At 39.4% G+C, this 122,025-nt stretch overlaps 5 protein-coding genes and 2 long non-coding RNA genes across 7 annotated transcripts; 1 reads left to right on the top strand and 6 right to left on the bottom strand.

Annotated features, from left to right (window-relative positions):
• Positions 1-511: 511 nt before the first annotated feature.
• LOC100334579 (fucolectin) lies at positions 512-35,520 on the bottom strand. Its single transcript, XM_087260519.1, has 7 exons — positions 35,436-35,520; positions 30,783-30,821; positions 24,129-24,408; positions 19,351-19,490; positions 10,943-11,022; positions 3,125-3,221; positions 512-709 (listed from the first exon to the last, which is right to left on the bottom strand). Exons 1-7 carry the CDS (start codon positions 35,479-35,481, stop codon positions 690-692), a joined length of 702 nt encoding a protein of 233 aa, XP_087116645.1. The 5' UTR covers positions 35,482-35,520; the 3' UTR covers positions 512-689.
• Positions 35,521-45,504: 9,984 nt separating this feature from the next.
• Positions 45,505-47,992, bottom strand: LOC147835861 (uncharacterized). The gene is made up of 4 exons (XM_087262501.1): positions 47,390-47,992; positions 46,913-47,001; positions 45,801-45,921; positions 45,505-45,721 (listed from the first exon to the last, which is right to left on the bottom strand). Exons 1-4 carry the CDS (start codon positions 47,613-47,615, stop codon positions 45,711-45,713), a joined length of 447 nt encoding a protein of 148 aa, XP_087118627.1. The 5' UTR covers positions 47,616-47,992; the 3' UTR covers positions 45,505-45,710.
• A 2,667-nt stretch (positions 47,993-50,659) lies between these two features.
• LOC147842913 (fucolectin-1-like) lies at positions 50,660-54,776 on the bottom strand. Its single transcript, XM_087260108.1, has 5 exons — positions 54,760-54,776; positions 54,655-54,706; positions 54,430-54,557; positions 50,781-50,909; positions 50,660-50,687 (listed from the first exon to the last, which is right to left on the bottom strand). The coding sequence occupies exons 1-5, from the start codon at positions 54,774-54,776 to the stop codon at positions 50,660-50,662; spliced, it is 354 nt and encodes a 117-aa protein (XP_087116234.1).
• Positions 54,777-68,225: 13,449 nt separating this feature from the next.
• On the bottom strand, positions 68,226-71,029 carry LOC147842912 (uncharacterized). The gene is made up of 6 exons (XR_015495261.1): positions 70,970-71,029; positions 70,543-70,649; positions 69,454-69,580; positions 69,192-69,277; positions 68,831-68,873; positions 68,226-68,733 (listed from the first exon to the last, which is right to left on the bottom strand). It is a non-coding gene; the product is annotated as an uncharacterized LOC147842912 (long non-coding RNA).
• A 23,619-nt stretch (positions 71,030-94,648) lies between these two features.
• On the top strand, positions 94,649-102,077 carry LOC141375249 (C-type lectin LmsL-like). The gene is made up of 4 exons (XM_087260526.1): positions 94,649-95,399; positions 97,681-98,052; positions 100,493-100,578; positions 100,657-102,077. Exons 1-4 carry the CDS (start codon positions 95,366-95,368, stop codon positions 100,786-100,788), a joined length of 624 nt encoding a protein of 207 aa, XP_087116652.1. The 5' UTR covers positions 94,649-95,365; the 3' UTR covers positions 100,789-102,077.
• Positions 96,183-102,567, bottom strand: LOC141375257 (uncharacterized). Its single transcript, XR_015495360.1, has 3 exons — positions 101,793-102,567; positions 100,626-101,711; positions 96,183-98,089 (listed from the first exon to the last, which is right to left on the bottom strand). It is a non-coding gene; the product is annotated as an uncharacterized LOC141375257 (long non-coding RNA).
• A 3,638-nt stretch (positions 102,568-106,205) lies between these two features.
• On the bottom strand, positions 106,206-111,328 carry LOC110439979 (lectin-like). Its single transcript, XM_087260525.1, has 4 exons — positions 110,617-111,328; positions 107,252-107,617; positions 106,598-106,683; positions 106,206-106,506 (listed from the first exon to the last, which is right to left on the bottom strand). Exons 1-4 carry the CDS (start codon positions 110,648-110,650, stop codon positions 106,363-106,365), a joined length of 630 nt encoding a protein of 209 aa, XP_087116651.1. The 5' UTR covers positions 110,651-111,328; the 3' UTR covers positions 106,206-106,362.
• Positions 111,329-122,025: the final 10,697 nt, after the last annotated feature.

Here is a 122,025-nt window from a genome sequence, read left to right as displayed (position 1 = left end):
TCTGATATTGATGACAAAGTGCTTGAAAAGGCTTATAAATATATAAAATATAAATAAAAAATTGCAAATGAAGTTAATATTACATAAACATATAATAATAATAATAATAATATAATCAATACCATAATGCAAAAATGTAATTGTATAACAGAATTAATATTGATGTAATTTAATACATTGAAATGTTTATAAATCGTTTAAATATCAAAATATTCTGCATTAATTTATTTTTGAACTAGCATAATATTCTAAAGACATATTATAAACAAAATACAAGCAATTAGGCAACATTATAAAATAAAAATATTTCTGTAATAATTGCTCTGAAACGTCAGGATTAAGAGCTGTCAATGTGATATTAAATGATTAAATATAAACATTATTCAGCATAACTCAGTTTAAAAAATAATAAGTATAAGCTATATAAAACTAATACAAAAATACAACATTAAATTAATGAATAATATAATTAAAAATAAATATAACAATATAATAAATTAAATATTCTGAAAATACTTAAATACTTGGTGTATTTACTTACAATATTAATTACAATATTTAACACAACCGTTAAAGCATTAAAATTCAGTAAATATTAAAATCACACTAAATATTTGATCTACATTCAAACAAATAAATCCACTAAATGATAAAGAAAATCCAAGATGATCCTCAGGGAGTTTCAGTTTTCAGTGTTTCTTTCTTTTAGCTGTAAATAATAAAATATACGTTAATTAATTAAAAATAAAAACATCAATAATTATAGTAATTAACAATTTTAATAAATGTAATAATATAAACTGAAATAATACAATGAATAATACATATCCACTAAATGAAGTAATAATATTTAAAAATAAAATAGTTCAAATAATTAAATAAGTGCAAAATATCAATAAAACACTGATTGCATCAGATATTTCATCATTTGGCATTTCTTTATGCATTTATAAACTACGTTACAAGGGAAAACAAGAACTCTTGTTTTCTGTTTAGTCTGTAATACACATGTTCATGGAAATGTTTCTCTATTGCTGCGTCCCAATTTCCTTACTATCCGTCCTCAATAGCATTCAAAAATAGAATTAGCATGTCCCAAATCATAATCTGCGTCTGAAATCATCTACTAATCAAATATGTGCAATTTGAATTTACTATGACCATCAGTAAAGTGTGCTCTATATCAGTGTCTCCCAAAAGTGGGTCGCGGGAACATTTTCAGTGGGTCGAGGAGTGTGTGTGGTCAAAAAAAAAACAAAAGTAAATTTTTTTACTTATTTTGCTTATGCCGGACTTTTATTATGAAATGCGTGCGCGACAACCCTACCATTTTACAAGTGAAATTTAATTTAATTTTTGCAACAAATAGGGTATATGCCGAGCGAGTGCTGTTCCCATGCTGATACACTTCAGGTGACCTGTTATTGTGAACTTTTTCCCATTTTATACGGTTCCTTATACAGCATCGATGTTGTAATGTCATTAAAATACATTCAGTTAAATAAACTTTAGCATTTATTTAGTTGCTCAAGTGTAAAACGAGACAAAAAGCCGTTTACTCACACGCGCCCGTCAGAATCAGCAGGCTAGCGCAGAAGCTCCATTGAATTTAGTGGAGTAAAATAAATGCTCATATTATAAAGATATGGCGGGTGTAAATGTAATTTAATGCAGTGCTTCTTGTACAATCTGAGACCCACTTTAAATCGGATATCACTCAGCCAGTGGAGATCGCTGATTTTTAAAGAAAACAGACCTTAAACGCACCGGATTTTGCATTGGCATTCAATTTGCCGGAAGCGCTAAACCCAGGTTACTGTCAAATTAAAAGTCCTATTAGCATGCTTCGGCATATACCCCATATGTCGAAGCGTAAGTACAACCCCTAATATGTAAAGTATGAATATATATATTGACGACAAAAAAGACTTAAAGCCTCTGTGTCATATGTAGTGAGGTGCACTCATAAGAGAAGACGAAACCTTCCAAATTAAAGCAACACTTAGAAACCAGTAAACATGTTTTATTAACAGTTTTTTATTAACAGTATTTATCGTTTTTACTTTGTAATATTTATATAATTTGATCCAATTTGTTAAATGACAGCAATAAAATATTGTTTATTTTTATTATATATGGCCTTGGTGAATTTCTTATGATGTATTTGTCACTACTTTATGTTAATAAATGAATGCAAATTAATTATAATTAATAAAATTGTATTATAGCTCCTAAAAATTTGGGTCGCGGCTTAATGATCATGTAAAAATGTGGGTCCCATGGCCAAACCAGTTGAGAACCCCTGATCTATATAGTATAAATGGGAGTATAATGTAATTTGGACATTCTACACTCTCAGAAATAAAGGTACAGGTGCTGACACTGGAACAGAACCTTTTTTAAAGATACATATTTGTACCCAAATAGTCCAAAGTGGTACCTAAAAGGTGCATATTAGTATCTAAATGTACCTAAAAAGTTTCTTTGAGGTACCATTATGAACTTTTGCAAAGGTACTGCCCCAGTGACAGCTCCCGTACCTTTATTTCTGAGAGTGCATATTCAGTATTTGTAATAATCACATGAGCTACCGAGAGGGGTCTGGATACAGACCTGGTGCAGTGCAATCTGAACTGCATCCAATGCTTTTTAATGCGCTCACCTAACCCCTCCCCTAACCTTACCTATCACAGTGACATCACCCACTCCATTGAGTGCATTGTGTCTGACATTGCATTGCTGAGTGATGCAATCTCAGCTTGCATAATAAAGGCTGCATCCAGATACTATTGGACCTACCTGCTAATATTACCCACATTACATGATGGTTGATTCTCAATATGCGTTCTTAAGTGATCTTGCATCCCTGTGTTCTCGTATATCTTCATCATCAACCAGTAAAGTTCAGTGATAAAACTCAAGACCACAATAACAGTGAACCCATGACTGAACCCTGAGGTATTCCTGATACAGTGAATGCATTGAAAGCAAATTTGAATAAAAAAATATTAGATGTTAGTATCAGTATTGTTAGTTGCAAGGATATCTGTAACCTAGTGAGATAAACAGAGATAAAATTGGCAAACTGAGACGCAGCAAATGTTTAAAACATGAACACACTGACCTGGCGCAACTTGCTTTGGCATCACTTCCTGTTTGGGCAGTTGCGTCCAGTGCAGCGTCACGTCAGAAAGTCCTCTTCGGGCCAGAGCAGATTCCAGCTGAAACAAATCTCATTTTTAAAAAGTGAATTATATATATATATATATATATATATACACATACACAGTTGAGGTCAAAACTATTAGAGATTTAAATTTAATTATTAGAAATTGTTAAATTATAAACAATAAAATTATGAAATTTATTAGTAATAAGTGATTTATTTTTTTCTTATTCAAATATTTTCCAAATTATGTTTAACAGAGCAAGGACATTTTAACAGTGTTATATATTATTATTATTATTATTATTATTAAATATACACACTACTTTACAAAAGTCTTGTCATTGATATCAGTTGTAAGAGCAACAAATAACAACTGGACTTCTAGTTGATCATCTGTAAAAGTGTCAGAAGGGAGATTTCTCTGCTGAATCTGTTGATCTGGATCCCAATCATCACAAATACTGCAGAAGACCTACTGGAACCAGCATGGAGCCAAGATTCTCACAGAAAATAGTCAAGTTTGGTGAAAGAGAAATCATGGTTTAGGGTTACATTCAGTATGGGGATCTGCAACATCAACAGCCTGAGGTATCAAGACATTTGTGCTGCCCATTACATTACAAACCACAGGAGAGGGACAATTCTCCAGCAGGATAGCGCTCCTCATACTTCAGCCTCCACATCAAAGCTCCTGAAAGCAAAGAGTGCTCCAGGATTGACCAGCCCAGTCACCAGTTATGAATATTGAGCATGTCTGGGTTAAGATGGAGGAGGGGTTGAAGATGAACAAAAAAAGTCTTGATGAACTCTGGGATCCTGCTGAAGGCTTTCTTCTTCATTCCAGATAACTTTATTAATCAGTGATTTGTTACGACCCCCTCGTTTGAGTCGCAACATAAAAGAGTTCGGACAACAAAAGAATGTATATGCAACTTATTTATTACACATAAAACTGAATAGAACAACAAACAAACGTCTAGGGGAAAATAAAGAAAATGACTACTTTAACTACACAAATAAATAATGCTAAACAAAACCATAAGGTTGCAGAAATGAAGAGATGATCTTAACACGAAGACCGCCCGTAGCCACACCGTCCTCCAGAAGCTAGCACACAAAACACTTTTATATGGTTTGAGCCAATTAGTGATCAACCAGGCACCCAATCAGGATCTGCCACATCCATACTGAAGTCCTGGGGTCGTCACACCTCCCACTCCAAAAGGAGGTTCCCTAAAGAACCGACAAAAACAACTAGTGGAACAAACAGAACATAAACCAACTAAATTGAAATTTACAATAACAGGAGTACTCATCTCCATAAATCTCACTCCAGTTTTCTCCCCAACTCCTGGGCCCTAGGAAATCAGAGTTAAGACTAGAGATAGAAAATGAGAGAGAGACAGAATCGAGAGAGAGAGAGAGAGAGAGAGAGAGAGAGAGAGAGAGAAAGACAAACAAAAGATATGCCCAACCTAATGGGAGATTTTACACTCTTGAGAAAGCATCAGCAATCAGGTTGTCTTTGCCACGAATGTTTAATCAGCAGAGAGAATGGTTGCAATATAAGGCTCCATCTCATAATCCGCTGGTTCTTTCCACGCATTCGATCCAAGAAAGTTAAAGGATTATGGTCTGTATAGATGACAATAGGACCACAAACTGAACTCAAATAGACCTCAAAGTGTTGAACAGCCAACACAAGAGCTAAAGCCTCTTTTTCCACTGTGGAGTAGACCTGCTGATGACAATTGATTTTTTTTTGAAAAATAACTGACTGGATGCTCAACTCCTTTGTCATCTTCCTGAAGAAGAACTGCACCAGCACCAAAAGCACTAGAGTCCACCGCTAGAAGAAAAGGTTTCTCAAAGTTTGGTGCAGTCAACACCGGAGCATTAGCTAAAAGAGATTTAGCATTATCAAAAGCACATTGACACTGCACGGACCGATGGAAAGGTCTTTTTGGGCTCAATAGATCTGTCAGAGGGGCAACAACATCTGCAAAATTCTTACAAAAACCTCTATAGTAACCCACCATTCGGAGAAAACGCCTTAACTCACGACGAGTAGTGGGAGTGGGAAAACTAGAGATAGCTTCAACTTTAACACTAATAGGACGAACGCACCCTCGGCCAACCACCTTACCCAAATAAGTCACTGTAGCCTTACCAAACTCACACTTGGCAAGGTTAACAGTCAAGTTTGCTTTAGCTAAACGTTCAAACAGTTCTCTAATTTGTGCTAGATGTTCTGACCAAGTAGAACTGTACAGCACAACATCATCAAGGTAGGCTTCACATCCCTGCATCCCTGACAACACTCGATTTACCAGACGTTGAAAAGTTGCTGGAGCATTTCGAACTCCAAAAGGCATCACGGTGTACTGTAGGAAACTGTCTGGTGTAATAAAAGCAGACAATTCCTTAGCACGAGATGTTAACGGCACTTGCCAATATCCTTTTAAAAGATCAAACTTACTCACAAACTGTGCAGATCCTACCCGATCTACACAATCATCGATTCTGGGTAAAGGAAAACAATCAGGTTTTGTAAGTGAATTGAGCTTCCTATAATCAGTACAAAACCTATAAGATTGATCTGATTTAGTCACTAGAATGCAGGGGGAGCTCCACGAACTAAAACTGGGTTCTGCTAAACGGTGAGCAAGCAAATATTCCACTTCTTTCTCAAGTAGTTTCCTTTTAACAGGATTCACCCGATATGGATGTTGTTTTACAGGTGAAGCCATCCCAACATCAATGTCATGTTGAATGACATGAGTTTGAGTAGGAACATCAGAAAAGATAGAAGGGAATGAATTTACCAACTCAATGATACTGGTCTTTTCTGGTTCGCACAAATGAGACAGATGTTGAGAGAGATTAGCAAGAAATTCTGAATTATTCAGGCGTCCTTCCACAACTCCTCGTGAAGGACCACTCTTTTCATCCAGATCAGTAGTCATGTCCACAGAGGCTCCTAAAACACTGGAGTCAAGATCGGAGGTCACGACATGTACTGAAAGAGATGAAACAGGGCTTAAGTATGGCTTCAGCAAATTGACATGGCAAACCTGTACTTTCTTCCGACGATCAGGTGTACTTAAAAGATAGTTGTTATTCGTGTAACACTTTACTATGGTGTATGGTCCACTAAACCTAGCTTGAAACGTACTACTCAAAACAGGAAGCAATGCTAAAACTTTATCGCCAACCTGAAAACTTCGGAGTTTAACTATGCGATCAAACAACCTCTGCATCTTTTCCTGAGACTTACCTAGTTTTCGCAAAGCGATAGCTCGAGCTTCATAAAGTCGATAACGAAAACCACTGACATAATCTAGAACATTCTCAGGTGGATCAGTGATGTTCCATTCATCGGCTAAAACAGCAATCGGGCCTCGAACTGTGTGTCCGAACACCAACTCATTGGGGCTAAAACCCGTGCTCTCTTGAACAACTTCACAAATAGCCAACAACATCCAAGGAAGTCCATCCTCCCAGTCACAATCAAGTTCAACACAATAGGATCTCAAAAGTGACTTAAGAGTCTGGTGGAACCTTTCTAAACCTCCCTGACTCTGAGGATGATAAGCACTTGAGATATTGTGTTTAACTTTTAGTTGTTGTAGAACTTTTGAAAATTGTCGGGACATAAAATTTTAACCTTGATCAGACTGAATGGTTTTTGGAATACCAAAGATAGACATGAAATTTGTCAAAGCCTTTAAAATCGATTTTGTTGTGATCGATCTTAATGGATAAGCTGTAGGATAACGTGTAGACTGGCACATTACAGTAAGCAAATAAGCATGTCCGGCCTTAGATCGGGATAAAGGACCCACATAATCTATGATTAGATGTTCAAAAGGGATAGTACAAACAGCAATGGGTTGTAAAGGAGCCAATGGAATACGTTGATTTTGCTTCCCGGTCATTTGACAGTTGTGACAAGACCGTATGTATTTAGTCACATCTTTCTTATGTCTAGGCCAATAAAATTCCCTCAAAATCCTATCACATGTCTTTCTTACCCCCATATGACCAGCAGGGCCTTGGTGTGACAGCCTTAAGACATCATGACGAAAAATTGAAGGAACCACAATTTGGATCCTAGGATCAAGAGAAGAGTCAGAAGACATAGGCTGTTGTCTGCAAAGCAACCCATCCCGAAGAATATAAGACGTGGAGACTTTGTTTTCTCCACCAGCACCGACTAAGGAGAACATCTCCTGAACAGCTTCATCTGCATGCTGGGGTTTTATCAGCTCAGTTCGAGTCACACTATGAAGTGGAGATAACAAACAGATGTTAGCATTAGCATCACAACGTGGACTTTCAGAAAGTGAAACAGGCTTTTCAACATGTGCATCAACAGATGTAATATCGTGCACAGACGTCTCTTCATCTACTGTAGTGGTGTTCACAGTACCAGGCTTTAGTGCAGAGTCTGTAGATGAAATGAAAGTATCACTAAGAACACTTCCTGTCTCATCCAACACTCCTCTCTTAGTCATCGCTCGAGTTACTGCGCATGCTGGAAACAAATCAGAACAGTCAGGAGGCTTATTCAATCCTTCAACAGAAGGAAACACTACAGGTGGAATTTCACCATCAGGTTTCTCCCACACATTACCACCAGCCAAGTCATTTCCAAGTATAAAGGTGACACCAGGAATAGGAAGGTTAGCACGAACTCCTACAACTACATCACCTGTTACAAGTTTGGAGTTAAGGTGAATGTGGTGCAATGGAACTTCCATGTAGCCCATTTCAAACCCTCTGACCAGCACATAAGACCTAGTAGCAGTACGTTCAGACAAAGGCAAAAGTCCTTGCATCAAAAATGACTGTCCTGCACCTGTATCACGAAGAATACGAACAGGAACAAATTCATCAGAGTCAGGCAAAGAAACACAACCATCAGTAATGAATGGCCCAAAATCCACACTGGTCTTATCCTCCATTTCACTGATATTTACTTTCTCAATCTGCTTAGTGCTAACATTGTGATTCACTTTTGAAATCAAACCAACAGGTTTAACAGATTTATCTTTCTTTTTTAAAATAGCACAGTCAGAAATTTTATGTCCTTGTTTTTTACAATAAAAACAAATAATTTCACCTTTTTGACGTGTGAGTGAAACATTTTCAGCAGGAACTGACAGAACATGCTGACGTGAAAGCATCTTTTTACTTTTACTCATAGAATTCGGCTTTAATCTACTCATATCATTTACATGAGCAGTATTCTGGTGAGTGAGAGTAAATTCATCTGCCATAAGAGCAGCCTCAGACAGTTTAGTCACTTTATGCTCATTAAGATACATGGCCACAGCATTTGGGACACAGCACTTAAACTCTTCAAGAAGAATGAGCTCTCTAAGCTCCTCCTTAGATTTAATTTTTACAGATGAGCACCAGCGGTCAAACAGATTTTCTTTCTCACTAGCAAACTCAAGAAAAGTGCTTTTCTCAGATTTAAAATGAGTTCTGAATTTTTGTCGATAAGCCTCAGGTGCTAATTTATAAGCTTGTAAAATAGCGGACTTCATAATCTCATAATCGCTACTTTGCTCTGTAGTCAATGCTGAATACACATCCTGTGCTCTCCCTATCAACACGCACTGCAATAATAATGTCCAAAAAGTCTTTGGCCACTTTAATGACTCTGCAACACGTTCAAAATGCTGAAAGTATTTCTCTACTTCCCTCTCCAAAAACGGCGGCACTAGCTTAATGTTTTTGTTGTACATCAAACACATTTGACTCAGCTGCTGACATTACAGGAGCTTGATGTGATTTTAATTTCAATTCCAGCTCAAGTTTTCACAATTGAAACTCTCTTTCCTCTCGCTCTTTCTGCAACTCCAACTCCATTTTTCCGCATTTCTAACTGTTGTTGCATTTTCTTTACTTCAAAATCATTCTCCAACTCTTTCTCTTTCAAAGCACAAACATCACGCTCGGCTCTAAATTTTTCCGCATCAACACACAGCTGTTTTTCTTGCAACGACATTTCACTAAACTTTGCATTTAGATCGACACCACAAACAGGAGACGATACAGACTCATCAGAGGAGCTCTTACCTCTAAAACGCCGCGTTCACAAAGTGCGCTCTTCACAGCTTTCATCAGTGTTTCCTTGAGTTTCTTGTTATTACTCGTTACCTCAATATCAAAACGCTCCGCAATCTGCAACAGTTCCTCCTTCGTACATCTCTCCAGTAGTATCTCCGAAGGAAATGCAAAGAAATCTTCAATAATTGATGAAGACGACATGACTGCCAACAGCAAACGCTCTAACAATAACAAAGCGCGCACACACTGAAGCGCACGTGAAACTAGCGCCTAACAACTACAAATCCCATCAGCCACTTCGCCAGGAACAATAACAGCAGACGCGCTCAGTTTGTAAAAACTCACCGTTATAAGAGATTACTATAAACTATAGTTACTCTATTAATCGGAGGGCATCGTAATTAACAAATACGAAAAAACAAAGTGTCACCTTATGAAAAAAATGAAAATGAGAGACTTCAGTTCCTACCTACGCGAAATATAACTAACTTAACCTACCTAATCTTCAAAGGTGTACCGGACTCGGGGCGGCTTTTAAACGATAAGCTCGAGGACAATTGGCATAGCCAAAAGCCCGATGCGTACCCCCGACAGAGACTTAATAATCTCCATCCAGAATAACCTTCAAAAATAAAAAAGGCAAAATAACAAACTAAAATAACAAATCGTGTCTCGATGGAAGGATTACAAACCCAGCTGAGAACACTCTAACTACCTGAAGTCTACTCATTTACATTGGTGAACACAAACAAAATGCATTACCTTGTGTAGTTAAATTATCCGGACGAGCGCCCAATTTTATGTTACGACCCCCTCGTTTGAGTCGCAACATAAAAGAGTTCGGACAACAAAAGAATGTATATGCAACTTATTTATTATACATAAAACTAAATAGAACAACAAATCAACAAACAAACAAACGTCTAGGGGAAAATAAAGAAAATGACTACTTTAACTACACAAATAAATAATGCTAAACAAAACCATAAGGTTGCAGAAATGAAGAGATGATCTTAACACGAAGACGGCCCGTAGCCACACCGTCCTCCAGAAGCTAGCACACAAAACACTTTTATATGGTTTGAGCCAATTAGTGATCAACCAGGCACCCAATCAGGATCTGCCACATCCATACTGAAGTACTGGGGTCGTCACAGATGTGAGTCATGTCAGAGATGTATGGATGCAGTCCTCCAAGTTCATGATGGAGTCAGACACAATATTCATTCTGTTTCCACTGCAGCAGGACTTTATATTCTATACTGGACATTATTTCTGTTCAGTGATGAGACTTTAGTCTGAGCAGAGTCAGACCGCACTGTCCTCATCAAATCAGTCAACATCAAGACATGATCAGACTTTATTGAGCTCAAACAAGCAAAATCTAGAGGCCTTTGCCTTTCATAGAGACACTTCTGATGCCAAATCATCAACTAGAAGTCCAGTTATTATCTGCTGTTGCTAAAACTCGAATTGGCAGTGTATGTATACATTTTTTTTTCCACATACACAAATTCTCAAATCATCTGTGGTGTATAAATCCAAAGATGCATGAAGATCAAAGTTTTTGCTTAAACTAACTTCAGCATTCTGATGTATGTTCACTTTTCAATTTTCTACACAAAGTTTTATAAATGAGAGCCCTGATTGTAATGTTGTCATGTCAGACTGGAGAACGTTTGCGTGTCTCACCTGGGTCAGGAGCTGCACTTCAGAAAGACTAAAGCTAGAGTTGAGCTTCAGTTTTACCAACGACTGCTTCCAACACGGACCTGCAAACTCACACACACACACACACACACACACAATGCAACACAAACTATCAGTTAAGAAATCTTACAATTCTGCATTTTCTGTCATTGGCATTGAATGTTTTGATTCGGACATCAAATGTTTGTTGACAATATCTGAGTGTAATAATGTTCGTTGTTGAGGGAAGAAGAAGACAGGGTCGGCGATTCAGGTAAGCAAATATTTTATTTGTTGTTTAATGACACCACACAGGTAACGGTGTGTGTGTGTGTGTGTGTGTGCTCTCTCCTCTCCCGACTGCTCCTCCCGTTCTCCTTAAGAAGGGAGTCTCTCCGGCTCAATCACTAGAAAGACAGGTGTTATTTATCATTTCTGATTGACCCGCTGATTAGCCGCCGGGCTCCTAGCATGCTCTCCCCCCTGATTGGGTGTTCGATCACGCTTACCTCTCCACATACCCCCACCGCTCGCCTCAGGCCGGGGAGCCGTCCGGCCTGCAGCCCCCCACCCCCCCCCCCCCCCCCCCCCCCGCCCTCGAGAGGAAGTCGGCTACAGCCATTTGTACGCCCGGCCTGTGGATCACCTTGAACTTAAAAGGCTGTAAAGCTAGATACCAACGGGTGATCCGCGCATTGGTATCCTTCATGCGGTGAAGCCACTGGAGAGGAGCGTGATCTGAACAGAGAGCGAATTCCCTACCCAGGAGCTAATAGCGGAGAGTGAGAACGGCCCACCTGATCGCCAGGCACTCCTTCTCTATGGTGCTGTACTTAGCCTCACTCTTGCTGAGTTTGCGGCTAATGTACAGCACCGGTCGTTCCACTCCCGCCACCTCCTGCGAGAGAACCGCCCCCAGTCCCCGATCGGATGCGTCCGTCTGTAAAACAAAGGGGAGAGCAAAGTCAGGAGCGTGCAATAGCGGCCCCCCGCAAAGTATAGATTTTACCTTTGAGAAGGCCTGTTGGCACTGCTCCGACCATTGGACGGTATCCGGTCCCTCCTTTTTAGTGAGATCAGTCAATGAGCTGACAAGGGCCGAATAATTAGGGACAAAACGTCTATAATAACCTGCCAGCCCCAAAAACTGTCTCACCTCCTTTTTGGTCTTAGGTCTCGGACAGGTTGCAATGGCTGCAGTCTTATCAATTTGGGGCTGCACCTGCCCGTGACCTAAGTGGAAGCCCAGATACCTTACCTCCACTCGCCCAATTGCGCACTTCCGTGGGTTGGCCGTGAGCCCGGCCCGTCTCAGCGCCGACAATACCGCCCTCAAATGTTGCATATGCCGCTGCCAGTCATTACTGTAAATGATGATATCATCTAGATAAGCAGCGGCATATGCTGTGTGAGGGCCGAGTATTTTGTCCATCAGGCGCTGAAACGTCGCCGGTGCCCCGAACAGCCCGAACGGAAGCGTCACAAATTGGTGCAATCCAAACGGCGTAGTGAAGGCTGTTTTTTCGCGGGATATTGGAGATAAGGGGATCTGCCAATATCCCTTCGTTAAATCCAATGTCGAGTAATATCGAGCAGCACCTAACCAGTCGAGCAACTCGTCAATACGCGGCATTGGATAAGCGTCAAATTTTGACACAGCATTCACCTTGCGATAATCCACACAGAACCGGACCGAGCCGTCCGTCTTAGGCACCAAGACAATCGGGCTGGCCCAGTCGCTGTGGGATTCTTCCACTACTCCCATTTTCAACATATTATTCAATTCTTCCTGAATCACTTTTTTCTTGTGTTCAGGTAGGCGATACGGCCGGGTCCTAACGACCACGCCCGGTTCGGTCTCGATATGGTGCTGAATCAGGTTAGTACGACCGGGCAGGGGTGAAAACACGTCAGAGTATTCACGTTGGAGGTGCCGGATGTCGAGGAGCTGGCTCGCTGAGAGATGATCGCCCCCGGTGACCAGAGCGCTCGGCCGTTCACGGCCGGAGCTCTCCGGCCCCAGGTCATCCTCGTTAGTAACAAGCGTAGCCAGCGCCACGTCCTCCGGCTCCCTCCACTGCTTAAGCAGATTAATGTGATAAATCTGACGCGAGTCAGCCCTGTCCGAACGAACCACCTCGTAATCGAGATCACTGACTCGTTGTGTGACCACAAAAGGCCCTTGCCACTTGGCGAGTAATTTAGAGCTGGAAGTGGGTAGCAGTACAAGTACTTTATCTCCCTGTGAAAATTTACGGAGTTTAGTGCCCTCATCATATTGCCGGCGTTGGTCATCCTGAGCCTTAAGCAAATTCTCTGTAGAGAGCCGCCCCAGTGTGTGGAGTTTTGCTCTAAGGTCCAGGATATATTGAATTTCATTTTTACTTTTAGAAGGCTCGTCCTCCCAAGCCTCTCTAACAACATCCAAAACCCCTCTGGGCTGTCTGCCGTAGAGAAGCTCGAAGGGGGAAAACCCCGTAGAGGCTTGGGGAACCTCCCGCACAGCAAATAATAAGGGCTCCAACCACTTATCCCAATTTTTCGCGTCCTCGTGAACGAATTTACGGATCATTGATTTAAGCGTGCGATTAAATCTTTCCACCAGCCCGTCTGTTTGTGGGTGATAGACGCTCGTGCGAATAGATTTAATGCCCAATAATCCGTAAAGCTCGCGCATCGTGCGTGACATGAACGCGGTGCCTTGATCAGTGAGAATCTCCTTGGGGATTCCCACACGGGAGATGAGGCGAAACAGCGCCTCCGCAACGCTCTTTGCTGAGATGTTACGGAGCGCGACTGCTTCTGGGTAGCGGGTTGCATAATCCACCAGAACTAATGCAAACCGATGCCCGCGTGCAGATCGCTCTAATGGCCCGATGAGATCCATACCAATTCTCTCGAAGGGGATCTCCATAATTGGTAAAGGGCGCAACGGCGCTTTTGGGGTGGCTGGTGGATTTACCAGCTGACATTCACTGCACGCCGCGCACCATCTGCTGACGTCACCGTGAATGCCCGGCCAAAAGAATCGGGTCATGAGGCGATTTAGTGTGGCCGCCTGACCTAAATGTCCGGCCATAGGATTAGAATGAGCCGCCTGAAAAAGCATTTCCCGGCGGCTCTTTGGTACTAATAGCTGGGTTGTATCTTCTTTTGTCTGAGCGTCTTGGGTCACTCGATACACCCTATCATTAATCACCGCAAAATACGGATAGGAGAGGGGTCTATCAGGCTGGAGGATTTTCCCATCTATAACCTGCACTCTTTCGAGTGCATGTTTTAGTGTATCATCACGCGACTGCTCCAGGGGAAAGTCTTTACACCGGGAAATTCCCAGCCCTTCCCCTGAGTCAGTGCGTGACGTCACTGCTTGGGATTCCCCCAGCTGAGCGACTCGCCCCCTATCCAGCGATTTCTTCTTCCAAGAAACACCCGCACATAAAACTCCCAATAATCTATTAAATCCAGGCCAATTAGTTCCCAGAATTAGCGGGTGTTTGAGGTGCGGGTTAACCGCTACCTCTACACTATGTTTTTTCCCCCGGAATTGAATATCTATTGCCGTTAGCGGGTAGTGAATAACATCCCCGTGCACACACCTTACCCTTACAGTGCGGCTCGTATCCAATGCCGGGTCTTGAAGCAGGCTTTGATGGATGGAGGTTTGGTTACACCCCGAATCCACCAAAGCTTGATATGTACCCCCTTTTATACTCACAGGTATCCGGTATAACCCGTCGCGACCGGGGGCGACGATTGGCGTGGAGGGAACGCGAATCAGCGCACTCACCTCCTTCATGGAGCAAACTTTTGGTGCGCTATCCTCGTGCCCGCGGTGCCAATACCTCGGCCCAGACATTCTCACTATACCCCCGGGGCCAGCAGTATCAACTGATTGAACCGGAGAGAGACCTGTCATTGTCTGGGGAACCGCCAGGGGTCGTGGCTCCACCCCTCCATCCAGATAGGGCCTCGCCCCCCTTGGGACGTTCAGCGGATCCGCTTCTGTGCACCGCCGCCTGGGTGCTGGTGTGGGCGGTCCCCGCCGTCTGGGCCTGGGAACAGGAGGAGAGAGAGAGAGAGGGGGAAGAGAGAGAGAGAGAGAAGAGGTTCTTTCGCCGACCCTGGACCTCGCCACCAGGTGATCCTCCGCCAGTCGGATAGCCGTCTCCAGATCGTCAGGCCGGTGGCACTGGACCCACTCCGATGTTCGGGAGGGGAGGCGGGTGATGAATTGCTCCAGCACCACGGCATCCACCAGTTGGGCGGTGGTTCGGCCATCCTGTACCAGCCATCTGCGGCAGGCGTCACGGAGCTGCTGGGCGAACGCAAAGGGCCGCTGGAGAATAGCTCACTTCAGATGAGCGTATTCCAGGAGATTCTGGGCCGGTAGCTGCTGTGCGGCAATCTGGGCTTCGCCCGAGAGCAGCGGGATGACTCGTACCGGCCACTCAGCCCGTGGCCAGCCACACGCCTCAGCCATCTTTTCAAAAAGATCCAGGAACACTTCCGGGTCATCCTCCAGCGCCATTTTCTGTAGCGTAATGGGAGGGTGGGCGGTAGATGTTGAAGCGGGCTGGATCTCCTGCGTCAGCAGACTCCGGATTACCTCGCGGTCCTCCCGCTGGGCCTCCATGAGGACTTGGAAACGATGTTCTAGATCTTTCTTCAACTCCACCTGCGCATGATGTTGTTCCTGATGGAGAACCGCGAGCGCCTGGATGACTTCCGCACATGGATTAGTCGACGGAGTAGACATTCTGGCAGCGAAGTTTCTTCTTCTTCCCGGGCTTCGGCACCACTGTAATAATGTTCGTTGTTGAGTGAAGAAGAAGACAGGGTCGGCGATTCAGGTAAGCAAATATTTTATTTGTTGTTTAATGACACCACACAGGTAACGGTGTGTGTGTGTGTGTGCTCTCTCCTCTCCCGACTGCTCCTCCCGTTCTCCTTAAGAAGGGAGTCTCTCCGGCCCAATCACTAGAAAGACAGGTGTTATTTATCATTTCTGATTGACCCGCTGATTAGCCGCCGGGCTCCTAGCATGCTCTCCCCCCTGATTGGGTGTTCGATCACGCTTACCTCTCCACACTGAGACAATATCTTTAAACTTCCATTCAAAACTACACTCATCTCAGAATTGTGGGTGCATTTTGGAAATTATCCATTCATAAAACTGGCTTAAAAGCTCCCATGACATTAAAACACAATAGTATTAGATGTTGGTATCAGTATTTTTAGTTTTAAGGATATCTACAATTTAGTGTGCTCAAAAACAGGGACAACATTTGATTAGAAAAAAAAAAACATCCAAAGCTTGCAGTTTGTCCAACACAGGCTCATTCTGAAAGCGTAGTCCCGCAGAAGTTTCTGGATACTGCGAATTATGTAGCCGGAGGTACGCATGGCTGCATTTAATTTTTTAAGCGAACGCTATGGGGCGGTATGACGTCGTTTCTTTTGGTGCTGACCGGCTGACCACTTACCCCTGTGTGGAGGGCTTTCCCACTGCAACCAGCTTGTCCAGTTAGCTTATCGTGTAAAACGACGGACTTGAGATGCAGAGAGGAGTTGATGATGATGACCGGGTTTGAGTCCGGTGAAAAGTGGTTCCAGAAATCAGGTAAGACAAAAACTGAATCCAAAAAATAGGGAAGTTTAGGGAAGTAAGCGGGCGGGTCAATCGGTAAAATTGGTTGGGTTTAATCAATCATTCTGTCATTTAGTAAGTCCACAGCGGCCTCTTGTGGGTTTATGCGAGAACAGCGTGGGCGAGAGACATTTGAGATGCGAAAAAGCACACACAGCGGCCTCTCGCAGATTCGCGAAAACAAAAATTGCAAAAATGCGTACTTTACAGGACGTATTTCGCGGCCTCCAGAAACGTCCATGGGACTACGTTTTCAGAATGAGCCTGGGTTGAGTTTGTCACTTCCTCCTAAAGCCTCATTCACACTACAAGCGACTCGCAGCAGTGAAGCGACAAGCGACCGTTCATTTCAACGGAGAGCAAGCAACGTCCGGCGACTTCCATCTATGTGAGTGACAATGATTGTTGGCGACCAGGTGGGCGTGTTGAGCAACGTGACAAAGTTGAGAATCCTTTAACTTTATGCAAATGAAGAGCAACTTTCTTGAGCGACAGCCAATAGGAGCACTAGTAGAGCTCATGTGATCCTCTCTCAGCTCGCTCACAGGCCGGTTGTGTTCATATATCTACACAGACCTGCATTTGCAGCAGGTCACCACCCAGAGAGACAGGCAGCTACAAAGCTGCTGCTTGCAAGAATGAGGTATAAATGGCTGTTCTAAATTCCAAGAACGCAGAGAACGGACTTGCGTCCTTCTGGAGACCGGTCTTGCCAGGAGTCCTCAGAAGAACGAACTCGGGAGAGTGCTGTGGGAAATCAGACGCTGCGTTCTTCCTGATGGTTAGATGACCTTCACGTGTTTTGAATGGAATTTTTCTTAAACATTCGACATTCATGCAGCGATTTATTGTTTTCCCCCTTTTCAAAATGTATACTCTGCATTAAAACATTATCAATATACTCTGCACAATACAAATAAAACAGATTTTAATATGAATTTCAGCAAACACCCTTAATGTGTTTATTCCTTTATTAAGATGTCCATGCTAATGTTTATATTCACCATCTCATTTAGGAAAACTCCTTATGTAAATAAGTTACATCTCTGAACTTTAACAATAAATCTCAGCCCAGGCTCATCTTGGAAACGTAGCCCCGCGGACGTTTCTGGAGACCACGAAATTTGTCCCAGGAGGTACGTATTTGTGCAGTTTTTGTTTTTGCGAATCCGCGAGAGGCCACTGTGCACGCTTTTTTTGCGTCTCGAAAGCCTCTCGCAAGCACGTGCGTGCCATTTGAGCCGTCAGCCCAGCCGGCGAGTGCGAAGAGGAGCAGCGTCACACTGCCCGGTAGCGTTCGCTTGAAAAAAACAAATGCAGCCATACGTACCTCCGGCCATGTAAATCGCTGTCTCCAGAAACGTCCGCGGAACTACGTTTTCAGTATGAGCTTGGGTTGATAAATCCAAATTAAATGCCGCACTTCCCACCTCCAGTTGCAATGACTTCTGGGACTTCTCGAGCAAGATCAGTGCTCAAGTCTGCATAGGTGCATCCTCCATATCAAGAACACATCCAGGAAGTTTCATGCATCTTCTGTTCTCGCGGTCTTGAGTATTGTAACTGAACTTTGGCAGCTGATGATGTTAAACGAGAACATGAGGACGCAGGACCGCTAAAGAATGCATATTGAGAAACAGACATGGTCTTCTCATACTTTAGTTTCTCATCAAATCTTCTGACCAATCCAATGCTCTCGAGTATCTGACATACCCAGGGCCGGAGCTAGCTGAACTGCCGCTCTAGGCAAAGGACGATTACGCCGCCCTCAAACCGAAAGTGAAAACGAAAATGACCGGTTATCAAAGTGAAGAACCCTATTCTGCCGCCCTAGGCGCGGGTATAACTGCGGACGCGGGTGGTGTGGGAGATGTTTGGATGTCGCCCTCTCTATTCTGCCACCCTAGGCGCAGATATAACTGTGGACGCAGATGGTGCGCGAAGTGTTCGGATGCCGCCCTCTCTGCCGCCCTAGGCGCGGGTATAACTGCGGTCGCGAGTGGTGCGGGAGGTGTTCGGATGCTGCCCTCTCTATTCTGCCGCCCTAGGCATACCCCACCCCCTAGACATACCCCACCCCCTTCTTCCCATAGGCTGTTCATTTGATGCGCTTGAGCTCAAACACTCTTACTGGCAGAGTTGTGAGAAAAAACTAAATGCTATTGGCTGCTTTTTAAAGGGGAGGGGCTACTGTATGCCCGCCCTCTCTTCATATTTCAGTTGAGATTATGTCAAACATTGAATTAAAAATGCACATTTGTTACAATCACAGATGAGCATTGATCCTGAGAGCCACCCTGATCACCCGACTCACACCTGCAGCTTCTCCACGATGGACGTCCAGCCTGCGGCGCCTAGACTGCAGCTCTGCACAAGACGTTTGGCCAAAGGAGAAATGGTCAAGCCCAACTGAACCTGGTTTCTCTCGAGATTTTTTACTTTACTTTCATCAATTAGTGAATTTTGTTCCTCCAGTGTCGCCACTGGCTTGCATGGTTCGGGATCTGTAGAGCTGCGCATTGATGGATTTGCTCTTCAGTGTTTGGACTTCAGCAGTGAATATTAAACCACACTGAACTGAACTAAACTGAACTTCAACTCTGACAGTGTTTCAATTCACTATGATCTTCTATGTTAAGCTGCTTTGACACAATCTTCATTGAAAAAGCGCTAGAGAAATAAAAATGAATTGAATTGACATTTCAAAGCACCTCACGTGATCTTAAACATTAAAACCCCATTTACAGCTGGATTTTCGCACCTTCTACATAGACCTCCACTTCACACAGAGTGAGCATCTTTGAGTCTCCGGGAATGAACAGACTCACATATCGACCCTCCATAAAACAACAGAGGAAGGTTGCAGAAACTCCAGCTGGAATACTGGAAATCACAGCACACCTGAAGAGAAAACAGCTTTAGTCTTTAATAACTGAGTAATAAGGGGGTTATTAAAGAGTTAGGTAATGCAAAAATGAATATTCTTGTGTTACTAATTATTTACCCTCATATTATTATAAACTAGTTAGACCAGTGTTGGGGTTAATGAATTACAAGTAATGGGAGTTACATAATAATAAAACTTTCCTAACAAGTAAAGTAATGCGTTACTCTAACAAATTAATTAATAATATTTGAGTTTCATTCATTCATTCATTCATTTTTAACTGCTTTTCCGGGGCCGGGTCAGCAGTCTTAGGAGAGAACTCCAGACTTCCCTCTCCCCAGACACTTCCTCAAGGTCCTCCTGGGGGGACCTGAGGTGTTCCCAGGTCAGCTGAGTCCCTCCAGCATGTCCTGGGTCTTCCTCGAGGCCTCCTCCAAGTAAGACGTGCCTGGAACACCTTCCTAGGGAGGCGTCCAGGAGGCTTCAGAAACAGATGCCCGAGCCACCTCAGCTGACTTCTCTCAATGTGGAGGAGCAGCAGCTCTACTCCGAGCTCCTCCCGGGAGACAGAGCTTCTCATCCTATCCATAAGAGTGCGCCCTGGCACCCTGCGAAAGGAAACTCATTCCAGTCGTTTGTATCTGAGGTCTTGTCTTTTTGGTCATGACCCAAACCTCATGACCATGGGTGAGAGTAGGAACGTAGATTGACCAGTAAATCAAGAGCTTTGCCTTTCAGCCCTGCTCCTTCTGTACCACAACAGACTGGTACATCGACCGCATTACTGCTGCTGCTGCTGCTGCATCACACTCACGCTCCATACTTCCCTCACTCATGAACAAAACCCCAAGATACTTGAACTCCTCCACCTGGGGTAAGGACTTTTCTCCAGCCCATAGATGGCAAATCATCTTTTTCCGGTGGAGCACCATGGCCTCAGACTTTAAGGTGCTGATTCTCATCCCAGCCACGTCACACTCAGCAGTGCATGCTGACGATCCATGTTCGATGAACAAAACAGAACAACATCGTCTGCGAATTAAAAAGTATGATGGCAAGCAAGATGGCTTTGGCTTACATTTCTAGTATTCTCATTATCATGAAGAAATGGAAAAGGGGATTAGTCTAAATACACGCTCCATGATTTTACTGCACTACTAAAACTAAAAGAACAAACACAGCAGACACACTGCTTCAAACTTTCATTACTCTGTATATATGGCATGTAGAACTCTGTAAGTTCTCAGAAGGTGACATTATCTTACATTATCCAGTATGTTGTTAATCACAGACCTCATCTAAAAGAAGAAGAAGCCCTTCTGTTCTGAAACAGATCAAGCCTCAGTCAGGTCAGAAAAAGTAATGCAAAAGTAATGTAATGCATTGCTTACTGTAACGGAGGCCAGCTAGTAAGTGCTGTGCTGGTAAACCTCACTCCTCTGACCTCTAAAGGTGCTCTAGCGGCCGACGCAAGAAGCCATGGTCTTTAGCTTCCTTGTTAGAGCAACCGACTCCCATGCGGAAGGTCGCTGGTTCGATACCAGCTCGGAGCGGGTTGGGTGGCGTAAGACCGGCGGGGTTACATTGGTGCTGTGACCCGGATGGGAGTGAGGTTTAGGGGGGTGAGTGTAACGGAGCCCAGCTAGTGTGTGCTGTGCAGGTAAACCTCACTCCTCTAACCAGTAAAGGTGCTCTAGCGACAGGCGCAAGAGGCCATGGTCTTTAGCCTCTTTGTTAGAGCAACCGACTCCCATGCGGAAGGTCGGCGGTTCGATTCCAGCTCGGAGCGGGTTGGGTGGTGTAGGACCGGCGGGGTTACATTACCATAAAAAATAACTAAGTGATGCGGTTAGTTACTTTTTGGGGGAAGTAACTCAGCATTGTAATGCACTACTTGCAAAAGTAACTTTCCCCAACACTGCTTAAGATATTCATTCATCTTTAGAAACAGCTTATAATAAAAAAAACATAATAAAAAATAACCACCATAAAATAAATGAAGCCCAAAAATATAAAGATGACCTAAAATATCAATTCAAATGTCACAAAATATATTTAAAAAAAACTCAGGTTAGTGTATGCTCCATTCAACTGTTTTCATCTCTGTCAGCTTTAAAGAATTAATTACTAGCTATCACAGCTCAGAACAAAGTTTTGTAGCAAGTAGTCGTGTGATAAGTGGGACAAAGTACACACAGAAGGTTGTTTTAGCAGAATAAACCCTTCAGTCTTATACAACAGTCGGGCTGCAAATAAACTTGTTGAGTGTTTAATACAATAACAACCTCCTGGATGTGCTTTATCCCTAACATAATGTATTATTGAATACTGACTCATGTCTACTCTTAACATGTAATGACAGAACTATCACTTTAATAATAGGAGACTATTGTTGGAGATGAGGATAGTTCCCCAACATCGGCAAAGCTCTTTAAAAAGCACTTAGTTACTTTACTTTAAAAAGTGAGTAAACCCATCGCCTTAAAAGCAGCACAGTTTATTACTTAATCATTATAAGTCAATGAGTTTACTCTCTTTTTTAAAGCAAAGTCAACAAGTCGCTTTTTACAGTGCACACCTACAGTATAGTACAATATCAAAAACAGACAACAAATTAAATAAATGCTACACTAAATAAAGCTGGGTTGTATTAAAACTATTGGATAATTCATTCATTCATTCATTTATTCATTTTCCTTTTGCTTAGTCCTTTTATTCATCAGGGGCACAACAGCGCAATTTATCCAGCATATATTTTATACAGCGGATGCACTTCCAGCTGCAACCCAGTACCGGGAAACACCCATACACACTCATTCTCTCTCACACACACACACACACACACACACACACTCATACACTACGGCCAATTTAGTTCATCAATTACCCTATATCGCGTGTGTTTTTACTGTAGGGGCACCAACACGGGGAGAACATGCAACTCCACATAGAAACGCCAATTGACCCAGCTGGGACCAGTGACCTTCTTACTGTGAGGTAACAGGGCTAACCACTGAGCCACCGTGTCATTGTATTGTTTATTTTTTTTTTACAGTAAATTTTATTGACAATTTGATAGACCCAACTGTTGGGTTGGTTTATATTTGAAGCAATGATGGGTTACCACAACCCAGCATTTTTTAGTGTACCAAACATCATTAAAATCGCTGTTGTATTGACCCAGTGTTGGGTCAAATATGGGCAACCAAACCATTTTGTTAATTTTTTACATTCAATTTCATAAAATTTGTAACCCAACTGTTGAGTTTGTCTATATTTGATCCAATGATGTAATGTAATGTAATGTGTATTTATATAGCGCATTTATTGTGTATGGCCATGCACCCAAAGCCTTTACAATCATGAGGGGGGGTCTCTCCACACCACCACCAGTGTGCAGCATCCACTTGGATGATGCGACGGCTGCAACAAGACAACGGCGCCAGTGCGCTCACCACACACAAGCTATTGGTGGAGTGGAAAGACAGTGATAGAGCCAATTCGGTGGATGGGGATGATTGGGAGGCCATGATCGTAGGGGCTGATAGAGAGACTTTGGCCAGGACACCGGGTTTACACCCCTGCTCTTTCACAAGAAGTGCCATGGGATTATTAATGACCACAGAGAGTCAGGACCTTGATTTAACGTCTCATCCGAAAGACGGCGCCCACTGACAGTGTAGTGTCCCCTTGACTTTTACTGGGGTATTAGGACAGACCACAGGTTGAGCGCCCCCTGCTGGCCTCACTAACACCACTTCCAACAGCAACCTAGTGTTCCCTTGTGATCTCCCATCCAGGTACTAACCAGGCTCAGCTCTGCTTGGCTTCAGTGAGTAACCCGTCTCGGGCTGCAGGGTGACATGGCAATGATGGGTTAAATCATGCAAAACATACATTAAATTATTGTAAATATTGCACTCTTGAATGATGGGCTGTCTTAACCCAGTCAAATATGGACAGCTGGGTAATTTTTTTACAATTAATTTAATAAACATTCTGAAACCAAACTGTTTGGTTTGTTCATGTTTGTTCCAACACTTGTTCCAACACTAGTTCAAATAATCATTGTAAATCATGCACTATAAAGTAAGTTGCATTAACTCAACAACAGGATAAAAACATTTTCAATTGAAATTAGATTGAAAAAAGTGGGCAACGCAGTGGCACAGTGGGTAGCACGTTCACCTCACAGCAAGAAGGTCGCTGGTTCGATCCTCGGCTCAGTTGGCGTTTCTGTGTGGAGTTTGCGTGTTCTCCCTGCGTTCGCGTGGGTTTCCTCCCGGTATTCCGGTTTCCCCCATAGTCCAAAGACTTGCGGTACAGGTGAATTGGTAGGCTAAAGTGTGTGTGTGTGTGTGTGTGTGTGTGTGTGTGTGTGTGTGTGTGAGTATATGTGGATGTTTTCCAGAGATGGGTTGCAGCTGGAAGGGCATCTGCTGTGTAAAACTTGCTGGATAAGTTGGCGGTTCGTTCCACTGTGGCGACTCCAGATTAATAAAGGGACTTAGCTGACAAGAAAATGAATGAATGAAAAAAAGTGAACCCAATTATTCCCAAAACTGACAATAAGTTAAATAAAGGTAACACTTTATTTCGATGGTCCATTAGAGCATTAGTAGACTGTAGTTTTAATGAAAGGAGCGTCTCACATGGGGTTGTTGGTGCCGTTGTTCTCCAGAGAGTTTCCGATGTGAATCTGGGCTCCGTTTATTCGGTCTGCGACGCTGTTGTTAATGTTAGTGATGATTACTCTGCTAACGCGGTAAACGTCCCCCAGATCCACCCTCCACCACGGCTTACTTTGGTTAGCGGTGGATGAACACACTGACCATAACTTTGGCCCAGTTCGAGAACCATCGACAGCTCTTTCTGCAGACCAAAACCCAAAACTGGACGACTGAGAGGTGTTTCTCTTTAGCGCCAGATTATCTGCAAAAAAAAAGAACTAAATTATGATTCCAGCAAACAACGAATGTTCCAGTAATACAATTTGCTCTTTAAAGCGTAATAGTTCACCCAAACATTATCTGTCATCAGAACTCTCACTTATTTGTTCCTGTAGTATTTATTTTTCCAACTAAATCAGTGGCGTAGCGGACGGGCCCGCAGGGCATGCACCGCGGGGGGCTCCACGTCGTTGCGATTTTCAATAATTGAAAATCCAGGAACCGCAATAATCAAACTCTGAAGAACAACTGTAGTCGGAACCAAAGTTCACAGGTCTGTGTTCTCTGAACTCCTCTCAAGCGATGGACTACTTCATTCTGATTGCTTGCCGCCGAACCGCGTCATAGCCAATGAAGACATGTCGCTGTTTCTCGCCGCCGGTTCTCGTTAAAAAATTAATGACTTCTGGCTACTTTGACGCTCTCGCCGCTTTCGGTTTGTGATCGCTCCTCAGTTTGTGAAGGATTCCCCGCGTTGTCGCTCCACTCCGCCTCCTTTCCCCGCTCCTCAATTTGTGACATAGATATATACACTAGATATAGCATAGGGACCCTGAGCATGCGTCAATAGCGCCGCCACATTGGTACAGTGCTCCCAGGACAAATGTCATTCAACCGCACTAGTCAAGACTGTTATTAAAGTGAAGTGAAGTATTATTATGTAAAGATGCTGGACTTTAGCGCTGTCTACGGGTGTAGTAACGAGCAAACAAAGAAAACAAAGCTCAAAGGCAGAACATTTCATAGGTAATATTAAGTTTTTTACGTTTTTGTATGTTCTGAAATTTGTGCTAAACAGGTAACTTAGCGTTATTGATGATAATACAGTCACTTATGCATTCATCATACGGCAAAGCAGCTCCAACTCGCACTAAACACTCGGCTTATGCTAGTTTTGTTGAATAAAATCAGCAAACAATGCAAAAGAAATATGACAACGAGATGCTGCGCTGCCAGAAACTTGTATTATTGTCGGCAAGTGAAGGAGTCGTTCATAACTGAGATTCATTCACAAACGAATCGCTCCCTCCGTCAGTATGAGCAGTGAAAGCAGGAGAGGAGCTGTGTTTCAGGACATGATTAGATCAAATTTAACATGGAGGGTGAATAGTACATTTCTGTACACACAAACACAAATTCCCTTAGCGATCACTGATCCATCAATGTAGAAACGTGATGTAAAATTATAATTTTCATAATTAAAAAAAAAAATTGCATACTAACATCCAGGAACCCAACCCCCCCACCACCACCACCACCTGCCTTCAACTGGGGGCCCCGTCTGTGATCCCTGCAGGGGGGGCCTCCGCATTTTGCGCTACGCCACTGAACTAAATCAGTAACTTGGTGACAAAAACTCCAGCAGCGAGGGGTGCAGTAGCTGAAGGAGGATTCACCCTGCTTTGATTGAACTCTTGGAATTTCTCATGATCCTAATGATCTGAAAGGGGGGTGATGTGATGGCGCAGTAGGTAGTGCTGTCACCTCACATCAAGAAGGTCGCTGGTTTAAGCCTTGGCTGGGTCATATCACATTTCTGTGTGGAGTTTGCATGTTTTCCCTGCGTTTGCGTGGTTTTACTCCGGGTGCTCCGGTTTCCTCCATAGTCCAAAGAGGGGAATTGGGTAGGTTAAATTGTCCATAGTGTATGGTTGAGAATGAGTGTGTATGGATGTTTCCCAGAGATTGGTTGCAGCTGAAAGGGCATCCGCTGCGTAAAACATGGGCTTGACAAGTTGGCGGTTCATTCCGCTGTGGTGACCCCGGATTAATAAAGGGACAAAGTTGGAAAAGAACATGATTGAACCAATGTTGGGTTCATTCTTTCAATTAAATTGACATTCGTAATCCAACGGTTGGGTATGTCCATATTTGACCCAATGTTCGTTTACGATTTCTTTACAGCATGTCTATTCATTTACGTTTACATCCCTGCGTTTTCTTCCTGGAAACGACTGAGCTGTTATTTGAATTAAATGATTTTAGATAAGCCCTTAATGCCATGTCAAAAGCAAATGAAGCCGGGCTGCTTTACATGTGTCATCCTCATTGTCTGAGTCACTGAATAGTCAAATATTTAGTCAAAGCACATCTATAGCAGAACATCAAAACAGACAATCTTAACACATGCTATACTCTAAATAATGATGGGTTGTTTTTACACAGTGTTGGGTCAAATATGGACAACCCAACCATTGGGTTAATTATTTTAACCTTGCATAATTAATATTTTACAACATCAACATTTACCTCAATTAACATTTTGTATCCCAACTGTTGAATTTGTTCATGTTTGACCCAAAGACGTGTTGAATTATACAAAACATACTTTAAATCATTGTAAACATTGCACTGGGTTGTATTAACCCATACAATTATTGACAAACTCAACAGCTGGGTGAACAATTTTTAATTGAAATTGTTCTTAAATGAACCCAGTTATCACTAAAACAGACAACAACTGATGCTAGTAAAAAGTAAATAAATGTTACACTCTACGGAAAAAAAATATAATAACCCACTGTTGGGTCAAATATAAACAAACCCATTTCTATTTTTTTACCATTTTTTTATATTAAATTGAATAAACGTTTTTAACTAAACTGTTTTGTTTGTTTATATTTGACCCAATACTGGTACAAATACACTTTAAATCATTATAGATCATGAACTATGAAATAATGGGTTTTATTGACCCAGTCAAACTCAAACTCAACAGCTGGGTTAAACTTTTAATTAAAATAACTTGACCCAATTATCCCCAAAACAGACAACAAGTTAAATAAATGCTACATGCTAAATTATTTTGTTGCATTAACGTAGTGTTGGGTCAAATATGGACAACACAACCATTTGGTTAATTCTTTTACAATTCAATTTATTACAAATTTTGAAACACAAATTTTGGGTTTATCAGAATTTGACCCAGTGATGGGTAACCAAATTCCAGCATTTGTTAGTGTCTACAAAACGTAATTTAAGTAATTGTTATTTAAACTATAATATAATGAGTTGTATTAACCCAGTCAAATATGGACAAACTCAACAGCTGGGTTAAAACTTTTAATTGAATTTTAATTGGACAAAAAATTAACTCAGTTATGCCCAAAACAGACAATACGGTAAACAAATGCTACACTAAAATATTCTGTTCTATTGATCTAGTGTTGGGTCAAATATGGGAAACACAGCCATTTGGTTTTTTTTTTTTTACATTCAATTTAATGAACATTTTGTAACCGAACTGTTGCACTTGTTCATGTTTGACCCAGAGATCAAAACATACAAAACCAAATTATTGTAAATATTGCACAATAAAATTATGGCTTATTTTAACCCAGTCAAACTCAACAGCTGGGTTAAACTTTTAGTTAAAATAATTTGACCCAATTATCCCCAAAACAGACAACAAGTTAAATAAATGCTACCCATTAAAATATTATGTTGTATTAACATAGTGTTGTCATTGTAATTTAAACTATAATATAATGGGTTGTATTAACCCAGTCAAATGTGGACAAACTCAACATCTGGGTTAAAACTTTTAATTGGAAAAAAAATTTACTCAATTATCCTAAAAACAGACATTAAGTTAAATAAATGCAACGCTCTAAAATATTATGTTTTATTAACCTATTGTTAGGTAGGACGGCCATTTGGTTAATTTTTTGACATTAAACTTAATGAACATTTTGTAACCCAACTGTTGCACTTGTTCATATTTCAACCAATGATGGATTAAAACATACAAAACCATACTTTAAATGATTGTAAATATTGCACTGTACAATTTTGGGTTATTTTAACCCAGTCAAACTCAACAGCTGGGTTAAAACTTTTGATTAAGTTTTATAAATTTAAGTTATTTGATTTAAGTTATTTATAAATAAAGTAAACCCGATTACGCCAAATACAATCTAAATAAAACATGTTACAGTATATTAACCCAGTGTTGGGTCAAACATGGGCAACCCAACCATTGGTTTTTTTTATTAAATTTAATAGACATTTTGCAAACCAAATGTTGGGTTTATCCATATCTGACCCAAAATGGGTCTCCCTAACCCAGCATGTTTAGTGTACAAAACACATTTTAAATCATTGTAAATCTTGCACTATAAATGTTGGGTTGTATTAACCCAGTCAAATATGGACGAATTGGGTAAAAAAAAAAAAGTTTTAAATTTAATTAGTTAATGAACCACTTAAATAAAGGCTCTAAAACATTGTGTTGCAATAACCCAGTGCTGGGTCAAATATGGACAACCCAACAATTTGGTTGATTTTTTCACATTCAATTTAATAAACATTTTGTAACCCAACTGTTGGGTTTGCTTATATTTGACTAATTGCAGGCACAAATATACTTGATCATGCACTATATTAAAATGATGAGTTCTATTGACCCAGTCAAATATAAACAAACTCAACAGCTGGATTAAAATGTTTCATTTAAATGTAACTGAAAAAAGCATTAACCCAATTTTCATAACAACAAACAACAAGTGAAATAAATATACAACACTCTAAAAATATGTTTAATAACCCAATGTTGGGTCAAAAATAAACAAACCCAATCATTAGGGTTTTTTACATTACATTTAATAAACATTTAATAAACAACTGCTGGGTTTGTCAATATTTGAGCCAAAGATGGGTAAATCATACACAACATGCTTTAAATCCAACCCGGGCTCATTGTGGAAATGTAGCCCCGCGGACGTTTCTGCGGAAAAGGCGCCGGATCGGCCAACTCGGCCGCCCTTCTCTTCCTCCTCTTCCTCTTCCTCCTTCTCTAAACCCGAGCGACAGTTCGCAAAAAAAAAAAAAAAAAAGCAAAAGCCCTCGGGTTCGATTTCGACCGCGTTTTCGGATCCCGCCGCGTTCTCGCCCTTATTTTTCGGATTCCGTTTTTCATCTTACCGGATTTCCGGAACCTGCTGTTCCCCGGACTCAATCCTGGTCGTCGTCCACGGCGGCCGGCTCCGGCTCCTCCTCCGGGGCCTCCGCTCCGCCGACGCAACGCTGTGAGCTAAGCGGACAAACTGATTGCATCGGGAAAGCCCTCCACTCGGAGGCGAGCCGTCGGTCGGCGAGTGTGAGGAGGGGGGGCGGAGCGGCGCCACACCGCCCCGCAGCGTTCGCTCGAAAAAAACTAAACGCGGCCTTTACGTACCTCCGGCCACGTAAATCGCGGTCTCCAGAAACGTCTGCGGGGCTACGTTTCCAGAATGAGCTTGGGTTGTTTAAATCATTGTAAATATTGCACTACAATAACCCAGTCAAATATGGAGAAATTCAAAAACTGGGTAAAAAAAAGAAATGTATCTGAAAATTAATTGGGGGAAAATGTTAACCCAATGATCAGAAAAACTACACCCTAAAAATGCTGGGTTGTTTTTAACCCATTGCTGGGTCAAATATGAACAGACCAAAATGAATTTATTAATTTATTAATTTTTCTTGTTGGCTTAGTCCATTTATTAATCTGGGATCGCCACAGCGGAATGAACCGCCAACTTATCCAGCACATTTTTTACACAGCCGATGCTCTTCCAGCCGCAGCCCATCACTGGGAAACATCCACACACACACACACACTCAAACACTATGGACAATTTAGCCTACCCAACTCACCTGTACCGCATGTCTTTGGACTGTGGGGGAAACCGGAGCCCCCGGAGGAAACCCACGCCAACACGGGGAGAACATGCAAACACCACACAGAAATGCCAACTGATCCAGCCGGGGATCGGACCAGCGACCTTCCTGATGTGATGTGAACGTTCTACCCACTGGGATTTTGGGTAACACTTTATTTTGATGGTCCATTTGAGTATTATCTGAGTAGATGTGTTGATACTGCTCCATCAACAGACATTTAGCTGACTATAAGGAACATGTACATGTCTAACCCCAACCTAACAGTGTGTCTAATGAGACTTAGTTGGCATGTAGAGGCAGTGTAACTTAAATTCAACAAATGGACCATCAAAAAATAAAGTTTGACCTGATTTTGTAACCCAACTGTTGGGTTCATTCATATTTGACCCAATACTGGTACAAATACAAGTAAAATCATTGGAAACCCTGCACTTTAAGTATTGAGTATTACATTAACCCAGTGAAATATAGACAAACTCAACAGCTGCGTTAAAAGTTTGATTGATAATTGAACCCAAAAAATGCATCCGATTATCCCAAAGGTTGAGTTTGTCCATATCTGACCCAATGTTGGGTTAAAACCCTCCATCAGAGTGTGGATAAGCATGATCAGGTGTGTTATTCAAGGGGAATTAGGCAGACTGTGTTTAAATGAATGTGACTTAGACATGCAGTAAAGTCCTGAAATCTCACCTTCCGCTCTGTTCGTCTTCATCTGAACCCAGAAAAGCCCTGAGAAAAGAACCGAGAAATGCAGAATGAGGCTCGGAAAATGAAGCATGAATACTGTTAGAATCAAGCTTTTCATCACATGAAGAAAAGGTACAACAATGGTAAAAAAATAAACATTTGCAGATATTTATGTTTATAGTTATGTATATTTATACACTAAGGGCTCTATTTTGACGGTCCATGCGCAGAGCGCAAAGCGCAGGGCGCAAACGCTTTCAGGGCGTGTCAGGACGCGTTTTTGCTAATGTAAGGACGGGAAAATCTGCTTTGCGCCGTGGCGCATGGTCTAAAAGGATTGAGTTTATTTTCTTAATGAGTTATAGGTGTGTTTTGAGAATAAACCAATTACAGTCTCATCTCCCATTCCCTTTAAAGGTTCAGGACACCCTGGAGAACTTTTTATTTTATATTAACAGATGTGTGTGTGTTGAGCATCAGTTAAGACAATGTTAGCAGCTGTCAGCTTTAATTGTGGGGAAAACTGGATAATGTTGAGCTTTTGTCAGCTGATTTCAGCTTCTGGGTTTAAAATGATTTTTGGGGCGGATCAAAATCAGCGACGTAGCGCAGAACTTCAAGTGCAATGATGACGCGTCGGTTTCTCATTATTATTCATAGCGGAGTTTTCTCATCCTATGAGAAGAGCCGGCTGCTTAATTATTCATGAGACCTGCCAGACCTGTCAGTGTCAAGCCCGAGCTGAGAGACACGGACGGACCCACGGCACACAGTATTTAGCCGTTCATGAAGGCTCATATGCGTTTGTTTCCATGATCCACGGGGTTTGTTGCATGTTTTCCCCCGCGATCTTGTCAGGGCCGATCATACAGCAAAGCTGTGTGTGTGCTGCTAGCATTTTTGTCTGGAGAGCAGCACGAGAATTGGAGAATGGGGGACGCTGTATTTTATCAGGAGTTCGTTCACATTCAGACACATCACTGTGCTGCTGTGTTTGCCTAAATCCTCCAGATTACCAGCAGGGCTAATGGTTAAAATAGACAGGTCAGGAGACCTGCTGCACTGAGTCTGCTGGATACAGGGATTGAGGGAGAATCCTCATTTATAGTGTTTACATGAACACACTTATCTTTATAATGATATAAATTGTTGTTATGTGTATATGAAATTACGAATAACAAATGTAGCAGGGCATGAAATCACTGTTCATTTCTTTGCATTTTAACTTTGTAAACTATAAACTCATGCGTCTCCTCTTTGTGTCTCATTTTGTGAGCTAACTGACAACAGCAGTTATTCGCTCCCCTTCTCCCCTGCTGGCCACGCCCACTCCTGCCCGATGCTCGCGGAGCTCCGCCCATTAATCATGCATCTTTTGAAAAAATTCTGAAGTAGACTTTAACCGAAAGAGGGGGGTGTCATGGCCCTTTAAGAGCCAGCTGCGTCGCGCCAAGAGCGCATTCGCTATTTACAGGATGCAAAGTAAGTCTAAGTGGAAAAAAATGAGCATTTCACAAGCAAACAGATAACAGTTGACAGTTTTTTAACAGAAAACAGTTAAACAGAGCATCTACTGCGTGAGAATGTGAGATAATGGATCTACTTTCCCTTTCGCTCTTGGATAGGGAAACCTTTACGCACAGACATCAATTAGTCTATAAATAATTAATTGCGTTTGTTAAGCGCAAATATTCGTTTCAAAACTATTTCTAAATTCAGTTCTAATTTCCAGTAAACGAATAAATGAACAATAATAACAAAATGAGCTCAAAAACCTGAGTTATATCCTAAAACACATGCTGTGCCCCATATGGTCTAAAACCTGACAGGTGGACAAATCTAAGCTTGTTTTTAATAAAACAAATATAAATATGGATATAATAAATAATACTGCTAATAATAATAACATTATACAAAAGCAAATTGTTATGAATGAACTGAAAAAGCCTCCCGAGATGAAGAAGACATAAAAGCAGTGATTTTTCATATTTATGTAGGCTAGAAAATAATATGTTTTGTAATATTTTAATCCCTTATATTTATATCCTATATCTATTCTTATTATATCCTATATATATCCTTAATATTTAAATGTTTTCATATGTAAAGATATTTGCCTATTGCTCTCTTGTGTGTATTAAGCAGTGTGTAAGCGAGGAGCAACTCTGCGCTGGAGTTTAGACCGGGTTAGTTTTGGTTTAATGAAAAATCTATTATAGTTTCTCAAAATAGCAACGCGCCAGCGGTCCACCTCAGAACACCTTCCTTTTTAGACCAGAACGCCTATGGGCGCACATATGAGCGCTAATGCATTTGCTATTAAACAGCGTAGCGCAACGCCTCAAAACCACTCTTACGCCAAGCTGAAACTAGCAAAAGACTACTGCGCCGCGCCTTGCGCCACACTGCACCGGGTGAATGATAGGGCCCTAAGTCTTTTATGTGATATAATTTGATTTTAGATCTATTATTATTGTTATTATTATATTATTATTATTATTATTATTATTACATCTCTTGGTGCTGCACATTTTATATGTCTGTAAAGTAATAATAATGACAATAATAATAATAATACCTTTTATTTATGGGCGCCTTTCAGAGATCTTAAGGACACCTTACAGTATGTCACAGGCACATTATAAAAACAAGACAGAAGAGTAGGCTAATAAAACACAGTATTAATCCAGAAAGTCATTAAAAGCAATCCTAAATAGAAAGGTTTTAATCTGGGATTTAAAATAGGGGATAGAGTCCACCTGACGAATATCTAAAGGCAGGGAAATCCATAACTGTGGTGTTATACAGCTAAAAGCCCTGCACCGAATGACTTCATCTTAAAATTTGGAACTGACAACAGTTCAGCCGCAGAAGATCTCAGTGAGCGCCGCGGAGTGCACCAGTGAGGAAGATCAGAGAGATAATCAGGTGCCAGGTTGTGAAGAGCTTTGTAAGTTAATAAAACAATTTTATATTGTACTTGATAAAATACAGGAAGCCAATGAAAGAGCAAGTGAAAGAGAATTGAAGTTATCTGGTCAGAAGCACGCGAGCGAGTGACTACCCCAGCTGCTGAGTTCTGAAATAACTGTAATCTGTATTGCAACGGAATTGCAATAATCAATCCTTGATGCAACCAGAGCATGTACAAGCATGTTGTTGAGATAGTGAAGGGTGAAGTCTTGCAATGTTCCGTAAGTGAAAAAATGCAGATGGTGAAATATTACTAAAATGTGAATTAAACGAAAGCATGCCATCTAGTAAAATCCCGAGACTTAGCATGAGTTGTCAAATTTACCGGAGAATTATTGATAGATATAGTAAAGGATTGAGCTTTGGAAAGAACAGATTTAAAGCCAACCAGAAGGGCTTCAGTTTTACTGGCATTTAACTTTAAAAAGTTACTGGTCATCCACATATTAATATCTTGCAGACATTAATCTGTGAGACAAAATGTCTTGGAATGCTACTATTAAAGGTGTCATATAAAATAAGTTATTAGTAGTAGTAGTAGTAGTATTGCTATTATTATTATTAGAATTAATTCTACCTCCTGTGAAATTCCCCCATTTTACAAGATTTTCTAAGTAATTTCTATTATATATATATATATATATAAACTAGAAATTACTTAGAAAATGTGTGTGTGTGTGTGTGTGTGTGTGTGTGTGTGTGTGTGTGTGTGTGTGTGTGTGTGTGTATATATATATATATATATATATATATATATATATATATATATATATATATATATATATATATATATATATATATATATATACACTCAGAGGGGCTAATAATATTGACCTTAAAATGGTGTTTAAAAAAATTAAGAACTGCTTTTATTCTAGCCAAAATAAAACAAATAAGGCTTTTTCCAGAAGAAAAAAAAAAAAATATATATATATATATATATATATATATATATATATATATATATATATATATATATATATATATATATATATATATATATAAATATAAAAAACAACATTTGGGAAATATTTTAAAAAGAAAAAAAATCAAAGTGGAATAAATCTGACTTCAACTATATATTCAACTATATATATGAGTTATATATATATATATATATACATAATTTTTTTTTTTTTTTTTTTTTTTTGGGGGGGGGGGGGTCGCATCTTTTTTTTTTTACTGAAATAAAATGTAAATAATAATAATAATAATAATAATAATAGTAATAATAAAATATTTCAATTAAAATATGTAAAGAACATTTTTAAAACTGCTGGGGTCAATATTATTACCCCCTTAATATTTAAGACCCCTTTTTAAATTGTCAACAGAACAACCCACTGTTGTACGATTAGCCTAATTAAGATAAGCCTTTAAATGTCACTTTAAGCTGAATACCAGTATCATGAAAAGTATTTAGTCAAATATTAAACACAAAATAAATGAGTATAGAAATTAGTTATTAAAATTATCATGTTTAAAAAATCTGTTAAACAGCACAGGAGATAAAAATAAAATAACTTTATTTATTTTTTTTGTTAAATAATTTTGTTTTAATCTCTATTTATTGGAAAACAACAGAAAAACTGAACATTATGCAGCTGAGTCTGAAAAGTGTTTCAGGATCTAACAGAATCGCCTGCAATCATGAAGGTGTTAGACAGAAGCTGATCTACTCACACAGTAAAAGCGGCAGGAGAGTGCTGTAGAAACGCCCGCTGTTCATCTCAGCTGTGTCTTAATTCTGTCAGAGGAGGATGTGAATGAAGAGACAGAGAAACAAGACACTCATTTAGCTTTACATACTGCGTCTGTCAATCACATGATCAGCGGCGGGTGGCCAATAGTAGATATATGCTCACATTTTATTATGGATGCATAGAAAATAAAAGATGTGATGAGTTTCGAGGTTTAGTGGGCTATTTGACAATAAAAGTATAAAGTGATACATGAGTGTTTTAACATCTGCTGACCAATTCAACAACGTCCTACTGTTCAACTGCATGAGGAGTCTCCCGCCAGTTAGAAAACACTTGCTGTACAGGAAAAACTGTACATACAGACATAATTGCACAAATGTAAACAGCGCCCTCTAGTGGATTCATCGTCTGAAACACACAATAATATATTTCAGATTTGCAAAAAATGTAGACAGCGCCCTCTAGTGGCTTTGTCTTCTAAAACTAACAACTAAATGACCCAAAAATGTCTATTTCATTTTTAAAAAAAGCATACTGTAAGTAACATATTAAGGATTTGCAAAACATGGAGACTCTCTAGTGGATTTGTCATCTGAAACTAACAAAATAGAAGCATAAAATACATGAATGTTTTAAAATTGCTAAAATGTAGACAGCGCCTTCTAGTGGATTTGTCATCTGAAACGTGCAACAAAACGTAGCCTAAGTAACGCATTTCAATTATGCGAAAATGTAGACAGCGCCCTCTAGTGGATTTGTCATCTGAAATGTACAACAAAATGTAATCTAAGTAACATATTTCAAATTTGCAAAAATGTCAACAGTGTCCCCTAACGCATTTATCATCGGAAACTTACAACCAAACGTAGCCTAAGTAACACATTTCAATTATGCTTAAATGTAGACAGCGCCTTTTAGTGGATTTGCTTTCTGAAATGTACAACAAAACATAGCCTAAGTGACACATTTCAATTATGCGAAAATGTAGACAGCGCCCTCTAGTGGATTTGTCATCTGAAATGTACAACAAAATGTAATCTAAGTAACATATTTCAAATTTGCAAAAATGTTAACAGTGTCCTCTAACGCATTTATCATCAGAAACACAACAAAACGTAGCCTAAGTGACACATTTCAATTATGCTAGAAAGCAGAGAGCGCCCTCTAGTGGATTTGTCATCTGAAACATGCAACAAAACATAGCCTAAGTAACCATTTCAATTATGATAAAATGTAGACAGCGCCCTCTAGTGGATTTAACGCATTTCAATTTTGCTAAAATGTAGACCGTTCCTTCCAGTGGATTTTTAATCTGAAACATGCAACAAAACGTAGCCTAAGTATCGCATTTCAATTATGCTTAAATGTAGACAGCGCCCTCTAGTGGATTTGCTTTCTGAAACATGCAACAAATTGTACCATAAGTAGCGCATTTCTTTACTTTACTTTACTTTACTATCTTTATTGTCCACAAGTGGAAATTTGTCTTTGGCTTCACGACACAAACACATCAGCGTTCACATTACACACATCACAGAAAAAAACAGGCAACACAAACACATTGTGTTATCACATTTATCACATTGAAAAAAAAAACATAATTTAAAACCCTGTACATGAAACCCGGTATTTAAAATTCTAATGGCAGTCAGGACAAAGGACATTTGAAACACTTTTTTTTTAACTTGAGGTCACCTAAAACGTCTTTTTGATGGCAGGAGCTCACATAATATATTTAAGAGATGGGAACAATCTTCAATAATGACCTGTGCTTTCTGTTTAACTCTTATTGAATAAATTTAATTTGGTTGTCTTCCTGCTTTACCTACAATTGCACTGCCTATTTTTACTAATCAACAGAGTTTTTGCTTTTCCTTAAATGGCAATAGTCCATACCATGCAACAGGCCCGCATGGGCTAATCGGGAGGAATGGGAGGATTCCCGGTGGATCAGTCTGTTTTTGGGCCGTGAGGGCCGGTGTGCCTAGCAGCTTGCACTCTCAGCAGTCACACTTTCTATTTAAGTATTTATTTGACCACAGCCTCACTCTTTATATTCATTATTCTACCGCAGCTCCGCTCTTTTTATTTATTTTCTCGCAGCTCCGTGAGCAGAATGCAGCCTGCAGGGTAATGATGATGTCTTTAGTGAAAATAAGAATTCGAATAATTAATGTTAATGAATATTACACCTGCTCGATGAAAAGCAGATGACCACATTAATAAATCTGACATAACTCGATCAGAAATCGAAAAGAGGGAGAAACAGAATATGCCATTATGGTCCAGTGGTCAGCACGTTGCGTTACACCGCTGCCGACTCTTGTTCGAATCTCTCTTTTTTTCATTTTTAGTGTTAGGAGATAATACTGTTTGTGTTAATTATGCAGTAAATATTTTGTTTTTATTTTTTGTGTGACCACCGTTACAAAGGACTGGATATCTATAAAGAATTTTGCACAGAACATATATTCAGATATTGCAGGAAAGGACATTGTGGTGTTTAAAGAATAGTGTTGGAGATTTAGCTCCCCTCCAGTCTTCTCATATTTATAAAAAACATTTGAAGTTCTAAAGCAGCTGTGTCCTTGAAGAAGACGTGATCGTGTCATTAGAAACTGAATTGGAAATGACCTTATTTTAATAACCTCCTCGTTAACTGAGTTGGGCCGGTCTAAGGCTTGAAACTCCAGGGTGGAAAATCAGTCCCACTCCGGCCCTGCCATGCAATCATGTCAAAACTCACAACACTTTCAACCAAGTCCTTGTATACCATCTGCAGAACATCTTAACTCACACCAGATTGTTGTACTCTCCTAATGAGAGACTCTGCATCTGCAGCAAATGTTAATCCACTATAAACAAACGTTCCTTAATATTTAAAACAACCGTCTCTATTTCATGTCCCTCAAGGACCAGAGGTTTCAACCCATGACGAAGGACTAGTTTATTTTTTCTAACTATTAAAATTGATCTCCAGTGAACTCTTTTTACACCAATTTTGAAGCAAATTTGTAAAATTGTAGAACAAAGCATCTCATTCGATTCCTGTTTTAGCCATCCGGCCACAAGTGCCATATCATCTGCATATTCAAATAACTTAAAACCTAAATCCTGGTTTACAAGTTCATTTGTGTAAAGAAAAAAAAGGTAAGGATGAAATGCTTCCTTGAGAAACTCCTGTATTTACAGTCATGGTTTTAGACACCATATCATCAACTACTCCTTGAGGACTATCCACCAAATAAGATCACCATTCACTCCTAAATGAATTAATCTTTGCAGGAGAACATCTATCCGAATTGAATCTATAAAATCTATAAATATAATCCAAACATAATTTGTAGTCTGTTGAATATGTTCAGCAGCAAAATCACAGAAAGTTATTATGGCATGGTCTGTGCATCTCCCTGTGTGCAAACTGAAGGGGGTCCAAACCTTTGACCACTTTGTTCCAGATGTACCTTGATAATACTCCTCCCATACATTTACCCAAAATGGATGTAAGAGCTTTGGTCTAAAATCTTTTAACTGATTGGCATTAGATATTTTAGGTACTGGAACAATGTTTGATTCTTTTCATAAATGTAGAAACCACCTTCCAGTCTAACGAAAGCTGAAACAAACGAGTGAATACACAAGATAGCTGAAAAGCTCTCAACACACGACCTTTAAGCTCATCTGGGCCAGGTGCTTTATTTGGCTTGATCCTAGCAAGGCTGGCTGCTGTTTCATTCTTATTGAGTTTAATGGGCTCATATGCAGGAGTATTAAAAATATTTTCTCTAGGGCTGTCAAAATTACTGCGTTAACGCATGTGATTAATTTAAAATATTTAACGCGAAACAAAAATTTACGCAATTAATATTATCTTAATCATAGTAAAATCAGAGTATTGGTGTCCAGATAAAGTCGCAAGCTGTCAAAGACAAGGCATTCCTCTGCATTTCAGCATGCGCCTATGTGTCATAAAGTTTGATGTGTTTCTTCCTTAAAGGCAACTTTTGTAAAGCGTCTGCTTCGCTCTGTTGTGTCAGAATCCTTGTGAAGTACAGCCATACTTTAGAAGGCTTAGTTAAAGCAAATTTGATGAACGCAATTGTGCGTGTTGAATCTGAAAGGAGTCACTCCGGCTGCCCTGTCCTGCGCGCATTGTGTGTGCGCACGTGCGTGTGTGTGTGTGTGTGTGTGTGTGTGTGTGCGTTTCTTAGCAACAAATGTGCCTAAACCTTCCTAAACATCATTGTCCGTAGCCACTAAATTAAAAAGTTACGAATTGTGGTGAGATTGCGTTGCACTCTCAGCTCACATCATTCAAAAGAAAAGGTCCACGTTGTCCCCCGATAATGTCAACAGACTGGACTGTCTTAGCAACTGTCTGAATGTAAAGGAGGACTGAGTAAAATTGTTTCTACTTTATAACTAATGTTCTCAACTCACAGCAATGCAACTTTACAGTGAGTACAATTGTTTTTATTCAATACTTAATTATTATTATTATAATTTTTCATTTTCCATATCTGTAATTCCTGTATTTTGGCATTTTTTTGCAGTCCACTTACAATCCAACATGGAAATATTTTTTTCTTTATTGGCATTGAATTCAAATTCAAACGTCATTAACATGCCTGTGTTTTAATTTCTGTAAAAAATATGTCTGTCAAGCCAGGATCTTGATGGTTTATTGTGGATTTGTTGTTTACATAAAGAAATCTGTGTTACAAGGTAAACAAAAATTCTATTAAACAATAATATTTTGAATTTAAATAGTATTTGTCTTGCATTTACATACATTTTACATTTGATTAGTCAAAATTACAAGATTCAGTCTTCACTTTTGGAGTGTCTATTTGGGTGCGCTGACTTTCAGAATCAAAACACACACACACAGGGGAGAAAGGGACTGTTTACATGGACATCTGTAGTCCAATTATTTGCCAAATTATTAAATGGTGGACTTTAACTGCAGTCTGGCTCTTTCATTCAGGGAATTCATTCATGCCCCTCGTGACAAACGAGATATTTGATTCAAGGATCTGCTCTAAGCGTTTATTTTTCATGCAATGTTTGATACCGCACGGCGAATGAAAGAAAAAAACCCTCCGCATTTCCCAAATACTTAGATGCACACGGCAGGTAGCGTCAGAAAGCCGCGTGTGTTATTCCGGTCACAAAATGCGGTGAAAATCCTACACGAGGTTAAAGTTTGGTTGTGGTGCTAACTTGTTTACACTCGTTGCAATAGTTTGTTCGATACGAACAAACTGAATAAACAAAGAGCACTGGCCGCTCACTTACCAAATCTGTAGAGACAGAACAATCACCATCAACTAGAGCCGCGTCTTTATTAAGAGAAGAATACAAGCGAATCCGGATCTCAGCGTTTGCAGATGAGAACAGCTCTCAGGTAAACAATAATCCTCCTTAGACACGTAAGTTATTGTTGTCGAGCGTCGCGTACACTGTTAATCCACACGTGACTCCAGCTGAGCTCTCACAGAGAGAAAATGAAAACAAAACTTAACTGCAGCAAACTATAAAAGCAACACTTCACGCTTGTTTTGCCAACACAACGTGGCGTCTCTGTCGTCTAAACACTGTGACAGTAATGAATATTAATGAAGTTGCACAATAGAGCGCGCTGATTGGTTTGAACCAAGCCTTACTCATGCATTAATGCAGCACACTGTAAGACGTAATAAGACACACTCTGGCACAGACGTCCAGTCTGCACGCTGGAATACACACTATTATGTCATGACCGTGACGCAGCTTCAAAAATTAGTTTCAAACCGGAAGTACGAATTTGCTTGAAATAATGCAAAAACAACCAATTTACACTTTTTAGTGAAATATAGGTCTCCTAATAGTGTTTTTAGCAGTGTGGGACACATATACGACTGTCAACAGCTCAACAAATGTGTTCTGGTGTTTCGTGACCCTTTAAATGCGATTTATTTTCAAAATTTTCCAAAAAAAGTGTAATTAATTAGTTAATTTTTTTAATCGATTGACAGCATTAATATTCTCACTTTCAGTTTTGCGTTCCCCTTCATCAAACCTAGCAAAGAAGCTATTTAAATCTTCTACCATGGGTGCAGCTCGTGATAAACATGCCTGTTTGCATGACACTGTTCATTCCTTCCCATGCCTTCATAGCACTACCTTTAATCAACTTATCCTCAATCTTGTCTTTAAAAGCCAATTTAGCTGCCTTAATTTGACCCCTTTGTAAACCAGAACCTATTATTTGGGTACATCTAATTGCAATTGTAGTCCTAACACAATTACTTTCACAAAAACGTTTTGTAGGATGTAATGGTATCAGTAGTTTCATGTACATTTCCACATGCATCAAAAACTTGCCACTGTATCTTCAAAGCAGTCCCTAAGTTCCTCTTTGCTCTTATCTGTCCATAACAATTAAACCCCTGTCCATAACACACACCCTCATGATTGTGAAGCGCTGTGGGTGTATGGCCATACACAATAAATGCGCTATATAAATACACATTACAGTACATGTAAATACTAAAACTGCAGCGCTTTGCTCAGTGACATCTCGCCTGACATCTCGCCTCATGTATCCGTCATCAGGATGGATGAAGACATGCATGAAAAGAAAAACTGTATGAAAATCAACCTTAAGTGCCCGTCATTTCTCTTCAGCTTCAGCAAAGATCATTCTCCTCATTTGCATTTCGGCTTATTTGTTTAGTAAATCTATGAGAGAAGTGAAGAAGGAGCCGAGAAAAGCAGTTCTCAAACTCAAGTGATGTGTCAGATATATTCAGCCGGTGGATATAAAGACAGACGGACTGCAGAACATGGCTTTATTCAATACAGAACATCACTATTTACTACATATACTTCAGTATGCCAGTGAAAATAAGACAGACAGATGTTCAGCTCATCACAGGTGCAGTATATCAACCTCACTCACAGAACATCACTTGATTTACTACTTCAGAACAATGCTTGAGTTACTACTTTTACTTAAAGTTTATGTCTTTTGTCTCGTCCAAATATCTATAAATACTCAAATCAAGAAGCATTTTCTAGACATTAAATCATATGGTCTTGTTTTCAGAAACTGCATGTCAGAAGTGAGTTTTTCTTTTAAACAGGCAAAATAATCTGCCAATGGGGTGAGCAAAATACTTCAACCTGAAAACAAGATGACTTTGCTCACTCCTCTGGCAGGTTGTTTTGCAGGGAGAATAAGAACTGCATGTATAGTTTGTCCTTTTGTATTGTTTTGTTCATGTATAGTTTTGTTATAAATTTTTTTCTTATATATATATATACATATATATATTTTTTCTAGCATGTATAATTTGCCTTTGTCAATGTACGGTTTGTTTTTCCTGCTGATGGGTGTAATATAATATATATATATATATATATATATATATATATATATATATATATATATATATATATATATATGTGTGTGTGTGTGTGTGTGTGTGTGTGTGTGTGTGTGTGTGTGTGTGTGTGTGTGTGTGTAATTTATTTGTATTACTTTTGTGTCTTTATTTTTTATTAGAAAAATGTTTAGACTAACAACATATTAATCAATCTTTTTCTTTTGTATAATAGCACATGTTGACCTGACACACTTCCTCTTTTTCACTGTGCTGCATACTTTTAGAGGAACTGCTGACCACAGGGAATATATTAAAAAAATAAATTTAGCTTTTGTTCCAGACTTCGGTCTGGACATGACACAAGTTGTCTTGATCCTTGTAGAAGTTGTGAAAAATATTCAAGATGCACGTAATTGTTCAGTTCTGGTATGCAGAGAAGGGTTGCAGAAAGAGGAAGTATGTCTGGGGGTACAAGAGCCAAAGGACTGAAGAATGACTGATAAGTGATGCTGGAATACGAAAATGGATGTTAATTGCAAACCTCTTGAATGTAATTCTTGTATTGCATTGGGGTAATGTAACCCAGAGGTCTGTCATTGAATTATTCATTTGTGTCTAATAAATTACTAATATTTTTGGCATTGAAAAAAACATTGAAAAAAAAAACACCCATGGAATTGGCTTGATATTACAATATATATATATATATATATATATTTTTTTTGTATATATATATATATATTTTTTTTTGTAGTAAATATATATATATATATATATATATATATATATATATATATATATATATATATATATATATATATATATACAGTGCTCATCATAAAGGGGTTTGCCTCATTTAAAAAATGAATAGTTTTATCGTTTCTCCGTGAATATAGGTCATATAGTTTGCTGCATTTGAACAAAACAGATTTATTAAATGGATTTATTTGTTAAAACAATATTTTGGTCATCTAACATCTTAAGAAATAGAAAGATAATACGTTTCAATTCATGTGAAATATTGGGAAAAAACTTATAAATTCAACTTACTGTAGGCTCATTCTGAAAGCATAGCCCTATGTAAATTTCTGGAGATGGTGAAATATGTAGCCGGAGGTATGAACGGCTGCATTTCATCTTTAAAACGAATGCTACCGGATGGTATGACGCCGTTCCTTTTCGCTCTACACCAGCTGACCACTTACCTCCATATGGAGGTACTTTTCGCTGTTACCAGTTTGTCCAGTGGCTTCCTGCATACATCAGAGGATCTGAGACACAGAGAGAAGTTGACCATGAAGACGGGGTTCGAGTCTGGTGTAGAACGATTCCAGAAGGCAGGTAAGACAAAAACAAAAGCCAAAAAAAAGAATAAACAAGTAAATAACGGGGTGAGAAGGTGGTAAAAAATCAGGCGAGGGCTTTTCTTTTTCTGGATTGCTTCTGAAAACCATTGGTTGCTTTTGGAGAAGGAGGGAGGGTCAGTCGTCGCTCAGTCAGTCAGTCGACAGCGGCCTCTGGTGGATTTACGTGAGAACAGCATGCGTGAATAGCACTCGCGAGAGAAATATGAGATCTGAAAAAGTGTACACAACGCCCTCTGGTGGATTTGTAAAAACAAAAACTACAAAAACAAATTTAGCTCCTGGGACGTATTTGGCGCTCTCCAGAAACGAATACAGGGCTACATATCCATAATAAACCTGGGTTATATAAATTTGTGTGTATTCATTTGGGACCGCTAATTATTTTTAACATTGTTACTGACTAATCTAATTTATATGCACAAATGTAATTTTGCACAGCCTCCTATAGGAAATATTTATGTAATGGAGTCATTTGTAAGGGTAAACTCTTATATCTTGAGCACACTATATATATATATATATATATATATATATATATATATATATATATATATATATATATATATATATATATATATATGAAGAGTTTAGATGCAAAAACCTCTAAATGCCATCTGAAATTTTATTCTACAATTAGTATTTTTATCAGGCTCTTGTCTGTAAGTTAAGTAAAATCATTTTATGGCATAGAATAAGCCCTTTTTATGGTCTTCAAAGTGAAATATCTCAACATAAACAAGGGTGGCTGAGAAAAATATTCATTTTTGATGGAAATTTCAGACGGCTCTTAGCGTTTTTGCATCTGCACAGCAGCTATAATTATACTCTTTATTTTCTATTTCCACCTGGGGATACTCATCCCAGATATTATGCAGCGCACTTGATGCGATCCAAGACCAGCGACGAGATGATCCCAAGAATTCCATAATCCTGGACCAGGCCGTATCCTGAGCAGCTGCTGTGGTGGTCATGGAGGAGTAGAGGGCATGTGACTGATTCCTGTGACTCTCCAGGGACTGACGAGTCTCGCTGACATCCAGTGTTCTCCAGCCTCCGGCGCCTAGACTGCAGCTCTAAACAAGACGTTTGGCCAGCGGAGAGCTGAGCCTGAGCCTGGTATCTCTCTGGGTTTTTTAATTATTTACTTTTGCCAATTGGTGATGTTTTTCCCTCTCCGCTGTCGCCACTGGCTTGCATAGTTCGGGATCTGTAGAGCTGCGCATCGATGGATTTGCTCCTCAGTGTTTGGACTCTCAGTAGTGATTATATAACCACACTGAACTGAACTGAACTGAACTGAACTCTGAAAACTGAACTGACACGGTTACAATTTACTAAGATCTTCTATGTGAAGCTGCATTGACACAATCTACATTTAAAAAGCGCTGTAGAAATAAAGCTGAATTGAATTGAATGACTGGTTTGAGTGCGTGTGTGTATGTGTGTGTGCATGCATATGTGTGTGATTATCAGCCTATAATAAACGCATGATGGCTGTTCCTCCTGTGAGCTTCTCCATCAGCACTGATCTACAAGTGAAACACACACACAGACTCAGACGTTCCTCATCACTTCAAATTTTCCCTGTATAATTATGAACACACTCACCGTTCTGAAGCTGATTCTGCATCACTTTCTCTTCTTCTGCTGTTTGTTCTTCTTCTTCTGGGGTTTTAGTCCAGCTCAGCGTCATATTGCTGATTCCTCTCTCTGTCAGTGCTGATGTCAGCTGAAATAAGATTAAATATTCATTCGTTCATTTTCTTTTCGGCTTAGTCCATTTATTAATCTGGGGTCACCACAGCAGAATGAACTGCCAACTTATCCAGCATATGTTTTACACAGCGGATGCCCTTCCAGCTGCAACCCAACACTGGGAAACACTGGGAGAACATGCAAACTCCACACAGAAACACCAACTGACCCAGCCGGGACTCGAACTGGTGACCTTGCTGTGCGGCGATCGTGCTACCTACTGCGCAACTGTGAAAATCTATTTTGTAATAATTAAAACTTTTAAATGAATTGCCAAACGAAATGAATTGCCAACCATTCCATCATATGTTTTACACAGCGGATACCCTTTTAACTGCAACCCATCACTGAGAAACACCCATACACACTCATTCTCACACATTCCTACACTACGGCCAGCTTAGTTCATCAATTCCCCTATAGCGCATGTGCTTGGACTGTGGGGGAAACCGGAGCACCGGAGGAAACCCACGCTAACATGGGGAGAACATGCAAACTCCACACAGAAACACCTGACACAGACATCATACATATATATATATATATATATACAACAGTTCTGTCCGGTTCTCGAATCTGATTGGCTGATAGCCGTGCGATATTCTGCAATATCAGAACTCCTACAGCCTCTTTACCCTTTGTGTATTACTCCGCCCACATACAGCCAGCAGAAAGCAGACACTACAGGTCTAAAGTGTAAAAGATGCTTGCTCAGCTGTTTAACTGTCAGCTTATGATTTGAATCCAACGCAGAAGAAAGTAGTTCCTCATAAAAAAGGGTTTTTGAGACTCTCCATGTTTGATTTTGTTTTTACATACACAATTATGCCGTCAAACTGTTGTATAAACGCAATATCACACTCGTAGCAGTGCGATATGACTGTATATCCGCACTGGTGGGAGCACTAACGCACGCCTCCCACCAGTGCCGATATACAGCCATAAAAACTAAATTTATTTCTCACCTTTGAGAGCACATTATGTGTGACTGTCAGGTTTGTCAGGTTAACAGTTGAGTTGAAGGAAATCTTCATGAAGAAGCGTCTGAAAGTGTCTAAGAAAAACAAACAAAATCCATCAGTCACACATGAGCTTTATACTTAAATTTAGATTCAACTAAAGCATCCTGACCATCAGTGAATACATTCATATCTATATGCGTGTCTGAAACGCTGCTGTTTTTGACTGTTTGGCGCCATCTTGTGTCTGAATTAGGTTAGTGCAGGGATGTCCAAACTCCTGGAGGGCCAGTGTCCTGCTGAGTTTAGCTCCAACTTGCCTCAACACATCTACAAGGGTGTTTTTAAAAAGCCTAGTATGAGCTTGATTAGCTAGCCGAGATGTGTCTGATATGGGCTGGAACTTAACTTTGCAGAACATCGGCCCTTCAGGACCGAGTTTGGGCACCCCTGGGTTAGTGTATACTCCAGTTTTCATCATACCTGTCAATACTCCTGTTTTCCCCGCGAGTCTCCTGTATTTCAGACACATCTCCCATTTTGTTCTGTCTCCCAGAAAACTCCCGTAATTTGACCTCCACCCCTCCATCCTAAGCTTTTTGGTGCAGTCTATAACACCCTTGGTTTGCCGGCCTTGGTATAGTATCTGATCACAGTGGCTGCCTGAATCCTGGTGCATAGTACAGACCAGGGACCCCATCCACCCCATCCACCCCCCACCTAGACATCCACCGCCCCCCACCCCCTGGAACCCCCCCTGGTCTCCCGGATTTTTAGAGACAAATGTTGGCAGGTAAGGTTTTCATTTCTGTCAGTTTTGTGTATAATTACTGTATTAATAAACTATTACAGGGTTAAACAATGTTTTGTGTCTAATTCCGTCAATATTAAATTAATGAAATAACTTTTGCAGGGCTTTTTTTAGATTTTGCAGGGCTTTTTTAAGTCTTTTTAGGTTTCAAAGTAACTTGAAAGTATGGTATAATCTGGTCACTTTTTTATATGCCGTTATTACAAATGTAATTAGATTACAAATTCATATAGCAATTAAAGCTGCAAGCAGCAATGATAGGGACCTTGCACCCTGGCTTACCGCTGCCCGGCGGCCTTAGGATGACAGAGAAAAGCAATACAAAACAATAATAATTTAAACTGACTTATTAAGAAATCTGAGAAAATCACAGATTTATGCCAAACTTCCTCCTGTCAGCAGGTGGCGCTATGACTGTGACTCAATGTTGAAAGCTAGGTGCCTTCAGGACAGGAATCTTATGGAATATGCAAATTTTCAGGCAGGTCAGACATTGTGTGGCTGATTTATAAGTCAAAAGTCCTTCTGTCCGCAGGTGGCACTATGTCTGACTGAATATTGGCATGTAGACGTCCTTAGGAGACGAATCGTATCAACCCTGTGAAGTTTCAGGCTGATTGGACTACATGTGGTAGAGTTATAAGTACTCCCTGTTCCATGGCGAAGCACTGAAATTTGTCATGCCGCCACGGAAACGCCCCTCTGTGAAAACTCTAGATCTTCACAATATATCATCACCAGAGCTTTCAGATAACACCACCCAAATTTGGTGCTGATACGATAAAATTTGGTTAAGGAGTATGTTACAATGTAAAACATATAATTTCCTGTGGCCAGCAGGTGGCATTAAAACTGTATCTGGATATCGGCATGTAAACGTGTTCAGGTCAGGACTCTTATCAAGCGTGTGAATTTTGAGGTAGATCGGATAATGCATGCCTGAGTTATAATGACTTCCTTTTTCGTGGCGAATCGTCAAAGTTTACGAGGCTGCCATGGACACACCCATCGACATAAAACTCTAGATCTCCTCAATTTATTATTGCCAAGGCCTTTACATGACAAAACCCAATTTTGGTGTCGATCGGATAAAATCCCTAGGGGAGTTTGTTAAAATACAACGCCTGGAAATGGCGCGAAATTTTCTGCACAGGAAGTTAAAAAATATCCTTCCTGTCGGGTTTGAGATTTCGCTCTAAGAGACTTTTTTGTTTTTGACATGTTTGAGGTGTGTGCCAATTTTCGTACATGTGCGTGAATCATAGCTCAGGGGCTAGTCCGCTAGTGCACAGGTGGCGCTGTCGAGTCATTTTGCCACACCTTCTTCTGAAACCTAAAACAAACGTACATTTTCGCCACTTCTAGGGCGTGTGCGAGGTTTCGTGAGTTTTCGGGCATGTTAAGACCCTGAAAATTGCAATTCATTCCGAAAAAGTAGAAGAAGAAGCGGACATCGGTCATCAGTTCGACACGATTCCTCTCCTGAAGACATCTACATGCCAATATAGAGTCACAGTCACAGCGCCACCTGCTGACAGACAGACGTTTGGCTTATAACTCAGCCACACAATGGCTGTTTCTCAATTCCAAGAACACAGAGAACGGACTTGTGTTCTTCTGGAGACCGGTTTTGCCAGGTGTCCTTGGAAGAACGAACTCAGGAGACCGCGAGGGCAGAGAACGCGTCCTTTGAGAAATGAGATGCTGCGTTCTTCCTGATGATCACATGACCTTCACATCTTTTAAATGGTAAATTATTTAAACATTACAGCCTTCATACAACGATTTATTGTTTTTCCCTTTTTAAAATATATACGTTGCATAAAAACATTATAAATCTATGTTGCACAATATAAATAAAACAGATTTTAATACGAATTTCAGCAAACAAACACCCTTAATGTGTTTATTCCTTTATTAAGATGTTCATGGTAATGTTTACTTTCACCGTTTCATTTAGGGAAACTCCTGAGGTAAATAAGTGATCTCTCTGAACTTTAATAATAAATATAAATAAAACGCAGCGCTTCCCACCTCCAGTCGCAATGACTTCTGGGACTTCCAGAGTGAGTTCGGTGCTCAAGTCTGCATCGGTGCGTCCTCGATATTAAGATCACATTCGGGAAGTTTCACATGTCCTCCGTACTTACGGTCTTGAGTATTGGAACTGAACTTAGGCAGCTGATGATGACGTTGCACGAGAACACGAGGACGCAAGACCGATGAAGAACGCATATTGAGAAACAGCCAATGTCAGATCTGCCTGAAAATTCACATGCTCGATAAGATTCCTGTCCTGAAGGCATCTACATGCCAATATTGAGTCAGTCATAGCGCCACCTGCTGGCAACAGGAAATTACTTATAACACAGCCAAACAATGTCCGATCTGCCTGAAAACTCACAGGTTAGATGAGATTCCTCTCCTGAAGACATCTACATGCCTATAATGAGTCACAGTCATAGCGCCACCGGCTGACAGGAGGAAGTTTGGCATAAACCTGTGATTTTATTAAAAATATTGTTCACTCTTCTCTGTTGTCCTAAGGCCACCGGGAGGCATTGAGCCAGGGTGCAAGGTCCCTTTCATCACTGCTTGCAGCTTTAATTAGTAATTTGTAATCTATTACTTTGTTGAGTAACTTACACTCTTCATCAGTAAGTACTTTGAATTTTAGTACAAAATTATAATCAAGTCATTTTGGAGTCTTTATTGATAATTAATACAGTATGAACTTTTACTCGGCGGTTCATTCCATTGTGGTAACACCTGATAAACCAGGGGAAAAGCCCAATGAAAGTGCATAATGTGTGTACTTTGTCGACCATAAGCGGAGCCATATATTGAGTTATGATATTTTTGCTTAGATGTCTTGTGAAACCCTCGCAACCCTGTCTGGCGGTGTGAATAAAAGGACTTTGCAAGAAACTGTTCTCAAACACTTACAGACAACCGGCAGGGGCTGCTGATCTGTAGAGGGAAAAACACAGAATCACCAATGACAGAAAGAAGAAATAAACAGCCCAAATGAATGAACGTTCTCCTGAATGATCACCTGCATACTCGTATAGTTCCACCTCACACACAGAGAGCATTTCCATAAATCCCCAGATTATGAAGTATTGTCCCTTACGGTTCCCGCAGGAGTAGTTGACGGTGCTGGAGGTTTTATCACTGGTGGTCACGGTGCATCTATAAGACCGCAAAACGCACACTTAATCAACACTGTTCATTGACTTATAGCTGTCTTCACTATAGTGGAAAGAAAACTGAACAAAAATCACACAAACAAAAACCCATGCAGGTGAATGCTCTGTGCTGGTTTTGCTGGATCTTACTGACCTCTGAAACTGTCGATCACTTTACATTAATTAGGGGTGTTTTCACATATCGAGTTCATTTCAAGAGTTCACACTTAGATTCTGTTTGACAACTTGTTAGCAAGTTAGCAGGTTTGGCATGCTGTCCCGGGAGAGAACCCTGAGCTCGGAGATAGTTTAGCCCAGGGCTCCCGCCAGGTCCATAAAGCATGTGAGGGGAGTACGAGGTCAGGTGTTCTCGAGAGCTCCCCTTGGCAAAAGAGGAAAGGAGGAGAAAGGGGTGGATGGGGGGTTTCTTCGGAAAACGAAGATAAGGGAGTAGTTCTTAGCTAGGTTACTTATAGTGAGTTTGGATCAATCCGATTGGCTAGCCAATGAGTGTAGATTAGTGGCCAGCTGCAATCAATCATATCACGTGCTCCTCTCGAAATTAGTTTGTGAAACTTCATTTAAAGGGCACCTAGTGCTAAAAAAGGGTCACACTTTATTTTGATGGTCCATTTGGTCTGCTTAACAGTGCCAGCCCATTCTACAGGCAATATAGGCAGCCGCCTAGGGCATTTCTTGGAGGGGCCCATAAACACTGGTCTTATATTATATTTACTGTGAAAGTAAGCAGGAGTTCGATCGCAAACGTTTAAACCCACAAGCAATTAGTGATGTGTGGATCAATACTAAAATATCGATATCTCCGATACCAACTTTGTATGGATCTTTATACTTCTTCTTTGACTCTTGGCGAAGGCGCTCACACTTTTTTCCTCTCCGTCTCATATCTCTCCTGGCTGGCTCCTGTAGTCTCATCTTATTCTATCTCTGAGGTTCTCCCTCTCCTGCTATCCAAACGAAAAAGGAATTATGGATTTGATCAGCTGGTCTCTGAATGCGATTGACACCATCTTCTCGACGAGAAGTCGGGAGAGCCAACTTGTCCTGCAGGGACGAATGCAGCTGGATATGTGATGGATGGGTGGGAGAAGTGGCGCGTCGTGTGCCTGGCTGCTTTGTCCCTGGAAGATATTGAAGATTTCTATCTATAGGGAACTTTGATAACAGGGTTTCTGCTGATGGGCTTAGGCAGGACCCTGGGGTGTCAACGATTGGTGAAAGCGGTCTGTGCTGCTCAAAACCCCAACAAGCTGGCCGGCTTGATTGAAACGGTGGTGTGCAGGGTCGCTACTAATCAGACTGTGGTCTTAGATTGCAAATTGGAAAACATCAGAGGGGAAACTATTGGCTTTGCAACAAGATTTGGCCAGGAGATGAGTGACGGACATTAAATATCTGTGAAATTGGTAGATATTAACCTAAAGTTGAAGTACTTTTCTTCTCTTTCAGCTTCCCTGTGTTTTTCCTGCCAGACAGCCTCGGCTGGAGACAAGCAACTTCCACCGGATAGCAAGATAAGGAGATGCTCTGAATTCCTGCTCCCAGTCAAGGACACCTGCTTGACTCTACAGGCTTACACACACACAGATAGACAATCACCACCTAGCCCCGCATCCCACGCCTTTGTTTGCTTTCACCCACTGGAGGGGGTAGGCGGGTCTGTGACCAGTGCACCCTGGCTGCAGGACCAGATGGCTGCCCGCCCTCACCGGACTTGTCCACATCCCCTGTTCCTATCCCCTGTTGCAATGTTATGTCTGTGTTTATGTGCTAGAATGGGTCCTAGCTGGGTCCTTTTTCTCCCTGATCTCATACTAACCTAATTCAATGGTAATGTGAGAGGGAGTTTTTTCGCCTCTCTCCCCATGTATCTATTTCCCTTTTTCTAAACGCTATCTCTCTTTGACCTGTCTTCCCCTGAAATGTGATGTTTGTTTATGATCGGGGGTCCAATTTCACTAACATGAATGTGTATGTGACAAATAAAGGCTTAATTGGTTGATTGGTTGATTGATTGATTGATTGATTGATTGATCAGCTGATCGTCGTTGTCGTTTAACATCAGTGTCTGTGTCACTGTCTATTGAACAGTACAAGAGCCGGGCTGACCATTAGAGCCAATCACAGTCATTTCTGTAGAGTGAGCGATCAATCACAGTCATTTAATGCTGTGAGTTGGAGCTAAACTGCAGAGCAGTGGCTCTCCAGGAATTGAGTTTAGACCCTCTTCTGTTTTTTTTTTATTTATTTATTTACTTATTTTTTATGCTTCCTCTAAGAAAGATTAGCAGTAGTTATAATAAAGTAATATACAAGTATAATAAAGTTGCTATGCTGATAATTACGTATTCGTACTTTGTGACAGCTGAGGATTTTAGTCTCCATTAATAAATGAATAGCTGACTGTTTTCTGCAACTTAATCCTGATAAGACTGATGTTAAATTTTGGTCCAGATAGCGTCACCCCAATTTAGACCAAAGTATTTCTGTCCATCATTAAATTGCAGTGACATTAGAAATCTGAGTGTCATCTTAGATAGAGCTCTATGTTTTAATAGTCATATTGAGTCTGTTGTTCGCACATGGTTTTTTTCCATCTTAGGAAGATTGCAAAAATGTGGTATCAATAGAAAAGATGGAGATGCTTGCCCTTGCCTTTATCTCCTCAAGGCTCGACTATTGTAATGTTCTGTACACTTGTCTGAACAAATCGTCTGCGGAGCAATATAAATAAATTTTGTTTACTTGCTACTGAATTATGAGTAAAGTTTTAATGAACAGAGTAATAGCCAACCCAGGCTCATACTGAAAACGTACCATTATTAACATTTCTTGAGAATGCCAAACACATCCCAGCTACGATTTTTTTTTTTTTAGTTTTTAATTTTGCGAATCCAACTTAGGCTGCTGTGTACGCTTTTTCAGATCTCAAACTTCTCCCACGAGTGCCATTTGCGCTTGCTGTTCTTACGTAAATCCACCAGAGGCTGCTGCCGACTGACTGACTGACTGACTGACCGTCTGACCCACCCTGCTCCTTCCCTAAACCCAACCGATAGTATTTTCAAAAGCACCGATTGACCGATGGCCAACCCCTTTCCTAAACCCAACTGATAGTTTTCTAAAGCAATGCAAAAAAATAAAATTACGGGAGCGCTACATTATGGGAGCGTCTTAGAGAAATTACACAGACACAATATAAAATATAAATATATAAAATATAAAATATAGATATAAAATTTAAATAATCCAATAAACATTATTTATCAACATTAGATGTAGCAGAGAAATTCTAAACCCATCAGGAAAATAAATAAAAAGAAACAATAATGTCAACAAAAATCCTAAAAAGCGAAGTGTAATGCAGGGAGATCAGGGAAAGTCAGTATGCGACTATTCTTAACGTACTGTTAACCAGGTTACAGGTTTATACTGTAGATTATTTAGATTTACTTAATCATTAAATCATAGATGTTTATAGCACACACATCTAAATCACTTACTTGGGATTGTTGTATCCATCGAATTCAAGAGAGCTTCCGAAGTTCACCGTGACTGTCTTGTCTGGAAAGCTGTCCTCTCTGTAAGTGACCGTGGCAGTGCTCACTTGATAGACAGCCTGCAGATCCACCTTAAGCCATGGGAAATTTTCCCAGGTAGTAGCAGCGCATGTAGTTGATAATGTGGAGAAATTCTTGCCTCCATCGATGGCGTTGTTCGCGACCCACAGAGAACTGATTGTGCTGATCTGAGAGGCTTTGGCTTTTTGTGCCAAATTCACTGAAGATAAAAAGAAACGTTGATCAATACTTGTACAATATTCATTAACATACCTGCCAAACACTCCCATTTTTCCCGGTAGTCTCCCGTATTTCAGACCCATCGCCTGTCACCCTCCCATTTTGTTATTTCTTACGGAAAACTCTCGTAATTTTTACCATTCCCCCCAGGTTGCCAACATTGGTATAGGATCCGATCGCAGTGGCCGCCCAAAACATGCTTCATAGTACAGTTATATACACTGCAGTACCCGATTCTCAACAGTCAACAGTGTTATTCAGACACCTCACCCCTTAAAGCCTGGTTTATACTTCTGCGTCAAGTGACCGGCGTAACCTACAGCGCAGGCAACGCGCGCAGCTGTGCATTTATACTTCTGCTGCTGTCTCTGTTGGGCTGCATTAACACTTCCAAAACACTAGTGGGCAGTGAGGTGTTAATGTTTCTCTGTGTCGAGTTTCTTCGCTGGTGTTTTGCTTTTCCTGAACACTTCCTGAATGTACAAGTGGCTCAAACGCGCTCATTTTGAGACAGGAACCGGCAGACGTGCAACAACTTTTACTATGAGGTAAACACAAAACAAAACTTTCCATCCGGAGCTCCATCACGGGACTCAACACTTGTAAACAATCGCTCCATCAGGCTTGCGCCATTCGCGTGGCTCTCGGTCCCGCCCAGACTCGTCAGAGCTACCAAGCTGACCAATCACAGAGCTTGCGCTAGGTGTCGTTGCGACGTGTAGTTACATTTTTTGAGAGGTGGACGTCAGCGCACTGACGGCTACAGCGTAGGGCTTTGTGTCAACGTCGTAGCATACGCATGCGTTTGACGCAGAAGTATAAATCAGCCTAAACCTGTCTGGCATTTCAGCCCAGTAATGCCATCAACTATTAACCTGACAAAATGTATTTTAAAAGTTAGGATTTTAGGCAACACGGTGGCTTAGGGGTTAACTCTGTGGCCTCACAGCAAGAAGGTCGCTGATTCGAGTACCGGCTGGATCGGTCCCACTATGCTTGGAAAACTTCACAGCAGGAGGGTGACGGGTTTAGCTGCTGTGGTGTATTCCATACAGTCTCCTATAGTCTGTTACCAGACACACGTTATATGGGAGAGTGGGGCACTTTTTGGTTTTGGTCAAATAATGAACAAAGTAGTGTTATTAGACCAGTGTTTTTCAACTGGTGGGTCGCGACCCAAAAGTGGGTCGTGGGAACATTTTCAGTGGGTCACGGAGTGTGTGGTCAAAAAAACTAAATTTGAATTTTTAACTTATTTTGACTTTTATTTTGAAATGCGTTTGCAACAACCTTACTGTTAGACATGTGAAATTTCATTTACATTTACATACATTTACATTTAGTCATTTAGCTGACGCTTTTTTCCAAAGCGACTTACAAATGAGGACAAGGAAGCAATTTACACAACTATAAGAGCAACAATGAATAAGTGCTGTAGGCAAGTTTCAGGTCTGTACAGTCTAAGAAGGAAAGTATTAGTAATATTTTAGTAATTTAGTAATTTTTATTTTATTTTATTTATTTTTTTTGTAGTACAGTTAGTGTGATATTCAGAGAGGCAATTGCAGATTAGTAAGGAAAGTGGAGACTAAATAGTTGAGTTTTTAATGGTTTCTTGAAGACAGCGAGTGACTCTGCTGTTCTGATGCAGTTAGGGAGTTCATTCCACCAACTGGGCAGATTGAATGTGAGCGTTTGCGAAAGTGATTTCTTCCCTCTTTGGGATGGAACCACGAGGCGACGTTCATTCACAGAACGCAAGTTTCTGGAGGGCACATAGATCTGCAGAAGTGAGAGCAGATAAGAAGGAGCAAAGCCAGAAGTCGCTTTGTAGGCAAACATCAGAGCTTTGAATTTGATGTGAGCAGCAACTGGCAGCCAGTGCAAACGGATGAGCAGCGGAGTGACATGTGCTCTTTTAGCTTCATTAAAGACCACTCGTGCTGCTGCGTTCTGGAGCAGCTGAAGAGGCTTGATAGAGTTAGCTGGGAGCCCGGCTAGTAGAGAGCAACAAATTATAATTATATATAATTATAGCAACAAATATGTCGAAGCACAAGTACGACCCCAAATATGTATGGATTTACATATATTGATGACAAAAAAGACTGAACCTTTCCTTACCCTAACCACTGTTCACAGTATTTGTCATTTTTACTTTGTAATATTTCTATAATTTGATCCCTTTTCTTAAATGACAGCAATAAAATATTGTTTATTTGTAAGTCTTGGTGAATTTCTTATGATGTTTCTGTCACTACTTGTGTATGTTAACAAACAAATACAAATTAAGTATAATTCCTAAAATTGTATTATAGCCCCTAAAAATTTGGGTCGCGGCTTGATGACCATGTCAAAATGTGGGTCCCATGGGCAAACCAGTTGAGAACCCCTGGATTAGACAAACCAGATTTTTCACCAACAACACACACAAGCCTCTCCTACAAATGAGCACTGGTTGTATGATCACTGGACCTATGGTTTCTGTGCAGTGTTGGCAAAAGTGCCAGGAGTAAAACTGTGACTATTTACCCCACCTGCGGGGCAAGTTGTAACAGACAGATTTCACAAAGTCAATTGAAAACCAGTTTACTTTAAATAGTAGCTGTAATTCTTCAGTACACAAAAAAATCAACTAGGCATGTATTGGATTTACAAAATAAAAATTTGTCAGATTGAAAAGAACAAATCAAGTTTACGTATGTTAAATGATTAATTCATGTTATTTGAAACTGAATCAAGAAATAATCAAATGAGTTTGATCAGAACATGCTGATTCAATGAGACTGAGACGCTTCAAATCGACAACTCTCACTCTGGAGAGTCACTTCGCGCATATCAGTAGGTGGCGGTAGTGCGTTTGGATGTCACCATACGAAAACAACAAGAAGAAGTATCACCGCGTGTTTTCGGCACAGTTTGGGAATTGGTTTTCCCAAGAGCTTGAATGTTGTGCATGTTATGTTGTTGGCTAAATGTTTCCTGTACATTTTATACTTTTACATTTTGAATAGGAGTACCAAAGTGAAGAAAGCTGTTTAAACTCAATTGGTAAAAAAATGATGTTAACGTCCTACAGGTATTGCTTGGGGATCAGTTTTCTTAAGAGCCGAGGTTATTTTGTTGGCTAAATGTTTCTTATACATTTTATATTACATATTACAATTTTAGATATTATATAACATTTTGTATAAGAATATTAAAGAAGAAATTTGTTTAAATGTGATTGGTGCCTGCTAAAGGCTATAATAAAAGATATATATATATATATATATATATATATATATATATATATATATATAAAACATGTTTTCTGTCCTTTTTGTGTTGAATTAATTCATTTTAAATCTTGCTTCATAGTATTGTCATTTAAAAAATGTAATTTAAACAACAGGGCGAGGCAGTGGCGCAGTGGGTAGCACGTTCGCCTCAAAGGTTGCTGGGTCGCTGGTTCGAACCTCGGCTTAGTTGGCGTTTCTGTGTGGAGTTTGCATGTTCTCCCTGCCTTCGTGTGGGTTTCCTCCAGGTGCTCTGGTTTCCCCCACAGTCCAAAGACATGCGGTACAGGTGAATTGGGTAGGCTAAATTGTCCGTAGTGTATGAGTGTGTGTGTGAATGTTTCCCAGATGGGTTGCGACTGGAAGGGCATCCGCTGTGTAAAAAAAACTTGCTGGATAAGTTGGTGGTTCATTCTGCTGTGGCGACCCCGGATTAATAAAGGGACTAAGCTGACAAGAAAATAAATGAATGAATTTAAACAACAATACTGAACAAGAAATTTACTAGCTGATTTAACAAGACATAATTTTGTTAAAGTAAAGCTTTAGTGTTACATTGAGTAAATTAGAATCATTTTAATTAGAATAACACAATACAAACATTTTGAGTCGATTAGTTGCAAAGAAGTTATGATATATTGAAACCATGTTTTATCTACAAATGTGCTTTGTTTTCATACAACATGTTCAAAGCAGTTCAGGTTTACTTGATTGGATTAGATGCATAAAGGGTGCCACGATTAAATCATGTTCATTCAACAGTTTGTTTTTATGAGTGTAGCTGTTTTTTAAGACTTCACTAAGTTATGTAAACCAGAAAAGTTGGAAGTCAAGTTATTGTATAACTGGTTTGTTGTGTAGACAACATCAAAAAAATATACAGTACATATTTTTTTAAGCAGGCCTATAATACTGACCTTAAACTAGTTTTTTGTAACATTAAAAACAGTTTTTATTCAATACAAACTGTAAGAATTAAGACTTATTATGACTCCAGAATGATTATTTATTGTTTTATAGGAAATAATGTGAACATCTCCTTGTCAGGGTTCTGCCACTCTGGTCTGGTGAATTCTTGTTTTGGTGGCAGAGCTCGGACACTAGCTCTGTCTTGTCCTGTTTCTGTCATTGTGTGTCTCTGTGTGCGCGCGCCGTCGTGGGTGTACGCAGAGTGTGCGCGCTCCTGCTTGATGCGGGCTCTGCGTGCCTCGGACGTGCGCGCTCTTGTACTCGTGCTAGTGTTCGTCTGTCTGCAGCGTGGTGTTTCATTCCCAGCGTCTCAGTCTAGTTGGTTTCGGTTTTGGTCGGCGCTTGCATGTGTGAGCACACGGTGAGTGTTTTCATTCATCGTGTACTCGTGTCTTGCGTTCAGTCTTCTGTTGGTGTTGTTTAGCATGTGGTGCTTGTCTACATGCACCGCGTGCTTGTGTTGTCATGAACACACGGTTAATGAGTTCTCTCACTGGCTTGTTTTCAAGAGTTCAAACTTAGCTGATAATCAATAAAGCGTATTTGGTATGCTGTCCCGGGAGAGAGCCCTGAGCTCGTAATATCCTCAAGCGCAGGGCTCCCTCCCGTTAGAAGGGCGAGAGGGGAATTCGAGGTCAGGTAGGTCTCGAGAACTCCCCTGCTTGTCACCGTGAGAAGTGTAAACTCAGGTTGTATTGGGTGATAATTTGTTTTAGTCGATTGGCTATGGTTTATGTTTTTGGACGGTGTGAGGAAACCGCGGAACCCCCACACGAACACGGGGAGAACATGCAAACTCCACACTGAAACACCAAACAGCCCAATGGGTTGGACTGGCGGTGTTCTTGCTGTAAGGCAACAGTGCTAGCCACTGGGCCACCGTGTCGCCCGATCAGAAAAAGTGGGAGGATGTAGGGGTGGAAAGGTTATTCATAAAAAAACTCAGGTTATTTATAATGCTTCCGTAATCATCTAATAGGGCTGATTACGGAGCTAACAAGGAGCCTGCCGTGTTGATTATAAGCACGTGATCCTCTCGAAATTAGTTTATGAATAAACCACACTTATGTGAGCGCATGGCTTGTGTTGTCTCTCTGTGTTATGCGCTCTCCCGTCTATTGTCTAGTCCCACCTTCCTTGTTAACCCATTATTAGTTAATTGTGTTCACCTGTTTGTGTGTTAATTTTCTTCAGCTTATAAACCCCTCATGTCTGCTGTCCTGTGCCAGTTTGTCATCAGATGTCATCGTTTCCTGTCTTGTCGTGTTCTCCAGTTTGCCAGCCTGCCCAGTCTAGTTTGTGTATTTGTTTTATTAATATTTTCCCCCCTCGGGGGAGTTTGTTTTGCTGTTTTTGCTTTTTATTTTTATCAATAAATACCCATATTTACTTGAGTCCTCGCTCCTTTTCCCCTCACCGACCGTGACACTCCTTGGTTTGATCACTCGGGAAACATTATTTAAAATTAACGGGAGGGCAAAAAGAAAAGAGACTTCAACTGCGTCTGTTAAAGTTTACAGGTGTTCAATGTGCCTTGATGTACTTGAATTGTGTTCTCCTACACCAGTACAGGTTACTTGTCAAATAAACTAACATGGAAGATTATTTTGAATTTAAGTTATTGTTAAAGGCAGTGGCGCAGTAGGTAGTGCTGTCGCCTCACAGCAAGAAGGTCGCTGGGTCAAACCTCGGCTCAGTTGGCGTTTCTGTGTGGAGTTTGCATGTTCTCCAAAGACATGCGGTACAGGTGAATTAGGTAGGCTAAATTGTCCGTAGTGTATGAGTGTTTGTGTGTGAATGAGTGTGTGGATGTTTCCCAGAGATGGGTTGCGGCTGGAAGGGCATCCGCTGCGTAAAAACTTGCTGGATAAGTCGGCGGTTCATTCCGCTGTGGCCACCTCTGATTAATTAAGGGACTGAGCCGACAAGAAAATGAATGAATGTTTATAAAGATTGCAGAGTGATGCATAAAAAATGACTATGAATAATTGTTGAAGTAGTTTGTGATGTGTGTTAGAGATGCGCGGATGGGCTATTATTTCATCCGCAACCGCATGACAAAACTCATCATCCGTCCGCCATCCATCCGCACTAACATTTTTGACCAATTTTTAAAACCGCACCCGCCCGCCATCTGCTGATTGGGCTCTTTATTTGAATGGCTTATTCCTTTTTATTATTAAATAAATGTTTCTTTATTGATCATTATAGAACAGAGAATGACTTTAATGTAGACATGCAGTTAATCCAAACGTGCAATTGAAGACGCTTTGAAGTGACGCTAAAGATACGAGGACGTGTCTTTTCACTTGATTCGATTCCTCGGTCCTTGAGTCTTTGCGTCCTTCCCTCGTACCGTTATCCCGGTGGGGTGGAAACACGGGAAAGAAAGCAAGGAAAGGAAACGAGGATGCACAAATAAGAAATGAGAAGCACCCGAGCTCTCAGAATATCAGCAGTGAACTCCGTCTCCAATCGGCGCACAGGGACAAAAATAAATAAATAGCCTAAATTAAACGCACTGTACTGTACAACTTTTTTTATTGTAGCCTAATAGAAAACGCATTGACACATCATTTCAACATGCTGCTATTTAGTCTACTACTAAATGCCTATTTCACTTTATTTTTTAGTAAATAAGTAGAATAATAAGTCATTTACATTATAGCCTAATAATGTTTACATTTGTAGTTGTCCATAGCAACCCCAAAAATGTACCTGCTTGCCTTCCACATCTAATTAATGGGCACAGTTTTTCGACTATTTTTTTATTTATTTATTTTTTATTTTTTGCTGTGGATGTTATTGAGCTTGTAGAAATCGGAAACAACACCAGTTCTGCGACACAGATCAACCTTTATTGATATCTCTATCAGACAATACCTATTTTATATGCCAAAAGAAACAACAGGCAGTAAAAAAAAATATTAACATAAATATCTTAATGTAGGCATAGGCTATAGTCGCATACTTTGGCAAACAGTTGAAAAATTTTTAATAAAAACGTCATATCGTGCCTAAGCCTTGTAGGCTCAGTCATATACTTTGTTTATCAGTGATCCACTTTGTAAAATAAACACTTATTTTGGCATAATTTGGTTGTTTGTCTGCTCCATTGCCGCCACCATTCATAAAGAGTCATAAGTTTTAAATGTTGCGTTAACCCTAGCGTTTCCATCTTAATTAACCGTAACAGTGTGTGTGTGTGTGTGTGTGTGTATACGTGTTTTTGTGACATATCAGGACACAAATCTGTATAATGACATGGGTATGACACAGGTATTACAAAAAAGAGGTGACATATGAGGATAAATCACAGAGGATGAGTTTAATCAGAGTAAAGCTGCACACCGTCTCCTGTGATGGTTGGGTTTAGGGGTGGGGTGGGGTGAGGGCAATACAATATACGGTTTGGACAGTATAAAATGAATGGAAACCTATGTAATGTCCCCACTTTCACAAAGACAAACGTGTGTGTGTGTGTGTGTGTGTGTGTGTGTGTGTGTGTGTGTGTGTGTGTGTGTGTGTGTGCGTTTGTGTGTCTGAAAATCTAAAAAGATGAAAATTATCTGTACCTGGATTTCCATCTACCTGTGCTCGACCACAAAACAACCCTGCACAAAATAATAGACAAATCAATAAAGGAGAGAAAAATAAACATGCGCAGGCAAACAAGCATCCAAATGATCTTCCATTTGTCTTTCAAAGCAGTCGGAGCCGGATTAATGTTGACGAATCATTTAGTGATCTACAAAAGTCAACATGCAAAGAACAAATGCAAATGACACCCTTACATATAAAAGCAAACATATGTAAAGATATTTGCATGAATTTAGTTAACTTAATCTTTTCAACCATTCATAAACCCTGTTAACATTTAATCTCTTCAATAAAAAATCAAATCATGGTCACACGTTACAATAAGGCTGTATCAGTAATGTTAATGGTATTCACGTTTGTTAACATCAGTTAATGGAGATGGAGCTCTTGTTAACTCACAGTGCTTTAATGTTAAGCATACATTTGCAGATTAATAATGAATCAATTTTGAACTATGATTAATAGCTGCTAGGGGCGACACGGTGGCTCAGTGGTTAACACTGTAGTCTCACAGCAAGACGGTTGCTGGTTCGAGTCCCGGCTGGCTCAGTTGGCATTTCTGAGTGGAGTTTGCATGTTCTCCGGAAACTCCGGAAGATGAATGAATGTATTAATAAATGTACTGTACACATGCAGTTGAACTCTGAATCATTTTATTTATTGATTTATTTTTTATATTTCCCAAATGATGTTGAACAGATTCAGGAAATATTCACAGTATGTCTGATAATATTTTATCTTCTGCCGAAAGTTTTATTTGTTTTATTTCGGCTAGAATAAAAGCAGTTCTTAATTTTTTAAACACCATTTTAAGGTCAATATTATTAGCCCCTATTTTTTCAATACTCTCCAGAACAAACCATCGCTATACAATAACTTGTCTAATTACCCTAACCTGCCTAGTTACCCTAATTAACCTAGTGAAGCCTTTAAATGTCACTTTAAGCTGTATAGAAGTGTCTTGAAGAATATCTAGTCTTATATTATTTACTGTCATCATGACAAAGAGAAAATAAATCAGTTATTAGAGATGAGTTATTAACACTATTATGATTAGAAATGTGCTGGAGAAATCTGCTCTCTGTTATTGGGGAAAAAATAAACAGGGGGGCGAATAATTCTGACTTCAACTGTATGTTGTTCATTATTAGTTTGAGTTAGTAAATAGGTTACATTAACTACAGAAATCCTATTAAAAAGTGTGACCCAAATAATTAAATGTTCTGTTGCGTTGCTTCAACATTCTTCTTTTTCGTCATTTGTGTGTGTGTGTGTGTGTGTGTGTGTGTGTGTGCGTGTGTGTGTGTGTGTGTGTGTGTGTGTGTTTCTATTTGTTTGTTTATTTAACAGGGACAATACACTTCACATTGTTATCAAGTTAGCATGAAGCTAATTTGCAGTCCTCGTCCCTGGTTAGGCTTTACATAATTTAAAAAATAAATAAATAAACAATAATTTTACTAAATTAAATTCATGAAAGTCTTTGGTTACCTAATAAAAGCAGGCAGCACTCAATAATCTCCATCCCCCCGCAGACAACTCCCTATGAAATGTAGCCTGTACAATATTGAGGAGAAAGAGAGAAAATAAAACAAAGATTATAACAAATAAAGTGCTCTTATATAAAGCAGTGCATAAGATTAAACAGCCTGATCAAATCAGTCATTTACACACAGTGTTACTCATAAAAATATATAATATAATATTATATATATATATATATATATATATATATATATATATATATATATATATATATATATATATATATATATATATATAAATATCTGATAGGATGAAGTAAAATTCCATTAAAAAGACAAAAAGATGCTAAAGATTCCTCAAATGGGGAATTAGATAGCTTCCAGAAAATCTCAGATAAGTATGGTCTAGACAAATGTGATTTCTTTAGGTATTTGCAAACCAGAACCTATTTTAATAGTGAGATTAAATGCTCAGAGAACCATCCCCCCAATTTAATTGACTTAGTTATAGACATCTACAAGAACAAAGATAATAGAAGACTTGTTTCAAAATTGTATTCTGCCATCCGATCGACCAAGGAAGAATCAACAAATTATATCAGACTAAAATGGGAGAGAGAATCCAACCTAGTTAACTCAGAGGAAGATTGGTTGAATTTCTGCTCAGTACAGGCCACCTCTTCCAATTCTGGTATGTGGAGAGATTTTTGCTGGAAAAATCTTACCAGGTACTTTATAACCCCCAAATTAACATACATGCAAACACAGGACAAGGACAGGGGGCAGTGCTGGAGGAAATGTGGAGAAGACTTGGCAAACCACTTTCACATATTTTGGAGTTGCCCAGCCATCCAGCCATATTGGAAGGATGTAAAGCAAATAATACGTAATATTTTTGGTGATGATGTTGATCTTTCTTTTACAACAATTTATCTGGGAAATATTGCAGCCAACCTAACGGTAAAAGACAAGTACTTATTAAAAATACTCCTAGCAACCAGTAAGAAAACTGTGACTCGAAAGTGGCTACAATTGGAACCCCCTACAAAATCTGAATGGTTGGATATCATATCTAATGTTCAAAATATGGAGAGGATGACTTTTTCTTTAAAACTACAAATGGACAAATACCTGCAATATTAGGAGAAATGGATTGTACTTATGCCTTTACACAGTGTAATCTGATTTATATATGTATCTGTTCATGTGACCTGTAAGGAAATATGTGACCTGTCAACCGTTCATTTAAGTTCTGGTGTTTTATTGTATTATTTACTTACCTACTTCTTGTCTTTTTTTCCCCCTTGTTTTATTTTTATTTACTTATTTATTTATTTATTTTTCTTCTCTCCTTAAAAGTAATAAAAATAAAGTATAAAAAAAAAAAAAGATGCTAAAGAATCAGTTCAGATGCTATAATACCACAAAAGAGGATTAGGGCCAAGCAATAATAATAAAAAATAAAGCCATCTCAATGTTAAACTCATTATAATGTGAGATGATTAATCTCATTAAATTCAGAGAATAATAGAGATAAAATCTTTTGATAAAAAAATTGGATTCTCAACATTTTATCTCAATTTTTTTTCCAAATTGAACAAGTTTTTTTCATGAAAATAAAAAATAAATATTCTCAGAATGTAATGAGTTTACTCTTAGCATTATATTTAAATGTTTTTCTCTGAATTTATGAGTTTTTCATGTTAATTAATGTTGTTTTCTCAGGGTTTAATTAGTTTATTCTCGACAATATATTTAAATGTTTTTTCTAAATTTAATCTGTATTTTCACGATAATTAACGATTCTCTTCTCACAATATAATGAGTTTATTCTCCACATTTTATCTCAACAGTTTACTTGATACTGAACAAGTTTTTAACAAGTCTTCCAGACTTTATTTAGTTTATTCTCAACATCGTATCTTGACTTTTTCTCATAATGTAATGAGTGTTTTCATGTTAATTGAGTATTTGCTTTAACAAGTTTATTCTCAACATTTTATCTAGACTATTTTCTCAAAACGAGCTTGTTTATTGTTATTTTATTATTTATACAGGGATAATGCACAACATGACTTGTTGTGCCAGAATTAGCTTTAAAGCTAATTTACATCTGTACTCATTTCCCCAGAGTATAATGAGTTTATTATTCATTAATTTTCTTTTTAGCTTAGTCCCTTTATTTATGGGGTCACCACAGCAGAATGAACCGCCAACTCATCCAGCACATGTTTTTACGCAGCAGATGCCCTTCCAGCCTCAACCCATCTCTGGGAAACACCCACACACTCTCATTTACACTCATACACTATGGACAATTTAGCCTACCCAATTCACCTGTACCGCATGTTATTGGACTGTGGGGGAACTGGAGCACCCGGAGGAAACCCACGCGAAGGCAGGGAGAACATGCAAACTCCACACAGAAATGCCAACTGACCCAGCCAAGGTTCGAACCAGCGACCTTCTTGCTCTGAGGCGACAAACTATCTACTGCGCGCTACTGCATCGCCACAAGTTTATTATCAACATTTGATTTTTCTTGATATTTAGTTATTTTTTTTACTTTAATTAACAATTAATGAGTTTATTCTCAACATTTTGTCTCGAATTAGTTTTTCTAAATGTAATCTGGCATTATACTGACTTTAATTTTGAGATGTTTTTTTTTTTATTATTGCTTGGCCCTAATTAATTTTTTATTATTATTATTACTTGTGCCTAATCATCTTCCGTGTTACGATATCTGTATCACGTTTTTAATATCCTATAAGACATAGTTTTTTATGTAATTTCACGTGGTCCTGAGTGTTAAGAATCCATGATGATCACACAGGACTTTTTGTAGACACATTGTCATGTTATAGATCCTCTCAGAGTCTCGCAGGACAGTTTCAGTGTTCAGTATTTTACATATCGGTTATGTTAACCATTAAATATTTTCATGTTAAATCCATTAAAGACATGCAAAACATTCAGCCGTGTAAAACAGAACGAATGACGAGACTCATTCAGGTTTGTTTTTTGACATTCAAACATTCTTTTTCTTTATATATATATATATATATATATATATATATATATATATATATATATATATATATATATATATATATATATATATATATATGTATACATATATATATATATATATATATATATATATATATATATATATATGTATGTATGTATGTATGTATGTATGTATATATATATATATATATATATATATATATATATATATATATATATATATATATATATATATATATACTGTATATATATATATATATATATGTGTGTGTGTGTGTGTGTGTGTATGTATGTATGTATGCATATATATATATAAATATATATATATATATATATATATATATATATATATATATATATATATATATCCTGCATTTTACATAAAAGTTTAATTTTAGATATTATATTGGCTTAGAAATGTCTTCACAGAAAAGTTTTACATCATTATTAATGATTATTAATCAAGTCTACACTCAGAAAAAGACGTTTACTGTTTGTTCAAACTACTTATTTAACACAATTCTTCAGTGTTTCTGTAACAACTCAAATGTCTTATGTTCAATCTACTTAAATTAGCAAAAACTAGCAAGTTCATTTAATTCCTTCATGATCTTCCAACACAAATCAAATGTGTGGAACCCACCATTATTTACAGTGTATTAGCTAATACTAACTGTTATTACTACATTTATTTTATAAACCCGTCATTAGTTAAATCTGCAGACATCATTTTATTACCAATAAACACCTGAACTGACCTGTTTTGCACGAGCAGCTTCTGTCGGCAGGATAATGAAGTGAAATCAGAGTGAAATCTGACCATTATTCCTGAAGATGACGGGTATATACTTTGGTGACGTCACGCAGCAGGAGTACACAGCAAAATATGGGGACCCAAAACAACTCTATGGGTGTTAATTTCAACACTTTGAAAGTGTCTCATGGGGTCCACTCAAAACAGAGTTATATCAACACTTTCAAAAGGGTTGGCACATTGACACCGAAGTAAGGGTTAATTTTAACTCTGGGCAGAGTTAAAAAAATGTAACTATATTTAACACCGCCTGGTGTAATATATTATTTTATTCAACTCTCTTGAGTGTAAATATGGTAAAAAACTCAAATAGACTGTAAATTACAAAAGAAAAAACATTTTATTTGAAAACATTCACCACTTCAACAATTCATTCAGTTTTTAAAATGCAACAATGTCAAATATGCTTTAAATGTTTTATTAGTACAGACAGTATCAACAAAATATGTATGACCAGTGCTCAAAAAGGCTGTTTTAGTCCTTTGGTCCAAACTTGATGTTTCATCAGTTTTCTTCTGAACTCATAGTTTTCTTCTGAAATTACATTTTAAACAACTTGGCGTGCAAATCTTTCACTTCTGGTGTTTCCTTGGTCCTCCATATCAAACACAGCAGTTTAAATGAAGGTATAAATGCTGTAAACTTGTGTGAAAACAAACTGGATCTAGGAAATCTCATCAAGCATGTCCTGTGAATGAAGTGCTTCCCAGCCACAGGATGTCCTTTATATCCATGACGATGTAGTAGCTGCTGATCGCTCGTCTGGTGGTTCCTGATGCACGGATATAGGGTGATGCTCTTCTAAGAACTCTTCAAGACTCCAGCATGACTAAGATAAATGTTTGAAAACAAATTGCAATCAAATTTTATGATATATTTAAAAGAACATTTAAAGTAAATAAAACATTCAAGAAATCTAAACTCACCTTTTGAAAATCTTCATGATGATCCACAACTTGACTCTCCCAGCTGGATGAGGTGACAGGATATGGAAAAGTAGAAAAAACACACACATCACTGTTGGATCTCCAAAAACAATTAGGTTAACCACTATGACTAGAACTGGAAAAACAGGCAGCTGTCTGTCCAGAATCCTGAATTTAACACAACACTTGGAGCAAAATTTAGAGGAGCTTAAAATCTTTTATATCATTTAGTGATGCTGACTTCCCCAAAATATTGGCCACAGTGTAAAAAATATTCATAAACTTACAGTTTTCTGTAAGCGTGTGCGTGTGTGTGTGTGTGTGTGTGTGTGTGTGTGTGCGTGCGTGCGTGTTTCTTTACCAGATTTAACTTGTTGGGCCCTTTCAGGTCCAGTATTGACGCCACCTTTCCTGGAGTCTAGCAGATGTTTCAGGTCCAAATATAATCTTAAATATTAGGATAAGCAGAAGAGGAAAAGTGCAAAGCAAAGAGCAAAACATTATTTAAGTAACAGTTCACCCACAATACAAAACTTATCACCTTCATGTCATTTGTTATTCTCTAATGCTCTAATACCCTCTCAGCTTATTGTGAAACAAATACAGAACTTTATCAAACATACCTTCATTATTATTACCACATATGACCAAGAAGGTGTGCTTGGTCATTTCACCAACTCTGGAAATACACCATCCGTCTCTAATCAGCCACCGTCACAGGGTCTTGTGTTATTGTATAGAGAACTGTGGCTGTTAAAAAACAACAAAACATTAGTATCTAACACATATGCATAACCTTCAGATAAAAAAAGAGAGATGAACATCACAAAGTATGCCTCACACTTTTTCAGATATCTTTTGATTCAGATGTTGATTATTGATAATAAATCTACAAATCAAACCTGTATCATCATTAGGCTGCTCAAATATGAATCAGTTGATTAATTTTACAGACAGGTGGCTGTTTACAACGCACTAAATTGTCTTTAATGAAACGGAAATGTTGTGTACAGTACATGCTAAGTTTAGCCTAGTTTTAAGCACAATATCATGCGGGAGAAAAAGCTTGACTAAGATGTTCCTTACTACAGAAATAGCCTAACTTACTAACGTCAGACATCCCGAGTTGGGAAAAGTCATTTTCGGGGGATACAGAGTTGATTTGCGGGAGGTAGCGGGAGAGATGAGTACCTGAAGAGCGGTGGGGTGACTTGCGCGCGACGTACCTAAAGAGCGGTGGGGGTAACTTGCGCGCGACGTACCTGAAGAGCTGGGAGGGATGCGGTGTAGAGGGGTGTGCAAAGTGTTTAATGACCGGGCGGGAGACGCGCGATTTCCGGGAGATTATCATTTATTTGCGGGCATCTACTTAGGCATCTGGGAGTCTCTGTGCATTTGCGGGATAACGTTAACGTTAGTCCCGCAACTTCCGGGAGACTTCTGTAACGTCAAATGTCTGAGAAAGTGCAAACGCGGTCATTTAAAGACATTAATGTTAACATTCCGACTTTAATGGTTGTCAACACTTAATATAATTCAAGCGTACGTTATCACGCGAGTCTATGGACTAACGGTATTTGGACGGCCACGAATGAACCAGTTTAAAAGGGCAGCGGTGTTTAAAATAACCAAATTAACATACACGAATAACAAACAATCATATGTTTTAGTCAGGAAGCCTTTTACAAGTAAGCATATGTTCATTTACTCACCAGATATGTTTTAGAAACTCTCCAGAGCTTATGGAAACCGTCCTGTGTTGCCGTTAGCATCCGGGCAGAGTAAGTTAGGCTGCTCCGGGGATTCCCTCGCTAGTTTGCTTCGAATTAAAGGAGAAGTGTCGATTTTATTTTACAGATGGGTAACAACGCACAAAATGGCATTAAGCGTGACAGAAATGTGTTGAACATGTACATTTGATGTTTTTATGCACTATGTATGCGTGAGCACATATAAAAACATTCTTGAAAAGAAGTCGATAGTAATGCAGTTAAGCTAGATACACAAACGACCATGAATGAACCGCAGAAGATTAAAATTGTCACTACATTCTAAAGTTATTAACTTAACAATATGTTTACAACTGTATTTCCTTAAAGAAAGTCAGTAAAATACCAACATTTAGGTAGTTTGACTCACCAGTTGCTGTTCTAAACTTCAGATGGAAAATGGCATCTGGAAAATTCTTCAGTGACTGGGGCTGCATGAATTCCCGGATGTTGGAAATAACACCACCAAGTGTAAAAAAGATAACTCCTTGATTTCGCACTGAATAAAATCAATTCTAACTCTTATTATATTCATTTATCAAAATCTAACTCTTTAACGTCAACACTTTACTCTGAAATGCTTCAACACCGAGAATTTAACTCTGATGAATTTGCTGTGTATTTGAATTGGGAGTCAAACTAAGCGTTTCGTTTCACATCCACACCAAACACTAGAAATACAACAGCAGAATAATAAAGCACATTTTAATAAATAGCACGGTAAAATTACTTGCTATTATGATTTATAGACTTTATCTTTACATTGGTGCTTTATTTCGAACATGTAAACAATAAAATAAAATACAATCTTTTAAGAAAAGCTAAACAACTCAATAGAGGCTAAAAAGTATAGTAGCCTAATAAAAATATATAGTAGGCTAATAAAGTAAATCCTAATAAAAGCATGACAAAACTACTTGATGACATGATCTGTAGACTTTATTATTACCATTTGTTTTGTACATTTCAGATCCACACCGTACACTGGTAAAAATAGACTTTATTTTAAACATGTAAAAAATAAAATAAATAAATACTAGTTTTTAGCAAAGCAAATAATATAATAATATAATCTTGATAAATAGTTAAATAATAAAAACTTAATTATTTAATTAAATATTCTTATACATTTATTAACTAAATAAATGTATACATTTGTAAAAAAAATAAATAAACTTAATTTAACAAAATAATCAGATAAATTTACAAACTAAATTCATCTTTAAATTCACTTATAAATGCATAAACTAAATAATTGAATAATTAAAATAATAATTTAACTAATTACTTAATAAATCTTACAAACTCTTACACTAAATAAATGTATAAATGTGTAGATTTAAAAATTAAATAATCAAATAATTTAACTAAATCATCTCATGCATTTATTAATTAAATACATTTTTAAATTAACTCATACATTTATAAACTAAATAATCCAATCATTTAAAAAAATTATCGAAATAATCGAATAATTATGTCTGGTTGAGATTTAGTCTTCTCTACAGTCTTTAAAGTGCTTTAAAAATAAAGTTTGATCGATTAAAATTATGCGATACAATGCTATTATGGTTTGTAGACTTAATTCTTACCCAATTTCAGGGCTATATTAGGCAAAACAAAACAAAAGAGAAACAGAATAAATTAATGATTTTTGCATATGAAATGTTTTAGGAAAATTTCTTTAACGTATTTGTTGTATTTGCATGTGGATGAGTCAAGCTAACAATTTGTGATTCAACTTAAGCATTAAAGATAAAGTGTTGAGAAGATCTATCGAAATATCAAACTACCTGCAAAGTTTTATAAACCTAGCCTAAACTAATAAACAGTTTTTAGGTTATGAATGCTGCCAGGGAAAATAACCACATGGAAACAGTGGGAGATTACTAGAGTATAATAATAATTCAAATAAATAATATATTAGTATTATATATTTATTTATTTTAATATTAGCCTATATTTAAAGAGTGGAACATACCGACATCTTGTCCTAAATATTGTCCTTATGTGACACAAATGAGAAGTTATCTTATTGTTAATGTTTCTCAGATGCACAGTAGGCTTACCATCATGTACATATTCAAATGTTCATCCATTTTCTTTTTGACTCGTCTTTGAGTCCCTTTATTAATTTGTGGAACGAACCGCCAACTTATCCAGCATATGTTTTACACAGCAGATGCCCTTCCAGCTGCAACCAATCACTGGGAAACATCCCCACACACTACAGCCAATTTAGTTCATCAGTTCCTCTATAGCGCATGTCTTTGGACTGCGAGGGAAACCGGAGCACCCGGAGGAAACCCACGCCAACACGGGGAGAACATGCAAACTCCACACAGTAACGCCAACTGACCAGTGACCTTCTTGCTGCGAGTCGATCGTGCTACCGACTGCGCCACCGCGCTGCCTATATTCAACAACATTAACTTTATTATATATGTTAACTACACTTATATTTAAGCCTATATATGGTCATATAACAGATTTCTGTATTTTTTATTATTATTCTTTTGCAAATAATAAAACAAAGAGAACACACTCTTAAAAAAAAAAGGTTGCTTGAGGTTCTATATAGAACCTTGGGGTTCTATTTAATGAACCCTTTAAATGGTTCTATTTAGAACCTTTTTTGGGTTCCATATATGAAGCGCTTGATAGAACCATTTTTGGTTCTATATAGAACCGTTTCTTTTAAGAGTGCAGCTTCTGCTTTTTTTTTCTGGTCACATTATATTGTAGCCTACATCTAAAATCAAATACCTTATATTTTAATATGGTAACAACTAAACAAAGAGTGAAGTTTGTAGAAAGTGAAACTAAATCAGTCCCTATAGGCTATACGCAGCAACTTTAATCCATTTAATAATCGACTACAATGTGTGTTGACATGAAACTGACAACAATTTTGCTTTTTAATTCCGTAAAATGTAAATGTGTCAAACCAAATGCAATCTCACGGCAATTCGTTACTTTTTGATATTAGTGGTTATATCGTATGAATTCGTACAATATAATTTAGTACTATTTGCTCATCCCCCAATGATGGTTGGGTTTAGGGGTGGGGTTACGTGCCACGCCTCCTTTTTAAAATCGTACTGAACTCGTACGAATAAGCCACTAAGCTCACAAAACGTAAAATACTTACGTATCCTCGGCTGGTCAAACACATTGCACTACTTTACACTCGCCTATTCATGAGGTGTGTATTCTTAGTGTTTAATGATTAGATATTGAATGTTTTATTTATTGTGAGTGTTTTATTTTCAATGTTTTTTTAAGTTATGCAAAACTGTTTTTATCTCAGTACTTTTTTTATGTGTGAAGCGTTTTAAGAACTGAATTTTCAAAAGCGCTATATAAAAATAAACTATTATTATTATTTAATGGATTACAATTTGCTCTACAAGTGTCTGCTGCTGAACTGAACTCAGCTGTTCAAGATTTAAGGACAGATTAAAATCAGAAACAATCTCATGTTAAAGGCAAACGAGCATCCAAATGATATTATATTTGTTTTGTAAAGCAGCCAAAGCCAGATTCAGCATGACACATTCAGCCATGCAGCACGAGGTGAATATACTGAAATACTGCAAACAGTAGAACTAACCACTCTCAAAATAAAGAAGCACAGATAAATGTTAATCAGTGTTTCGTTCATTTTATTTTTATTAGTTTACTGTGATAAATGCAGTGGTGTAAAGTAACTAGTTACAAATACTCTAATGACTGTAATTGAGTAGTTTTTCGGCAATTATTTATTCAAATAATTTAGGCGAGCACAGCAGCACGGCGATGTGTCTGAATGTGAACGAACTCCTGATAAAAGGCAACATCCGCCAGTCTCCAATTCTCGTACTGCTCTCCCGACAAAAATGCTTGCTGCTCTGCTGTATCGGCCCTGACAGCATCGCAGGGAAAAACATGCAACAAACCACTGTGGGTCATGGAAACAAACACATTCAAGCCTTCATGAACAGCTAAATACTGTGTGCTGTGAGTCCGTGTCTCACAGCTTGGCACTGGCTGGTCTGCCTTGCCTCCGGAAATCATACGCAGTCATGAATAATTAAGCCGGCTCTTCTCATAGGATAAGAAAACTCGGCTATGATTAAAGGGTCACAAAACACCAAAACACATGTGTTGAGCTGTTGACAGTGGTATATGTGTCCCACACTGCTAAAAACACTATTAGGACACCTATATTTCACTAAAAAGTGTAAATTGGTTGTTTTTGCGTTATTTCAAGCAAATTCGTACTTCCTGTTTGAAACAGATTTTTGAAGCTGCGTCACGGTCATGAGATAATAGCGTGTATTCCAGCGTGCAGACTGGACGTCTGTGCCAGAGTGAGTCTTATTACGTCTTACAGTGTGATGCATTAATGCATGAGTAAAGCTTGGTTCAAACCAATCAGCGCGCTCTATTGTGCAACTTCATTAATATTCATTACTGTCACAGTGTTTACAGGACAGAGACGCAACGTTGTGTTGGCAAAACAAGCGTGAAGTGTTGCTTTTATAGTTTGCTGCAGTGAAGTTTTGTTTTCATTTTCTCTCTGTGAGAGCGCAGACTCACGTGTGGATTAACAGTGTACGCGACGCTCGACAACAATAACTTACGTGTCTAAGGTGGATTATTGTTTACCTGAGAGCTGTTCTCATCTGCAAATGCTGAGATCTGGATTCGCTTGTAGTCTCCTCTTAATAAAGACGCGGCTCTAGTTGCTGGTGATTGTCCTGTCTCTACAGATTTGGTAAGTGAGCGGCCAGTGCTCTTTGTTTATTCAGTTCGTATTTTATACGTATCGAACAAACTATTGCACCGAATGTAAACAAAATAGCTTTACAACCAAACTATAACCTCATGTAGGATTTTGTGACCGGAATAACACACGCGACTTTCTGACGCTACCTGCCGTGTGCATCTAAGTTTCGGGAAATGCTGAGGTTTTTTTTCTCTCATTCGCCGTGCGGTATCAAACATTGCATGAAAAATACAAACTTAAAGCAGTTCCTCGAATCAAATATCTCGTTTGTCGGGAGGGACATAAATGAATTCCCTGAATGAAAGAGCCAAACTGCAGTTAAAGTCCACCATTTAATAATTTGGCAAATAATTGGACTACAGATGTCCATGTAAACAGTCCCTTTCTCCCCTGTTGGGTGTGTGTTTTGACTCTCAAAGTCTGTGCGCCCAAATAGACACTCCCACACCATGCCTCTTTTCTTCCTCTGACACTCCCCCTAAACAGAGCTGGACACGCCCACTTTTCTGACTTTTTCCAAAGTAGAGGTGTGAAAACACCCTGCTGAAACAAGGGGGTTTCATGGCCGCTTAATTACGAGAAACCGACGCGTCATCTTTGCACTTGCAGTTTTGCGCTACGTCACTGATTTTGATCCGCCCCAAAAATAATTTTAAACCCGGATGCTGAAATTAGCTGACAAAAGCTCAAAATTATCCAGTTTCCCCCACAATTAAAGCTGACATTGTCTTGACTGATGCTCAACACCAGCCCCGTAAATAACATTTTTGAAGAGCCAGGGGGGATGGGTTGTCGCGCGAGAACTGAAAAGGGGGTGGAGGGGATTAGGGGGGATGGGGGTTTCTATCCAAGGCCCCGTTTACACTAATGCGTTTTAGTTTGAAAACGCATAAGTTTTGCTACGGTTACGCCAACCGTCCACACTACGCCGGAGTTCTCGAGCGCCGAAAACGGATCGTTTCGAAAACACTGGAGAGGCCGTTTTCATTCTAAAACGCTGCTGCTCCGTCTCAGTGTGGATGATGGAAAACGGAGAAATCTGAAAACGGAGGCGGGGCTGCAGACGTTCGCCTCTCTGATTGGGGCTTTTTCTGAATATTAAGTAGCCTAACACGCACAGTTCAGTCCTGCATCTTCTCCGTGTAAGTTCAGACTTCGCAAGTTTGATCAAGGCTGCATCTCTTCTTCTCAGTTTGATATGGAAAAGCAGACTATACCGAGGACACGGGTAAATCTTCAAAGGGAACAGTGTACTTTATAACTTCATTCACATCACCCTGGCTTCGTTGTTTCACTTTCTCAACAATAAAATGTATACATGATATAAGGAACTGCCTATTTTCATTTTAATATTAGCAACTTAGACAGCAGAAATGTTGAGGCGTCGTGCTGCATAAGATGAGTGTCATCTTCACTGTAATAGATTCCAATGCCCAAAGTCAGGGAATATGTCGTTAGATAAAGACAACAAGATAAATGAAATATCCCGTTTAATAAATATAGTGAGATTAGATCCAGCGGGAGATGCTTGATGAGAAGTCCGACTAGCACAGCTCTCAACTGGGTAGATGGGCGCAGCGCTTGCCCGAGAGCGTCTGTGTGGTCACGTGATGTGCGTTTTCAGCGTTTTGGTGTGGACGGAGAGCAGTTCAGAAACGCTGGGTAAAACGCGAGTGTGGACGCGGATCGTTTTCATTCTAAAACGCCGTTTTAAAACTAAAACGTACTAGTGTAAACGGGGCCCAAGACTAAAAAGGGCATGTGCACTGCACAGTTTGAGCCCTATGTGTCTCGAGGGTTTCTTGAACCTTTAACATGCAGAACACTGTACACTGAAGAAAATGATTCAGTGGATTAACTAAAGCCAAGTGAGGGAAGTGGTAGCAAACTATTTATATAGGCTGTATTTAAACAAACAAATATTTAGTAATGCTCAACTTCATTTGTTTTGTTTTTTTATTCAGCCCATATAACGTACCACTTAATAACTTCGTAAACCTTATAACTTTATAAAGCAACCACATGTACCATGTTTTTAATTAAAGGCTACTTGTAAAGTGTTTGAACACATCTGTTGTGGTGCTTCTGGTAAGAGCTGATGGTGCCAACACACCAAAATAGCCAACAATACTGTAGGCTCATTCCGCAAACGTAGCCCTACATACATTTCTGGAGATGATGAATTATGTAGCCAGAGGTACGTACGGCTGCATTTAATCTTTAAAATTAACGCTACAGGGCGGTATGGCGCCGTTCCAACCAGCTGACCGATTACCTCTGTATGGACGGCTTTCCTGCTTTTACCAATTTGTCCAGTGATTTGTTGCTTACGTTGGCAGACTTGAGACCCAGACAGAAGAGTTGACCATGACAACAGGGTTCGAGTCCAGCAAAGAACTGTTCCAGAAAGCAGGTAGGACAAAAACAGAAGTCAAAAAAATTAAATAAACAAGCAAATAACTCAGTGAGAATGTGGTCAAATCTGAAAACATGGTAAAAACCAGGTGAGGGCTTTTCTTTTTCTGGATTGCTTTTGAAAACACTGTCGGTTTGGTTTAGGGAAGAAGGCGGGTGAGGGAAACGGTGCTTTTTAAAACATTATCTGTTGGGTTTAGAGAAGGTGGAGGGAGGGTCAGTCGAATGGTCAGTCAGTCAGTTAGTCGACAGCGGCATCTGGTGAATTTACTCAAAAACAGCAGATGCGTTGGCACTCGCAAGAGAAATATGAGATCTGAAAAAGCGTACACAGCGCCCTCTGGTGGACTCGTGAAAACAAAAACTGCAAAAATACGTATCTCCTGGGATTTATTTGGCGCTCTCCAGAAATGTATACAGGGGTACATTTCCATAATGAGCCTCGGTTGAATATACTAGAGACAACAAAACAAATATATAATTCTAACAAGGCATCCAAATAATAAAGAATAAAATAATAAAATGCAGGTTTAATTTTACATTTCAGAACTAATATGGCAAATTTGACAAAAAAAAACAATTTAAATCACCAGAGCACTGAAATATCCAAACAAAGCTGCCTTTACATCTATAATCAGGGGCACCGCTAGGACCCTTGATAATGTCCCCGGGGCCCCCCTAATTGTATGGGCCCTTAGAATCATCATAACTCCCCCCCGAGTTATGATGATTCTAAGGGCCCATACAATTAGGAGGGCCCCAGAGATATTATCAAGGGCTTGTGCCAATACACCCCCACCACCCAACATGTAATGCTAATAAGATTAGCATTACAGTGTCACTGCACTATCCACATTGGGAAAAAAAACTTAACAAAGCAGGTGTCTTTGGTCCTTCACTGACATGGTAGCCGCAAAGGATAGTGTCAAACAGCTGTGTGTGTGTAGAGACTATCCTGTCGCAAACTGCTGCGAAAATCCTACACGACGGTGATAGTTTGATTGTGTTATTTACATGTCTGTACTGCACTTAGTTAATTTCACTAAAAATGGCAAACTCAACATGCTTTAATTCAGTTTCTGTTTAGTTCCATTAGGATTTTAGTCAGATTAAGGTGATGGAAAAAAACATTGTTTACATGGTAGACTCTTAATCAGAGTGTTATTTTCATCATATTAAAATAAATCGGGTTATTAGTGTCCATGTAAACATACTCAAAGAAACATTAACAAATAATCAATCATACACGAGACAGTATGAGCGGGAAATGATACAAATAAATAAATTACATTTTTTAAGATCTGACACTATTTTATAAATAAAGGTTGACTTGGGTCCCCTTATTTGTAGTAAAATGATGGAATAAAAATATTTAATTTTTAAACATTGTGCTTTATCTGGCAAATGCAGGATTTCTCAACAACAAAAAAATGTAATAAATGATAAAAAGAAATCATATAAAGTATAAGGAACCAGCATGAAGGCGTCTGCTTTGATATTTGAAGAGAGAAAGATGATAGGCTCTATTTGTACTCTTCTTCCATTATAAGTAAATGCTGCCTCCTGCTGGGCTGAATTCAGATTGCTGGTTTGAAGTGTGCACAGTAAGGAACAGGCTCCCTGTACAATAAAATTCGTACTTTGCATTTTAAGGTATATTAAAAATCTACAGTTGAAGTCAGAATTATTAAACCGGCTGAATTATTAGCCCCCCTGTTTATTGTTTTCCCCAATTTCTGTTTAACGGAGAGCAGATTTCTTCAGCACATTTCTAATCATAGTAACTCATCTCTAAAAACTGATTTATTTTCTCTTTGCCATGATGACAGTAAATAATATTAGACTAGATATTCTTCAAGACACTTCTATACAGCTTAAAGTGACATTTAAAGGCTTCACTAGGGTAATAAGGGTAACTGGCAGGTTAGGGTAATCAGGCAAGTTATTGTATAACGATGGTTTGTTCTGTAAATTATTAAAAAATATAGCTTAAAGGGGCTATCAATATTGATCTAAAAATGGTGTTGAAAACATTAAAAACTGCTTTATTTTAGCCAAAATAAAACAAATAAGACTTTCTCTAGAACAGTGGTTCTCAAACTTTTTTCATCAAGTACCACCTCAGAAAAAAATTGTCTCTCCAAGTACCTCCAAAACGAGCAGTACTGAAATACTGCAGCGTAGTAGGTCCAGTAAAGCAGCTACAACCCTGCACAGTGAAACAACGTGGCAGTTTACCTCAAAAATATAGGCTATATATCATATATGGCATATTATATACATCATTTTTGATAAATTTTGAAATGTGTGTAGCATGTACATGACATATTTCAATCCTCCGCGTACCACTAGAAGGAAGCCTGCGTACCACTAGTGGTACACGTACCACAGTTTGAGAACCACTGCTCTAGAAGAATAAATAATATCAGACATACTGTGAACATTACCTGAATCTGTTTAACTTCATTTGGGAAAAATTTTTTACAAAGAAAAAAAAAGAGGGGCTAATAATTCTGACGTCAACTGTATATGTAATTATTTTACAAAAAAAACAATTAAAAGAGAATGCAAAAAAAAAGTATTAGATATAATGGCACTACATTATCCAAGCTGGAAATATGATCCTTTTAAGTAACCAGTCTGACGCGACGAACTCATCCAAGTCGTTATATTCTTTTCTTGTGTTTATTTGTTCTTCAAAGCAGGAACAATCCTTTTCTTTATATAACGATACAATATAGAACGACGGTCAAAAACTATATCACTCTGGCTGCGTCCGAAACCGCATACTTCCATACTATATAGTACGCTAAAATCAGTATGCGAGCCGAGTAGTATGTCATTCATAGAATTCAAAAATCAGTATGCGAGAAGTCCCCGGATGACTTACTACTTCCGGCCAGATTCTGAAGTGCGCATTCCATGCATGCTGCGCTATCCCATAATGCCCCGTGAGAGAAATCATGAATGGAAGTGAGGCGACGCAACTGACACAGGTAGGTCACGTGACCATGACAAAATGGCGGATGTAGTACGTCCGAATTCCATTCATATTTTTCACATTCATACTGTATAGATCGCACTTTTCTAACGACCGAGTAGTACATTTAAATTCAAATGCAGTACCTACTGAGTAGTAGGCGGTTTCAGACGCAGCCTCCGTCTCTTTCTCTCTTTACAACAAGGATATGACGTGATCAGTCATCGGCATAATTAAAGCATGCAATAATAATTTAAACATTATTTTGATTGTAGACAGTATACATGCAATAAACAAATAACGATAACTATACATAATATTTTACAATTTGCATAATAAATAAGGCTCTAACATAAACTATGGAATAAATTGCACCATTGTCCTGCTGAGTTTAGGGAGCAATTCAGATATAATTATAATAAATCTAATAATCATTAGTGGGTTTTGCCTTTAGCAGCTTCTTAGCAGTGTATTATTCCACTGGACTGCACTCAAAAACTCTCATTTGTCTCTCTAAATCTGTAAATCTCTCTTTAAGTCCTCACTAATGCCTTTAGATTAGACGCATGCAAAGTGTAACTGAAGAGGCTTACAATGATCCGGATACAAAGGGAGGCTTAAGGAGGCTATAGAATGAGGTGTAAAAATAAAAACAAATGAACGTGTGTAAGACTCAAAATCATAAATGTAAACTTCCCTGCAGGAGGGCAGTAATTCTCTAGCTGTGAAAAATGAAAACAGAGTCAGAAAAAGCACAACATGTGTTTATATGAAATGAACCTGCTCCTACGCAGGTTTGAGCAACCAGAACTGTTGCTATGAACCCTGGGGTTTGTTCTTGTACGTGGATTGCACAGTAAGCTGGATTTGGTTATTGACGATTTGACACGATCCAGGATCATTTTGTTCTTCAAAACTCATCTGAGAGTTGTTGTCATAGCAACTTCTGGAAGTTCAAACCTGGTCGGGAGCAGGCTAAATTCATATAAACAGGATTAGATCGGGTCAGTTCAAGCAAAGATAATACTGAAAGTATGTACCGAATTCTAATATTTTCTTGCAGTAGTAGTTATATACGCTTGAGAAAATAGTAACTATATATATATTTTTTTTTTTTTTTACCTTAATAAATATGAAGTAAAATATTTTATTAATATATATATATATATATATATATATATATATATATATTAGCGCTGTCAAAATTAACGCGTTAATGCATGCGATTAATTTAAAATAATTAACGCGTTAAAAAAATTAACGCAATTAACCCAGTTGCAGGTTTTTTCTACTTCCTGTTGTGGTGGACGTGTGTTCAACATGCAAGAAATGTGGATAAGACCAATGAAGCACTTTTTGAAGGCAAGTTTCAGTATAAAGCAATTAGTCGCAACACCAGGCTTTCCAGAGTTTCATGCAATTTCGGGTGTTTCATTTTTAACTTTTGACTTCTGTTGTAAGTTGATACCGCATGGCGAACAGAAAGAAAATCCTCCGCATTTCGTGACTTGGTGTTCCTTTAAGGTAATAAAATCACTGCTTAGGCTACACGGTAGACTTTTAATAAGAGTTTAATCTTAATCATATTAAAATCGGAGTATTGGTGTCTTATGTAAATGTACTCAGAACGTCTCTGGTGAAGTCGCAAGCTGTCAGAGACAGGGCATTACTCTGCCTTTCAGCATGAGCCTCCAAGTTTAGCGTGTTTCCTCATTAAACGCAATGAAAGCGTATGCTTCACGCTGTTGTGTCAGAATCCTTGTGAAATACAGTAATACTTTAGGACGCTTAGTTTAAGCAAATTTGATGAACGTGATCATGCGTGTTGAATCTGAGGGGAGTCGCTCCAGTATGGAAGGCCGTTGGGGCCAAATCGTCTGCAGCGCGTTGTGTGTGTGTCTGTGTGTGTGTGTGTCTGTGTCAGGGGTGGAGTGAGCGACGTATCTGAGTAGTGGGTAGAGGGGTGTGCAATGTATTTAACGACTGGTTTGCAAGAAATTATCATTCATTTGCGGGCATTTGGAAGTCTCTGTGCACTTGCGGGATACTCCTAGTCTTAGCCACTGGATGAATGTAAAGGAGGATTAAGCAAAATTGTTTCTACTCTATAACTAATGTTCTCAACTCACAGCAATAAAACTCTACAATGAGTGCAACAGTTTGTCATCTATAGTTTATTATTATAATTGTTCATTTTCCATATCTGCAATTCCTGTATTTTGGCATTTTTTTGCAGTCCACTTAGAATACAACATGGAAATCAATGTTTTCTTTATTGGCATTGATTGTTTTGAAATTTAAATGTCATTAACATGCCTGTGTTTTAATTCCTGTGATAAATATGGCTGTCAAGCCAGGATCTTGATGGTTTATTGTGGGTTTATTGTTTACATGAAGAAATCTGTGTTACAAGTTAAACAAAAATTATATTAAACAATTCTATTTTGAATTTAAATATCTTTTGTCTTGCGTGTACATTATTTGACATTTGAATAGCCAAAATTACAAGTTTCAGTATTTTAAATGCGATTAATCGCGATTAATTTTTTTTAAGGTGCGATTAATTAGTTAATTTTTTTTATCGATTGACAGCACTAATATATATATATATATATATATATATATATATATATATATATATATATATATATATATATATATATATATATATATATATATTAATAAAATTTATGCAATCTGCACTCTGAAATAAAAGAACAAAGACTGCCACCAGTTGGTTAAAAAATTTATTTCATTGATAGTAACTTTTTAGATCGCTTTAGTACAACTTGAGTATGATAATAGACGTGCACAATATGTGACTTTTTAAAAGCAATAATACATTTATGCAGTCATAGACATGTTTTGACAGCTAATATGACAGTGATTTGATGCTTCACAAAAGTTGCGGATGCCTTTACCAACATCAAAATGCTTTTGTAAACATCCAGTTATTCTTTACACCGATTAAGAAACTATAATACTACTATTTCTACTAAAATAAAGAAAATCCGCTCTAACTGGAAACTCAAATATATTGCTAAATGAAAGTGTAAAGCCTGCAGCCCAAAACAAAGTTGGAAAGTTATTGCGTGTCATATTTAACAAACTGTTTACTGCTAATTTTATGTATTTTAACTCGCATGAATAATTGAATATTAATCAGATGATGTCATTACGCTGCTGTGCCGTCAGCCAATCGTTACATTGCTGATCATGAATTCGAGGATGGATAGATCTGTCCTTCACATCACATGCAGCGATCTTGCGAACTTGTTTGAAGAACCAAACTAGCCAGAGATCAGTTATCAAGATGAACAGATCCAGAATCTGCCAAATCATCTTAGATTATTTAAGCAAGGTACAAAGATCAAACCCTAGGAGTGGTCTGTTAGGTTGTAATAAGTCTTCACAAACCCTTTTCCCCATCTTTCTGAATGAAACTTTACTACATCCAATCAACTTGCAGTACAAAAAACAACCCACACCTACTGTTTTCTCATTTATTTACACTTTTCATTTAGAACTGTATCACAATACGAAAAAAACACAGTAAAAGAGCAGTTGCAGCGTCCAGTACATGTGGACTTCAAAGGTGTCGTGTGTAAGATTGACACCCAGTGGTTGAGCAAGGTACTGCAGTCCAAAAATCAAAACACTTTTTTACCCGGACCCTCCTCTGATGACTCACAGGTTGCCAGATTGACAACACCAACAGGAGCGAGCGTGCAACACATGACAACAGGAATATTTTCTATGTTAAAAGCTGTTTTTGTGCTAAACATCACCAGATATTTCTCTTCTGAAAACAGCTTCTATTCTTACGACTGCATAAACTATGACAATGATCGCCTCGGGTGCTGGTTAAGTGCTTTATTCAGTGTTAAATGCTACAGATATGAGTTTAAATACAATTTTATACATTTATTGCAATACTGAACGCAGCAGCAGATGCCGTAGATTATAGATCTTAAAAAACAAAATAAACAAATAGTTTAAATTTAGACTTTAAAACTGTGAAATCGGTCACTAAACTTTAAAGTGGTTTATTATGTATTAATTAGATTATCAGCCTGTATATTTCGTTGGAGTGCAGTGTGTGCACTATTTTGCACTTCTGAATCTTTAAATGTTTATGTTGTGTTGCGTCTGGTGCAAATTGCATGTCACTGCAAACATCGTCACATTGCATGTCTATTAAGACGCAGTGCTAACCACTGAGCCACCTGTCTGAAAACAAGACAATCATTTTTACTTGTCTAAAAATGCTTCTTGCTTTAAACATTTGTAGATATTTGAACTAAAAAACCTCTGAGAAAATGAATTTTTCCACTGTACTTGTGTAACATAAAAACAAAAGCACTGATTGATAAAGAGTCTGAATATCTTCCTCTACAGTGGGATGAGGAGATCAAGACTGTCTTGACACATCATTTACATACACAAATCAGCATTGGTATCAGGATAGATTTGTTTAGTAAAGCTGAGCTGGAAAGTCAGACTAACAAAAACTATTCCTGGAATCCAGTGACCAGGTGAATCCAAAATGTACCCAGATGAAAGCAGATAATGCAAACCAAGAAAGAGGACGTTCCCACTGATTTTCATGTTGTGTTGTGGGACTTTTTAGTTTCAGTGAACTGGAAGATTGTTTGAGAGAGAACACTTAAAATAGTTGATTCCCTAATCAGTGCACTGACTAGTGAACAAGGGTGCTGACTGAGACGCACCCATGTGCGCAGGGCCTTAAAAAGTCTTTATGTCTTCAATCTCAAGAACTAAATTTTACACTGCTTTCCTCACTTAGATTTTAGTCTTGCTTCTAGTCCAAACATTGAAAAACACAGTGCTGGACAGCGTTATTGAACAACTCTCCGTCTACACCACACCACTGAAAACGCCAACCCAGGCTATTTCTGAAAACTTCATCCCACCGATGTCTCTGGAGACCGTGAAATACTTCCCGGGAGGTACCTATGTGTGTAGTTTCTGTTTTTGCGAATCCGCGAGAGGACGCTGTGTGAGCTTTTTTGCAACTCGCGTCCACCGTTCACGTCCGCGCTGTTTTCTTCGGAAGTCACTGTTGAGCGACCATCTGTCCGACTGACTGAATGATTGACTGGGCGACCACCCACCCTCCTCCTCCTTCCGTAAACCCAACCGGTTTTACCGATTGACCCGCCCGCACGCCCGCTTTCCTAAACCCAAGCAATGGTTTACGAAAGTCGTCCAGAAAAAGAAAAGCCCCCATTTTCGGATTTCACCACATTCTCGCCCTGTTATGAACTCGTTCACTTTATTTTTTGGATTCTGTTTTTGTCTTACCTGATTTCTGGAACTGCACTTCCCCGGACTCGAACCCTGTCGTCGACATCAGCTCCCCTCCGGCGACATACACGATGAGCTAACCGGACAAACTGGTTGCGGCGGGAAAGCCATCCACACGGAGGTGAGCTGTCAGCCAGCAAGCGTGAAGAGGAGTGGCGTCATACCGCCCCGTAGTGTTTGCTTTAAAAAATGAAATGCAGCCATATGTACCTCCAGCGCTGTAAATTGCGGTCTCCAGAAACATCCGCAGGACTCATTTTCAGAATGAGCCTGGGTTGCAAAACGCACATCACATGACCACACACTCTGGCATGCACTGCAGCATCTATGAGATCTGTGCTCGTCGGATTGTACATCAAGTATCCACCGCTGAATCTAATCTCACTGTATTTGTTGAACGTGATATTTAATTCATCTTGTTGTCTACATCTAGCGACATATTCTCTGTCCTTGGTCTTTTGAAGATATTACTTGTTCTCAGGCGACGTGTTTTGGCTGACCGCAAAGATGAGTTAATAATTAATGTAACCACATTCTGTATATTGACTGATTGCTTGCCTTTATTACCTATATTGTATCAACTTATTGTACGTTATACTTTTATAATGGCCATTATTGATTATTAAAACTGACATTCAGCTAAAGAGAGGATGTGTTTCTTATTTTTTTTATTGAAAATGAAAGGATGCAGTGATGTTATAGGCTCGGTTTTGTTATAAACATGCGTACAGTGAAGATGACGCTCATATATGCAGCACGACGCCTCGACATTTCTGCTGTCTGTTAAGTTGCTAATATCAAAATGAAAACAGGCAGTTTCTCACATCATGTTTTCATTTCATTGTTAAAAAAGTGAAAAAACAGCCAGGATGATGTGAATGAGGTTTTAAAGTACACTGTTCCCTTTGAAGATTTACCTGACGTGTCCTCTGGGCCCGATTTTTCAAAAGTAATCCACTAGGATTTTGGATAAGGGATTGGATCAAATCTTGAAAATGGGTTTTTCAAAAGAAAAAAAGGATTACGTAATCGGATTAGATCACGTAATCTAATCTTGGTTTTGATCCGGATCAAACCTTTAGTTTGGGTTTTTCAGACCTTTTTTGTAGGATCTGGATCACTTTGATCCAAAAAACCTGGACTAAACTGATCCCATCAGAAGGGTAGATTTAGTGTAGATTTCATGTCCAAAATGTAATGAAAACTTAAAAAATGTATTAAATAATACTATTTTTGGATCATACAGTATTTTACGAGATATACTATTTATTCATAAGGTTTTCATTTTATTTGTTCATCCGTCAGGCTATAGTGATTATAGGCTTTAATATATTTAGCCTTTCAGTATAGGCCTACAGCAAAGTAGAAATAGTTTGGCTCATAAAATAATCCCCCAAACAGCTGTCAAAACTGACCAAAAACAATCAATTTTATTCTGTCACTAACTGATATATAAATTCATCACAATGGAAAATATTTTTCTTTTTAGAATATTTATTAGTGATGCATGCAATTGCAAAGAATGGCAATCACTGATATTTGAAATCACTTTCAACAATTGCAAAAAGAGACTGAAAGGGCAGAAGCACAGCTTTGACTGGCAGAGAAACGTTCGAGGTTACTAAAGTAACCCTTCGTTCCCCGAGGAGGGGAACGGAAGCACTATAAGTGGATTTGATTGTTAAAATCCACGTATGGGAGGTTCGGTTCAGAAGCTACTCGTCTGAAAGAGTATTGAACGGGCCAATTAAGAATGAATTGGCAGCGCAAGCCTGCGCAGGTGAGCGACATAAGCAATCAACTGAGTATATAAGCTCACCTGGCGCCAGCAGACGCTATCCTTTTTAAGCTGAAGAGACTTTTAACAGCTAAGGGACAGTCATTATGGCGACAGAGTATAGTGCTTCCGTTCCCCTCCTCGAGGAACGAAGGGTTACTTTAGTAACCTCGAACGTTCCCCTTCAGGGGGAACTCCAGCACTATAAGTGGATTTGATTGTTAAAATCCACGTATGGGAGCCCATTGAAAGTGCCTTAATGACTGCACCTTACCAACACCCACCATGAGAGAGCGGTCAGGCAAGCGTGAAGCACCCAGATCACGAGAGGCGTGGTCCTCCAACATGCCCTTGGCCCTAACTTATCCTACTTCAAAAGAAGTTTTACGGAATAGGTATCTTTTTTGGGAGTCGCTAGCATCTAGATAATTCTAGGAATACACGACAGTACGTTGGGAAGTGTGCCATCCCAGTAGGGAGGACGCTGCGGAGACCATCCGCACCCAATAGGGGGAAACAAATGGAATTACATATGGACTAACCCTGAAAGGGGGAGTGTGCATAAGAAGGTGGTTAGCAGATAGGGAAAGCACGGGTCCGCCCAGGGGGGGGAACTTAACCGTGGCGGAAAAGCATATGGGGATCACCAGCGGGGATCGGCCATAGCAGGCACCTATAACTAAAACGCGGGCTGACCAGCGGGCAGACCTACTACGTAATGGGCCAGCAAGTAACTCCTCCGCTGAGTCAGTGCTGGGGGCCTCGGAGGAATCTGCAGGGCTCACCGAATGGGGAACTTTACTGACAGACAGGAGGGTGCACATCTCTCCGTGTTAGGGAAAAAAAGGCACCGCAAGCGTGTACAACACCTACCGAGTTGTTTCCTCAATCACCAAAGGTACCTAACACCCTTGAGGAAACCGGCTCCACTCGCAGATTATAAAATCTTGCAAATGTGTTGGGTGTCGCCCAGCCCGCAGCTCTACAAATGTCTGTTAAAGAAGCGCCACGCGCACACGCCCAAGAGGATGCAACGCTCCGAGTGGAGTGCGCATGCACTCCTGGAGGGCGGGGCTGGCCTCTGCTCAAATAAGCACATGAAATGGCCTCCACAATCCAGTGGGATAAACGTTGTTTAGACACGGCACTTCCCTGCTGCCGTCCGCCATAACAGACAAAGAGCTGCTCAGAAGATCTAAAGTTCTGAGTACGGTCCACATAAATGCGCAGAGCGCGAACTGGACAAAGTAAGGACAGGGCTGGGTCTGCCTCCTCCGGGGGCAGCGCTTGCAGGGTTACTACCTGATCTCTAAAAGGAGTGGTAGGAACTTTGGGCACATAACCCGGGCGGGGTCTCAGAATAACGTGAGAAAATCCCGGCCCGAATTCCAGGCACGAGTCACTGACCGAAAATGCCTCCAGGTCCCCGACCCTCTTAATGGAGGCCAACGCGACCAGCAGAGCTGTCCTAAGGGACAGAAATCTTAAAGATACTGTATCGAGTGGCTCGAAGGGATCAAATCGCAGGCTCGTGAGAACGAGGGCGAGATCCCAAGAGGGCGTGAGAGGGGGGCGAGTTGGATTAATTCGCCTAGCGCCTCTGAGGAACCGGATGATGAGGTTATGCTTTCCCACGGTGCCGCCAGCCACCGCGTCATGGTGAGCGGAGATGGCAGCAACGTAAACCTTGAGAGTGGAGGGCGACAGCCTGCTGTCCAGCTTCTCTTGAAGGAAAGAGAGCACAACACTGATCTGGCAAGATCGGGGGTCTTCTCTGCGAGAGACACACCACTCAGTGAATAGACTCCACTTCAGGGCGTAGGCGCGCCTCGTGGAGGGGGCTCTAGCCTGAGTGATGGTATCAACCACCGCGGGCGGCAGGTTACCTAAGTCGTCCTCGCGTCTATGGACCACATGTGGAGGCTCCAGAGATCGGGACAAGGGTGCCAGATGGTGCCTTGTCCCTGAGAAAGTAGGTCCTCTCTCAAAGGGATCTGCCAAGGGAGGGCCGTTGCGAGGAGGGAGAGCTCTGATATCCAGGTTCGGTTGGGCCAGAGGGGCGCAACTAACAAAACCTGCTCCTCGTCCTCCCTGACCTTGCACATTAACTGCGCGATCAGGCTCACTGGGGGAAACGCATACTTGCGTACGCCCCGAGGCCAGCTGTGGGCCAGTGCATCCGTGCCGAGAGAGCCCTCGGTCAGGGAATAAAACAACTGGCAATAAGCGTTCTCGGGGGAAGCAAACAGATCGATCTGGGCCTCCCCGAATCGCGCCCATATCAGCTGGACAGACTCGGGGTGGAGTCTCCATTCTCCAGAGTGAATCTGCTGCCGTGAGAGCACATCGGCTGCACGGTTGAGCATACCTGGGATGTGAATGGCGCGCAGCGACTTCAGCCGCGGGTGACTGCAGAGGAGCAGACGGCAGGCGAGCTGAGACATGCGGCGAGAGCGCATACCCCCCATGCGGTTGATATACGCCGCCGCCGCCGTACTGTCCGTCCTGACCAGCACGTGTTGCTGCCCCAGCGCCGGAGAAAAACGGCGGAGAGCGAGGAACACTGCCAACAGCTCTAGGCGATTGATGTGCCAATGCAGCTGGGCACCTACCCACAGGCCCGCAGCTGCATGCCCGCGACACACGGCTCCCCAGCCTGTGCTGGAAGCATCTGTCGAAACAACAACATGACTGGACGCCTGTCCCAGAGGCACACCGGCCTGCAGGAACGAGGGGTCATTCCAGGGGCTGAGGGTGCGGCGACACAGCGCAGTAACAGAGACTCGGTGTGTGCCCGCATGCCATGCGCGTCTCGGAACTCGATCTTGAAGCCAGTGCTGAAGTGGTCTCATATGGAGCAATCCGAGCGGCGTGACGGCCGCAGCGGAAGCCATATGCCCCAGGAGCCTCTGAAAATATTTCAGCGGGACCACTAACTTGCTGTCGAGCTCCCTCAGACAGTTCAGCAGCAGGCGAGCGCGCTCTCCGGAGAGGCGCGCTACCATGGTGACCGAGTCCAGCTCCATCCCGAGAAAAGAGATCCTCTGCACCGGGGCGAGTTTGCTCTTTTCCCAGTTGACCTGCAACCCCAATAGGCGGAGATGCCGGAGCACCTCGTCTCTGTGCGCAGTCAATTGCTCCCGAGAGTGGGCTAAAATCAGCCAGTCGTCGAGACAATTGAGTACGCGGATGCCCGCAAGCCGCAGAGGCGCTAGGGCACCCTCCGCGAGTTTGGTGAAGACCCGCGGAGACAGAGAGAGCCTGAAGGGGAGGACCTTGTACTGCCATGCTCGACCTTCGAACGCAAACCGCAGAAACTGACGGTGGCGTGGAAGAATGGAGACATGAAAATACGCGTCCTTCAGGTCTATGGCTGCAAACCAATCCTGAGGACGAACGCATCGGAGGATGCGCCTCTGCGTAAGCATTCTGAACGACAGCTTGTGAAGGCAGCGATTCAAAACGCGCAGATCTAGGATTGGCCGTGACCCACCGCTCTTTTTGGGTACGATGAAGTACGGGCTGTAAAACCCGCTCTCCATCTCGGCTGGAGGTACCGGCTCGATTGCAACCTTCGCCAGGAGGGCAGCAATCTCCTCTCGCAAGACAGGGGCAGACAGGGGATTGACCCTGGTGAAATACACGCCCGTAAACCTGGGAGGCCGTTTGGAGAACTGTAGTTCGTAGCCGAGTCTGATCGTGCGTATGAGCCACCGCGAGGGGCTGGCCCGCGCTAACCAGGCAGGCAGAGCCCTCGCTAATGACGTCATCGCAGCAATCGTTGACGTACCCGCGGAGGGGCAGCGAGGAGCGGGTGTGCTGGTCCGGGGAGAGCGAGGGTCCCACAGAAGAGCTGGAGGAGAGCGTTTCGCTCTGGCTCCGCACCCTGACTCCTGAGAGGGGGCCTGGGGGCTGGGAGAAGGGAGACTGTCCCCCCAGCGCCCGAGAGCCGCTGGCGGAGCATGCAAGCCCTGCGAGCTGAGAGGCAGCGCGTCCCAAACTGGCGGGGCTTGAGCTGTCACATCCGGGGAAGGGAAAAAATGCTCTTTGATCGAAACTTTGGTGGCACTGAAAAGTACCGTTGGATTTTGGGCCCCGCCCTCCAGCGGGGAAAGAGCAAGTCTCCTCTTCTCCGGATGGCCTGTCTCAGGGACGCTTCGCGGTCCGTTTACCGGACTTAGCGGCGCCCTGGGCAGGAGGGGCTACCGGCTTTCGGCGTGCTCGACGCGCTCGCTTCGCCGGAGGCGGGGGCGGGGCATCGGCCGTTGGCGGGCGCCCTCGGCGAGGAACAGCGGAGGTGGATGGCTCGGCCAGGGATGGAGCGGGCTTACGGCCCCGCCGATAGATGACTTTGCCCATCGCATCCGACTGCTCGCTCACCGCCTTGAACTCCTGGGTGAATTCACCGACGGTGTCGCCGAACAGGCCAGCCTGGGATATGGGCGCGTCAAGAAAGCGAACTTTGTCGACATCGCGCATATCTGCCAGGTTTAGCCAGAGGTGGCGTTCCTGGACCACAAGTGTGGACATCGTCCTCCCCAGTGCGCAGGCGGCGGACTTAGTGGTCCGGAGAGCATAGTCGGTCGCCGTACGCAGCTCGTGTAACAAGCCTGGGTTAGACCCACCCTCGTGTAGCTCAGCCAGCGCCTGCGCTTGGTAGCGCTGGTAGGTGGCCATCGCATGCAAGGCGGAAGCTGCCTGGCCCGCAGCCTTGTAAGCTCTAGCTCTGAGGGAGGCAGAAAACTTACAGGCTTTGGACGGGAGACGGGGCGGACCACGCAAAGCGGGGGCGCCACGCGGACAAAGATTGACCGCAATGGCGCGCTCCACCTGCGGGATCGCCTCATACCCCCTGGCAGCTCCACCATCCAGGGTGGTGAGGGCGGAGGCGGACGCAGCGCGGGCAGAGAAAGGTGCCCTCCAGGACTGCGTGAGCCTACTGTGCACTTCCGGGAAGAAGGGGACGAGAGGCTTCGAAGGCTTCGCCTTCTGATCCTCTACGTAACACCCATCTAGTCGGTCCGGCCGCGGGGCTGGGGGATAAACCATCTCCAACCCGACGGCCGAAGCAGCCCGAGAAAGCACGGCCAACATGTCCGCTTCAGGATCTGTTTTGACAGCGCTCGCTTGCCCAGAGGGGGCGAGCGGGTCCGGATCATCGTCGGACAATGAAAGCCCGCCCTCCGATGCCGCGGAGGACATCTGATCTCCGGTGTCAGCGAGCGTGAGAGCTACCATCTGATTAGACGGATCACTCTCAGTACCCGAAGCTTGGATGGAGCGCTTGGAGGTGCGAGAGGTCCGCGAGCCCGTGGGCGGCGGATTGTCTCTCGCTGAAGCCCTCAGATCTACCCGAGCGCCCGCTGCAGAGCAGGAGGCAACTGGGGTGGCTCGCTCTCTTACGAAAGCTAACCGCGATCTCAACTGCGCAACGGTCATGGCATCGCAGTGACGACATGAACCGCCCCCGAGCACCACATTAACATGCTGGACCCCCAAACGTGTAATGCAGTGATCGTGTCCATCATCCGGAGCCAGGAAACCCCCGCAACCAGAAACGCACAGTCGGAGCGCCATCCTGAAAAGGACGTGCTGCACGACTGTGTTGCTCTTTTAGGATTCGCAACAATACGCACCGCTCTTGGAGGACCGGACCCAAAGGGACGCCAGGCAAGGGAGATACCCAGCTCGACCGTCTGCCGCTGCGTGGACTCGCTCTGGACCGGGATGAAATCGTTCTCTCGAATGGCTGTAGATCAGGAGGAGGAACCCTCATAAGCTCGATCAGAAAAGGCTCTGAAGCGAAAAGGATAGCGTCTGCTGGCGCCAGGTGAGCTTATATACTCAGTTGATTGCTTATGTCGCTCACCTGCGCAGGCTTGCGCTGCCAATTCATTCTTAATTGGCCCGTTCAATACTCTTTCAGACGAGTAGCTTCTGAACCGAACCTCCCATACGTGGATTTTAACAATCAAATCCACTTATAGTGCTGGAGTTTCCCCCGAAGGAGAACAACTGACTCTAACTAAACTGCAGCAAACCAAGGCCAATGACTAGAGATTCGCCTCCTAAAGGCTACGCTCAGACAAGCTGCTCTCTCCACATCAGATGAGGAAGTCTGAAATTATTGTGAAGTTTTTGACATTAAGTCTTTTTTTTATTTACATCTATATTTGAAACTTATTATAAATATCCTCAATGTACAGTGCTGTAGGTCTCAGATGAGCGGACTACTGAAAGAGGATGGGGTGGGTTTTTTCTTGTTTTTATTATTTATTATTATTTTAATAATTATTAATTTTTTTTTGTTTTCATTTCAAATAAAAATAAAGTTATATTGGCCCAACGCTGGCTATTCTACTTGTCGCTCTTTACATATCTATAGTTCTACATTGTGATGTCCTATGCTGTTTGAGCACTGGTTATCTAGATTTAGTGATCCTGAAAAGTTCCTATCCGGTTCAGATTGATCCAATCCGATGTTGCTTTGAAAAACTGGCTCAAAAAGTAAGCTGGATTACGTGATCACGGATTGCAAAAACAGGATTACTAAATCTGGATCAATTTTATCCTGATTAAACCTTTTGAAAAACCGGGCCCTGGTGTTTGTTTTCCATATCAAACTTGCAAAGTCTGAACTGAAAGAGAGGATGCAGGACTGAACTGTGTGTGGGCTACGTAATAATGAGGAAAAAGCCCCAATCAGAAAGGTGAATGTCTGCAGCCCCGCCTCTATTTTCAGATGTCTTCGTTTTCCCCCATCCACACTGAGACGGAACAGCAGCACTTTAGAATGAAAACTGCCTCTTCAGCGTTTTCAAAACGCTACGTTTTCGGTGCTCGAAAACTCCGGCGTATTGTGGACGGATGGTGTTACAGTAGCAAAACTTATGCGTTTTAAAAACACATTAGTGTAAATGGGGCCTTAGTCTTTCCAGTCTTTGTGTTCAGTCCTTTACTTCCACTTTATCTGTTCAGCTGAAGGAACGGAACCAACCCTGTGTCGTTAGACACAGCAACATTATAAGATGGCGGCGCCCTTGCGCTAAAAACGATGTTGTTTTCTTCTAAATGGTTACATTAATTGAGTTTGTTTAAAATACTTTAATTAAAGTGGAAATCAATCTTCAAAATACTGTAAACTTGACTGCGTGCTTCATTTCCTCTTTAAACACATTTGTTTTCCATGGTCACGTCATCTGTCGTATGAACTGGCTTTCATTGCTGAATCACACTCTTCCCTAAATGAAGGAGCTCCTATAGCTAAATCTGAGATTAGAAGGGTTTTGCTGAGAAAGTGAAACAGTGGGACAATCAGGCAGATGTGTGACTAAAGTGTGCATGGAAATCCAGGCTGGAAATCTTTGAATGTTATTTTAATTGTAAAACGTGTTTCATCACTGATGTGTCACTATCAAGACTCACGTGAAGCACTTGACATGGTCAAACACTCCTGGAAAAGAGCTTTTGTGCTTATTACCGCCTGAGTTTTGTCATGAGGGCGGATGAGATCTTCGTTCTGCTGTCAGGTGAGTTTCAATGCTTATCAGAAATCAACAGTTCCTACATATGTTAACAATAATGGCCGAACAGATTAGTCAGCATGCTAAAAATGCTTGGTTGTATTATTCCAATGTTGGATAATAACAAACGCATTTTTTAAATAAAATTTTTTACCCAGTGGTTGGGTTTGTCCATATTTGACCCAACATTGGGTTAATACATTCGTTCAATCATTTTCTTTTCGGCTTAGTCCTTTTATTAATATGGGATCGCCACAGCGGAATGAACCGCCAACTTATCCAGCACATGTTTTACGCAGCGGATGCCCTTCCTGCCACAACCCATCTTTGGGAAAAGGGTTAATACAACCAAGCATTTCTTTGGAGTGTGATATGGAGTGCCATGTGGTTTTGAATTATTCTTAAAGTGACAGTCCCTAAAATCTAAACACTGTCATACTGTCCTCATTCTCCACTTGTTCAAACCGGTTTGAGGTTTTCCTGTTGAACACAAAAACATTTGAGTAATACTGGCGGGAAAACATTCATAGACGTTCATATTATTTTTTGTTTCTACTATGGATGTTTTTTCAACATTTTTTAGTGTTTATAACAGTATAATAATAGTGCGCTTTGAAATGTGGCATATTTTGTAAATGATGAGGAACTTTTCATTTTGGGGTGAACCATTTGTTTGATGCTTCTGCATAGGTTGGTTTGGCTGATGCAATAAAAATATACTGTGTTTTATGAAATATTCAGAAAGTGTGATAAAAAAAAAACAGTAGAACTATTGCATGTTATTTAATTGTCATTTTATCTGAACATCAAGATGCACACACTCTAAAAAATGCAGGGTTGTTTTAACCTAATGTTGGGTCAAATATGAACCAATATGGATTTCTATTCAATTAAAATGACACCTTTCAATGCAATGGAAAAAGACTCTAAATTCACTAACAATAAAACTGAGATTAAGACATGTGGTACGCACACGTTGTGAAATAGGTGGAAAGTGTTCAAGAAAAGTAACAAGTAAGTAAACAAGAAATCTGTATGCCGTTTTTAGTGAATGACACCCAATATTATTAGCACTATTAAGAATACCTTTTGACTGGCTACAGAACATACCAGTTGACTTGCCTAATTACCCTAGTTAAGCCTTTAAATGTCACTTTAAGCTGAATACTAGTGTCTTGAACAATATCTAGTCTAATAATTTGTGCTGTCGTCATGGCAAACAGAAAAGAAATCAGAAAGATACAATTAAAAACTATTATATTTAGAAATGTGCTGAAATAATCTGTTATACAGCACTTGAGAAATATTTGAAAAACAATTAATATTTCATAGAAAGGCGAATAAATAATTCACCAGTAATAGTTTCAGAATTATTTATTTCATATTTCAGTAGCACTTACATACAGTTAATTCTATAGTAACACAACTACAATAATAAATCTGTTATGGTGAATCTACAGTTGCAATAGTAACGTGATAAATATAGTAAATAGTCTGTTGTGCTGATTCTACAGTTGCTATGGTAACATGACAACTACAGCAATTAATCTGTTGTGGTGATTCTACAGTTGCTATGGTAACACAACAACTAAAGTAATTGATCTGTTGTTGTGATTCTAAAGTTTCTATGGTAACACTACAAATGTAATAATTGATCTGTTGTGGTGATTCTGCAGTTGCTATGGTAACACGACAACTATAGTAAATAATCTATTGTGTTGATTCTACAGTTCCTATGGTAACACAACAACTATAATAATTGATCTGTTGTGGTGATTCTACAGTTGCTATGGTAATACTACAAATATAATAAATGATTTGTTGTGGCAATTCTACAGTTGCTATGGTAACACGACAACTATAGTAATTGATCTGTTGTGGCAATTCTACAGTTACTATGGTAACACAACAACTAATAATTGATCTGTTGTGGCGATTCTACAGTTGCCATGGTAACACGACAACTGTTATAATTATTGATCTGTTGTGGTAATTTTACAGTTGCTATGGTAACATGACAATTAGTAATTAATCTGTTGTGGTAATTCTACAGTTGCTATGGTAACACGACAACTATAGTAATATAATCAATACTGTAGATTTTAACTCTAGGATATATTATACTACAATGCACTACAATTTACTATAGTAAAAATTAAAGTATACAATGGTATTTAGTACAGTTCATCAGTATCAGCAATTTAACACTATATAGCATTTACTATAAAGGACTGTAGTATTTTTCCATGTGTGTTTATGTATTGTGTTTATGCGTGTCTCTCCACAGCTCTGAGCTCCTGTGTGAACTCTCATCTGTTTTTCTTTATTTCTGAAAACATGACGTGGCCTGAGGCTCAAATGTACTGCAGACTGCACTACACTGATCTGGCAACCGCTAATGACCAGGCGGATTACGATGAGCTGATAAATGCTGTCCCTCAAGATCTTGATGGATCGAGCGAAATGTGGATCGGCCTCTATCGAAAATCAGCCAACGCCGCCTGGATCTGGTCCGATAGGAGCTCGTCCAAGTTCAGACTGTGGGGTTACCAACAGCCCAATAATTACCTCGGCCAGCAGTTCTGTGTGGGAACGTCTCTAGACGAGCAGTGGAATGATCTGGAATGTACCAATAAATTCCCCTCAGTCTGCTACTCTGGTGAGCTTTTAGTCAAAACAGTTCACTCTGAAGATTCCTGCAATATTTAAAAAGAAGCATTGTTGGTAAAGTCAAATTAAGCTCTTTCTTCTGGGAAAAGTCTTATTTCTTTTAGTTTAGATTAAATAAAAATAGAAGTTTTGCGTATTTCCACCCTGATCTCAAGAGAAAACTTAAGTATTTTACGTTTTTCCAGTTTAGTGGCTAATTCATACAAATTCGTACGAGTTCAGTTGAACAAAATTGTACGATTTTAAAAAGGAGGCGTGACCTAACCCCACCCCTAAACCCAACCGTCATTGGGGGATGAGCAAATCGTACTAAATTGTATAAACTAGATCGTACCAATTCATACGAATTAGCCACTAAATCAAAAATTTACGAATTGCTGTGAGATTGTGTTGGTATTTCCCCTCTCAATTATGCTTCTGAATTGCAGTATGCAACCATGATCTTTCCTCCAACGGCTATTGATGTTAAAAACTTCGTAAAAGTGACTTGTATTGACATTTGTATTAGTTTAAAGTGAGTTATTGTCAGTGTTGGTGTTACAAAAAAACAAAATTTGTGGTACAAAAGCCTGGTAGTGAGCTGCCAGTACATTCTCTGTTAGTTTACAGACTTAATTATTAGTCCCCTTATTAGTCTGGGGTCGCCACAGCGGAATGAACCGCCAACTTATCCAGCATATGTTTTACGCATCGGATGCCCTTCCAGCTGCAACCCATTACTGGGAAACACCCATACACTGCCATTCACACACACTATTACACTATGGACAATTTTTTACCTTACCCAATTTACCTATAGTGCATGTCTTTGGACTTGTGGGGGAAACCGGAGCACCCAGAGGAAATCCACGCCAACATGGGGAGAACATGCAAACTCCACACAGAAATGCCAGCTGACCTAGCTGAGGCTCGAACCAGCAACCTTCTTGCTGTGAGGTGTTACTATGGTAATTAACGCACTTAAATAACCAGATTTTCTTACCTCAGTCATCTTCGTCTTAAAGAATCCTCCCATTCACCACTACTCCTCCCCCTCTTTCTTAGATTAATCTAGGACAGGGCGGCACTGTTGCGTCACAGCAAGAAGGTCGCTGGTTCGAGGCCCGGCTGGGTCTGTTGTCATTTCTGTGTGGAGTTTGCATGTTCTCCCCGTGTTGACGTGTGACATGTGACCCTCTCTCCCCCGCACAAAGGCTTCTCTTCACTTCTGGTCTCAATTAAATGTTTCTGGGGCGGAGATATCGGTCCTTTAGAGTGGAGCTATCAGTCAGTTAGGGTGGGCCTATTAATTCTTTAGAGTGGGGCTATCAGTCCTTTAGGGCGAGGCTATCAGTCCTTTAGGATGGGGCTATCAGTCATTTAGGATGGGGCTATCAGTCCTTTAGGATGGGGCTATCAGTCCTTTAGGATGGGGCTATCAGTCCTTTAGGATGGGGCTATCAGTCCTTTAGGATGGGGCTATCAGTCCTTTAGGATGGGGCTATCAGTCCTTTAGGATGGGGCTATCAGTCCTTTAGGATGGGGCTATCAGTCCTTTAGGGTGGGGCTATCAGTCCTTTAGGGTGGGGCTATCAGTCCTTTAGGATGGGGCTATCAGTCCTTTAGGGTGGGGCTATCAGTCCTTTAGGGTGGGGCTATCAGTCCTTTAGGATGGGGCTATCAGTCCTTTAGGATGGGGCTATCAGTCCTTTAGGGTGGAGCTATCAGTCCTTTAGGGTGGGGCTATCAGTCCTTTAGGATGGGGCTATCAGTCCTTTAGGATGGGGCTATCAGTCCTTTAGGGTGGAGCTATCAGTCCTTTAGGGTGGGGCTATCAGTCCTTTAGGATGGGGCTATCAGTCCTTTAGGGTGGGGCTATCAGTCCTTTAGGGTGGGGCTATCAGTCCTTTAGGATGGGGCTATCAGTTCTTTAGGGTGGGGCTATCAGTCATCTAGGATGTGGCTATCAGTTCTTTCGGGTGGGGCTATCAGTCTTTTAGGGCGGGGCTATCAGTGCTTTAGGGCGGGGCTATCAGTCTTTTAGGGCGGGGCTATCAGTGCTTTAGGGCGGGGCTATCAGTCCATTAGGATTGGGATATCAGTCCTTTAGGACAAAGTAAAGTTTGGAAAATAAAGTATTTCTCTGAAATTTCTATAAGTTTGGCTGGAATAAAACTGTAAAATCTGCTGAGGTCAATACTATTTGCCACGTTAGGATATTATATAATTTTAACAAACACTGACATTCTGCATTCAGACAGTTAATGTACACCCTGATAATGGTGAAAATCCCTTAATAAATTTAAATAAATCCAATAAAATCTAATTCACATCTTTAACATGCTCAGAAATGCAATAATTTGATGCTGAAATATATAGTGTCTTTGATAACTACTCTTTGTCCAACACGACATATTCAGTGAGCACGTCTTCATATGTTTATCCGGCAGTGAAGAAGAGAAACACAGCGAGACTGGAGCTGAAATCAACTCAGAGAGTGAATGATCCTGTGGTGAAGGCAGATATTCTGATGAAGGTGATCGATAATTAATGAATGGACAGTGTGTTTAATGCAGAACTCACCGAGTAATACTCATCTGCTTGTGTTGTTCAGATGAAGCAGAAACTGGAGGAGAAGGGACTTCCAGAAAATGCAACACTATCCTGGGAAATACAGCCAGATGGAAATGTTTTCCAGAAGAGCCGGAAGAGTGACGACACTCTGCAGCCTTGCCTAAAGATGTGAAACAAACCTTTAGTGGATGTCAAAGATGAAGCATTATTGATGTTGGATTACAGTACACTGTGAGGAATATCCGTAAATGAGCAGTTTGTGTATTTTGGGATTTATGCTTTTATTTTTGTATCATTTATTTCTGCTTTTGAATTGCATTATGGGATCTTGATCAAAGTTTTTTCCTACATAATTTCTCAGACTTTATAGATTTTTAAACCTTTTTGGCTAGGCATTTAATCCCTCATCCTCCCCCTCACTGGGTAAAAGATGTTCTTTATTTTGTGAAATTAGAGAAATTCAGGTGTTCTCTTTAACGACAAAGTAATATTGTCATTAAACTCTGGCATCCATTTTTGGAAATAAACATCAAATTACAGGCATTATGGAGTGAAGATGCCAACCACAACACATACACTCACTGGCCACTTTATTAGGTACAGTGCTAGTTAACGCAAATTTCTAATTAGCCAATCACATCTCAGCAGCTCAATGCATTTAGGCATGTAGACATGGTCGAGACGATCTGCTGCAGTTCAAAGTGAGCATCAGAATGGGGAATAAAGAGAATTTGAGTGACTTTGAACGTGGCATGGTTGTTGCTGCCAGACGGGCTGCTCTGAGTATTTCAGAAACTGCTGATCTACTGGGATTTTCACGCACAACTATCTCTAGGGTTTACAGAGAATGCTCCGACAAAGAGGAAATATCCAGTGAGCGGCAGTTCTGTGGGCGCAAATGCCTTGTTGATGAGGCCAGAGTTCAGAGGAGAATGGCCAGACTGGTTCCAGCTGATAGAAAGGCAACAGTAACTCAAATAAGCACTCGCTACAACCGAGCTCTGCAGAAGAGCATCTCTGAACACACAACACGGCCAACCTTGAGGCAGATGGGCTACAGCAGCAGAAGACCACACCAAGTGTCACTCCTGTCAGCTAAGAACAGGAAAATGAGGCTACAATTCACAAAAACTGGACAATAGAAGATTGGAGAATTGTGTCAACGCCACAGCCTACCTGAGTATTGCTGCTGACCATGTCCATCCCTTTATGAGCACAGTGTCTCCATCTTCTGATGGCTACTTCCAGCAGGATAATGCAGCATGTCATAAAGCTCAATCATCTCAGACTGGTTTCTTGAACATGACGATGAGTTCACTGTACTCAAATGGCCTCCACAGTCACCAGAGCTCAATCCAATAGAGCAGCTTTGGGATATGGTGGAACGGGAGATTGGCATCATGGATGTGCAGCCGACAAATCTGCAGCAAGTCCGGTTGGTAATTAAATACAAAATCCATCAAATAAAACATAAAATGTGGATGATGTATCGATATGAGACAACTAAGCAGCATAGCTAAATAATGATTCTTTTACACCAATCTAAGATTTCAAAATATGGGACTACCAGTTGTGGAGACATAAAAAACCCAGGCTCATTATGGGTATGTACCCCTATATACATTTCTGGAGAGCTCCAAATACGTCCCAGGAGATACATATTTTTGCGGATCCACCAGAGGCAGCTGTGTACGCTTTTTCTGATCTCTAATGTCTCTCGTCCGAGTGCTATGCACGTCTGCTGTTCTCACGTAAATCTACCAGAGGCCACTGTTGACCAATGCCCCCACCCACCCCCGTCCCTAAACTCATCCGGCAGTGTTTTCTAAAGCAATCCAGAAAAAGAAAAGCCCTCACCTGATTTTTACCTCATTTTCAGACTTGACCACATTCTCACCCTGTTATTTGTTTATTTATTTTTTTCCTTTTGTTTTTGTCGCTTCCTGGGGCTGTTCTTTGCCAGACTTAAACCCCGTTATCATGGACAAACTGGTAACAGCAGAAAAGCCATTGATATTGAGGTACGCGGTCAGCTGGTAAGCATAAAAAAAGAACAGCTTCATACCGCCCTTTAAAAATTCAATAATAATAGTTATTAAATAACCTCTGGCTACATAATTCACCATCTCCAGAAATGTATATAGGGCTGCGTTTGCAGAATGAGCCTGTGTTGCAGAAAGAAACAGTAGCTTGCAACCTATTTAGCCATATTTTAATTTCAGTCAGTGACCCTTTATGCCACCTAATGTAGGCTACACTTTAACAAAACAAATTATAACACAATTTTATACAAGGTACAGAGATTAAACAAATAAATTTTAATAAGCTTTGGACTGAAGCAGACTCAATTTACTGGAACTTCCTCTATGATAAGCTGCTTTGGCAATCTACATTGTACTACATGTGATATAGAAATTGAGATTAACCAACTGAACTAAATGAATGAATGCAAAATAAAAATGAAATATGATGCATCAGTCTATGGAGATTCCTGTCCTGTTCATCTAAAACTCCACATCTATAATCCTGACATTATCTTCAGCAGCTCAAACACTCTAATCCATGGGTGTTAAACATATGGCCCGCAGGCTGAATCAGGCCCGCAAACGGGTTTAATCCAGCCTGTAAAGTATAAAAATGAGGTGCAATTTTTCAATATAAGAAACTGCTGTTCCAATTGTGTCCATTGGAAGGCGCAAACTGTTCATTTCATCCAATCCAGATGCCTGAAACAGCGTCAGCGTGACAGTGTTCTTGAAGAGAAAGACCACATCTTTGCCCTGCCATACCCACAGACTGTAAAATATATGGACGTAGTGTCCGTGACGTCACCCATAGGTTTCTAAAGAGCGCAAAAGAAGCCACAAGTAGGCGTGGCCAACCGTGGACATTTTTTTCGCGCGTCATCACACCCACGGCGGGATACCAAACAAGGGCAAAGAGGCGGAGAGTGGGCGGAGCTACAGACACCTGCTGGCATTTAGCTTGGACCTGGTTCAGACACACTTTACTTTGGGAGAACGCTTAATACTTTATCACCTGTGACTCGCTTGTGTTCTGACCACTTGTGCTTGGTTGTATCAATAAAGTGTTTAGTCTTTTAAAAACACTGCTGTAACACATTGAGCCACTAAACATTGCTCTTATGACGTTTTACAACAGGAGGAAAATGCGAATTACTTCCAAACACTTCAGATATAGTCTGTGTTAGTTAATGTAAGACTATTGATGAACTCCAGCATAACACTGTATGACAACGCTTCAGATGACTGTTCTACAGCCTACAGCTAATCAATCTGACAGATTCTGGAGTGCATTACAGCTCTAAATATAAACGATAAATGATCTTAAATAAAACAAATACATGTATAGAGATTGTATATAAGTATGTAACTTTACTCACATGGGAAATGGAGGCCACGTGAATGGTTTGTGAGCACAATTAAGTGCACTCAGCATGCCATGCCATCTAATAATTGTAGGAAACAAGTCCAAAAGACAGTTGACTGTGTAAAGCCACATAAAACAACACAGAAATACGATAAATATGCCGAGTTCAGTGGCTAATCTGCAGGATTCAGCTGAGGTGACGTGACGGCGACCAGCGAGACCTAGCTGTCACTCAAGTGGCCACGCCCTTAATTATGCAAACTTAATATAACTTAATATAAACGAAACGGATGAGTTATAAAAAAATTCACCCCCTCACAGTTGTCATGAAGGAAACGCTATTTCACGTTAAGTCTTACACACTCAAAAAAAAAATTGTTGAATGAACAAGATTTAATCGTGGCACCCTTTATGCATCTAATCCAATCAAGTAAACCTGAACTGCTTTGAACATGTTGTATGAACACAAAGCACATTTGTAGATAAAACATGGTTTCAATATGTCAGTCTAACTTCTTTGCAACTAATCGACTCAAAATGTTTGTATTGTGTTATTCTATTTAAAATGATTCTAATTTACTCGATGTAACACTAAAGCTTTACTTTAACAAAATGATGTCTTGTTAAATCAGCTAGTAAATTTCTTGTTCAATATTGTTGTTTAAATTCGTTCATTCATTTCCTTGTCAGCTCAGTCCCTTTATTAATCCGGGGTCGCCACAGCGGAATGAACCGCCAACTTATCCAGCAAGTTTTTTTACGCAGCGGATGCCCTTCCAGCCACAACCCATCTGGGAAACATTCACACACACACTCATACACTACGGACAATTTAGCGTACCCAATTCACCTGTACCGCATGTGTTTGGGGGAAACCGGAGGAAACCCACGCGAAGGCATGGAGAACATACAAACTCCACACAGAAACGCCAACTGAGCCGAGGTTCGAACCAGCGACCCAGCGACCTTCTTGCTGTGAGGCGCACGTGCTACCCACTGCGCCACTGCCTCACCCTGTTGTTTAAATTACATGTTTTAAATTACAATACTATGAAGCAAGATTTAAAATTTAGTAATTCGACACAAAAAGGACAGAAAACATGTTATATATATATATATATATATATATAATACAAAATTGTAATATGTAATATAAAATGTATAAGAAACATTTAGCCAACAACATAACATGCATAACATTCAAGCTCTTGGGAAAACCAATTCCCAAACTGTGCCGAAAATACGCGGTGATACTTCTTCTTGTTGTTTTCGTATGGTGACATCCAAACGCACTACCGCCACCTACTGATATGTGCGAAGTGACTGTCCAGAGTGAGAGTTGTCGATTTGAAGCGTCTCAGTCTCATTGAATCAGCATGTTCTGATCAAATTCATTTGATTATTTCTTGATTCAGTTTCAAATAACATGAATTAATCATTTAACATACGTAAACTTGATTTGTTCTTTTCAATCTGACAAGTTTTTATTTTGTAAATCCAATACATGCCTAGTTGATTTTTTTGAGTGCATTAAGAGTTCAGTCATACGAAAACATATGATTTTTTTTTAAAAAAGGAGGCGTGGAACCCAACCACACCCCTAAACACAAACCCCATTGGTGGATAAGCAAATCATATTAAATTGAGATCGTATTCATATGAATTAGCCACCAAATCAAAAAGTTACGACTTGCCATGAGAGCGTGTTGTCCTCCGGTTCCAGTTTGATGTTTTTAAGTTGATCGTATTAAAACAAAAACAAAAAAACATTGTTTTTAAGTTATATATACCATGATTTTACCAGTCCGGCCCACTTGGGAGTAGATTTCCTTCACGTGCCCCCTGAGCTAAAATGAGTTTGACACCCCTGCTCTAATGGTTAATGGACAGACGGCTGCTTCTCACTCAGCTCCTCGCTGCTGTTTATGCTAATGAGATGGAGAGATGGGCACTAGTGGGCGGGGCTTTCCCAGTCTGATAAGGACGTCAATTAAAATGTTTCATTCATCAAGTCTGATTATATAAAACACAATGAATATTTATTTACCATCATGAGCTGGCTATATTCACACAGCCCTTATAATAATGAGTTTTGCTCAATAGCTGCCCTTTAAATTCACTGACTTGCAATGTCTGGAATAATCCTTTGAAATCTCCATGATATTCCAGAAATACAATGACCCACCAGGAAGCCTGATTATGTGATGCAAAAAGGAATTTATTGTTTTACCAAACTTGCAAATGCTACTTGATTCAAGCACATCTTAGTAAACACAGAAGTGCACATACACCTGATGTAATGCATCTGCATGAAAAACGCAGCTCAAACTACACAGGAAAGTCTGTTCAGAGCTGTTCAGTTCACGTTTCTCTGGCAGGGTGTGTTGGAAAGCTCACTCTTCTGATACCACATCTTCTGAAAGACTTTTCCAGCGCTGGATGTTTTCCAGGACAGCTCTGCATCCACTGGCAGACCCTTCGATCTCAGTATCTGCGTTAGCTGATGGACACGCACTACTGTATTATACTGATATTTGAGCTATATAGCATATACTCATAACAACATTAATATGTTATATAACTCAACTCACCTGCAGTAAAATCTCTCCGTTTACTCCCGGTTCGTTCACATTCTGAGCTGATTTTACCTCCAGTCTCACTGTCTGGCTCTTCTTCTCTGCAACACACACAGAAATATACATACATAGACATTCGCACACACGTGTACACACACATGCATTCTAGCCAACATGCACAAACATGCATATGCACGAACACAACCAGTTATATGCATGCATGACCTCTGGATGGTGACAATCTTTGTTCTGATTAGCACCAAAGCAGCCACACGTGCCTTGAGGAAGGTGATGGCCACACTACAGATCCGGGAATGCTACCTCTGGCTAAGCCTGCTGTATTGGAGGGATGTTGACGAAGCTTGCTTTGTTGACACCCCCATATCGGTGCATCTTCAAGGATTTCAACCACCGATTCTTGGCAGTGAAAGAGCAGTTCATCACTATCAGGGAGGTCATCAAAAGGTCAGACTCGTCTGATGTGAGCTGACTACGTGTATTATAAAAGTAGTGTAATCTAATTGTGAGTCCTCATTTTTTGTCAGTACTTATTACAAGTCTTTTAAAAAGCAGTTTACTTTAATTACAAGTACTTTGGATGTTAATGGATTGCATGTAATCCACTGATACCCAGCTCTGCCTCTATGATACCCGCTGCTAAAAACTCACCGGAATAGCAGATGAATGCCAGTTTATCCGGACACTCCCAGTCGTTCCAGTATCCAGTCGGAGTCGTGTAGACACAGTACTGGTTGCCTCCAGAATTGTTTGGTTGTCCGCGCATCCACTGCATGAACAGGCATTTATTTTGATCAGAGAAGACCCAGGAAGCATCAGCACCCATCCGATAGAGACCAATCCATATATTATTGGTGAATCCGCTGGGTATTGATGCCAACATGTCACTGAGGTCCGTCTGGTCTCCGATAGTGGCGAGATCAATGTAATTCTGTCTGCAGTACGTCTGTGCATCCGTCCAGTTCATGACGATTGGGATAAAGTAAAACAGATGAGAGGTCACGCAGGAGCTCAGAGCTGCAGAGACACATGGGGTTGAATTTATAACATTTAAAAGTCAAATTCAACACAATATTAACGAAGACGAGAAAATGCAAAAGCAGACGCTGAAGAAAAGCAAGGACATCTAAAGACTGGAATTCACTGACTTTCTAAACAAAACACAAGTGTTCTTCAATTTAGGCTAATATAATATTTGTAAAATATTGTCTGGTCTTTAAACGTGTTCTTGATATATTAGCACAACGACGTCATTATGCAGTGGAAGTCTTGTTTTCTGAAACATTTCAATTTAATGATCTTGTAATGTTTTAAAAAAAAATTGTGATACATCTGTTATCGTATAATTTTAGTTTAATGTTCATTTATCATTTTTTATCATATTATTTGAATGTTTACGTAATGCTTTTATTAAAATCTCAATAAACTGTTTAATATTTGTGTAATGTTTTTTGAACGCTACATATATTAACAGTTTATCATTCTGGAGCTTAGTTTATGTTTGTAATTTTCTTGAATCTCACATATATTATCACATTTGTATTTTATTTCCTTGTTTGTAATGTTTTTTGAATGTAACATTATCACAATTTTATTTTAATGTTAATGTGAAGTTTTTAAATAACATTATAATTTGTTTGAGTAACATTTCTTGAATGCTACTTTTATTATTACAGTATTATTTTAGACTCTAATCTAAAGTTTATGTAATGTTTTTTGATCGTTACATAATTTAGTTTTATTTTTATGTAACGTTTTTGAATGGCATCATTTCTTTAATGTTTTTGAATGTTGCATATATCTTCACATTATCATTTAGGTTAGCATTTGCTTAACGTTTCTGAAAGTTACATTTTATCATAATTATAATGATTATATAATGTTACATTTTATTGTATAATTAGAATGTGTGCGTAACGTTTTAAATGTTATATTTTATTATAGAATTATAATGGGCGAATTACGTTTCATATTTTACATTTTATTATATAATAATAATGTGTGCGTTACATTTTTAAATGTTAAATTTTGTTATATAATTATAACGTGTGCTTTACGTTTTTAAATATTACATTTCATTTTATAATTATAATGTATGTGTTACGTTTTTAAATGTTACATTTTATTATATAATTAGAACGTAAGCGCTATGTTTTAAATGTTACATTTTATTATATAATTATAACGTGTGTGTTACGTTTTTAAATGTAAAATTTTGTTATATAATTATAATGTTTTTTACGTTTTTAAAATGTTACATTTTATTATATTAATATAATGTGCGTGTTAAGTTTTAAAATGTTACATTTCATTACATAATTATAACGTGTGCATTACGTTTTTAAATGTTACATTTTATTATATAATTATAACGTGTGCATTACGTTTTTAAATGTTACATTTTATTATATAATTATAATGTATGCGTTACGTTTTTAAATATTACATTTCATTTTATAATTATAATGTATGTGTTACGTTTTTAAATGTTACATTTTATCATATAATTTGAACATATGCACCACGTTTTAAATGTTATATTTTATTATTTAATTATAATGCGTGTTAAGTTTTAAAATGTTACATTTTATTCTGTATTTAAAATGTGTGTGTTACGTTTAAAAATGTTACATTTTATTACATAATTATAACGCGTGCATTACGTTTTTAAATGTTGCATTTTATTGTATAATTATAATGTATGCTTAACATTTCATATGTTATATTCTCTTATATAATTACAATATTTGCATAATGTTTTTGAATGCTACATTTTATTGTAGAATTATTTGCGTAACGTTTATGAATGTTAGATTTTATCATTTCATTGTAATGTTTCTAAATTATGATGTTTGCATAAATTTTTTTCATGTTACATGTTTTTGCATGTTTTTGAATGTTTCATTTTATATCATCGTAAGATTTGTGTAATGTTTCTAAATGTTTTATTGTATTATATAATTATAATGTTTGCACAGCCTTTTTGACTGTTACATTTCATCATATCATTTTAATGTTTGCGTAATTGTGTAACGTTTCTGAATGGTCAAGTTAACATAATATTATTGTTTGCGTAACGTTTATGAATGTTACATTTTATCATATCAATGTCATGTATGTGAATTATAATGTTTGCATAACATTTTGAATGTTACAATTTACCATATAATTATGTTTACATGTTTTTGAATGTTTCGTTTTATATTATTGTAATATTTGCATAACGTTTTTCATTGTTACATTTGACCATATCACTGTAATGTTTTTGAATGTTACATTTTACTATACAATATGTGTAACATTTTTTTAATGTTACATTTTATCATATCATTTTATTGTGTGCTTAACAATATTGAATGATACAATTTATTATATAATTGTAATGTTTGCGTAACTTTTTTAATTCCACATATATTTTCACTTATCGTTTAGTTTTAGCATTTAAGTAACATTTTTTAATGCTACAGTTTTGTCGTATGATTTCAAAGTTCACATAACTTTTTTCAAGGCTACATTTGATCATATTTTAATGTTTACGTAACGTTGTTGAATATGACATTTTATCATTTTCTTTGAACTTTTGCGTAACGTTTTTGAACACATTTCATCATTTCATTTTAATGTTTGCGTAACGTTTTTGAATGTTACAATTTATCATATAATATTAATGTTTGCGTAACGTTTTTGAATGTTACACATATTTTCACTTTATCATTTAAGCTGAGTATTTGCATAACCTTTTTTAATGTTACATTATCATTTTAATTTTTGAAAGGTTTGTTTTTAATGTTAGGTGTTTCAAAAAGTCAGAAGAAGTGTTCAAGAATAATAAATCTTCCACAAATAACGTTTTTGCAACATGTTGGGAATGTGAGCAACTCGTTTGTTATCTAGGGGAAGAGCCCTCTGCTGATTTTAATACACGGATTTGAGAGAAAATTGCAGAATTAACATATTAATATGCATAGTTTCAATACCTGGAAATAATTAGCATTTCCAAAAACAGCTGAACTCACCTGATATCAGCAGAAAGATCGCTTCAATCCTCATATCCACACACTACTGAATAATCACACAGAGGAAGGAATAATCAAAAGATCTGCTGTTTTTCAGATACAGGAGGGCTTGTGTCCACTTTGTAAAGCATCTGTTTTTCTATTTACCCGCACGATACACATGTTTGTTGACATAATATTTTACATTGAAAATAACATTCAAAGCAAGCCTGCAGAGATTTACATTTCCATGACACCCAAGTCACACCTCGGAGTGATGTAAACAGATAAACTTGACTAAAAATCACAAAAGCATTTGCCAACAAAGGCACATGAGCAAAATAATGCACATATACAAGGGGAAAAGACACTCAGGTCACGGGCGTTCACAGATTTTACAAATGTTTTCAGAAATATCTGATGCAAAAATGCATAAGAGGTTTGATTTTAAAACATTCAATTCTAATAGAATCAAGGTTGCGCTTAATTTAATTACAGCGGAAGTCTGAATTATTCGCCTTCCTGTATATTTTTCCACTATTTCTGTACAACGAGGAGAACACATTTCTAATTCAACTCAACTCAACTCACTTTATTTCTGTAGCACTTTCACAAATCACAATGATTACCAAAGTGCTGTACATAAAACGCATGCAAATATACACAAAACCAAAATACATAAACTCACATCACATGATTAAAAGCTAAAGAGAATAAGTGTGTTTTCAGTGACTCTGAAAAGACTCAAAAGTTTGAGCTGTTCTTAAAGAGAGTGGAAGATCATTCCAAAGTCTTGGAGCCGCTACTGAGAAAGCTCTATCACCTCGACATTTTAAGAGTGATCTAGGAACTTGCAAATAGAGATGATCCATAGAGCGAAGAGATCTCACAGGTTGGTGCATAATAATTAGCTCAGAAATATACTCAGGGGCCAGGCCATGGAGGGATTTATTAACATGCAACAGAACTTTGTACTGAATACTAAACTGGATTGGCAGCTAGTGTAAAGAAACCAGTACAGGTGTAATGTGTTCTCGTTTTTTTGTGCCTGTTAAGAGCCTGACACATTTCTAATCATAATAATGTTAATAACTCATCTCTAATAACTGATTTATTTTCTCTTTGTCATGATGACAGTAAATAATATTAGACTAGATATTCTACAGGACACTAGTATTCAGCTTAAAGTGACATTTAAAGGCTTAACTGGGGTAATTAGGGTAAAGTTTGGGTAATTAGGCAAGTCACTGTATAACAGTGGTTTGTTCTGGAGACAATCTAAAACTAATAATGTAATGCTAATAATATAGGCCCTAAAATGGCTTTAAAACAATTACAAACTGCTTTTATTCAAGCCGAAATAAAACAAATAAGACTTACAATGTCTATGTATGTTAAATAAACATCAAAATCCTCAGAGTAAAATAGACTATACTCTTTAAATAAGGGCAAACCGGTTGGTAATAAGTGAAGCTGCTGTTTGTGGAGTTGCTTAATGATCATCTGCTGAGATTTTGAGAGATTCAATGTATTATATCTCAGCTGATTACATCTAAGGCTGTGACTGAAGTCAGCTGTAGTTGTGTCTTTCTGTTTATTACATTTTTATTAAAAGTTACATTTTATTATATAATTATAACGTGTGCATTACGTTTTTAAATGTTACATTTTGTTATATAATTAAAACGTGTGCATTACGTTTTTAAATGTTACATTTCATCATATAATTAGAACGTTTGCGCTGTTTTAAATGTTACATTTTATTACATAATTATAACATGTGCATTACGTTTTTAAATGTTACATTTTATTATATAATTATAACGTGTGCATTACGTTTTAAATTTTACATTTCATTATATAATTAGAACGTTTGCGCTGTTTTAAATGGTACATTTTATCATATAATTATAACATGTGCGTTACGTTTTTAAATGTTACATTTTATTACATAATTATAACATGTGCATTACGTTTTTAAATGTTACATTTTGTTATATAATTATAACGTGTGCATTACGCTTTTAAATGTTACATTTTGTTATATAATTATAACGTGTGCATTACGCTTTTAAATGTTACATTTTATTACATAATTATAACGTGTGCATTACGTTTTTAATTGTTACATATTATTATATAATTATAACGTGTGCTTTACGTTTTTAATTGTTACATATTATTATATAATTATAACGTGTGCTTTACGTTTTTAATTGTTACATATTATTATATAATTATAACGTGTGCTTTACGTTTTTAATTGTTACATATTATTATATAATTATAACGTGTGCTTTACGTTTTTAAATGTTACATTTTATTATATAATTATAACGTGTGCATTACGCTTTTAAATGTTACATTTTGTTATATAATTATAACGTGTGCATTACGCTTTTAAATGTTACATTTTGTTATATAATTATAACGTGTGCATTACGTTTTTAAATGTTACATTTTATTACATAATTATAACGTGTGCATTACGCTTTTAAATGTTACATTTCATCATATAATTAGAACGTTTGCGCTGTTTTAAATGTTACATTTTATTACATAATTATAACATGTGCATTACGTTTTTAAATGTTACATTTTGTTATATAATTATAATGTGTGCATTACGTTTTTAAATGTTACATTTCATTATATAATTAGAACGTTTGCGCTGTTTTAAATGTTACATTTTATTACATAATTATAACGTGTGCATTACGTTTTTAAATGTTACATTTTATTATATAATTATAACGTGTGCATTACGCTTTTAAATGTTACATTTTGTTATATAATTATAACGTGTGCATTACGTTTTTAAATGTTACATTTTATTACATAATTATAACGTGTGCATTACGCTTTTAAATGTTACATTTCATCATATAATTAGAACGTTTGCGCTGTTTTAAATGTTACATTTTATTACATAATTATAACATGTGCATTACGTTTTTAAATGTTACATTTTGTTATATAATTATAATGTGTGCATTACGTTTTTAAATGTTACATTTCATTATATAATTAGAACGTTTGCGCTGTTTTAAATGTTACATTTTATTACATAATTATAACGTGTGCATTACGTTTTTAAATGTTACATTTTATTATATAATTATAACGTGTGCATTACGTTTTAAATTTTACATTTCATTATATAATTAGAACGTTTGTGCTGTTTTAAATGGTACATTTTATCATATAATTATAACATGTGCATTACGTTTTTAAATGTTACATTTTATTACATAATTATAACATGTGCATTACGTTTTTAAATGTTACATTTTGTTATATAATTATAACGTGTGCATTACGCTTTTAAATGTTACATTTTGTTATATAATTATAACGTGTGCATTACGCTTTTAAATGTTACATTTTGTTATATAATTATAACGTGTGCATTACACTTTTAAATGTTACATTTTGTTATATAATTATAACGTGTGCATTACGCTTTTAAATGTTACATTTTGTTATATAAATATAACGTGTGCATTACGCTTTTAAATGTTACATTTTGTTATATAATTATAACGTGTGCATTACGCTTTTAAATGTTACATTTTATTACATAATTATAACGTGTGCATTACGCTTTTAAATGTTACATTAACAGCAAGTGTTCATCATCGGTGCTCAATCATCACCTAATTTATCCATTCATTATCTCATTAACTTAAGTAACTTTAACTCAGTTTAGAGTGGGACCAAACACTATCTAAACGGCGTACATTTTACTTAGAGGATTTTGCTGTGTAGCTGTAATTGTTGGTTTTGGCTCTCTTGCAAACCAAATGGAAATTTAGAGGCTTCTCCTCTGATCACGTGTAGTTTGTGTTCATGTCCTGGCGTGACAGGAATCATTTACAAAGCTTTGCATCACACCCAGTATCTCGTTTATTTTTCTGAATCACAGATGAGCAGGCGACGCGCTAGTCAAAGCAGGTAGTCAAGCAGATACTGTTTGGATAAAGCAACAAGACAGCAGCAGCCTGAAGGGCGGAGAATAAAAATGAGGCTGTCTTGTCTAAAGACGAGTCTGCTTACAGACAGGAGGTTAAGGAGTTGTGGTGCAGTCACAACAACCTGGAGCTCAACACGCTCAAAACAGTGGAGATGATAGTGGACTTCAGGAGAAACCCCCTGCTCTCCCCCCACTGAGCATCATGGACAGCATTGTGGCAGCAGTGGAGTCATTCAGGTTCCTGGGCACCACCATCTCTCACGACCTGAAGTGGGACGCTCACATTGACTCCGTTGTCAAAAAAGCTCAACAGAGGCTGTACTTTCTTCGTCAGCTGAGGAAGTTCAACCTCCTAAAGGAGCTGCTGAAACACCCCCATCATTGAATCAGTCATCTGCACATCAATAACTGTCTGGTTTAGCTCAGCTACCAAATCCGACCTCCGAAGACTACGTCAGATAGTTCAGACTGCTTATCGAATCATCGGTACAACCTTCCCTACTCCCCAAGAACTGTACTTATCCAGAGCGAGCAGAAGGGCTGCCAGAATCACTCTGGACCCCTCACACCCAGCACACTGCCTCTTTGAGCTGTTACCTTCTGGTCGACGCTTTAGAGCACTGCGCACCAGGGGCCTCCTGTATCAACGCTGCGTACGCACAAAAACTTTGCGTACGCCAGGTTTCACGCTCAGAATCGCTCACGTTTGGATTTACTAACAATGAACTGAGCGTGGGAATGTGCGCAGCTTCACGGCAGCTTCATGGCTGGCGTACGCACATTTTTTGTGCATGTCTGTTTTATTTCCATTGGCGACTCCTAGAGGCAGTTGTGTTAAATTGCTCTCTACAAAGTGTCTTTGAGCCTTGCAATGGCAGCTGTATGAGACGGGTTCATCTAGCAGGTATATAAGGTTTCCATACCATACAGTTGACCAGCCAAACATTAAAGCACAATTTGCAGCAGTCGCCTGTTTTCCCAATGTAATCTGAGCGATCTACTGCACGCACATTGCTATAAAGACACTATCTGAAGATGAATTTGCATACGAGAATCAGAAACATTTCCATTCAATAAATGTGCAAATAAAATATGATGCACAAACTTATTGATGATTCCTACTTGTCTTTCTCATGATAAATAGTTGGCAAAATCTGATATGTAGCGGCGGAAAAAGAAGAAAGAGTTTATCAGACGCTGGATTCGAACCGAGTTCATGCTTGAAAGTGTCAAAACATGATGACATGCGTTTTTCGAGCTGCGCCACTGAAACTGTTAAGATCCTGCAACATTTTACACCTATAGATCGCACTATTTCTTTTTTAATTCACTCAGTGCGATGTTCAGAACCAACTGTGTTGACCGCATCAGCTAAACTCTCCCACTCTATTTTTTTCTTTTGTTGTTAATTCCGGAGAACAAATTTGCAAATAACACTGCTTTCCTCCGGTCTACCTCTGAAAGCAGCACCTTCAATTCACATTCTGTTCAAAGTTTCTCTTCTTGCTTTTGCCGTTGCTTTTTCGTTGGGTTTTGCCAAAGTAGAGTCATTAGCATATTCATACGGGGGAGGAGTCAGGGAGGGGTTTTGTGCTCGTGCATGTTGCGCTCAGTTTCACGTTCATTCGGATGTACAAAAGAATATGCGTGGGATTCGGCGTACGCAGTGTTTCATACATCTGAATTGTTTTGTGCGCACGCACATTTACAGCTTTGTGCGTACGCAATGTTTTAGTATGATTTTCACGCAAGTCTTCGTACATGAGGCCCCAGAACAGCCCCACACAGAAACAGTTTCTTCCCTCAGACAATCCATCTCATGAACACTTGATGATAATAATTGTGGAACAAACATCACTACTTGCCACACACTTTATACACATATACACTTATTCAACACACTTTACACACCAATTTGCACATATCTGCATTCACTACTTACTGCTTTTTTATATATTTATTATGTGCTTATTGTCCTGTCTCTGTTGCACTGTAGAAGCTCTGTCCCCAAAACAAATTCATCGTATGTGCGAACATACCTGGCAATAAAGCACCTTCTGATTCTGATTGTGAGAATACAAGACTTTTGAGACTTTACCACACTTTTTTTTGCAATTCAGTTCAATTCATCTTTATTTCTCTAGCGCTTTTACAGTGTAGATTGTGTCAAAGCAGCTTCACATAGAAGATTACAGTGAATTGAAACAGTGTCATACTGTATATTACGGCAGCTCGCTCTCTGCAACTCTCACATGGTCGCCCACTGAAGCTAAGCAGGGCTGCGCCCGGTCAGTATCTGGATGGGAGACCACATGGGAAAGCTAGGTTGCTGCTGGAAGTGATGTTAGTGAGCCCAGCAGGGGGTGCTCAACCTGCGGTCTGTGTGGGTCCTAATGCCCCAGTATAGTGACGGGGACGCCATACTGCTCAGTGAGCGCCGTCTTTCAGATGAGACGTTAAACCGAGGTTCCGACTCTCTGTGGTCGTTAAAAATCTTAGGATGTCCTTCGAAAAAGAGTAGGGGTTTCACCAGGGCCGGAGTGGGACTCCTTTTTAGCTCTGGAGTTTCAAGCCTTAGACCGGCCCACCTCAGTCGACGACTGACTATATTAAAATAACATAATTTCCAATTCAGTTTCAAGACACTAAAATGTCTTTTTCAAGGACACAGCTGCTTTAGAACGTCAAATGTTTTACATTAACATTAATTCTTTATAGATATCCAGTCCTTTGTAACGGTCGTCACACACACAAAAAAGTACCCCTACATAAGTAACTCAAACAGTATTATATGTCTTAACACTGAAAATTAAAAAAATAGTTTATACCCTGCTGAGATTCGAACTCGGATCTGCAGAGTCGCTACGCAATGTGCTAACCACTAGACCACAATAGCACTGTCAAGTATTGCACTGTTATCTGCTGCTATTGATGTCTACTCTTTTTCTCTCCTTTTAAGATTTGTGATCAAGTTCTGTCAGATTTATTAATGTAGTGAATCACCTAATTTTCATTGAGCAGGTGTAATATTCATTAATATTAATTAATATTCGCTACGGTGCCGCTGTTTGGGGTGGAATGGGGTGTTCCATCATCATTAACCTGCGGGCTGCATTTTGCTCACGGGGCTGCGAGAAAATAAATAAAAAGAGCGGAGCTGCGGCAAAATAATGAATAAAAATAGTGAGGCTATGGTCAAATAAATAAATAAATGAAAAAAAGTGCAACTGCTGAGACTGCAAGCAGCTAGGGACACCGGCCCTCACGGACAAAAAATGGATCAGCCCACGGGGAATTCTCCCGGTTCTCCCGATTAGCCAATCCAGGCCTGCCCTCCGACCATACACAAACATCACAATTTGCAGGGGAGACAGGTCATAGGAGGTAGCATTTAGAAGGGAAGTAAGATACATCTGGACAGTTAGGCCAAAAAACACCCCCTCAGCTTGCCCTTGATTAGGGCAAAGTGACGAACAGGGAGAAAAACAGCCCAATCTCAGCGTAAGCACACAGGCAAGACACAACAATGACACAGGGGATGGGAACAGGGGATGTGGAAACAATCCGATGAGTGCAGACAGCCAACTGGTCCAGCAGCCATGCAGGCGCAAGTCACAGCCCCGCCTACGCCCCTCTTGCCCCAGAGCCCAAGCTTCTCGTCGAAAAGATGGTGTCAGTTGCATTCAGAGACCAGTTGATCAAATCCATAATTCCTTTTTCGTTTGGATAGCAGGACACGGAGAGCCCCAGAGATAGAACCAGACGAGACAAGAGGTGCTAGCAAGGAGAGATATGGGACGGACAAGCAGAAAGAGCGACCGCCTTCGCCGAGAGCCAAAGAGAAAATTTTTTAATTTATTTAGTTTCCAAATCCATTTTCTCTATTCCTCTAGAGCAGTGGTCACCAAACTTGTTCCTGGAGGGCTGGTGTCCTGCAGATTTTAGCTCCAACCCTAATCAAACACACCTGAACTAGCTAATCAAGGTCTTACTGGGTATACTTGAAACATCCAGGCAGATGTGTTGAGGCAAGATGGAGCTAAACCCTGCAGGGACACCGGCCCTCCAGGACCAGGATTGGTGACCCCTGCTCTAGAGTGTCTGCTACTCCAGGTAAATGCAGTTGATGTTAGCAGTGTTTTTTGACCTAAAAAAAGTTTTTTTTTTCTTGCTTTTCAAGAATACACAAGAATTTGAAGAGGACCTTAATGAGGAGGCAAGTATTGACAATTGCCATTATTGGTGATCAGTCCACTTTGGAATTGAAACACGCGAAGAAAAACATCATAGTTGAGGGCAGGGCCGGCCCGTGGCATAGGCAGTATAGGCAAATGCTAAGGGCGCTGTACATCCAGGGGGCGCCAGAAATGAGCGCGGTTCAGTTGGTTTTGTTTTCAATATTCCTGACACACATCCAGTGATAGATGGCAATAACTCAAAAACCTCTAACCCTAAAAAGATCTAAAGTGTGTTTCCTACAAAAAGACAAAGCTGGTTGTGTTTCACAGCTGTCTTTTTCTTTTTTTTCGATCGATATTACGAGCACTGCTCCGTTTAGCCGGGAGAGCAGAGCGTGGAGTGGAGCACTCCGTAAGGGACCGTCGGAAAAGTGCTTGTTTTTTTCGTTTTTTTTTTTTTTTTTTTTCTATCCTGCTTGTTTTATTTTAAACACTACTAATTTTCTCTTAAATGAGCACAACAGTTACTAAAGTAGTCGAATGCTTCATTCATTCATTCATTCATTATAGATCTGTAAATTCTTACATTAACACCTCTGTTATCAAACAAAACACAATGAGAGATTCATTTGCTGCTCTTCACTAAATATCAAATACAATTAAAAGTGAAATAGGTTTTATAGCTTTATTTAATTTCTGTGTAGGCCATTGATTTTAATTGGTTAAACCTTTTATTTTATTGTCAATATTTTCTATTGTTTGCTATGTGTTCTATCATTTGAAGCTATTTGTTATCCCATATTTTAACATCCCAAAGTTGATAGATATGACATAACATTGCTAATCAATAAATAGCTATAGTGCTATCTGTTAGTTTTACGTCAGCTAATGTTATGGAAGGGCATAGATGTTATGGAAAATAGTAATAGTAATATAACTACCTTCATCAGTCCTTCCTCAAGCAAATGTGTAAATATTAGATCTATTCAGCTATAGCGTTAATTGCATTGGCATATTTATCTGACGTTTTCCCCGCTTGTAGTAGTCGATCAAAAAGCTGTTTAGTTTCTTATGACTATACACTAGCAGTGGAATTTACTGCGATGTGACGGGGCGCCACCTGAAATCTTGCCTAGGGCGCCAAATTGGTTAGGGCCGGGCCTGGTTGAGGGCATGAGAATCCCAAATGGAATGGATATCTTAAGGTGCTGTGCTCTGCTGATGGGCATAAATATATACTCTGAATTTGAACTACCTCAAGGAACTTAAATGTACTTGTGAAGTTTCTCAAACTTGATGGACTGAAGCCCAGTGCAAAAGTAATGGGTCTCATTTTCTGAAGTCTCTACTTATTTCAGAGTAAATTTTGCTCGTTATGTTGCACTGTGGGCGAAGTAGTGGTGCAGTAGGTAGTGCTGTCGCCTCACAGCAAGAAGGTCGCTGGTTCGAACCTCGGCTCAGTTGGCGTTTCTGTGTGGAGTTTGCATGTTCTCCCTGCGTTTGCGTGGGTTTCCTCCGGGTGCTCCGGTTTCCCCCACAGTCCAAAAGCCATGCGGTACAGGTGAATTGAGTAGGCTAAATTGTCTGTAGTGTATGAGTGTGTGTGTGGATGTTTACCAGAGATGGGTTGCGCCTGGAAGGGCATCAGCTGCGTAAAAAACTTGCTGGATAAGTTGGCGGTTCATTCCGCTGTGGTGACCCCGGTTTAATAAAGGGACTAAGCCGACAAGAAAATGAATGAATGTGTGAGAAAGCCCTTTAACGACCCCTAGAGGAAGATTTCGTGATAAGGAGTTCAGTGACAAAAGGCAGCCATGATGGCTGGAGAGACACTGGCTGCAGATCGGCTGGCTGGACTGTGCAACCGATTTGTACATGTTTTACACCAGTGTGTAATTGATTATGGTTGAGTCCCTTTTGTTTGCTATCCTTTGATCCAGATAAATGTTCTGATTACTGTTATTGTCTTGTAAATCACACTGTATGTCTCGTGATTCCCACGTGCGCCATAACCGAAAGTGAAACCAGATGTTATCAAACCCAGCGATCTCATTTCGGACTTTGAACGGGAAATTCACTTTGATTCATAGTTTGATACAACCTATTTTATATATCTGTTTAATATATATCACCTGATTGAGTCAATAATTCGTAAAATGTTCACCTTTGGGTAGATTTAGCCTGTACAATAATACTAAATGCTCATTACAATTGCTTACAACAGTATATTTAATTCATCATTTCCATTATAATTCACAATTACTCGATGTATTTTTATTTGTATCTTAATTAATAAGTTTGTTGTATAATTTACTGACATTAGCAATTGTTCCTCATTGTATTTTCCTGTCTTATAGACCTGTTCTCTTACCGGAACTACCCCTCACATCTCGTGTGCACGACACCTGAAATCCCAGAGCGTACCATACACTCGTATAGAATGACTGTTGCACTGTGTGTTGTTTTGTATTTGTAAGTCCACATGCTGATGTTTTTTGTTATTTTTCATATTGTTTATATGAGATACACTTTGTACTACAAAAACTTTGTTGTTGAATTGGTTTGTTACAAGCAATTAAATGAACAGTAAATTTGAAAACATACAATCAAATATTTTAGCTATTTATAATAGCTAAAATAAATTTACAACAATAGCTAAAATAAATAATAGCTAAAATAAATCTACAACAATTTATTTAAACAATTTATTTGAACAATTTATAATAGCTAAAATAATAATAAATAATAATAATAAATAATAGCTAATAATAATAAATAATAGCTAAAATAAATTTACAACAATTTATTTGAACATTTTATTTGAACAATTTAAAATAGCTAAAATAATAATAAATAATAATAATAAATAATAGCGAATAATAATAAATAATAGCTAAAATAAATTTACAACAATTTATTTGAACAATTTATTTGAACAATTTAAAATAGCTAAAATAATAATAAATAATAATAATAAATAATAGCGAATAATAATAAATAATAGCTAAAATAAATTTACAACAATTTATTTGAACATTTTATTTGAACAATTTATAATAGTAAAATAATAATAAATAATAGCTTATAATAATAAATAATAGCTAAAATAAATTTACAACAATTTATTTGAACAATTTACTTGAACAATTTATAATAGCTAAAATAAATTTGCAACAATTTATTTGAACTTGAAAACGTGCATGTATAATTATGGGAATAAAGTACATAACACTGGATTTATTTTAACTTAATTTTTTGATTGCTCAACTTAAAAAAAGG

This window comes from Danio rerio, chromosome 7 (assembly GCF_052040795.2).
Source record: "Danio rerio strain M-AB ecotype USA chromosome 7, GRCz13ab, whole genome shotgun sequence".
Taxonomy (NCBI): Eukaryota; Metazoa; Chordata; class Actinopteri; order Cypriniformes; family Danionidae; genus Danio; species Danio rerio.
The sequence above is the reverse complement of the archived record's forward strand: the minus strand, read 5'-3'. Positions and strand labels throughout refer to the sequence as shown.

Bases quoted from the DNA above. Each gene is read 5' to 3' on its own strand.
- LOC100334579 (XM_087260519.1), bottom strand. From the start codon at position 35,481: ATGAACAGCGGGCGTTTCTACAGCACTCTCCTGCCGCTTTTACTGT. The intron at 24,409-30,782 runs GTGAGATTTCAG...TTTTTTTTGCAG, and splicing joins GAAGACGAACAGAGCGGAAG to ATAATCTGGCGCTAAAGAGA. The intron at 710-3,124 runs GTCAGTGTGTTC...TATTATTTACAG, and splicing joins GCCAAAGCAAGTTGCGCCAG to CTAAAAGAAAGAAACACTGA.
- LOC147835861 (XM_087262501.1), bottom strand. From the start codon at position 47,615: ATGGGGTGGATGGGGTCCCTGGTCTGTACTATGCACCAGGATTCAGGC. The intron at 47,002-47,389 runs GTATGATGAAAA...TGTTTTTCTTAG, and splicing joins GAAAACAGGAGTATTGACAG to ACACTTTCAGACGCTTCTTC. The intron at 45,922-46,912 runs GTGAGAAATAAA...ATCTTATTTCAG, and splicing joins CACATAATGTGCTCTCAAAG to CTGACATCAGCACTGACAGA.
- LOC147842913 (XM_087260108.1), bottom strand. The intron at 50,910-54,429 runs GTAAGTGATTTA...GCGGTCTTATAG, and splicing joins GATGGATACAACAATCCCAA to ATGCACCGTGACCACCAGTG. The intron at 50,688-50,780 runs GTATGCAGGTGA...TTCCCTCTACAG, and splicing joins TGTGAGGTGGAACTATACGA to ATCAGCAGCCCCTGCCGGTT.
- LOC141375249 (XM_087260526.1), top strand. From the start codon at position 95,366: ATGAGGGCGGATGAGATCTTCGTTCTGCTGTCAG. The intron at 95,400-97,680 runs GTGAGTTTCAAT...GTCTCTCCACAG, and splicing joins GATCTTCGTTCTGCTGTCAG to CTCTGAGCTCCTGTGTGAAC. The intron at 100,579-100,656 runs GTGATCGATAAT...TGTGTTGTTCAG, and splicing joins AGGCAGATATTCTGATGAAG to ATGAAGCAGAAACTGGAGGA.
- LOC110439979 (XM_087260525.1), bottom strand. From the start codon at position 110,650: ATGAGGATTGAAGCGATCTTTCTGCTGATATCAG. The intron at 106,684-107,251 runs GTGAGTTTTTAG...TGTGTGTTGCAG, and splicing joins GGCATTCATCTGCTATTCCG to AGAAGAAGAGCCAGACAGTG. The intron at 106,507-106,597 runs GTGAGTTGAGTT...CGTGTCCATCAG, and splicing joins ACGGAGAGATTTTACTGCAG to CTAACGCAGATACTGAGATC.